This window comes from Siphateles boraxobius, unplaced genomic scaffold (genome assembly GCF_051911475.1).
Source record: "Siphateles boraxobius isolate OS27281-9 unplaced genomic scaffold, OSU_SipBor_1 130, whole genome shotgun sequence".
NCBI lineage: Eukaryota > Metazoa > Chordata > Actinopteri > Cypriniformes > Leuciscidae > Siphateles > Siphateles boraxobius.
In genome coordinates this window covers 9,631,522-9,775,700 of record NW_027508734.1, presented here as the reverse complement: position 1 = coordinate 9,775,700, position 144,179 = coordinate 9,631,522, and the positions used below count along the sequence as shown (strand labels likewise).

Sequence of the window (144,179 nt, the reverse complement as noted above, 5' to 3'; positions counted from 1 at the left end):
CTAAAATAAATTTCCTTGCATACATTTTTTTTTTGTTGTTGTTTAGAGTGTTGCGTCAGCTGCAAATCAAGAAAAAAATATTCTTAACATAAATTACCACATAGATTCACTCTTATATACTAGCTAACAATAGCACACACCACACTTTTTACAATATGTAATGTAATAATGAGTGCATTAATTGAGCAACAAAGTATGTTTTCACATACCCATCCTCAACGTAAGCACAAGCTTCAATCTTCAGAACAATGGTAACATCAGAACTAACATAAAAACTTCTAAATCCTCACATAACAGAACACAAATTTCCTCTTTCACATTTTCCCCAAAAACACATAAAATTACATAATTAGTCATTTCAACATTTACTATCCCAATCTACTCACACCCAAAGCAAGCTAGGAACTAGAAATCCACTGCTCATTTAAATGCAACACAAATTTATAAGTAAAGTAAACTTCTATTACACACATTTCAGTGGATTGAAAAAAAAATTAAGTTAGATTGTCTTTCAATGGCTTCTTTTAAATACTCTTTTTTTAAGGGGGGTTAGTCACAGCATCTACCAGCAGGGGCTAAAGAAACTTGGATGTCTCACACAAGGGGGTAGGGGGTAGGGGGTTTGGGGGGGGGGGGGGGGGGAGGGCAGTACAGTGCAGGACAGTGGCTCAGGAGCAGGATCGGACACCCCTGTCTCATATTGTAAAGACTCTGCAAAGATGCTCCTGTCTCACTTAAGAAAGGAAGGTTCAATTTTGGAACAATGGAACTATGATTTTCCAATCAGTCACTCATATAGGTGGAACTATAATCTTTAAGCCATTTATCTCATAATAGCTTTTTGGAGGAAGAGAAATTGCCATTTTCTGCAATATTGAAATTCTTCCATCATAGATATGATACAAACTTACAGATGTTGTAAATCGGCTGTAAATCCCAATTCCTTGGGAAATCAATCTATCAAGTGCTATAAAACTATCAACAGCAACAAAATACAATTGTGTTGCATTTGATAATAGTTTTTATGATAAAGTCCTAACTGGTACCATTTCATTGCCCATCCTCCAATGCTGCTCTATACTAAGTAGTGTGCAATACATTTAGCCTACATTTATGCATTTGGCAGATGCTTTGATCCAAAGCGACTTACATTGCATTTCAAGGTACACTTTTTTTTTTTTTACATTCTTATCAGTAGCTTGCTTTCCCTGGGAATGGAACCCATGACCTTGGCATTGCAAGCGCCAATGCTCTACAGTTTGAGCTACAGGAAAGCATTTAGCAATAGAGTTTCACATACTGTGCTACAACACAAATGCTTTGTTTGTGCAGGACTCTACAACACACTTTATCAGTCAATAGAGGCAGTGGCAGTATCTTATATGCTGTCGTGTACTGGAAGCAGCATCAAGACTAGAACTGCCAAAATACTCAAGACGCATGGCTCAGTCTTATGCCCGGTACACATTATAAGATTTTGGGCTGTCCCAGACGAAAGATGACCAATCGTGGTGATTTCTATGGTCGTTGCTCCTAAACGTTGGTCCTATGTTGTACAGTGAGAGAAGTTCAAAGACGGCCGTTGTCACACGACCAAAGATAGCCTATGATAATTTTCTGAGTGTCAGAAACTTAGCATGGTCATCTCGAAGTGTGTTTGCTGCTACGACCAACGTTTATTGACTAACCAATAAAAATGCAACATGAAACGGCGTATTGATCAACGCAACATGCTGCTAAAACTTAAAACTGTCAAGTGTCTGTCCTGTCTCGTATTGCACATGGGTCTCTTTGTTATGTTGGGCCATGTGCTCTTGTCATTGTTTGATCCCTCCCCCTCGTTACCTGATTAGTGTTTGAGTTCTTCCACCTGTTCCCTCTTGATTTGTTCCCTATTTAAGTCTCTTCTTGTTTGCTGTCTTGGTCGGATCTTTGTCTTATGTTACCCCTGTTCCTTGTGATGGTCTTCGTTTTCTTGGTCAGTGTTTGTCATTCTAGTTCAGTTCTGTTTTATGTTTCATTGATTATGTTTTCCCCCTTGTGGGTTTTTGCTTTGTGTTTTTGTTTTCATTTGTTAATAAATATCCTTTTACTGCACTTGAGTCCTCTTCTCAACTTTTTGTAAATTGTATCGTGACAAAAACTACTTACCTCAAGCTCCAGATTTGCAAAATTGGCATGCCAATTTGACTTCTTTTCCCTAGCCATGACCGCATCCATATTCTCCTCTTTCGCTTACTCCTCTTTTTTCAGTGCACATAAAAACCACAATTGCCAAAGTGCGATTCATCTTAATTTACTTGTTTACCACCAGCGCATGCTGATGACGTTTAATTCTTCTATACTAACTTGCGTCATAGCCTACGATTCAATAGGTGTCATCATCATACCGTCTACTACATACATTACCAAGTTTATTACATGTCAAACAGTGTGATTCGTATGATCTTATAGGATTGCCGAAATCCAATATAGGCATTAGTGCTAAGAGAAATGCTGTCTGAGCGGTGGACGCTGTACAAACTCCCATTTACTTCATAAAACAGACTTCCATGGTTTTCTAAAGTGTACTGTGGTGTACTTCCTCCTTTGCTGATATCAGGTACAGATCTGACTGAGAGTTGCATCAAACACTGAATTTGCATTCTGCTGAAGCAAAGCTACAATACATCAATGAGTGAAATTAGATTGAACAAGAGAAAAAAAATTAAACCGCAATTACATGGTCACTCTCAATGTTATGATATTTCGACTATGTAAAAGACACATTTTCTGACATTAAAAAACAGGAGTTTGTTGCAGCTCCTTTAGATTAGCACAAAACTGCTGATTACATTGCTGAAATGAACTGAATGGCCTTTCATTTAGATGTTATCTAGCAACAAAAAAACATGCTTAGACCAAGCATTTTCCAACCAAACAAGCCTCTCCGTTTCACATCCCCTCCCTCTAGCTCTTGTTCTCCTGGTGAGCACCAGAGTGACTAATGTTCTCATAACCACACTTTCCAGTCTGCCTGTCCACCAGAGGGGCATTAGGTCCGTGAAAAAGTCTGCCTCAAGTTCCAGGAAAAGCCAAAGGGAAATCCTACTCCTCTCAGATTCCACACTTGGAGAGGTGACAAACATATTCCAGCTTCAAACCTCAAGATATTTGCTAGTTAAAATTCACATGACTCCATTAGTGTGCACAAAATAATATTTAAAGGTATGAAATGTACTGATCAGTCTCAGTCTGCTGAGTACATTACTCAACCTCGCAACAGTTCCCCCAAAAACCAAAAATGGCCATCATTTGCTCACCCTTTTGTCATTCCAATCTGGTATGTTGTTATTTTCTACCAACAAATGAGAAAAACACCAAAAAGGCATCACAGAAGTAGCCTAGTTCATTTGACTTGTACCCTAGTAAAGTAAACAATTTTGGGGTTAGTAAGATAAAAAAAAAAAAAATTATTTTAATTAGCATTAAAGTAATGCTTTTATTCAACAAGGAAGCATGAAATTGATCAAAAGTGACAGTAAAGATATTTTATGATGTTAAACAATTATTTCAAATAAATGCCGTTCTGTTTAATTGTCTATTCATCAAAGACTTCTGACAAAAAATGGTTTTCACACAGAAACATTAAGCATATTTCGACATTGATAATAATAAGCAATGGTTCTTGAGCAGAAAATAAGCATATTAGAATGATTTCAGAAAGATCATGTGACACTGAAGACTGTAGAAATTATGCTGAAAATTCAGCTTTGCATCACAGGAATAAATTACATTTTAAATTATATTTAAACAGAAACCAGTTATTTTAAATTGTAATAATATTACCATTGTATTGTATTTTTGTTCAAGTAAATGGAGCATTGATGAGCATTTACTTCTTTCAAAGACATAACAAAAATCTTACCGACACCAAACTTTTGAACAGTATTTCCTCCTAGTTTTCTAAGGCGATATGATAGCTTTATTTGACAAACAGACTGAAATTTTGTTATTTTGATTTTTTTTGCTTTCAACTGTAGCCTTTAAATAAAATATTAAAATTAAGGTAGTGACAGATGGGAAAATGGGATCTTCCGTGAATAAGAAAATAAATGCACACAAAGCTACTGCATGACTTCAGAATCTTTAATTTGTTAACAATAATAATAATAATGTAGTGAGGGTTGAAGCTCAAAGTAATGTGTGATTTCAGCCTGCCCAGCTATTTAAAGGGTTCTTTACATTTGAGAGAGGATACTAATGGTACCATCACTGTCATGCAGTGTGCCACGTGTTTATAATAGTTTCATGGTTATCCTTGTCCATTGAAAACAGAAAAAACATGATTGTGCTTGAGAATAATGGAGCATTACAAAGGCTACTCTGTGTATTTAGAGAGATTTTTGCAGGAATTGAAAACAGGATTGGAACATAATACAGATGACTGACCTTCCTATGTACTGATAACAAAACAATTACCACCCGTATCTCTGTTTTCATGCATCAGCACTGCAGAAAATACAAAACTATGATTTTACAGTATGATGCGGGTGTCTAGCAAGGCATAAACAGCTATATCTTACCTCAAGGTCATTAAGTGAATGAGCCAGACTAAGTCGTTTAGCTGGACCTGTTGGTTTTCGAACAGAGGAGCGTCCCCTTGTGAGTGCCCAAAATAAAGATCCCTGAGAGGACAAACATTAACATTGTTAATTACAATTCAGACTTTCATTAAAGTGAAACGCAAATGTGAATAACATTAATAGGGCTGGGTTAAAAATATTGATTTCTTGATTTTAATCGATTCTCAATTCTCATTTTGAAGAAATGATATCGATTATTTTAAGTCTCATGAATAGATCTTTCAGTCTATGCTGTTTTCATTTGATGAATGATGAATTGATGAACAAAGCTTTGTAGCACCTCCCACCCAATGAATAATTTTAATAAGCTTTGTGTTTTGCTGTTTCTGATACGGAATTGATATGATATAAAGGTCTCATCTGTCAAATTCTGTCAATTTTATTACGAAATTCAAACAGTAAATACCATTTTGACATTTGGCAAGTTCAAGCGAAGCGGCAGCGCACGCTAACTGATAATCTCTTCTGCTTTACTACTAGATACAGCACAAATTAAACATGAATTAACATCAGAATTTATGCTGAAAGATACAGTACAACTTACTGAAATCTGCATTATATCTCATGTAATCGCTCAATCAGTTTTTCAAGTGACGAAAGACGGCAATAAAACAGCATTTCAATGACACGTCATTACATTTACCTTAGAAAAGCCATTCAAAACTCGCTAGAAAGAATGAACTCTAGAGAGAAACATTTTACTATGTACTGTACCTGATAAGCCCCAATTAATTGACAGTGAATCCAATTGAACTGAATTGAAATCAAATTGCAAGCTTGTGAATCGAAATCGAATCGAATCGTGAAATTTGTGTCAATGTCCAGCCCTAAACATTAATGTGTGTCTAACCATACAGTGGCATAAAATAAAATTAATTTACAATTGGTTAGAATGCTCTGTTTATCGTATTACTTAAAACTAATGTGTAGTCTAATAAAAAAAAAAAATCATAGACAACATTTAGGTTAACACCACTAAAAATTCTAAATGGCACCTCCAAAATTTTTAATATTTTTCATGTACTTTCACAAAATAAATGTAACATTGATTATATTACTGCAACACCACTGACATTAAAATTGATTTAAAAAAGTTTATTATGTAAATTATTAAATCAAATTTTTAACTTAATTTATATATTAATACTCGTGTGTTCCATCTAAAAATTTCCAACTAAAATTAAGGCTTTAAAATTAAATCGGAAGGATTAAACATGTCAGAGAGAGACAGATGACCCAGCAATAAATCATCTCAGTGAAAGGAAGGAAATAATTTTCCTCTGTTCCTTTACGTGGCTGACAAATTGTTGCTATAGGTGACTCCCGACATTGTTAATACAGCTAAAGCTGATCCATCCGGAGTAATCATATTGAACTGCACTAATCAACCCAATAGCTCCATCTGCTGTGCCTGTTACTTGCAGCACCATCTGTTCCTTGAACCATTGTATTAAGCCCTCTAACTTAGCATGGTGTCAATAAACCTGCCATAAGACTGACCGATGGGCAGACAGCAAAGATTGTCTAGTTTGATTCACCTAAGAGCTAGGGTCTACTTGAGAGAAGAAAAAATAGAAGAAAAGTAAAAAAAAACAATAGTGGGCAATCAGTAGAAAGATTATTACATTGTTGTATTGTAAAGTTATTTTAGTGCTTACAAGTATCACTATTATTATACTAAAAGGGATAGTTCACCCAACCATTACTTACTCACTGAGAGCTTTCTGTCCCTCCATTGACAGCTTCACAACTACCATTTTGACTCTTCAAAAAGTTCATGAAGAGATTTTAAAACTAATTCATATGAATTGAGCGGTTTAGTCCAAACTTTATGAAGAGACACGAACCCTTTATATGATGAAGAGATTGAATTTAGGCTCAGATTTCATTAAAAAGATCTTCATTTTTGTTTCGAAGGTTTGTAACAACATGAGGGTGAGTAATTAATAACAGAAGTTTCAATTTTGGGTGAACTAGCTTTAAGGTTAATGCTATTTTTAAGATTCATTCATACTTAAGGTTTATGCTACTTTTAAACGACCACCTATCAACGACCTAGAACACTTTAGCAAATCACACCTTATTTTTTATACAGTGTAATAATAATACAAATTTGAAGATAAAGTCATCAGAGATTTTCTTTCTGACCTTGTTTTCCACGTCCTTATGCTTGACTGCGCTACTGAAGAACCTTGTCGTCAGCTCAAGCTCTGGGGTGAAGTTCATTCTCTGAGGATGTTTGAGATCTTCAAGTGGTTTGTATCTGAGAGTTGGAATTTGTTCCATAGCAGGCGGCAGGAAGCTACCTTTACTTTTAGGCTCATCGCTGTCCCTATCCAACAAGCATTCAATGCTGTTAGGACGAGACTTCTGCCAGCGAGCTTTTAAGCCAATGGACGGTCTGCGTTGACTGGTTCTCTGTTTAGGTGGCAACTTGGATTGCATACTAAGAGGAAGAGGAGTAAAAGCTGAACCATCCACCCTGGCTGAGACACCTGATTGAGTCGCAGGTTGAGCAGCTCCTGTCAGCGGTTCAGACAAAAGACACAAGCACTCTGGTTTGAGGAGTGCGCTGTTCCTGTGCTGGGAATAATACGGTGGTGGATTGGGAATGTTTGGAGATGTGAAGCTCCAATGGGCAGTGAGACTGTCTCTATCCTCTGGAGAAGCAATTCCGATCCCACTGTCGCTGCCGCTGTTCCGTGGATTTTGTTGTCCTTCATCGGGATTTTCGCCGTCGAGTTTCAGTCTCAGTTTTTCAATATAATCTCCCATGTCAGTATAGAGGACGGACACGAAGTGTGAAATCGAGTGCGGAGTTTGAGGAAACTCCAAACAGCCTTGAGTGTCTGGATCAGGAGTGCAGGGAATCCCAAAGTGCCTCATGATACTTTGGTGCTCCTTATGATTGTAAAGCTCTGGATCTATGAAAAAGACATGGCATAATGTCTTTAGGGTGCTCGTCTGTGTCCCAACGTCAATATTTTTGGTCGAATCAACCGAAACAAGGCCAAAGAACCTGCTGTCTTCTGTGCAAATTATGCAAAGTGCCAGGTTCTCCGCTGGGTAAGATGCCAGAACGACGTCTCGGTCATCACAAAGTTGAATGCAGTTGCATTTCACCCTCATCATGACCAATGAATGGGTCTTCTGCTCAATACCAATCTGACTGATGCATTCACGAATGGCTTGCACTGCCTCCTCCTCAGATTGTGATGTTTCTAGCTCCAGTTCCATGGAGTTGATGTATCCCACAATCATTGAAACGTTTAGGATGCTGGAATCAAATGCAAAGTCATTCTGACTCTGAAGGTCTGAAAACACAGAATCCTCGCTCACGACTCGAGATGTGTCATCCTGTGAGAGACTATCAGTGTGGCTTTTGGATCTATGCTGCTGTAACCAATAAGACATATCTGGTTCAGATAAAGGTCTTTGTTTTTTCTGCATGTCTTGATGGGCGTTGCCCTGATCGGAAATCTCAAAAACGGTGTCAAAACTTCCAACTGACTGAAGCATTGGCTCCCTCATGTCCATGCTGTTGAGATTATCAGGGAAGGGGTCCTTTTTTCCAGGATTGAGCCATGGCAGTTTACTCTTACTCTGACAACCCAGCTCCTCGTCGCTGGAGCAGGAGGCCATGGGCGGCCTGTCAACAGATGTGACCAGCAAACACAGTGACCGTGATGACGTACCGATTAGCTTCACCACAACTTCATGTGATGCCTCAGACACATCTGTATCATTCACACGCAAGATGCGGTCCCCAGGTCGCAGTCCGACACTGTATGCCGGACTTCCTTTTATTATTCCTTGCAGAATACATGGTGCTTGGCCGGCAATTGTAAATCCGTAGCCAGCTCTGCCACGCTCCATCTCCACCCTGCGAACCGCCGGGCTGGTGGGGCGGTCCATAGGTCTCATTGTCGACTCAGCTGGCTTCAGAACTCTCATTTCGGTGATGGAATTCACAATATTAGCACTTTGTACAGGTATCAGTTTCGTTCAGATACAATTCCAACCATGAAAAATCATCTTGGTGCACTGCTAAGGGTCAGACCTGAGGGAAGTAATGTGACTGAGGTTAGGAGACTTGTCAATGAAAAGTCATTTGAAACACAATATATATGTACAACATTATATGTACAACTATTTTTTACACATCTGTCTAATTGTATTTCTATTATTTGGAGTGTAAACTGTAAAACCTTTGATATTTCTGTCATACCATATAAAATGTATTACATACACACACACACACACACACATATATATATATATATATATATATATATATATATATATATATATATATATATGTGTGTGTGTGTGTGTGTTGGTATTCAATTATTTTAAACAATTATCTTTTTCAAATTTGATCATGATTTTTTCAACTCGTATAAATTGAGACTGCATGTGTGTGTACCTATACATGTTTTTTATTTATAATCATTTACAAATATTTTTTAAATATGTAGTATTATATTTTATTATATAAAACATAATAGTTTATAAATATTTGTACAAATTGTTTTTCTTTTTTTTATATCTGTCACACAACGCAGGAATTCAGTGAACACATTTTTTTAAGGTGATTAAAAATATGACTAGTGATATATTATGAACTATTAAGTCGCTTTAATCGTATATTTTCAAATATTTGACTGAATCTGATAGTCACAGATAAAAGCGTAAGTTAACGAACTTGATTATAAACAGCTCTCGGATGTAACTTAACATGCCAAACACTTTTCATTCACGGTAAGGGTAAACAAACCTGCGTTACAAGCCTACCTCTTTCCCTTTAACGTTTACATATCTGTTAAAAACAAATGTTTACACCCGGCTTACCTGTTTTTAACACCAATGTTTTTCTTCGTTTATCTCGGAACTCCGTTCGCGCGACGGACTTAAACCACTGCCATTCACTATTGTTGGGAATACAAAGCGTCATTCTCTTGTCGCTATGGCACCGTAACGTTTGCAAAATTATATCAGCTCTCTCATTGGTCAACAGTCACGTCAATCATGTTTGATATTCAAATGTATACGGCGCTCTCATTGGCAGTTCGAAAACCCATGCAGTGTTTGCTTTAGTGTTTGCGGTCTACTAGTATATACTTCTTATAATGGTGCTTGTCAGTAAGTGCACTTAATCCGATTATTTTGACGGTAGGAATTAACGTATATATATTCAATAGCACAAATTGACATAAGTATTAAAAACAGCGTTATTGCATGTAAACTATGGCAAGATTACAAACGGCGATCTCAAAGTTGCATTCAGGCGATGAAATCTTCCTGATCTAATTTACAGTCATTTGACATAAAGACGCGTAAAATACAACTTTCAGCTGCAGTGCATTTTTTTAAATGTTAGTTTCTTCTATTCATGGTACCACACCCAAGCCACTGAACTAACGCCTTTCCTCTTATCAACAGGGACCTTTTATGAACGCCTGACAGGTCAATTCATCACAGACGAAGAAGAGAGGTGTTGTTGAAATTTATATTTGTTCTCCGTTTGCATTACGTAATGTTACATGCCCAATTTGGAGCACAGCAGAAAGGATTATCTATCCTGTCTTCACATTAAGAAGATGAATTAAAGAGCATGTGGTGGTGCATTAACCATTATAATGTTTGGGTGCCAGTCAGGTTCAATCTGGCCACTTTTAGGAGTGTATAAGATAAAGCGACAAACAAGGACATCCAAGATGATTAAAAAATTAGGTTTAAAAAAAACGTTTATTTAAAATTAAAGGCGTAATTTCCTTTACGCAATCTTTGAATGGTCGGACCACCTAGACATTTTTGACATCTCACAAAAAATCCTAAATGTATTTAAGTCATTTTATGTGAATAGCATTTTTTTTTTTTTTGTAGGCTATATTTTAACAGATCTAAACTAAATATTAGTGTCATGTTTTTGTCCCATATGCAAATAAACTGCTACCAAAACAGATGCATTCAGTAAATTGTGCTAAGCTGTAAAAGTGTATGGTAACATCAATCTTTAATAGTACAAACTAAGCCTTCATTTTGAATCAGTGAGTAATTTATTACTTCATTTTCATTTGAGGGTGAACTATCACTTTAAAAGAGGTCTGAAATCCTTTAGATTGACATTACATTGTGTGTCATTTCTGGCTGATATAGTAGCCTGGAATCTGAGATTCTCAGCAACTAATACAGCAATTTAGAAATCAAATGAACCAGATTTTAATAAACAAAACATTTAATCATATGCAGTGCTCGAACTGGGCCAGTCCACACTGGTACCTTCTATATTTTAATCTTTAGCATACCTTTTTGCGTACCACCACTTCTTACATGTTTGCCGGTACTTTGCCACTCAGAGTCAAAGCGTCAGTGTCTGGGTGATTATTGTAGAAATTTCAAATGTGATAATTATTTGCATATGCCAGCCACAGTGGCATAGCCAATAGCCTATACAGCAGCCTATAGGGCGCTGAGGGGCACCGCCCACGCATGCAGCTTTCAGAGCTTTTCAGCTTTCTTCTCATTTTTTGTTGTTAATTTAAAGCGGTTACTATGTTTGATTGTTTGATTTCACCTAGGGCTCCAAATAAGACAGAACCGCTACTGCCAGCCGTTGCACAAGAGAGTACCTGCATATGTACCTGCATAACATAACAATCAACTTTAATCTTTTGAGGCATGAAGAAATACATTTTGAGTCAGATAGTTTGAATAAGGTGTGGATAAACAGTAATTTCTTCACAAATTTGCTTGTGTAGGTTACATCTGTCAACATTTTTGAATAACATATTCATTGTAGAAGACTTAACAGCACTTAAACAGGTCTAAAATGTACCGCTAACTAGTTGGTTATAGCTTTTATATTTAGCATAGCATCGCCTCCTCTGCAAAGACAAAAAAAAAGGTCCTTATTGCGTATCTGAGGTCCTGTCACTCAGGCGTGGGTGTTCCTAAACTCTTTGAGACTGGTGGGTTGGGCCAGGAAGGGGCAGACTGAGCAGGAATCATCTTCTCCAAGAGGTTCATCATTCGCTCCTGAAGCTGGAGGCTCTGCACCTGCAGGAAGTTTTGCTGATGCATAACTCGGCGAACTTCGTGACATGCCTCCTCAACGGCATGGCTTATCCTGCGTTGTTCCTGCAGCATTGCATCCATGACACGCAGCTTCTTTCGGCGCAGTGACACATTTGACAGCCTCCGCCTCTTACGTGGTTGTGACCTGAAGATGGACAGCCATGCAGTTATAGTTCCATGATTATGATTCTGAAATGAATCTGTGATCTGATCAAACATGTTACCTTGTTTCAAAAGAACTTCCAGAGTTGTCTGTTAGGACTTCATCCTCATCGTTGATGTCTCTCTCCTCTGAGGAACCAGTGTACTCTGGTAGAAACCCACTTGGCGGAGCTGATGGGGGCACAGAAGACTCGATTTGAGAGGTGGAGGGGGCAGACGTCGAGAGGCTTGGTGGGCTCATATGGGCATGCTCTGGTACCTTTGACAAGATCCTCTCAATGGATTTGTAGTACGGCCAATCAGGTATAGCATTCCCACCATTTGCTGTGTACTTCAGCTTCCTGTTTGAAAAGAATGTTAAACCATTGTTTTGCACAGTAGGCTACTTAAAATCAAACAAAAGTTGCGATAGTCTTTTCTTCCCTATTGTGACATAGATAGCCAAGTAAAACGGCTTCTTGAACAGGACAAAATGTATGACGGAACTTGATCTTGTCCATCGGGAATTAATTTGATGATTGAAAGGTTGTTTGCTATTGCTTTGATCACATGGCGAGCTTCTGTCCTGATTTCGCGCTAGTAAACGCCATCAGAGAAGAGATGTTATAATAATTAATTATGATAAATACTGCAATATTCCATTAAAAAAAAAGTTTATTTTGGTTTCATGGTGACTTTAAAGGCACAATATGTAGGATTTTTTTTATTAAATATCCAAAAACCACTAAAACAATGTTGTATATTTTGTTGACTTGTATACTTATATTATCCCAAATGTTTCCTACAATATTTAAATCCAGAGAAATCACATTTTTTAACCAGTGTAACGGCCCATGTCAATATGTCGCCTGTCAATGATGTCATATCCGCCCTACCCTCGATATCTGGGTTTTACTTCCTTAAAAACCATGGAAACATCAAGACTTTAATATATTACAGGCTGTTTGGAGACCTTTATCGACAGAAAACTAATAATTTTTATAGCTCAAAACAGTTAGTCTTATTGTTTAAATCTCTTGTTTTCTTAATTGAATGCAAGATGTTTCTGCCTCTACAAACATTATTAGACAACACTATTTTATCACGTGGCTAACATTTGTAGTAACAGTAATCCATTATTTTCTTCACCATACAATATATTTTAAAATGAATTGCATGCCCTTTAGCTACACAAGTTATCCAGCTTTTATTAATATGTATGTTCTAATAGGCTATCGTTCGAGCTTACTGCAGTGTGCAGCAAGTGTCTCATAACAGCCACCAAGCAAACACACAGTAACTTCATACCACAGGAACGTTGATAAAACTTGAATACATTTGCTCATCCATGAACATGATTTCTGCCTGAATCCCATCAGATTGTTTTGTGGAGGTGAAGACAACAACTCCCATGATTCACTCATTCTCCACACTCATTCACAGTGTCATCAAGCTACGGTTTTGTTATTATTTTGAATAAGCGACCTCTAGCTATGAAACTTACATAGCCTACTATACCATTAAGCTACTTCATGTTGTCTTAAAAAGTGTATTAGCTTAAGATAAATAATCAGAAACAGTAAGTCAGTTATTACTACAATATTCTGGACTAAACTTGGATGTTTGGATAAAGATATAGGCCAAGATAGTAACTTTTGGTGGGAATTTTTGTAGGCTATTGGTTAAACTTAACCATTTTAAAAGCCGTATAATGCCTTTTTAAACACTTACCCATAGTTGTTTAGTGTTCTACTACAATAGTTGAATTCTGTATAAAATAGCCAGTAATGAAGCTCGAATAACTGTCAAAAGTCATTACTATTCCTAACTTTTAATAAGCTGAATAAAATATAAATTAACAGCGTCATATTTTACATCTCTCTAATCGAATTGAGGCTGCAACATAAACCACACAAATAAAATAAAATATGTAGGCCTATAATCTTATTGTCACTCTTTTGGATAATCTATTATAATTGCGAAAATATTGTAGCCTATATTTGGCCAAATATATGGCAGTGCACAACTGCACGTAAAATAATGTACTCACCACTACATTTGTAGGATTTGTAGTCGCAATAAAGTGATTTTAGTTTGATTCACGTTGTTTTTTAATTGTCTCTAGACTAGAGGAGTGTTTAGTTCTACGTTCTTTGTTGCTATTTGAATTCAATATGTAGATCGTGACATGTCAAACTGGTACGCTATTTTGTTTTTGTCCTATAAATGCTTTCCCAATAATTATACTTGGTTTCTAGAAACGGAAATTCCTTTGCTTGTGGTGTAATGTTCGTCATCACCACAGTCCTCTTCTGTTCGTTTGTAGCCCGATTTTTTTTGGTTTGCGTAGACGAGTGATTGAACGCTAGGTAGTGCGCATGCGTCGAACGCGTGCAACCAACTCGTCACTGGCGTTCACTTTGAAAGACTTGCGGAGACTGAGCGAAACGGAACACTTTACCTGGACATTTATAAAAAAAAAATTTACAACTCAGCTTACTGAGTTGTAAGAGTAGACACTTGTGTAGTGATAAACAGATTATTGAAAATTATTTTTTAAAAGTCTTTTAAGGTCTTTTTAAAAGATAGATAGATAGATGGACAGAGAGTGTATTTACTTGCCTGAATTGGAAAGTCATGTTGGTAATCTTCATCTTAATCTCCTCCCTGTGTCGCTGTTCGCCAGTTAATTCATAAAGTTGCTTAGCCATTGTCTCGTAGATCTTAGCATTGCGCTTAGCCTTCTTTAGCTCTGCCACATACTCTTCCCAAATGTACACAAGAGCTTTCATCTCGGAATCCGTCCAGTTACGAGCCCTCCTGTGCTTCTCGCTCGAGCCCGGCACAGTGTAACTAAAGCAGAGGTCCTCGGAGGCCATTTTATGAACAGATTAGATATCTTTCGTTCAGCTTTAGGATTTAAGCTTGGTTCTCTCTCAGTGCAGTCTGTTTTCCAGGCCTTACTTGGCTTTCTCAAGCATGTGCTTGTGTGTGCTAGAGACAGGCCTTTGCTGCCCTTCCCCCCATGCTTAGTTAAGAGGCCTCAAAATGGACCTCGAGGGCTGGAGCAATCGCTTTAAAAGCTTTTAAAAAGGGAAGTTCGTCAGCATGATGTCAAGTTACCCTGGCAACAGTCGGCTAAGGCCCTCCTCTTCTAGACAAACCCTTCCCCTTCTCCTCTACTCTTTTGTCTCTGTCACTGCAGCAAAAAGCTTTTAGCTGAAAGCCAACAAAAGTGGGTCGGGCAGGCAGAAAATCTGCATGTGAAATACGACTCCTCTGGGACTGGAAAACGGCAGAGTGTGCTGTTGCCAAGGCAACCGCTCTATCCCCAGACCACTTAGTCTGAGCATTTATGAGCTTAAAAGCTTTTAATAGAGAAGAAGCTCGACTAATGTTGCAGAGAAAGTGCATTTGCACCTAATATAATGCCTTTAAAACTACAGGATAATTGATGTATTGAAACAAATATGATGTTGTTTACGTGTCAATCACGAAAGCAAGCGATCAGACTGATTTGGCTTTAAACTTTGTCACAGGGCTCTAAAAAGGTTTTGGAAACATGCACATAAATATTGCATGCTTGTTACTGCATGAAACTAGTTTAGGTTAAAGTAATTACTCCTCTGGCCCTGTGCCCATTTTACCACAGTACATTTGCCCCCAAACACTTCCCCCTTTCCGACCCCTTGAGTGTGTCAGATTATGTCCTCTATCACAGACAACAGGGGGTCTCGGACAGGACATTGGGGGTTTTGGTTTTGGGGGGATGGCGGTATCTTGTGCATTCTTTGACAGATTACCAGCTGAAATGACACACGGTGCATGTGCTTCTTTATGGCTAACTCAGTGTTAACCACATTATGGGCTTCGCCCATCTGTCTAGACGCATCACCTTCACATTCAACTTCACTCTGTTTTGAGACATTCCTGACTGAGTACAGATCTACAATAAGGCCTAGGCAAGCTCGACTTCATAATCATTCAGTATTCTGAGCATAAGAAAATAATATATGAATTAGATAGATAAAACAACAGACATACAGACAGATAGATAGAACAACAGATAGATAGATAGATAGATAGATAGATAGATAGATAGATAGATAGATAGATAGATAGATAGATAGATAGATAGATAGATAGATAGATAGATAGATAGATAGATAGATAGATTGATAGATAGATAGATAGATAGATAGATAGATAGATAGATAGATAGATAGATAAAACAACAGATAGATAGATAGATAGATAGATAGATAGAACAAGATAGATAGATAGAACAAGATAGATAGATAGATAGATAGATAGATAGATAGATAGATAGATAAAACAACAGACAGACAGATGGATAGATAGAAAGATAGATAGATAGAACTAGATAGATAGATAGATAGATAGATAGATAGATAGATAGATAGATCTGATCCAGGGTTATGTAACATAGAACATTAATTATCAGGCTCGATCTTCTTCCTGTAGAGGAAATGACCTGGTCTTAGGAGGGACCAGATGGTCTGTTAATTTGTATGATGTTCAAATTTTAATTCAGAGCGAGAGCAGCCCATTTGCCATATTAATAGTTTCTGTCTAGTGCATATTTTGGGCCATTTTGAGAATACTGGTGTAAAATGACTGTCTACCAACAGTTTTGTCAAGTGATAATATATATATATATATATATATATATATATATATATTTTGGACATTTCAACAATTATGCAAAATAATTGTTTAATATTGTCCATATTAAATTAATATAATTAAAATGTGTTACATATATTGGTCCTGGATCAGTCATAAGCCACAAGGTAATTGCCCCAGGAGTGTGGATCATGCCTGTTGTTTTGATTTTGGTTTATAAAACTTTTAGTTAAACATCGCCCCCTGCTGAGTATGATATTTAGTGCCTGACTGACATTAGTAAACTATGCAAAAAGGGCCACATTTTGGTTGAGAAAATAAAACAAAAACTGCATTCAGACTGAAAGGAAAATAAATCCAAACCAGCATTTGCTTTTCTTGAGTACCTTTAATATTTATTCAGTATTCCAGCAGCTATTTAATATGCAAGAGTTGTTTTGTACATTTTATATTATACAGCAACATTAGTTCTCCGAGCTCCATTCTCTGTCTTCACAGTTTTCTGTCCTGGCAGAGATGCCATTTTCACTGTCTCCATAGCAACTATCATGAGGAACTTGGCTGGACAATAAATCAAATCATACAAGTGCAATAAAAGAAATTAAAAACTTCACAGTGGGAAAAAAAACCCTAATAGCTTATAAGAAAAAAGTTAAAGTATATTGTAAAAAAAAATGATACAAGAAAAATAATTACTCATTTACTTCCACAACATGCTTTTGGATGCAGGGGGAAAAGAATCGTGTACATAAAACACACACATACAGCACATCAACTATAAATGTAAGCTTACACATTTGCATGTACATACATGCAGACGTTTCGTCAACAGCTTTGTAAACAGGTCCACCATAGACCTACAGAGTACCGACCAGAAAGGCAACCGGAGACAGTTTGTCCACAGGATAGAACTTCAACAGACTTTAAAAGGATAGGTTAGTTGCTCTTAGTAGCCATTCAAAAGGCCAACACCTTCAGCTTTGGAGAATCTAAATCTTATTGGTTCCTAAACCGATGTTGTCACAATAAAACACCATGATTGAGCTTGGCTCAGTTTCACACAGTCCCTGTTCGGAACTCTCCGACAGCAAATCAGCAAAACAAATCACAAAGAAACAAGTTAATATTTTCACTAAATTTGTGCGTCGTCCGTCCATTGGCCGCCAGCTCAACGTTTCTTTAATACTGATTAACGACGCAGTTTCAGTTGAATGTCTCTCTCTCTCTCTCTCTCTCTCTCTCTCTCTCTCTTTGTCCCTGGAAAGAGATTGGTTCCCATCCCAAAATGAATGACAATACAGGTTTCTCATTTCGACAATATAAAATAATGTAAGAGATACAATAAAATAAGTACAAATATAAGTGGTTAATGTAAATACTGCAAACATCTCGAAAACTATGTTGTCAAATAAATACCATGGTAATTACTGGAATGTATATGCTAACAAGTGCCACTATGGGGCAGTAAACATTCACGTTCCGGCATCTAAAACTGCAACTGGAGCTTCAAAGTTGGCAAAAAGTGGCGGCCTCGATTGCACCAAGGACGTAATCGCCTCTGTGCCGAATGATACAACTACATGCACAGAAGTACCTTTGTTTTGCGTATCCTTCACAGAACTACATTACATTATATGGTGGAGCAGACACCGGCATCTATGTCTGCAGCCCACTAGCGACAAAATCGCACTGTACAAATCGAGTTTTTGTGGGGTAAACGGGTCCTTCGAGTTTTCGAAAAGATAACGGCTCCACCACAATAGCGCGCACAGTGCAATGTTGTTTGTTGACTACAGTTCTTGCAGCTGGCTATCCCACTTCTGACAGGCTCGTACAGTTTCTTTAGCAGTAGGAGGGCTATTGTCACTGAAAGAAAAACGTTGAGCGATGATGACTTATAAACCTTTCAGAGTCCTTAAGCTTCGTTTTGTTTCGTTTTTTGATTTCGAAAGTGTCTCAGGCATTCTGAAAAACAAGAGCTGGGAATTGAATTCAGATTTGGCAACACTAACACAAAAAACATCCAGTCTTTGTTGTCCGACTTGAATTTTCAGTCCCTCAGACACTCTTCCTCAGTGATGCCTTGCGCCCTCAGCTCCTCTAGGACGTTGTCAAGGTGGCCGGAGTCTGGGTAACCGTGGCCGGTCAGGTTGGAGCCGAACTCGGTCTTGTGATGCACCTCGTTCCAAATGACCGTATCCGTCTCTCCTGTAGTGCTGGATGTGCCCACCGAAAAGATGAGCCGACGGTCCCAAGCAACCAGCAGCAGCTTCAGCACCTACAAGAGCAGGGATTGTTTAGAATAAAAGTTGAAAAACCTTTCATTTCAAGGTTGAATTGGAATATGTACATTAAAGAGGACCTATTATGCCCTTCTACAAAGTCTTAATTTTGTTTTTGGGCTCTACTAGAAAATGTTTTCATGCTTGAATGTTCAAAATACATTACTTTTCATATATTTGGGGCCTAAGCACCCTTTTATATGGTTGTATTTGAGGGACTCTGTTAGTGCACCCCTTTTAACCTACAGTAACCAGTTTTCATACACTTATAGATCTCATCGGGCCAAACAACTTTCACACTCTAAGTCATAAGCTTCGCCCAACAGGAAGTCGGCTATTATGGGTTGTTTGAAAAACACACGCTCTGGTGTTTGATATACTCCTCCTAGGCAATTCATCTGATCGCCACTATACTCAGTCAGTATGAACACAAGACATTGAGGATGCTAAATTGCGAGCAACTTTTTGATATCACGAATGGTTTGGCCATGGCGAGGCAATACATTTATGGCGAAAAAAAGGGAAACAGGAACTATGTTATAACTTCTGCATACATTGATTGGTTTTGAGGAATCTTCAGCTGTGTGTTCGTTGTTGGAGGCTGATCACATGGATGTGACTATTGTAGGTCAAAGTCATAGCGCCACCAACTGGCAGCAGGAAGTATGCCAAAAATGCTTTGAAATCGCACTCTTTAACCCAATTTGTTTCAAACTTTGTCAAAATAATGTCAAAACACCACAGATGTGCGTACACATGTGAAAACATTCTTGATATCTTGAATACTGTAGTCATGGTGATGTGTCAAACTTTAATATTCTTCTGGGTGTTTTTGAGACTCTTAGCATGCTTTAAATTACATGAAACTCGACACACACATCAGTTGTTGGCCAGTAGACATCGGCAAGAGCTTAGAAACGGGTGTCTAAGAGGGGCTCAGTGGCGCCACCTTTTGACTAAGGTGGGGGTTTCGTTTTATCTACAGTATAGGCACCAAACTCTGTACATATATTGTTCTCATTGATCCGGACAAACTTCTAATTTACAATCATTAGCTCCGACCAACAGGAAGTCAGCTATTTTAGTTTAAATGTGGATTTTTTTAATCAAGCACTGAATTAATGCATTATGTGCAGGTTAAAGATATGCAGATTTTGTGTTATCTGGTTGAAAAAAAGAAATAAAATCAAATTTAATACATAGTACAATGCAATAGCTAATAAGAGTAATTAATTATGTCTGAAAACACCGTTGTCAGCAACAAGGCTTTTCTCAACCCCATTAAAAATGGCAGCATAAGCCTATTTTTAATGGGGTTGAGAAAAGCCTTCTTGCTGACAACGGTGTTTTCAGACATAATTAATTACTCTTATTAGCTATTGCATTTGTCTATATATAGAGAGAAAGAGCCACATAAAATACTACTTTCTGTCAGTGACTGTTTAGATTTGACATTTTTTTTATTTTGAATTTTCTGGCTCAACTAACTGGTAAACGGCCTCCAACTTATCCTTTGATCTCACTCTGCCTCTGTGTGTGAGAGTCTATTTTATACTTTTTATGGTTTAGAGTTTAACCCATTCATTGCAGTGTGTTTTTTCCTGCATTAAGGGATAAGAAATGTCTTAGGCCTTCTCTTTTACGATCAATTTGAATGACAAAATAAAAGCATAGATCCAGTTCATTTATGGTGCACTGACAATCTAGTTGTATTTAATTAGTTTAATAATTAGGTAAATAAAAATATAAAAAGACCTTAAGATAAATACTTCTGCACTTAAAAAATTTGAGCTGCAAATGATAACTTCACGCTCATTTCAAATTGATCTATGCTGCTGAGAACAGTGTTTTTAGACATAATGACTTATTTTATTAGGTACTGCATTTGGATATATATATATATATATATATATATATATATATATATATATATGATCAAAATCTACTTTGTCACAGTTTAGAATTTTTTTTATTTATGTTTAAAATGTTGAATCTTCTGGCTCAACTGACTGGGAAACAGTATCCAACTGATCCATTGATCTCATTCTGCTTGTGTGTGTGTGTGTGTGTGTGTGTGTGTGTGTGTGTGTGTGTGTGTGTGTGTGTGTGTGTGTGTGTGTGTGTGTGTGTGTATTTTATACTCTTCATTGCTGTGTGATTCCCCCTGCATTACAGGATAAGAAATCCCTAAGGATTTAGGACAGGGACCGGAAACGTTGGTCCTGGAGTGCCGGTGTCCTGCAGAGTTTAGCTCCAACCCTGAAAAAAAAACTCACCTGCCTGTAGCCTTAAGCCCTATTCGGACGGTAATTGTTTCTCATGGGGACTTAATGTATTTTCAACATTTACAGGGGCTAGTTTGTGATTTTATTGCCATCTGAATTCAGAATGTCAGTGTTTTGCTCCAACCAGCCGCATAAAAATCCCTACTTTTTTGCTTCTTGACAAACACCAAGGTCGTGTGATAATTGAATTGCCTTCCTAATCCACATCTCAGAGTTTACAAGAGATCACTTTAAAATTCACTGTTTAAATCCTTTTTGACCACTGCGGAGCACAGTACAGTAACTGTTGCGCTTCACTGTAATTTACATGCATTTTACAGATGTACACTTTTATTACTGAAATGCTGCAGAGTATTTAAAAAAACAAATTTTCATCACCGCTCCACCTCAGCCTAGTGGGAGCTGTTAAAAACAATAAGGAGAAAGAGAAAAAAAGCATGTAAACATTTGAAATGGGCCGTTATTGTGGCAGCAATACATGCAATACAATTTTTAAATATGCATTATCTACAATTATATATAAACCAAGCAGCTTTATGTTTACCTCGTGTAAATAAGAGGTTGCATTAACTTATTTTTGCTAATTTCCCATTTTTTCCCATTCTGCTAATTTCCATTTTAAAATGATAAGTCAATACCTATAACTTCTATAAGTATATAATTAAATAATAAATAGGACATTATTTTCCTATTATTAAATTAAATGGGAATTTATTCTTATTATTCCAAGCATATGACATTTTATTTACAGCAGACCATCATGCGACTGACACCGTGAACAGCAGCGAGTTCCCAGGTTCGTAGGATCACAGAACTCGCTCCTCCACGTGAATAAATCGCCATCCGAAAGCATGAGTTTTATCACTGAGGTGCCATGCACATTTATTTTTTTTACAGACGTCCACATTAGAAACAATTACTATTGGAATAGGGCTTTAGTAATCCTGAAGACATTGATTAGCACGTTCAGGTGTTTGGTTAGGGTTGGAGCTAAACTCTTCAGGACAGCGGCACTCCAGGACCGACATTGCCTATCCCTGACTTATGATTAGTTTTAATGACAAAATAAAGGCATATAAACAGTTTATTTGTAGTGCATTGATAACATCGTTTTATATAATTAGTTTAATAATAAGGTTGATAAAAATATTTAAAAAAAAAAAACCTTAAGATAAATACTTCTGGACTTGAAATGATAACTTCACATTCATTTGAAAGTGACCCAGAACATCCTATGACATAAAAATCCATCTAAATTGAATTGATCTCAAGGATGTGGCTTTTGTGGCTTTTTGTGCTTTGTAACTTTACAGACCTTTCATGCTCAAACATCAACATTACACACACAAAAAAGTAGAAAATGTAAAAAAAAAGCATAAAAGGTCCTCTTTAATTAATAGCAGTAGATGAATGAGAATGCGTTTGTGAATGTCTGGACACTCACCAGACGGCCTTTCTCACTGTCAGGGAGGTAGCAGTGTCTAGGAAATCCACGAGCTGTGAAGGGCTTCCCTGGATTGGGATGCTCTGGACCCTAAAACAATCACAGACCGAGCCGTTTAGACCTACATTGTAGTTATATAATTATGCATGCAGTTATATAACACTGCAGCAGTGCAATATACGATGTAGGTGGCACAAAAGCCAATATGAATGGATGCTCTGGACACTGCAGCGGTTTTTAACAAGCTCTGTTGTAAGTGAGTGACTCTTACCTGAATGCCAGGGGGTATATTGTAGATAATCCGGATGGTTTTGCAGTCGGGGTGTCCAGGAAGGGAGTGAGGAATGACGTGGTATTCCATCTTGCCCGGTGGCTGGTTGCCGGTTTTAACACCGTAGATGGTTTTGCAGGTGGGACACTGAAGGCTGCCGTCTTTGTTGCCGTTGTTGTACATGGCCACCAGGCACTGCAGGTGGTACTGATGTCCACACTGAGACAGACGACCAACAGACTCTGCCCGAGAAATGCCACCGACACCTGGGCCTTTATAGCCAGATGGACCACAGAGAGACTCCATACAGATAGTGCAGTCCTAAGAAATATACAAATTGACAGAGAACAAGAAAACAATTTGTTTAATTAAGTTTAGTTAATCTAATGAAAGATGATATTTAACTGTATATATTATATCTTAATTATTATTAAAAATATCAATCATGTTTGTTCACCTCCTCAGGTGGGTTGCGGACTTTCTGGAGATATCTTCTAACAACTTCTTCTGAAGTTCTACCTGCTCAAATGAAAGAAAAAGTAAGTTAAAACAAATGAGGATTTAGAGAAAAAAACTGCCACACATTTTATTATTATGTATTATATATTGATATACATACACAGACAACTGGTCAAACGTTTGGAATAATTATTATTTTTTAATCTTTTTGAAAGTCTGGTCTTCTGCTCACCAAGGCTTGTTTGATTTCTGTTTTCTATTTTAATATATTTTGGGATTTAATTTATTCCTATGATGGCAAAAGCTGAATTTTCAGCATCATTACAGTCTTCAGTGTCACATGATCCTTCAGAAATCATTCTAATATGCTGATCTCTCTTTCTTTTCCTATATATAGATAAAAAGATAATATATATATATATATATATATATATATATATATATATTTATATATATTAGTGCTGTCAAATCGATTACTTGCGATTAATCGCATCTAACATAAAAGTTTGTAAATATATAATATATGTGTATATGTATGCATGTATACATGAATGTATATATTTATACATAACACACACACACACACATATATATATATATATATACATACATAAATTACATACACTCACATATAATAATAATAATAATTCATTACATATATATACATTGCTTTTCTCTGCATTCAAAGCGCTTTACATTGGAGGGGGAATCTCCTCAACCACCACCAAATTGCAGCATCACCTGGATGATGCGACGGCAGCCATATTGCGCCAGAACGCCCACCACACACCAGCTTACTGGTGGAGAGGAGACAGTGATGAAGCCAATCAGTATATATATGTATGGGGATGATTAGGAGGCCATGATGGACAGACGCCACAGGGCAAATTTGGCCAGGATGCCAGGGGTTACACCCCTACTCTTTCGAAAGACATCCTGGGATTTTTTGTGACCACAGAGAGTCAGGACCTCGGCTTAACGTCTCATCCGAAGGACGGTGCTCTTTGACAGTATAGTGTCCCCGTCACTATACTGGGTCGTTAGGACCCACACAGACCACAGGGTGAGCGCCCCCTCCTGGCCTCACTAACACCTCTTCCAGCAGCAACCTGGTTTTCCCAGAAGGTCTCCTGACCAGCCTCAACCCTGCTTAGCTTCAGTGGGCAACCAGTCTTGGGCTACAGGGTGAAATGGCTGCTGGAATATGTATATGCATATAATAGTGCTGTCAAACCAATTAATCACTATTAATCACGTCCAACAAAATGCTGTGTTTATATATATATATATATATATATATATATACAAACTTTTATGTTCGATGTGATTTATCGCGATTAAGGCGAGACACTACAGGTGAATAGGGTAACATTTTTAACTAGCAGATATCACCATGAAACTGTCCCAGCAAGTTTTCTGTAATTTAATGTTTAAATATGCAAATTAGGCATTATCTAATTAAATATGCGCTAATTTGCATATATTTAAAAAAACAAAATCTGAGTATTGGACAAAGCCAGGTTCACAATTCTTTTTTCATTGTGATCACATATTAGATGGGGGAAAAAATTACAGAGGGATTTATGGATATCTACTTTTGTTATCCTGTAAATCAGAATATACTGTCAATAGCATTAAAAAAATGATTTTCGCCATGTTTTTTGGAATAAAATGTTATATAAATCAGGCTAGGAATAATATATTTACAAATCCCTCAGTAAATAGCTTCATAATATGACTAGGTACAAGACTGAAAAGTTTGGTGTATATAGGTGCTACTGAAGTGGAGATTTCGGACTTGGAGTATGAAAGAAAAGTAATTCTGAGAAAACGGGCTTTAAAGATTTATATTGTATAACGAGATTGCGGATTTAGAGTTAAATCCCCACTTTCACTTTAACTTTTGGTTGCTGATAAAAAGGAAATGACCAAATTTGGATCCGACAGAATTGTTCAGGAGAGAGAGAGAGCTTTCTAACGGTGTGTGTGATGACAGGGTGCAGGCAGCGCTCGCGGAGCAGCGGGACAACCACCAACTTTTTTTTACAACGCCAACTTTTGATGAATTTAGGCGAAATCTACAGGCGCAAATGGACAAAGTGTAGTAAAATAAAGACCCAAATGTGTATTTCACCACAAGTCTGAAAGAAGACATGTTATTGAAGACAAATATCCCCAAATCTCAAAATTGACCAGTGGAAAAAAAGAAACAATGTTTTTGCCTGCCGTGTCTCGCCTTAATCGGTTTGACAGCACTAATATACTGTATATGTGCGTGTGTGTGTGTGTGTGTGTGTGTGTGTGTATATATATATATATATATATATATATATATTTAATAACTTTTATGTTTGATGCAATAATTGGTTTGACAGCACTAATATATATATATATATATATATATATATATATATACACATGTACAGTATATTTTATAATTTGCATAACCTAACCTTTGCGGGCCTGTTTCTTTGAGGTTTTCCGGCAGCAGTGGCCAAGGCCTGGCACAGGTTTGATGTCGCTCTTGCTGACAGGTGGGGGGTGGAGCACAAGTTTGGGTGGGCGGGTCAAGCAGACTGGGAGTCCAGCGGCGCTCATTAGGATCCCAGTGATACCTAACCAAAGACAAGAGAGATTTACATTTGTTTTGTATTAATCTATTTTTAGGTTCATTGTCTTTTGTTGCAAAATTATTCCAAATATGTTACTATATTTAATAATCAGTCGCTATTTATAACTTATTTGCATATTGTTTCTCACCTGCCAAAGCTGGATGGACAGGACTGGATCCATTTAAGTTCTTCACTGGGACGGTGGGGACTCTATAAAGGTAAAACAAAAGAAATAAGACATGAAACATGCTTCCACTACGCAAGCAACCACTCACTAATCAGACGCACCTCAATGGTCTTATCGATAATCATATTCTTGATCCGAACAGAAATAACCATGTAGTTGACACAGCTACACCTGATTGCGTACCACCCCTATCCTGACCCACAGACATGCCGAGTCATGCTGCAGTGTGTAAACTAGGTCACACCTTCTGTCGAACCCACTGCTTCGACTGACACTAACTGAACTGGCAGTGAATCAGCAGACAACAGCAGTGTACCGCACATCCAACCCTCGCATGACCTGATCACCTGTTGCCCATATGTGACGATACATAGACTGCAAGTTAGTACTTACTCAAACATTTCCATGCCATCTCACCTCAACATTACAGAACACGAGTAAAACTACAAATCTTAACCAACAGTGAGATTTTGAACGAACGAAAACTACTGTTGAACAAAGACGTTGGCATATAACTGCAATTAAAGGCAACTAATGTAAAGTTGTTTTTATGTTAAACTTAAAAAATAAAAACAAATGGCAATAACCATTGATAAATGACAATGTCTTTTGATGACAAAATTTTACAATAGGCTATTTTTCTGCACCTTATAATTGAGGGTTAGTTGTTAAAAACCATTAGAGAACTATTGAACAAACAAGACAACTAAAGCAACATGTACAACGATACTCACTGTTTCACCTTGATAACAGTCATGTCTCAACTATTCCGATGATCTCCAAAAAAAAAGTTTGAGTTAAAAAGGAAAAAGCGAAAGTAATGTTTGGATTCTTCCTTGCGTTCTGCTCTCAAACTTCTATGAATGTTTGGCAGTCTCTGTACTCAGTCAGATTGATTTGTTTTCCCCCCCTCTAGAGAGCCTGGAATCAATGTAGTTTTGTTCACAGATATCCTCTGTCTCTCTCTCTCTGAGTTGTTCTTCTTCTGGATGAGTTTTTCTTCCCTCACTCTGTCAGCTGTCGCTCTTATACAGCTAATCCTCGAGTTTCCATCTGTTGACAAGCAGCTAGGAAAGAAGGTGATCCACGTCACAGAGACCGGGATTACCTCTCAACGTCACACACTGACACACCGCCATAAGGTTCCATCACACTGGCACATAGTGCAGGATAGTTGCTCACACACACACACACACCATGTGTGTGTCCTGCACGAGTTCAAACATTTTGGTCATATATGGGCATGCACAGCCAGTAACTATATTGACACAGACACAAGGATATATATATGGATGAATCTCACAAAACCGGGATCATATCTCACCCCAAATTCAAAAGGAAAATAAAATCAGAAATTATATAATATAAAAAATATAATGTACTTAAAAATAAGCATAATTATATATTATATATTGTCATATGTAGTATGTATATATATATATATATATATATAAAATGCTTATTTTTTAAGTACATGAAATACATTTTTATATAATATTAATTATGATTAATTTATTTTACACACTGTATATATATATATATATATATATATATTAGTGCTGAATGCTGATAAATCGATTAATCATGATTAATGGCATCTAACATAAAAGTTTGTTTATATCATGTGTGTATATATTATTATATTTATATATATTTTATATGTATATACATACATACATATATATATGGGGGAAAATGTGATGAAACTGTCATCAAAATAATGTCACATTGAGAAGAAACTTAACTGTCGCAAAAATTGGCCTAATTTTATTCCAAAATGTGACCTGGACATTTTGTGAGATTCGCTCGTACAGTATACAAACACAAAGGCCGCTGGTGTGTGTCATAGTACGGGATGTTTGGAAAGCAAAAGTGATCAGTGAAAATCTTTGATCGCTCTAAAAAACTTTATGATTCTGATAACGGAACAAGGATAAACAATGATATCATAATCGTCATGAACTGTGACTTGTGTCCTGAATGGCCTGAAGAGTCCAGACTAAATGTGGAAACGTGTGTGATTATACGTGCTAGCAGAAGTGTTATTAAGGGTATACAAGCCGATCGTATGCACGTCACATCAAGTGCACGGAAACCTCGAGACACAGGGTCAGTGTGTGCAGACTGACGCGTTCACGGCGAGGTGTGAAGGTACATGTTAACACCAGGAAGATGAAGAATGAGTAGAGGAGGGAGTTGACGTGCATGTGCTGGGTGGGGGTGAAAGAAGGCGACCGGAAAATCTTCAGTCACGTTTGCTGCTGGCTAATCTAGCCGTATTAGCACAAAACCCATATGGCTGTAGGCGTAAGCACAACTCGCCTGATCAAACCACAGCCAGATGTAGCCATTTACCGACAAACATGAAGAGAGCAATGAAACACGGAAGGGAACAGGTGGAGAGGAGAATCTCTAACGTTAAGGGCTTGATGAAAAAAAGCTCACGGATTAGACCTTTGAACTTGATTTGGTCACAATCCTTTTTACATTTTAGCTTGTTGTTCAGTCGCATTTTCGACTGAATCCCATTTGCCAGCCCTTTTGTTTCTGTTACAGCAAGATTGAGAATTATTTCTGTGATAATTCGTTTGTTTCATAAAATACTCTGGTATCAGATGGTAATACCATGGTATTTTCATACTGTTTCAACCATGGTGCTGAATGATTACGATATTCAGATAGACTACAGTTAAAAGTTTATGGTTTCTAAACTTTTTATGTTTTTGAAAGGTTTTCTATTTTAGTATTTTTTTAAATGTAATTTATTCCTGTGATCAAAGCTGAATTTTCACATGATCCTGATCCTTCAGAAATTAGTCTAATATGCTGATTTAATGCTCAAGAAACACTTTTTATCATTATCAATGTTGAAAATAGTTGTGCTCAAGAGGTTTTGCTTAGCTTCTTTGCTTAGCAAAGAATACCATGATATATGTTCAAAAACACAGTATTAACATGGTACCATTTTGGCACATTTTGAAAATGAAACCTGTAAAGCTCTTTTAATATTCTTACCATAAAACAATCCAACAGAGTTCAAACAAATCACACTAGCCTAACATGATTTACGGAGTCAGCAAAATCATGATGCATACTGGGCGAAAATTTTTTTTTTAAAACAATGATTATGTGTCGGAAAAAAGCACGTGTCACGTTTTGACAGTAATGCTTAACTGTACTACTAAAGTGCTAAAAGAAAAGAGAGTGAATCCATTGTATGGATCTAACATCCGTTGCAAGTGTACCAGAAAAAGATCAAGGAGGTTTAAAGGTGAAGGGTCATATTAGAGCGAGAGAGTGACGTCAGGCTCAATTACGTCCAGCTATAGGTGCTATATGGGATCCCTGCTTTCACTCGACGCCCACTACAAACACACCTAAAAACTGAGCATGACTGAAGAAGAATTAAAAACACTCACAGGGATAAACGTGGTGCCGCTAGCCTGTTGCAGAAACACAACTGAAAATAAATTTGAATATAGAACAAACAAACATGCAGTCATTGCGATAAACAACTAATCATTTTCACCATCAACTAAACACCAACAAGAACTGACTGAGAAAAATGTGCAAAAATGTTACCTTTAGGGGTACAACAGCTTGTCACTGGGGCTGTACCCTTAAAAGTACATCTTTGTACCTTATTTACCTCTGAAAAGTTCATAATCCAGACATTTATCAGACTCTCCAGACAAACAGAGAGTTTTATTTATAGCTCCCTCTAGTGGTTTAAATATAGGCTATATAGATATATAAACACTTGAGACTGTATTTGCAACACTCTGTTAATTACCACAACAACAACAAAAGAAGCTCATTATATATTTTGCAATAACAGTAATGCACTTGCATTGAATATCTAGGGGGAAATACATTTAGGAGGGTTTAAGACAAGTTTTATGTATATTGTGTATTTATAATGCATTTATTCTTGCGCAATGTCTTATGCCGACACTTTGACTTGGGTCGGGTGCATTACTGTAAAGATGATTTTTGTCTGTTTGCCGGTGAAATAATATTCTGAGGTAATAAAAAGCAGCACGAAAGCTATTTAGGACCTGGAACATATCGGTACAAAAAAACAAGTAAATCCTGTCTATTAGCACTCCTTAACAAATGATATGATACTGTAAATATACACACTGGGGTCCAAACGTCTCAACACAGGTGAAAATGTCTCGACTTTGCAGTTAAAAATTTATTAAAAACAATGTTCGCTATAATTTATAGTTTATTATTTTTTCCTCTCAATTATGTCATAATAACAATGTTGGGCTATATCGTTTAAAGTTACGATACATTTTCTCGTAACGAGATGTCATGGCGTTAAAATTATATATTTTCTCGTAATAATGACATATGTCATAAAAACAACGTTTTTATCATTATAATGGGATATATCGCTAAAACAACATATTTTGTACATGGCAACGTCACAGTCCGCGTGTCATCACATCCAGCTTCGATTTGTAGCGTAATCGAATTTCCGCCTGCATTATTGTAAATTGACGGTCACCAATTTTGAAAAGAAAATTTTACGTACTTGGACTAACCTCACTTTTTTTCAGGCCAAAACGCAGAAGTCAATGGGTTTTTGGTTAAATGGCTCAAATAAGGTCTGTGGTGAACACAAGCTCAAGACACTTTCACATGTTATTCGACGACATAAAATACATCAGTATTACCCCACTCGTGATTTTTTGAAGCGTTTACGTGTCTAGAAAAAGTCGGTTTCTTACAAGTGGCTAAATGGGTCTACAGAGGCTGTCGGGGACATTAAACAGGTAAACTCAGTCTGCTTAACAGTATCATTATGCTTATGATTGTGCTATAATAAAATAGTTAAATTAAATTAAAATAGGAAAATGTTTTTAGATAAAAACTGAAAGAGTTGTCACTATCCTTAGGGATTATGACGTTGAATTCGTGGGACCGTGGTATAGTTCGTTTATAGATACCTTTAGCTTTTTACTTCTGGCAACTGCATTTAGGCTTCAAAATTCATAAAAGTTGTGTTTATCTGTGATAATTATCTTGATGGGAAAAAACGTTCAAGTATCATAAACTTTTGTTGATCACAGAGCTTGTTTTTAGCGATAGTCCAAAAGCCTATGGGAAAATCCTATTGGGCTTTTCTCAAGGGAACCAGTGTGATGCGAACTGCCGGTTGACCTACAAAGTGACATCATACCTGTATCACTCTATAAACATAAGCATTGGGCACTGCCATCCATACAGGCTACAGCAGAAGTTATTTTACTATATTATTTGAAGCTTCCACTTTTGAAACGAGGACTGTGATAAAGGCCTATTTCCCACGTTATCACGTCACGTGCAAAATATGTAAATTTAACGATATAATATCTTGTTATAATGGGAAAGCATATAATCTTTATGACACAATATCATGCTGTTATTAAGAGAAAATGTATTGTTTTAATGAAAAAAATGTTATTTTAATGACACAGCATCACGTTATTACGAGAAAATATCTCGTTATAATGACATAATTGAGTGGAAAAAATATATGTGGCAGCCATGTGCCACTGTAACAATTATATTATCAGGAACTAAAACAAACAATGATTTTCAGAAATTTAGCAATTGGTTTGTCCCCTTTCACTTCAATGACAGACCTAGAAATATGCATAAACCTAGAAATATAGCAGAATCTGAACCTAACATATGCATTCTAGTTCAAATTCGATAAGCTTTCTAGTTTAAATTCGATTTTACATTCAGGGTGGTCAGACTTTTGGACCCCACGGTACACCACTGTTCAAAAGTTTGGGGTTGGTAAGACTTTTTAAGGTTTTTGAAAGAAGTCTCTTATGCTCAGCAATGCTGCGTTTATTGATATATTGTAATACGTATATTGTAACAATTTAAAATAACTGAAATCCATCGCATCCATCCGATCCAACATTCTGGCACAATCCAACACTGACCCCAAACTTTTTAGTGGTAGTGTGGTGTATATACAAAAGATATATGATATACAAGATGATACTGTTTATTCACAAAACCACAGAAGTGTTACATGATACTGAGCATTCATGATTGCCATTATAAGATGTTTCTGTGCGTGTGCATGCTTGTAAAAACCCCCATCTGATACTTTTCAGTATGCCAGTGCACGCCTGAATATGACGTTCGTTGGCTCACTTCACTTTTCATGGCTCACTCCTCATCCCAGTCATATGCCACTACGCACAAACCTAAAATCTGCGCTCCTCCAGTCTCTGAGACAGACGTTTGTGTGTACAGGACAGCGTCTGAGTCTCACACAAGCACACACACTCAAAACAAACACTTGCTCAATCAAGCAACTATTCCCAAACCTCCTTCACACAGACTACCAAATCTCTTACCCCTCTTCTGTCTTTCCACTGACATCCCCCCCACCCTTTAACTGCATTGTGTTGCAAATATAAAACTCAAGCTGCCCGACTGCCAACAAAGGTTGCCTTGGATACGCACTCCGCGCACACACACATTCTCGAAAACACTTGCACAATAGAGCTAAAGGGGCCCCCAGGAATGAATGGAGCCTGGGAACGGGGAACAGGGAGAACGGGACAGAAAGAAAGAGGTGGGAGTCTAATGAACGAGACTGACCTGTTGACACTCATAGAGGACTCCCATCGACCAGCTACGTCTAGAAAGCTTCCTTTCATTAACTATTCTCTTGCCTTCATGAAGCCCACAGGCCACACAGTTTTTCCAAGTATAATGTGACATACACAGTACCGTTCAAAAGTTTGGATGTTTTAAAAAGAAACCTTTTTTTTTTTCTTCAGCCATAGATGCATTAAACTGAAAGGCGTTTATAATGCTACAAAATATTTACATTTCAAATAAATGCTGTTCTTTTGAACTTTCCAGTCATCAAAGAATCCTGAAAAAAAATGTAATATGGTTTCCATACAAATATTAAAGCTGCAGTCCGTAACTTTTTTGAGTTAAAAATATCCAAAATAATAATAATAATAAAAAACATAATCATCCATTGTTCAAAAATATCTGCTTACCTTTTCTCGATTCAAAACGGTTAGCTTGTAATAATGCTTTTAATTCCAGTGGTACTGGTGTGTTTCCGCGGGAAATTCGAACATGTCTTTGCGTCATTACGTCACGTCCGTGCACATGAAGAAGGAGTCCCGGCAAGCAGGCTATATTGCGTGTGATCATGTTGGAGGTGGACATTTTTAGCCTTTTCTCATAGCACAATAATTAAAATTATGGCGGATCTAGAAAGGAATCGACAATCACCAGTGACAACTGTAGATTCAACAGTTACAACTGTAGATTCAACAATTGTAAAACCAAAAAGAATTTGGACTTCTGAGTGGGTAGAGAAAAAAAGAGACTGCAACCGTGGCCTCGCGAAAACAAGAATAAACATCGGCAGGGCTTTTGAAAGGTGGCATGAACTCCGTGACTTGAAGGGGTTCAAAACGGACGCAGAAACGGCTTTTTTTCTGCTGGATAGGTAAGACATTTCAATAGTTCGTGTAACGGCAGCACACTTGTTCTCTTAATTCACGCAGTTACGGAGTTTCCTTTGTTGTTGCTTTTTTCGTTTTGCTATTAGTAATTATGAATTATTTTGTGCTAGCTATGAGAGGGAGCAATTCACGTCTACTCCAAGAAAACAAAATCCGCCTCCTCCGTTGTCAAGCATTGGAGCTGAATCAGATCGGTAAAGTGAAAATTTTCTTGTCGGAAGAGTTATATTATGTAAAACACATTTATGCATAACAGTGATTCAGTTCATAAACCTTTTATTTCATAGCACTATGACACTAGTATGTTACTAGCAATGACACATGTATGTTACTTGAAATTATATATATTCCAGTTTTAAATATGCATCGGATTACAGATACGTTTGTTTGTTTTAAAAAAAAGAAAAGAAAAAAGAAAACCAGTAAAGAAACATTAATTTCATGGTATGAAAATTAGAAATTAGACTGTACAGAAAGGGTAACTGAACTACAGGTAATCATAATAAACTTGTATTAAATGTAGTCATGCAATGCTGATGTTGTTAACATAAAAAATTTCTAAATAATTCGCGTGATAACTTGTAGCTACTGTTTGACATAAGATAAGTGATCGTTATATTTAAACAGCGCGATTTACTTCATTGTTTTTTCCCCCATAGTTGATCAAAACAAAAGTGGATGTTACTTACTTGTTCAGATGACATTTCCATGTGAAAATTCTTATGCTGGTCAAAATAATTCTGCGAATTACTGCAGTTACAGATTTCGAACAGAGATGGCGACAAAGAGGAAAAAGCTACAGACTGTAGCTTTAAGCAGCACAATTGTTTTCAACATTGAAAATAATAAGAAATGTTTCTTGCGCATCAGAAAACAGCATATTATAATGATTTCTGAAGGATCATGTGACACCGAAGACTAAGTAATTATGCTGATTTGATCACAGGAATACATTTAAAATAGAAAATTGCTATTAAATTGTAATGATATTTCACAATATTTCTGTTTTCACTGTATTTTTGATCGAATAATTGCAGCCTTGAGGAGAAGAAGAGATTTCTTTCAAAAACTTTTGGTAGCAGAACAGAAGTGTAACATAATGTAACACTGCTATTACTTTCAGAGACTCACACTTTCTGATCCTAAAGTCTAGTATAACCTAAACATGATCCTCAAAAACTATGCTCCGTTCCAGACGTCGGTCGGAGTAGTGTTCATTTCGTTAAAGTCCCCCTGTAGTCAATAATTTTATCCCTTAAAAATCATGTTTGATCACCAAAAAAATTAGAAAAAAAAATTTTCCTGTGAAAAAAACAATTCATGCCTTAAAATATGTACATGCAAAACGGGGCGATTTTAAAATTGTCGGACGATTTTCCAAACCTGAGAGACCCCACACACGGCGATAAAAAATCAAGGGTCTAACAGTTTTGGTCGTACCGTGTGTGGTGCGCAGCCACACGGCAAAATCAACACATCACACACAAACCGATTTGACTCCCGAGCATTCCCAGGTCAGACGGAAAATCTTGCAAAATCCCTAGAGATCAAACGTGACTTCAGAGTAAACAATCATGGCGGACGAAGAGGATGCAGTGGCGATAGTTTGTAGTTTGTTTTTAACCGGAAAAAAAACGTGATCAAAAGAAAAGGCGATGGTCAAAGAAGTGGAGACAACGCGAGCATGGACTATGCTTGCTACATCATACGTACTACACAGATTAATTACTGTTGAAATAAACGTTCATATATTCGTTTCCATGTACGTCCACCGGACTTTCTGGTGCGCCATGCCGCCGGCTGTTTTGATTTAGTTTCCCGGTGCTTCCTCTGCGCCTCGTCACCTCGCTTTCTGATTGGCTACACGCCACAGTCCACAGGCTGCATGCTCGTTTGTCCCCGGGGGACACCAAACACGAGGAGAAATCGGCCCCAAAAAATCCAACATGTTGGATATCCCCGATTTGAGATCGGAGCGGTCCCGACGTCCTTCCGAGCAGACGAGAGCACTCTTAACACACCACACACGGCAGGAATATCTGATCAGATTATTTTACGATAATCAGAGCATCCTTAAGATTGTCGGAAGGGGTAAATCGGGGCTAAAATCGGTCCTAATTATCCTGCCGTGTGAATCAGGCTTAACTCATGAATATATAGGAGGCAATGAATATGCAAATTAGCCCCGCCTCCACTCACTCACTCCCTCCAGCTCGGAATATCTGATCCACTCGCTCAACTTTACTGTAGTAAATGCTTCACGATGGCACGTATTGGTTTAATTCAGCCATATATGCTAGAACCAAAAACTGATTCAGAAGAAGTGGAAGAGTGAATTACACAGGCTCGTACAAGTCGATGTATCAGAATGGTAATGCGTTTTATGTATCACTCTCTACAATGTTGGACATATAACAGTAATTAATATGCCTTTTGCTTGACTACGTTATCTTATACAGTAATTCACCCAATATATTGGTACAAGACATGTAGCTTTAATGCTTGCAGTTGCCAGATTTCAATACTCTAAAATCCCTTAATCAGGATACATTTTCTGCCCGGTGTTTTACTTAATCTTTGCAATCTGGCAACCATGTGCACCGGCTGTCTCTACACTGCGGAAGAATCACGAATGATCTGAAAACACAGACAAACAAGTAAGCTGGAGTTTAGCCATCTCTACTGACATATTCTGCTCAAATGAAAGTGTCATTCAGACAGTCAGTGTTCGTTTGCACTGTTTGCAGCGACTAAATCTGAGATCAAACCTTCTCAGTAAAGAAACTTTACTAAATCTAAACATGGATCTCGACTATATTGTTTGCCAATGCCATTGTTCTTGCTGAATAAATGCACTAAAGAAACTCCTGTGTGACAATGAAAAGTCTTTTTTTGCTGTTGTCTTAAGAAAACATTAATGTAATCTGCAATTATTGAAACTTTTGATTTTTGAGAGAAGTTTCTTGCGGTTTTCATTATGTAGACAGCGTGGTCATTTATATGATAAATAGCCTATAATAAATCAAGAAACTAGATGAGGTAAAATAAACCATGCATGTCAGTTGACATTCTCTTGATTTGTGCTTATGGATGAATAATAGGTGCAATAATTCTGATGAAATGTAAAAAATAATGAAAATGATAATCATTGCAATAATAATTTTGATCAAAATAATCATAATTATCAATTTAACCACGAAAATGTGACTAGACTAAAATGCAGACATTGATTTATTCGACTAAAACTTGACTAAAAAAACAGGATAAGATTGACTAAAAAGGATCAAAACTAAAAAGTACATTTGATACAGGACTAAGACTAATTTTAAAAAAAATTGTTGAGAAAATTAACCAGTTTAAATTTCCCATCTCTGACCACAAAGTGTTCCACTCATGCCACTTTCTAGACAACCTGTAACACCAAATTCTCCCAATTCCACTTGAAAATAACCAATGAAACGCTGCTTTCGTCGTCACCATCTTGGAAACTGTCAACTTACATTTTAAACTGAAGTTGAGGTTAAAAGTTGGGATCGATCCATTCTTAATTCTTAAAGGTTTAATGTTCGACCCCAGTCGCCGTTCCAGTGGTTACGAGATAATTCTGATTTACCGAGTACCGAGGTCCGGGTCCAAAAGTAAAATGTGAAAAGCGAGTGGAAGCAGGGTAGAATGAAGTTCAGGTTCAGACCAAGCATTTAAAACACTATAGGCCAGCAGTGCTAAATTAAACTTTCTTACTTTTAACAGGTCTAAATGTGTCAACCTTTCAAGTATTCTTGAAACACAAGTTCCTTTTATTCAAAAATAAACTATTAGAGAAGTGAAACCATTTCAAAGCGCAGGCCTACATACATACAAAACAAATGAACTAGTAATCTAACCAGATAAAGTCAACAAATGAGATGTATTGGATTCAAGTTCTCAATTGTCAGGTTTATATTACAGCATTTTTAGTCTGTTCCCAAAAGTGAAATGCGTTCTGAAAACAGCAATAAATCTGAGCTAACTATCCCTGTGTACACATCCTAGAGTGACAGACTTTCTGTAAACAGTCAAGGTTTTTACATTTGAGGCTGCAGAGGCTGAATTCAACCTAAAATATTTAACAATCTCACATTTTTTTCACAAGGAGATGCAAGCACAAAATTTGCTCTTCACAAGCATTTTGTAAGTTAAGGTGTGATCACATTAGAGAAATTTGGGCAAAAAAAATCTGGTCAATTCAGTGAATTCGCATAAAGAGCAAAATCTGCATGGGTAATTTTTTAGACCTCAACCAAAAAACTCCCGATCACGTGGATTTCTATTAAAATGACTAGATCTCGCTCATGACATATCACATTGCAATGGTAAATATGTGACCACCTTTAGGCGGCTGTATTCAGTAGCTAACTTTGTTCTAAATTCACTACCAGTCAAAAGTCTGGGGTCGGTAAGATTTAATGTTTTTAAAGTCTCTTATGCTCACCAAGGCTGTATTTATTTTAATTAAATTTTCAAAATTAAATGTATTAATTAAAAAGATTTTTAAAAATTTTAACTTGTGATGGCAAAGCTGAATTTTCAATGGAGATTGAACCTCCATCAATGTTGAAAACAGTTGTGCTGATTAAAGGGTTTGTCCACCCAATTACTCATCCTCACTCATTATTCACCTAATTACTCACCCTCATGTTAAATTCCAAACCCGTAAGACTTTCATTCATCTTCGGAACACAAATAAAGATCTTTTTGATGAAATCTAAGAGCTTTCTGTCCCTCCATTAACAGCTACGCAACTACCACTTTGACGCTTCAAAAAGATCATAAAGAGATCGTAAAACGAATCCATATGAATTGAGCGGTTTAAAATAGAAAATTGCTATTAAATTGTAATGATATTTCACAATATTTCTGTTTTCACTGTATTTTTGATCGAATAATTGCAGCCTTGAGGAGAAGAAGAGATTTCTTTCAAAAACTTTTGGTAGCAGAACAGAAGTGTAACATAATGTAACACTGCTATTACTTTCAGAGACTCACACTTTCTGATCCTAAAGTCTAGTATAACCTAAACATGATCCTCAAAAACTATGCTCCGTTCCAGACGTCGGTCGGAGTAGTGTTCATTTCGTTAAAGTCCCCCTGTAGTCAATAATTTTATCCCTTAAAAATCATGTTTGATCACCAAAAAAATTAGAAAAAAAAATTTTCCTGTGAAAAAAACAATTCATGCCTTAAAATATGTACATGCAAAACGGGGCGATTTTAAAATTGTCGGACGATTTTCCAAACCTGAGAGACCCCACACACGGCGATAAAAAATCAAGGGTCTAACAGTTTTGGTCGTACCGTGTGTGGTGCGCAGCCACACGGCAAAATCAACACATCACACACAAACCGATTTGACTCCCGAGCATTCCCAGGTCAGACGGAAAATCTTGCAAAATCCCTAGAGATCAAACGTGACTTCAGAGTAAACAATCATGGCGGACGAAGAGGATGCAGTGGCGATAGTTTGTAGTTTGTTTTTAACCGGAAAAAAAACGTGATCAAAAGAAAAGGCGATGGTCAAAGAAGTGGAGACAACGCGAGCATGGACTATGCTTGCTACATCATACGTACTACACAGATTAATTACTGTTGAAATAAACGTTCATATATTCGTTTCCATGTACGTCCACCGGACTTTCTGGTGCGCCATGCCGCCGGCTGTTTTGATTTAGTTTCCCGGTGCTTCCTCTGCGCCTCGTCACCTCGCTTTCTGATTGGCTACACGCCACAGTCCACAGGCTGCATGCTCGTTTGTCCCCGGGGGACACCAAACACGAGGAGAAATCGGCCCCAAAAAATCCAACATGTTGGATATCCCCGATTTGAGATCGGAGCGGTCCCGACGTCCTTCCGAGCAGACGAGAGCACTCTTAACACACCACACACGGCAGGAATATCTGATCAGATTATTTTACGATAATCAGAGCATCCTTAAGATTGTCGGAAGGGGTAAATCGGGGCTAAAATCGGTCCTAATTATCCTGCCGTGTGAATCAGGCTTAACTCATGAATATATAGGAGGCAATGAATATGCAAATTAGCCCCGCCTCCACTCACTCACTCCCTCCAGCTCGGAATATCTGATCCACTCGCTCAACTTTACTGTAGTAAATGCTTCACGATGGCACGTATTGGTTTAATTCAGCCATATATGCTAGAACCAAAAACTGATTCAGAAGAAGTGGAAGAGTGAATTACACAGGCTCGTACAAGTCGATGTATCAGAATGGTAATGCGTTTTATGTATCACTCTCTACAATGTTGGACATATAACAGTAATTAATATGCCTTTTGCTTGACTACGTTATCTTATACAGTAATTCACCCAATATATTGGTACAAGACATGTAGCTTTAATGCTTGCAGTTGCCAGATTTCAATACTCTAAAATCCCTTAATCAGGATACATTTTCTGCCCGGTGTTTTACTTAATCTTTGCAATCTGGCAACCATGTGCACCGGCTGTCTCTACACTGCGGAAGAATCACGAATGATCTGAAAACACAGACAAACAAGTAAGCTGGAGTTTAGCCATCTCTACTGACATATTCTGCTCAAATGAAAGTGTCATTCAGACAGTCAGTGTTCGTTTGCACTGTTTGCAGCGACTAAATCTGAGATCAAACCTTCTCAGTAAAGAAACTTTACTAAATCTAAACATGGATCTCGACTATATTGTTTGCCAATGCCATTGTTCTTGCTGAATAAATGCACTAAAGAAACTCCTGTGTGACAATGAAAAGTCTTTTTTTGCTGTTGTCTTAAGAAAACATTAATGTAATCTGCAATTATTGAAACTTTTGATTTTTGAGAGAAGTTTCTTGCGGTTTTCATTATGTAGACAGCGTGGTCATTTATATGATAAATAGCCTATAATAAATCAAGAAACTAGATGAGGTAAAATAAACCATGCATGTCAGTTGACATTCTCTTGATTTGTGCTTATGGATGAATAATAGGTGCAATAATTCTGATGAAATGTAAAAAATAATGAAAATGATAATCATTGCAATAATAATTTTGATCAAAATAATCATAATTATCAATTTAACCACGAAAATGTGACTAGACTAAAATGCAGACATTGATTTATTCGACTAAAACTTGACTAAAAAAACAGGATAAGATTGACTAAAAAGGATCAAAACTAAAAAGTACATTTGATACAGGACTAAGACTAATTTTAAAAAAAATTGTTGAGAAAATTAACCAGTTTAAATTTCCCATCTCTGACCACAAAGTGTTCCACTCATGCCACTTTCTAGACAACCTGTAACACCAAATTCTCCCAATTCCACTTGAAAATAACCAATGAAACGCTGCTTTCGTCGTCACCATCTTGGAAACTGTCAACTTACATTTTAAACTGAAGTTGAGGTTAAAAGTTGGGATCGATCCATTCTTAATTCTTAAAGGTTTAATGTTCGACCCCAGTCGCCGTTCCAGTGGTTACGAGATAATTCTGATTTACCGAGTACCGAGGTCCGGGTCCAAAAGTAAAATGTGAAAAGCGAGTGGAAGCAGGGTAGAATGAAGTTCAGGTTCAGACCAAGCATTTAAAACACTATAGGCCAGCAGTGCTAAATTAAACTTTCTTACTTTTAACAGGTCTAAATGTGTCAACCTTTCAAGTATTCTTGAAACACAAGTTCCTTTTATTCAAAAATAAACTATTAGAGAAGTGAAACCATTTCAAAGCGCAGGCCTACATACATACAAAACAAATGAACTAGTAATCTAACCAGATAAAGTCAACAAATGAGATGTATTGGATTCAAGTTCTCAATTGTCAGGTTTATATTACAGCATTTTTAGTCTGTTCCCAAAAGTGAAATGCGTTCTGAAAACAGCAATAAATCTGAGCTAACTATCCCTGTGTACACATCCTAGAGTGACAGACTTTCTGTAAACAGTCAAGGTTTTTACATTTGAGGCTGCAGAGGCTGAATTCAACCTAAAATATTTAACAATCTCACATTTTTTTCACAAGGAGATGCAAGCACAAAATTTGCTCTTCACAAGCATTTTGTAAGTTAAGGTGTGATCACATTAGAGAAATTTGGGCAAAAAAAATCTGGTCAATTCAGTGAATTCGCATAAAGAGCAAAATCTGCATGGGTAATTTTTTAGACCTCAACCAAAAAACTCCCGATCACGTGGATTTCTATTAAAATGACTAGATCTCGCTCATGACATATCACATTGCAATGGTAAATATGTGACCACCTTTAGGCGGCTGTATTCAGTAGCTAACTTTGTTCTAAATTCACTACCAGTCAAAAGTCTGGGGTCGGTAAGATTTAATGTTTTTAAAGTCTCTTATGCTCACCAAGGCTGTATTTATTTTAATTAAATTTTCAAAATTAAATGTATTAATTAAAAAGATTTTTAAAAATTTTAACTTGTGATGGCAAAGCTGAATTTTCAATGGAGATTGAACCTCCATCAATGTTGAAAACAGTTGTGCTGATTAAAGGGTTTGTCCACCCAATTACTCATCCTCACTCATTATTCACCTAATTACTCACCCTCATGTTAAATTCCAAACCCGTAAGACTTTCATTCATCTTCGGAACACAAATAAAGATCTTTTTGATGAAATCTAAGAGCTTTCTGTCCCTCCATTAACAGCTACGCAACTACCACTTTGACGCTTCAAAAAGATCATAAAGAGATCGTAAAACGAATCCATATGAATTGAGCGGTTTGGTCCAAATTTTCTGAAGAGACACGATCACTTTATATGATGAATAAATTGAATTTAGGCTTTTATTCACATTTAAACATTGATCAACTCACACATAAATCGTTGTAAACGGAAGGTCAAGCATGTTTGCTTGATGTATGAGAACCAATGAAGTTCATTCCTGTGTTACGCAGCACATTTGAGCTTCTGCAAGAACCAATGAGGTTCATTCTCGTGTTACGCATCACGTTTGAGCTTCAGCAAGGACCAATGAGGTTCATTCTCGTGTTACGCATCATGTTTGAGCTTCAGCAAGAACCAATGAGGTTCATTCTTGTGTTACGCATCACGTTTGAGCTTCATCAAGAGCCAATGAGGTTCATTCTCGTGTTATGCAGCACATTTGAGCTTCAGCAAGAACCAATTAGGTTAATTCTCGTGTAACGAATCACGTTTGAGCTTCAGCAAGAACCAATAAGGTTCATTCTCGTGTTACGCATCATGTTTGTGCTTCAGCAAGAACCAATGAGGTTCATTATTGTGTTACGCATCACGTTTGAGCTTCAGCAAGAACCTATGAGGTTCATTCTTGTGTTACGCATCACGTTTAAGCTTCATCAAGAGCCAATGAGGTTCATTCTCGTGTTACGCATCACGTTTGAGCTTCAGCAAGAACCAATAAGGTTCATTCTCGTGTTACGCATCATGTTTGAGCTTCAGCAAGAACCAATGAGGTTCATTCTCGTGTTACGCATCACGTTTGAGCTTCATCAAGAGCCAATGAGGTTCATTCTCGTGTTATGCAGCACATTTGAGCTTCAGCAAGAACCAATTAGGTTAATTCTCATGTTACGCATCACTGTTGAGCTTCAGCAAGAACCAATAAGGTTAATTCTCATGTTACGCATCATGTTTGAGCTTCAGCAAGAACCAATGAGGTTCATTCTTGTGTTACGCATCACGTTTGAGCTTCAGCAAGAACCTATGAGGTTCATTCTTGTGTTACGCATCACGTTTGAGCTTCTGCAAGAACCAATGAGGTTAATTCTCATGTTACGCATAACTTTGAGCTTCAGCAAAAACCAATGAGGTTCATTGTCATGTTACACATTACGTTTGAGCTTCAGCAAGAACCAATGAGGTTAATTCTCATGTTACACATTACGTTTGAGCTTCCGCAAGAACCAATGAGGTTCATTTTCATGTTACACATCACGTTTGAGCTTCAGCAAGAACCAATGAGGTTCATTCTTGTGTTACGCATCACATTTGAGCTTCTGCAAGAACCAATGAGGTTAATTCTCGTGTTACGCATAACTTTGAGCTTCAGCAAAAACCAATGAGGTTCATTGTCATATTACACATCACGTTTGAGCTGCAGCAAGAATCAATGAGGTTCATTCTCGTGTTACGTGGCACTTTTGAGCTTCAGCAAGAACCAATGAGGTTCATTGTCATGTTACACATCACGTTTGAGCTTCACCAAGAACCAATGAGGTTAATTCTCGTGTTATGCAGCAAATTTGAGCTTCAACAAGAACCAATGAGGTTCATTCTCGTGTTACGCATAACTTTGAGCTTCAGCAAAAACCAATGAGGTTCATTCTCGTGTTATGCAGCACATTTGAGCTTCAGCAAGAACCAATGAGGTTCATTCTCGTGTTACGCAGCACTTTTGAGCTTCAGCAAGAACCAATGAGGTTCATTCTCGTGTTAGGCATCACGTTTGAGCTTCAGCAAGAACCAATGAGGTTCATTCTCGTGTTACGCAGCACTTTTGAGCTTCAGCAAGAACCAATGAGGTTCATTCTCGTGTTATGCAGCATATTTGAGCTTCAACAAGAACCAATGAGGTTCATTCTCGTGTTATGCAGCATATTTGAGCTTCAACAAGAACCAATGAGGTTCATTCATGTTTTACGCAGCACGTTTGAGCTTCAGCAAGAACAAAGGAGGTTTGTTCTCTCGCGTCAAGCATGTTCGTTTGAGCTTCTGTTTATGTTTGCTGACAATAAGCCTTAATTCACTCTGTTCATCATATAAAGCGATTGAGTCTCTTCAGAAAATTTGGACTAAACCGCTCAATTCCGATGGATTCGTTTTACAATCTCTTTATGAACTTTTTGAATCATCAAAGTGGTTGTTGTGTACCTGTCAATGGAGGGACAGAAAGCGCTCAGATTTCATAAGAAATATATCAATTTGTGTGCCGAAGAAGAGCAAAACTCTTACGGGTTTGGAACGACATGAGGGTGAGTAATTAATGACAGAATTTTCATTTTTGGGTGAACTATCCCTTTAACATATTTGTGGAAACCATCTTTTTTAGGGATCTCTGATGAAGAGACTTTTGAATTCTTCACTCTTTAAAATAAAGGAAACCCCTCCTTTGGAACCTTTCTTTTCATTTAATTTACAATTACAGATGACTGCAGTTGTTACAACTTACCCTGATGCAATAAGTGCCCGTGACTGTGCCATGGCGATTCTCTGCAGGGCGGGGCGGCTAAGGCCTGCCAGACTACTGCGCGGTGGCACCGGGGCGGCACAAGCTGCTGATGCCGTAGAAACAGGACCCAGAACACGAGCAGACGGTGTGGGAGCGCAGGTGGTCACGGTAGATATAAGGGCGTTGGAGGGTGTAGGTGCTGTAGGGTTGGAGGCAGAGGTCGTGTAGGGTATGGCAGAAGGAGGCGGGGGTGGCGGTACAGCAGGTGGAGGAGGACGGTTAGAGGATATCGACAGGGCAGCAGTGGCTGAACCCAGCAGAGAGAGGGAGTGTCCGAAGCCTCCGCTAGCACCCGAGGTGGAGTTCCTATGTGGCGAGAGGACTCTGGAAAGGGAAGGAGGGTGAGGCAGGGTTAGAGAGTAAGAGTGTCCCCTTGATGGCGCCTTTGGGCTCGGCGGCTTGGGTACCGGCGGGGGTTTCCGCCCCAGAGTTTGTGCCATGCTAGGGGTCTTGACGCCCAAGACTAGCATACACTGCTGGCAGGAACATGGTTGACCAAGTGAAGTGATAGCAGAAGCTGGGAGAGCTCCACTGGGATAGGCACTGCCATTCCCTCCACTGACCCCTGAAACACCCACTCCCAAGAGTCCACCACTTCCAGCGGACGACCACGCATGCGGCTTTGGCAGCGGGCCGGAGACGAGCGGGTAGGGCAGGTCTGAGCGCCTCTGGATGCGCCGGCGCCGTTGCGTCTGTCCATTGATCTGCGTCATACTCTGCAGGTCTATAAGGTAGCAGAAGCCCAATGGCGTTAAGTCCAGCCAGGGCTGCTGCCGGTCCCGAGCCGCCTGGATGGCGATGCTGACCTCCGTGTCGTACGGCGTCCATGAGCCCGAGTCATTCTCCCATTCCCACACCCAACCCTGCCCCGGGGCCGACCGCGGGTCGTAGAAACTTCGCCGCACGGGTCTTAGTGTACCTGTAAGGAAGAGCAGAGAGGTTAGTTTAGCAAAACTACAGGCAATGTGCACTTTAAAATGGCCACAAAAATATTTGACGTGCACAGTCCTGTGTTGATGTATTTTTCTTATTAAAAACAGGAATTTGAACAGGAAGAAACAGGAACCCACAAGACTACCGATAATCTTCAGAACACAAATGAAGATATTATTTTATGAGCTAATAGGCTGATTACATTTTAGTATTTTATTTATGAGCTCTATGCATGTGTGTTGATCAGTGTTTATATATGAATAAGCAAAATTAAATCTGTTAATCATTTAAAGCGATTAAACCGCTTGATTCATGTGGAATACTTTTACGATGTCTTTCGGTATTTTTTTGGTTGTGTGGATTTCTAATGGATAGACTAAATGTACTAAAAAGTATATCAAAAATACCTTTCTTTGCGTTCTGAAGATGACCTGAAGGTTTATAGCTTTGCAATGACATGAGGATGAGATCATGATAACAGAGTATTTATTTTTGGGTGAATTATAGTTTTACTTGGCCAATGGTCTATTATTAAAATGTTAATAATAATTATTAATAATTGTATTCATTAATAATTATATAATTATTTAAAATTGTATTCATTAATAATTATATAATTATTTAAAATATTAAAATTATTATATGATTAAATTACAATTTATTTATTTATTAGTACATAAAAAATAAGTATTATAGCACATCATTCAGAGATGACTCATGATTGTTTTTACCTTCTACTTCTAGAGGCACGCGTTATTTATAATTTAAAGGGAAAGGGGCTCTCAACTCTAAGAACTTTTTATTGGACAACAAAAATGATATGCGTGTACAAGATGAGTCATCTATATTAATTGATCCACCTGGGAGAGAAAGAATGCAAACCTTATACGTGCATATCTTAGTGATGCACTGAAAAAAATTCAGCCAAAATAGTTTGTGTCATGATGTTTAATTTGTGCTTCTCCAATTATGTGTTTTGACTGTGTCAGTGTTTATTTTGTGTACACAATGAGGAAAAGCTACAACAGCCAAATAGCAGGACTAGTGTTTATGCACTTCAAAATGACAAAAAATGTATGCTAGAAAAAAATTATGTAAAGTTTGTTCAGCTGAAATATCGAGAGGTGTCTGGTTGCCGAAGAACTATACTATGACTGGTTTTATTTATCACCTGAGAACATGACACCCTGAACAACATAAAGAGTTCAATTAACCAACTACACAAATGTAATCGTTTTGCAGAAAACTATGCATTAGTACTTCAGTACAATTAGTCTCAAGAATTTGACAGTGCATAAACTGCAACACAGAGGTTATCCATCAGACCCCCCTTCATGACCTCGCTCTACTACCATTCATTTTTCCATCTCCTCCTCCCTCGTGTTTTTGGAGCGATGGGCCGCTACCCTTCGGCAACCCTATTCTTTCCATTCCTCCATCTTCCCATGAAGTCTAGTCAGTCTTGCACAATGGCCTTTGTCAGGATGGGTGATAGAGACTCCCAAAATTCTGACAGCCAACAATCCACCCCTTTGTTTCAGCTTCACGTTGCCTCTTGTTATAGGTTCTACCAATCCCTTCATTCTCGCCAGCAAAGCACTCATGTGCATTGACTAAAATCATTAGGAGTTCATGGCAGACCCACTTGAACTCCACATTGCATGAGACATAAACAAGTATGAATTACAAACATGAAGCTTTAAACTATATCAGAATCTGACTGGAGAAAAATGAAGAGGTTGTTGTTGCTGAAATGAACGTTTTGAGGCCCGACCCAACCTTTTTCATACCAAAGTGAGCTTTCAAAACATCTGCAGACCTTTGCCTTCAAGTCATCACAATACAGATGTGAGTTCGTTGGCGCATTTGTTTGATCTCAAAGCAAAGGTACCGTATTAATAAAACACAGTAGATGAAGAAAAAAATATATATTAAAAAATCATGTAGGATATCGTTCTCTCTCACCGGTATCTTGCCGAAACTGGTGCATAGACTGCAGGTCAATGATGTACGGTGATAGACGCGAGTCGACCTGGCCCAGCACCACGCTCCCGGCGCCGCGAGGGTCGCTGCGGATCACCGCCTCGATATGATGGGACACCGCCGGGCTGTAGGGTCGCCAGCGCCCGTGCTCGTTCAGCCATTCCCAGACGACCACGGCCGAGGCTAACAACATCTCATACCTACGCGAAGAAAAATAAAGTCACGTCCACAATAACGACGTCTTAATGTGTCTTGACTCAGTTCATTATTTTGCAGCGATTCATTCCTGTGCATTGCACAGGTGCGTCTAGAAGCAAGCGATGCATTTGACCACAAAGGGAATGTTATGCAGCATGCTGTGGCAAGCCAATTGAGCATTTATTCCTTTAAACTAGCTAGTCTACTTTGTTTCGACTGCACGTTTTTCAATTTCACTAATAACATGCATTATTTATCGGCTAATTGTCAGTATCATTACTAGTACCTATTCCAGCTTTCCTTGCATGTATTTACTTAATACTGGTACCCATTTAAGAGACAGTAACATTTTAGTTTAGGGTACAATTTTCACTGTTAACAAGTAACTTATTAACATGCACATTACTATGATATTCTCTGTTTATTAGTACTTATAAAGCACATATTAATGCCTTATTCTGCATATTCTACATCCCTTAATCCTAGCCAGGAACCTAAACTTAACAACTACCTTACTAACTATTAATAAGCAGTAAATAATAGAGTGTATTGAGGTATAATTCGTAGTTAATAGAAAGGTAATACTGAGAATTGGACCCAAAACTAAAGTCTGACCAATCTTACTATTAAGTAATTAAATGTAGTCTCTAATAACTGTGTTTGTGTCTATTGAACTAAACAGAAAAACAAGTGTAATAGGTCCAAGCAACAAATTAAATAATTTAGTCAGTGAATAGTAAATAATCACAAACTAAACTATATATACAAATATGAATTTAATACCAATAATCTGCAATTTGTTACTATTAAACAATGATTAAAAACTAAGCGATGTTAGGCTACTATAACAGTAGGCTACTAGAGATACTGAAAAAGAAACAGAAGTAGGCTAGCCTACAGAAACAGAAGATAATACAAATGTTTTAAATGTAGCTAAAAGTGTAATAAAAGTATTAGTAACAAAATATATAGACAATGTAAATGTTGTAGACAATAAATGTTAAAACCGCTTGCCACAGAATGTTGTGTTACATGCAAGACATTTTAGGAACGCATTTCTTCCATTGCATCCTTAAAATGTCCATTCTCTGATAAAGAAAAATGCAAGGCAGATGTTTAATTATGTTCGTCATCATACCGTTCATTCTCTTTAATATAAAATGGCAGCGGTTCATTTTGTCACGGTGGCTCAGTTACTTGTTTTATCTGTCAATTATGTTCACAACCCATATTTTCCAACTGAACGTGCAAGATGCAAAAGCAAAAGGCCCGTTATCTCCCAAATGCGACGAATATAAGCATGCGAACACTCACCAATAAGAGATCGTTCGTTTGCAATCAAATAATTGAAGAGGGTAATTCCTTGGGCGAATCCATCTTAACTTGAACAAAAAAGTATCCGTGCGATGTAACAATAGTCCCAGATTTTTTTCACAGAGGAAAAGGCAAATCGAATTATTGTATTGTTTTACTTTCAAATGCACAGTCGACGGAAAGCGCAGCTAAAGATCTCTTAAACGGCATGCCTTATTTTACCTACTACCACGTAAAGACATTTAAATGTTATTCTTATTCTAGTAAGGAATGTGCATGATTCTTCAATTGTTTGCGTGACTCTGCATGTGGCCACGCCCACTGGGGGCTAAACTGGCCAATGGCGTGGTGATTACGACGCCCACTGACGTTTAACCGACCAATGGTCTGCGCAGGAGTGCAACTTCCGACTCAAGTGTCTCCTCCTAAAATCTTCACAAACGTACGTGCATTCGATGCTTTTCTACAGATATAAAATCTGTGAATTCAGCGACTGTGATCGTTAAGAATTTTAGTATGTCTTGTGTTTACTTGTCCACTATTGTTTTCTTGAAAAATAAAAAAATGAGTGGAGATGCCGGGGATTGAACCCGGGACCTCATACATGCGAAGCATGCGCTCTACCACTGAGCTACATCCCCGTCCGTAAGAAGATCGAGGAAATCGAGACTATTGTTATAAAAAAGTAAACTTTCCTTCTGATAGTATGTAAGCGGTATTTGTTTCAATCACAAATTCTGTATTCTTCTGCGGGTTTGTTCAAACCCGGTTGCAGCGAGTTAAGCCGAAAAATGTTGACTAGCTGGTTCTGACATGTCTAATTAGACCTGAAACTAAACTTTGCAGGAGTTAAAGTTGTTGGAGAGGCTCATTAGATTAACTGCCATTCTATGTAATTTAGCTACTATTTCTAAGCCATTGAGACTCATTTAAACCTTATTCTATCTAACATTTCTTATCTATCTATCTATCTATCTATCTATCTATCTATCTATCTATCTATCTATCTATCTATCTATCTATCTATATCTATCTATCTATCTATCTGTCTATCTATCTGTCTATCTATCTATCTGTCTATCATCCGTCCATCTATCTGTCTGTCTGTCTGTTTGGTTACTGTCTGTCTGTCTTTGCTAGAGCTTTTCAACTAAAACTTAAAATATATTACTAACTGAAAACCTTCAAACTTGAAGCTGTTAAAATTACTTCAAAAAAGTCCAGGCTAGGTTTTTCAGGCTTTGTCTTGTCAAACATTTTTAATCTAGTTTACACTATTAGCATACATTCCTTATCATTGTCTTCTTGACCCGAGCCATGAACCCTTTCTCAAAATGTCCAACCATGATAAGAGAGTTGGTTTCACAGTTATAACCTCACAATTGTCGGTGGTTTGGTGCCCTGATGCTACATCATGGCAAATGTAATGTCACAATTCACATTTTAAATTCATCATGAAATCAGAATGGACAAATATTATTTTCATGGAATATTGCAGTGTTTAATATAAATGATTTATCCATGTGTATATATTTTTTTTAATTCATGTGCCCTTGTAATCTTTAATTAAAATATCTTCCCTCTGCATTGACATCTCTTCTATTCTCTGATGATGTGTTTACTGGCACGAGGGCGGTGCAGAAAGTGCTGTCATTCAGCGAGAAATGGACTGTTCCAAACTTTCCACCGGAGTTCGCGAAGTGAAGGGGAAGAGAGTAGACGGATAATAAAGGGAAAAGGAGATCGGCTGAATACTGTATATAGTTTGTAGAGTGAAATATAGTGCATTAGCCCAAATCGAAGGAGATTTATCGATTGTGCGTGTGCGTGCATCACACTGTAAGTAATCACATAATTGTTGAACGTTCTCAGCGCATGCTAATCCGCCTGTAGCTGTGTTTACATTTAAGGTTGTTTACTTAATCATATTCTACTACTGTGACATTACTGCCATTCCATTTATATTGATGTCATTCGTATAGTAGTTAAATTTATTCCTTATAATCACCAATGCACGGTTGTATCTCAGGTCTCGCGCATGCGCTCAGTTGTTTACATCTCGGTTCGACCGCACATGTAGCAGTAGCCATGCTCGCATGCACAGCTCGTGCACAGCGTTAGTGCACACACATCCAGTCCCACTTTTCAAGTATATCATCATAGAGATTGTATTGTGTTATATTTCACCGCGATTCGTCAGTATTTTACCAAATAAGTTATTTATATTGTTTGTATTTTTGTTTGTGTCCCTGGTCAGTATGTTGGAACAGCTGGGTCAGAAAGGCAATGTCGAGTTGGAGTGTGGATCACATGTGTCCAGACTGATGAGCAAACTGCCACATGATCTCAGGTCCAGTTTCAAGAGGTACACTCATCCTCTTCATGTCACTATCCCCACATTATTGGACTTTGCGGACTGGCTTGAGTACGAGCTACAAGTTCAGGATGACCAGACTGACTATATCAGTCAGTCTAGAGTTTCGACAGTGCCGAGAAGTGAGATGAGGAGAGACTTTAGACAGCCCCGCAAACCCACTACCATCCTCCTTGGTACAGAGAAACCAAAGGCCAGCCCAGCATCACCAGTTTATCCACCCAAACCAACTGCTGCTAAGAGAGAAGGGGTGAATGTTTACTGTCCATACTGCGACAACAACAGACATTTTCTGAGCGGCTGTGAGAACTTTAAGTTACTCAACAAAGAGCAGAAGGTGAATTGGATTAAAGGCCAAAATAGATGCTGGCGCTGTGGGCGTGGTCATCATGCTGCCAATTGCACACTGAAAGCCCTCTGTCCATCTTGTAACAGAAAGCACTTGCTGGCCTTACATGATGTAAATGACCAGAGCAGAGCCACAGAAGAATCGGTTCCAGCCAGTGCAGTCTTGTATGTGGATCGTCCAACCTGTGACAATAAAATTCTGCTGAAGGTGGCTAAAGTTCTGCTCCGAAACGGCAACAAATCCATGGAGGCATATGCAATCCTCGATGATGGGTCAGAGCGGACCATCATCCTACATGAAGCTGTGCAGAAGTTGAATCTGAAGGGTCAGCCAGAGGACTTAGTTCTCCGTACAGTCAGGCAAGATACACAGACCCTTCACGGGGCGGCTGTGACCTTTACTGTGTCTTCAGTAGCTAACCCTCGCAAGGCTTTCATGATACGGAGCGCATTCACAGCCAACAGCCTGGGTTTAGCAGAGCACACGCATCCCGTCAAGGTACTCCAGAAGAAGTACAAGCATCTTGCAGGCCTGCCACTACAGCACCTTCACAAAGTGAAACCAGTAGTTCTCATCGGTTCTGACTGCACTCACCTCATCACACCCATAGAACCAGTCAGACTGGGTCCACCTGGTGGCCCTGCTGCTGTGAGAACACGCCTAGGATGGACACTACAGGGACCAGCACAAGAACTAACCAGCAGACTTTCCCCACAGCAATGTCTTTTCACCAGCTTACGGCCCACTAACGACCTTTAAGCGAATGTGGAGAAACTGTGGAAAATGGACATTCTTCCATATCGAAACGAGAAGGTACTGACAAGGTCTAGACAAGACAAAGAGTCCATCCAACTTCTCCAGGACAAAACCGTGAGAGTGAATGTTAACAGAATCCAGCGCTATGCGACCCCTCTTCTACGTGCCAAAGATATGCCATGTCTACATGCACCTAAAGAAGCTGTCCTGCCACAATTAAGGGGAATAGAGAATCGGCTGAACAAGAATCCTGATCAAGCGGCGGCCTACCAAGAGGAGATAGTCAGGTTACAGCAAGCTGGCTACATCACAAAACTCACTCCTGAGCAGGTGGACTGTTCCAAAGAGAGCTGGTACATTCCACATCATTTGGTGGAGCATAATGGAAAGAAAAGGGTTGTCTTCAACTGTTCGTTTGCTTACCAAGGCCACAACCTGAATGAGTACTTGCTCCCTGGTCCACCACTTAGTCCTTCTCTTCTGTCAGTTCTTCTGCGATTCAGAGAACATTCCATCGCCATTAGTAGTGACATTCGTGGGATGTTCCACCAGGTACGCCTTTTGCCTGAGGACAAACCACTACTGAGATTTATTTGGAGAAATCTTCAGAGAGACAAGGCACCAGACGTGTATGAATGGCAAGTACTTCCATTCGGAACAACGTGCAGTCCTTGCTGCGCAACATACGCGTTACAGAAGCACGTCCTGGATCACAGTGAGTCTGAAGACACACAGTTCTCAGTAGAGAAATCTTTCTATGTTGACAACTGCCTTCAGAGCTTCACCTCAAGTGAGACAGCGAAAGGTCTTGTAGACAGACTCCGCAGTCTCTTATCTTCCGGAGGCTTTGACCTAAGACAATGGGCGAGCAATGATCCATCAGTCATCGACCACCTGCCAGCTGATGCTCGATCTCAAAGCAGCATCCAGTGGCTCAGCGAAGGTCATCAAGATGCACAAGAGTCAACTCTTGGGTTACACTGGCATTGCTCATCAGACACTCTCTCCTATAAGCAGCGGCGGACAGACCACCCACTTCCAACTATGCGGAGCATATATCATATCCTCGCTAGCCAGTATGACCCGATAGGTTATATTGTGCCATTCACGACACGGGCCAAGGTGATCGTACAGAAGTTATGGGACAAGAAAAGAGAGTGGGACGATCCCCGTCTGCCTGAGAATCTGTTGAACTTGTGGAAAGCATGGGAGAGTGAGCTGGATGGTTTACAGCACGTTGTTTTGCCGAGGGCTTACTGCAGTAAAGAACTGGATCAGCCTACCAGCATGAGGCAGATCCACATTTTCTGTGACGCTTCAGAGCGAGCCTATGGTTCCGTGGCCTACTTACGAACTGAAAACCTGGAAGGTAGAGTGGAAGTAGCCTTTGTAACCGGTAGATCTCGGGTAGCCCCAAAAAAGCAGCAAACCATTCCACGGTTGGAGTTATGTGCAGCACTCGCAGGTGCACAACTCGCAAAAGTTCTGAAGACAGAGCTAACTTTGCCCATCCACAGCGTCACTCTGTGGTCTGACTCCACAACTGTCCTTACCTGGCTGCTGTCACACTCATGTCGTTTTAAAGTTTTCGTAGGCACCAGAGTGGCAGAAATCCAGGAACTCACGGAGTCTGATAACTGGAGATACGTGCCATCAAAAGAGAACCCCGCAGATGACATCACAAAGGGAAAACTGCTGTGTGACATAGGCCAGGAAAGCAGATGGAATAAGGGGCCAAAATTCCTCAGACAGACACTTGACCACTGGCCGGAGATGCCACCGTTTACGACCATTGATCAGGACAGTGAACTGAGAAAACCAATCTTCATTGGCCTATCAATCTCCACTCCACCTACTCCTGATCCACAGAAATACCATACTCTTCCAGAGTTACTAAAGGCTTACATCCAGCATGCCAACGGGGCGGCCACTCATAACCCAACAGCAGATGACTACAAAGAGGCAGAACTGGCAGTACTCCATCAGAGCCAAACTGATACATTTCCAGACGAACTGTCCTTCCTCAGAGCAGGTAAATCTTTGCCAAAAAATAGTCGCTTGTTGTGCTTAGCCCCGGAATTTGATGAGGACACCAAACTCATGCGCGTTGGCGGTCGTCTCCGTCAGATCAGCCAGCTAGAGGAAGATACAATACATCCTATTGTCCTCGACTCGTCTCATCCAACTACCAAACTGGTAATCAAGGACTATGATGATCGGCTACATCACCCAGGACCAGATAGGGTGTTTGCTGAACTTCGGAGGAAATACTGGGTGATACGGGGACAGGCTGCAGTCAGAAACCATCAACGACAATGTGCAGAGTGTCAGAGATGGCGGGGACAACCACATCCACCAAAAATGGCGGACCTCCCACCTGCCAGATTGAGGATCCATCAACCTGTCTTCTATTCAACAGGTGTGGACTGCTTTGGACCTTACACTATAAAAGTGGGACGCAGGAATGAGAAAAGATGGGGAATCATCTTCAAATGCATGACTTCCCGTGCAGTCCACATTGACATTCTCACCAGCATTGACACAGATTCCTTCTTGATGGCTTTACGACGATTCATCTCCAGGCGTGGTAAACCATTTGAGCTCCTGTCCGACCAAGGCACCAACTTTAAAGGAGGAGAAAGGGAACTGAAAGAATCATTCATCGCCCTTCACCCTGAGCTTCAAGCCCAACTCGCCAGCCAACAAATAAGATTCATCTTTAATCCACCCAGTTCACCCCATTTCGGTGGATGTTGGGAGAGAGAAATTCGTTCTTTAAAGGCTGCACTTCACGTCACCATTGGCAGCCAGACAGTCACAGAAGAAGTGCTGAGAACTGTCTTCATAGAAATAGAAGGAATCCTCAACTCCAAACCCATTGGCTACACTTCTTCGGACATCGCGGATCCAGATCCAGTTACTCCAAACATCTTGTTGATGGGGCGGCGAGATGCCTCATTACCGCAAGTGGTATACCAAAACTCTGAACTCCTGAGCCGTAAGAGATGGAGACATAGCCAGCTCTTGGCTGACCACTTTTGGAGGCACTTTATTCACCACTACCTACCCAACCTCCAAATCAGACAGAAATGGAGGACTGAAGAAGCTGACCTGCAAGTCGGTGACACAGTCATGATCGTGGACCAACAACTGCCCCGCGCTCTTTGGCCCGTAGGGATAATTGTTCAGGTCTTTCCTGGGTTGGACAAGAGAGTCAGATCTGCGAAAATACAGGTTAACGGCAAAACTTACACCCGACCTGTAGCCAAAATTATTTGTCTCCCCTCTCTTCCCGACTAGCTTTATATTTAATGTAGCAAAGTCACTTAAAGTTGGCAAATTCACACTGTGAATTTGGGGGCGGCTGTAGAAAGTGCTCCCCTTTGTCACATGGACTCTCCCAGTCACCCCTGTCATTCAGTGAGAAATGGACTGTTCCAAACTTTCCACCGGAGTTCGCGAAGTGAAGGGGAAGAGAGTAGACGGATAATAAAGGGAAAAGGAGATCGGCTGAATACTGTATATAGTTTGTAGAGTGAAATATAGTGCATTAGCCCAAATCGAAGGAGATTTATTGATTGTGCGTGTGCGTGCATCACACTGTAAGTAATCACATAATTGTTGAACGTTCTCAGCGCATGCTAATCCGCCTGTAGCTGTGTTTACATTTAAGGTTGTTTACTTAATCATATTCTACTACTGTGACATTACTGCCATTCCATTTATATTGATGTCATTCGTATAGTAGTTAAATTTATTCCTTATAATCACCAATGCACGGTTGTATCTCAGGTCTCGCGCATGCGCTCAGTTGTTTACATCTCGGTTCGACCGCACATGTAGCAGTAGCCATGCTCGCATGCACAGCTCGTGCACAGCGTTAGCGCACACACATCCAGTCCCACTTTTCAAGTATATCATCATAGAGATTGTATTGTGTTATATTTCACCGCTATTCGTCAGTATTTTACCAAATAAGTTATTTATATTGTTTGTATTTTATATATGTTTATATCTGTATTTTGTATTCACAGAACCACACATCTATGCACATTTAATAAACCTACGATTTGGAATATAACCTGAGTGAGACATCATTGTTCTGACCGGACAAACTGCAGCCTTCAGCCAAACCTGAACTAGCAATTAGAGTGAATACTCACAAGATTTTTCAGGCGGGACAAACCTGTCACTCACATGAGATCAACCAATAGCAAACCACAACCACCCAATCAATTCCCCTTGGACAAAATCAAGTCCTATGTTTTTTCATGCCCTGTCCATTTCACTTGGATATACATCACAATAGGGAAGAAAAGACTATCGCAACTTCTTTTTCATGTCGACTTGAATTTTCTTTAAAATAAATATTATTCCTTATTATTTTGGGGTTAATTATATTCTAAACACGTTCTTGACAGGTTTGGTGAGGTTTACACTAGTGGCTACAGTATATTAAAATACTCAACAATTCTGACAATAACTTTATTGACATGAAAAATATTCTGTAATGTAAAAATATATACATCTCATAAAAATGTTAAGTTTCATAATGTATTTTCACACACATGCAGTCAGCATTGGCAGAAAAACAGCAGGAAGTGAATGGAATAGGGTGTGGAACCGTTTCACTGTCTTTTAAAGTTCAAAACCACTGTACATTTGAAACAGAAACTTCTTAGACTTATCAACGTGATCAAAACCTTGCCAGAAAACATGTAGTACACATTCAACATTGTCTTCTTTCGTCTAATCAATGGTTTATACTTTTTTTAACAAGTACCCCCCCCCCCCTCTTATAAAAGCCTTTATACTTTTAGTAATATTTCAAGATGAACACTGAAATATTAAATTCACAAGCCATGTTTCTGTGCTTTTCATAACGCAGTCAAGTTATTTTCCTCTGTTCCATCTTTGTCCTCCTCAGACAAAAATGGCGTTAGATCTACGAGCAATCCTACTTTTTCTTTGTTTTTCTCTTCTGCACTTTCATCCTCCTCTCCTGCTGCTGCCTCCTCCTCTTCCTCCTCCTTCGGTTTCATCTTCTCTTCCTCAGCTTCATTCTTATCTCTTTTCTTTTCGTTCACCTGCGTCTTGGCCCTCTCCCTCAGGTCAACGCTGGAATAGTCACTCGAAGAATCGCCCCCGTCGTCATCATTTTCCTGCTGTTCTCCCTCTGTGTAACTGTCGTTTTGTTTGTCATGACCTCCAGCCTCCTCTTCGTCATTATCTGCCATGTTCTCCTCGTCATCACGGGGTTGAGGCCAAATGTGGACGCCAAATCTGTTTTCCACAACCCCAACTCCTTGTCTCAATCGATCCCGTAGGCCGCCAGGGGCGAAGATGATGTTCTGGACGGTGTACTGTCCATTTGTGTCCACATTAAGTCTTTTGTAAAAATACACCAGTGCCAGAATAAGTATGATTAATGTCAAGAGGAGGATAATGACAGTTGCAGTGCTCCCATAACTCGATGTGTTTTTTTCCATGACTAAAAAGAGTGAAACGAGAGAACAGGGAGAATTAATGAAATAAATGAATCAAATGTATAATTTATTTACACTGCAGGTCAAAAGTTAGGAATAGTAAAGAGTTTCTAATGTTTTCAATGGTAAAATACTCACCAAGGCTGCATTTATTGGATGAAAAAATACAGTAAAAACAGTAATATTGAGAAATAGTATTACAATTGAAAAGATCTGCATTCTACTTGAATATATTTTAAAATACAATTTATTCCTGTGATTTAAAAGCTGAATTGTCAGCAACCATCTCTCCAGTCCTCAAGTTTGGGTTAAGTATGATTTAAATATATATATATATATATATATATATATATATATATATATATATATATATATATATATATATATTAATAGTTTTTTTTTTCACCATTAAACAGATCAAAAAGTGACTGTAAAGACATGTTACAAACGATTTATATTTCAAATAAATGCTGTTCTTTTCAAATTTCTATTCCTGAAAAAAAAATGTATCCTTATTAAGCAGTAAAAACCGTTTACAGCAATGATAATAGTAAGGGGCCATTTACACCACACACCATTTTCAACTAAAAACTAAAAACTTTTTATGCGTTTAGGCCGTTCATTTACACTAAAACTGCGTTTTGAGGGCCTGAAAACGCAATCTTTTGAAAACGAGTTTAAAAGTGCAATCTTTTGAAAACGATTCCGTTCTTGTCTCTGTGTAAACTATAAAAGCGCGAATTTGTGAAAACAGTGATGCCATGTGCATACATGTTACGTTCAGTCTATAGGCGTGTAGTTTTTCTTTACAAAGTGACATCGCCAACTACTGGCCTGACATGAATAATACAGCGTTTTCAGTCGTTTTCGTAGATCCGTGTGAACGGGATCGTTTTGACAGTGTTGTCATCTGTATGCAAAAAAGCAAAGGAAAAACTTTTCAGTTTTTAGTACATTGGTGTCGTGTAAACGTATCTTAAAAATGATTTTTTTTAAAAGCACCATTAATAACTGATAAAGTTAAGCACCAAATTAGCGTATATTAGAATAATTCATTGACGATCAGGTGACACTGAAGACTGGAGTAAAGGAGTAAAAAATGTAGCTTTGACATTACATGAATAAATTGCATTTTAAAATATTTATTTAACTGTCACTCAGTTAAAAAAAATTTAATGTTTAACACACCTAATGAATATGAAATATTCTTGTTGCAAATTGATAAATTACTGCTCCTCTGCAAATCATTTTAAAAAACAGCCACCAAATATGAAAACAAAACTAGAGGTTGTGAGCTTTCAAATGATATATAGTTTATCAATATTACTTTTAGGTTTTTACTAAGATATTACTGTTCTAAACATATAATGGCGGTGACGGTGACATTTAATAGAAAACAGTTATTTTAAATTGTAATAATATTTTACAGTATTAAAGTTTTTACTGTATTTTGCATCAAATAAATGAACATAAAAGACTACTTTCAAAATCATTAAAAAAATCCTAATTATTCCAATCTTGTGACCGGTAGTGTAAACAATACATTTATAAAATTCCAAATAATATATTTATTTAAATAGCCTAAATAAATAAACAAAAATTCTGGAATCAGCACAAAAATATATAGCAATCACACTGTCTCTTCATAAGCTTTAGATATTCAGCAACTTGCAACATGTTTCATATAGACTGTGATAAACTGTGGCTTTTTTGCCCACACAAACACAATCCTCCCGCCGTGCTCTTTTCTGAAGTGCAGTTGCACGGAAGTAAGCATGCGTGCATTCTTTTTTTTTTTTTTTATTGGCAGGAAATCACTTCAGCTTTTCGTCATTTCTGTGCAAAAGGATTTTTTATTTAATGTACTCCTCTTTGACACACACACTTGAACACTGGTTATAAATACACATGTATAAATGAGTTTAAGACTACTTAACAGCAATTCACAAGTTGTGCTAATGCAGCTGTGTAGGCTATGCTCTCAAATACGGACCCAGTGGATGACAGCGAATGTGTAATGTGTCTACCTGCCAAAATCATGTGCCAAATTAGCCTACATCAAATGGCAAATGCTCGAAGAAGGGGAAATTAACTAATTAATTGTTGCTTTTGAAACAACCTAAAACTGTTTCCTAAAACTCACACATAATATACTTCTTATTTACAATACAGATCGCATAGGAACACAGAATATATAGATACATAGCCTCTATATATAGCCTAGTATATAGTTATAAAATATTTAAAAATACATTTTTGAATGTACAGTAAGGGCCGTTCATAAATAGTCACATAAAATTCAGCACAAGTCAAAAAAAAAAAAAAAAAAAAAAAAAAAGGTAAATTGAAATAACTCACCTTTACTCAACTCTCCTTAAACCCATAGCCCATGCGAGAATAAAATAGAGAATTCAAATTTGTCTTGGCCATATAGGCAGGAAAGAGGGGCGGGGAGAGAGAGAGAGAGAGCGAGACAGCGAGAGAGCGAGAGAGAGAGAGAGAGAGAGAGAGAGAGAGAGAGAGAGAGAGAGCGAGAGAAAGCGAGAGAGAGAGAGAGAGAGAGAGAGAGAGAGAGAGAGAGAGAGAGAGAGAGAGAGAGAGAGAGCGAGAGAAAGCGAGAGAGAGAGAGAGAGAGAGAGAGAGAGAGAGAGAGAGCGAGAGAGAGAGAGAGAGAGAGAGAGAGGTCATGACATCAATTCTAAACAATGGATTAAACAAAAATGTATTTTATTTATTTATGGGATGTACAAATTTAAAGCAATTTGTAGTGGGCAGTTTTGAGGTAAAAGTAATAAAGAAATATGCATAAGAATTCAAAAATAATGCATTTGGCTTGTTTTCTTGCTTAACGTCATGATACATTATTAGTTCATTCGAAACTCGTAATTAAAAATATGCACATTTTATAGTGAAAATAAAATATTCAAATGAAAGCATGTGCAAAGAAAACTTGTATAAGAAGTCCACACAGGAAGAGCTCAGTGGAACACAGTTTCCTTTAGCTAGATTGTGCGATGTTTCTCTCTCAGACCACATCCTGTTGTAAAGCTCGAGCTTAAAGATGCTTGAACCGTGAAAGCACGAACGCTTCACTGCTTGTGCAGTGCAGAGAATGCAGCAAAAGGCTCGATGCAGAGTGTGGTCGTTACACAACAACACAGAAAAGCTGCGAAAACGATCACATTTTATAAACACCTCAGTTCGTACAGTTGAGAAGGGCTGAGATCAAAATGCCGGCAAAATCTGGCTCAAATACACAACAAGAGATCATATGTTTCTTAGCCAGAGCTGGTCAAATATTCCTCAAATCAGTTTTAAATCAGTTCTAATGTCACTGCAATGTCACTATTTCAGTTCTGAATTTCGCCTTGATTAACCTTAACTACTTCCCATTTTACAGGAGAAATCACTGTTTGGCACTGCTAAGCTAGTTCACTTTCCTTTCTAAAAGTATAGCACCGAAAATGTTCGTTTTGACCTCAATCACAGGCCAGCTGGTACAATCTGAAAGTGATAGTAATGCGATAAATAATAAAAGCAACTGATTCACAGTAGATAAGGGTGAATGTCATTTATTAAAAAGAACAGATTAAGTTAGCACTTAAGTTTTAAGTAAATGTGTACTTAGATCATTTACAACATATACAACAGATAAAGCTACATAAAGTCATTCACAGAGGAGGATGAGTCGTTTCAATCATCCCTGATTGTAGTGCCCATGATTACAAACTAAAAATAAAAAAAATACAAAAACACCACCATCTAAACCTCTACATCAATGTCACATTCTACTAGTGTTCTTCATATTCAATCAAACAGGAATGAAGCACAATTATTCATCAAGATACTCAAGAATCTCAACAAACCTATCAAGAACAAGTCCAGGTCTCTCCAAATCAAAGGAAATAAATAAGAAATGATATGCATTTTCATGACAGTTAAGCACGTTTTGCATTACCATAATGAAAAGAAAAAATGTCTCATGGTTGTATTTGATGAAATGCCTTAAATTTAGTCTGATTTAAATGTAAAAGAAAATGTTTTACAGTACGTTTTTAGTGTAATATGGAAAATGATTACTGTAAAATTAGTGAATTGAATATTTTTTTTTGACAAAATGCTGAATGTGTGCTTAAAAATGTCAAAAAATTATTTCTTATAACCCTTTGATGTTTGGGGTGAAATGTAACTGTAATGTAATCTTCATCTGTATTTTCTGACACTATTCTTCATTATTTTGATAGCTCACAAATTCCTTCAACAACATGTACAGTTTCTATCACATGCTACACACATGAAACTCTAACCACATCCCAAATAAATGCTACAAGTGTTAAGACAGAGGAAGAAAGAAACTCAAGAACAGTGCTGGTCAATGCATGTTCATAAGCACCATCAAACTTTAGCGGAAGAAAGGAATTATTCAGCATGTTGGATTAATACATTTCCTGAAGGTTTCATGCTTCAAACTACTTTCATTAATTAGAAGCATTCATAAATGCTTTCTTAATACACACTACACGGTATTACCGAGTCTGCTTTTCATTTAAAGTTTGCATGTTCATGCAAATATTGACCCAACCAAATTCTGACTTCAGAGTCTGTACTTAGAAGTAAGTACCTGATGTAACAGCACTAGTAAAAGCACAAAATGAGCAGCCTTTAGGATTTTATATATTAGTGCATCAATAGCCAAAAGTGTACCAATAAAGCTCAAAGCTCATTTCATTTCTTTGTATTACTATGTCACAGTAACGGAACTACATTTCCCATAACTCTTCAGTGAAGCTTTTTAAATGTGGGTAAGGCTATGTGTTGTGATATGTTTGTAGTTTCCTTCACACTTCTCCATCCTCAATACGGGCAAGTTGCCTTTCCAGAACGTCGATCCTGTGACCCTGAGCCAGAACCAGAGCACGCAAAGCCCGCACCTCCGTCAGAATATCAGAAAGTTGGTCCTCCTGTGCAAGAAAGAAAAACAACAAAAATGGGACATAAACATTTAGGCTTATTATCATTTTGCCCTTATTATCCTTTTTTCCAATATTACCTTTCCATGCAGTGTGTAAATACAGGTGTTTGTGAATGTAAAAGGTCTGCAACGTTTTAAAGATCAAAGTGCACGACAAAAAAAGCTATTGTCTCCTTAAAGAAAGAAGATTCTGAACTGCCGAAACGAGCCGTCAGCAACACATTTGCATAATGCCAGTTTATTGTCTTCGTTGGTTGCCCACGAATATCATCTACGTTGACCCTCAAACACTGTAGTTAAAGCTGAGACTGTAAGAGTTTGGTTCATGTTGTCGATATGTATGCTCTGCGAAAGCAAATACTCTTTGCATGCATTTTCTAAAGGATGAGGACTTGGGCTCGAATTGATTCGGTAAACCTAACACCATTGTTCCTGTTCTTTTTATCAAGTGCTGAGGAAGATTCGGAGCTGAAGTTGAGCTGAAGTTCAGGTATGGTAATGGCTGTTTCATTTCCGACTCGTGCTGTAAGCGATAGACCAATCACAACAGACTGGGCCATCTGACCAATCAGAGCAGAGTAGACCAATCACAACAGATTGGCCAATCAGAGCAGAGTAGACCAATCACAACAGACTGGGCCATCTGACCAATCAGAGCAGAGTAGACCAATCACAACAGATTGGCCAATCAGAGCAGAGTAGACCAATCACAACAGACTGGCCAAACAGAGTAGAGTAGACGGATTACAACAGACTGGCCAATCAGAGCAGAGTAGACGAATTACAACAGACTGGCCAATCAGAGCAGAGTAGAGTAGACGAATTACAACAGACTGACCAAAAGAGCAGAGTAGACGAATTACAACAGACTGGCTAATCAGAGCAGAGTAGACGAATTACAACAGACTGGCCAATCAGAGCAGAGTAGACGAATTACAACAGACTGGCCAATCAGAGCAGAGTAGACGAATTACAACAGACTGACCAATCAGAGCAGAGTGGACGAATTACAACAGACTGGCCAATCAGAGCAGAGTAGACGAATTACAACAGACTGGCCAATCAGAGCAGAGTAGACGAATTACAACAGACTGGCCAATCAGAGCAGAGTGGACGAATTACAACAGACTGGCCAATCAGGGCAGAGTAGACTCTCGGAAAGGGTTTAGAGAGAATGAATCCTTGATTGAACCTTTTCAGACGCTGTGAGAGCAGAGGTGATGTTGTATATGAAGTATATTATGAGAAAATAAAAGTGTTTTTTGACCTTGGATGCATGTAAACCTTATTGTAGGAGACCTCCAAAACAAAAGTGGGAACCTTTAAAATAGCATAATAGGGGCACTTTAAACAGGTACATTGAAACTGAATGGTTTAAATCAGACACAGAGATAAAGTAGTGGAAAGATTACATTTACTTGATTGAATTATACTATTTATATGAATGAATTATTGAGACAGAGAGAGGGGTAGGTGTGTGTGTGTGTGTGTGTGTGTGTGTGTGTGTGTGTGTGTGTGTGTGTGTGTGTGTGTGTGTGTGTGTGTGTGTGTGTGTGTGTGTGTGTGTGTGTGTGTGTGTGTGTGTGTAGTATCTGGGCCTGTGTAGCGTCTCTCTCTACCAACAATGAAGCTTTCAGTTTAATTATTCTGATTAGCTGGAAGGTGTGCATTCAAACCAAGCGGCAACCTTCCAGTCGCTGTCTTGAAACCAACCAGCCTTAAAATTCTGCATAATTAAGGGCGTGGCCACTTGAATGACAGGTGGATTGCCGCTGCTGTCACTACTAGCCAGTCCTTCCAGAAAAACGCTGAGTTTTTTTGTGATTGTTGCGGGCAAAAATCCTTGATTATGCGGCCCATTTTCTTTAAAAATGCGATGGAATATGCGGGATATTTATGCAATGAAATTGCGGGAACTTGGAACTTGCAAAAATTGCGGGAACTTGCAAAAATTGCGGGAACTTGCAAAAACTGCGGTTTGATGAAAAAGAGAAAAAAAGTGATTCCCCCGACAGCCTGTTCTCACTAGGCTACTACCTTAATGTAAAGAGTCATTTCTTATTACTTCCTTTGATAAGCAAGCATACTACATCATAGAAAGTGCTGGGAATATTTAATTTCACATCTTGTTTTATTTCAGACTGTAACGAGTGTAAATAGGGTGTGGCCCCTTTAAGAGCTGCGCGCTCCATGTTGAACTGTCTGCAGTGTTATATTGTATGTGCGCCTCCAACACGCCATGTGTGCGGGTAATTTCTGTTTGATGCTACTTCTTTTATCTTATTTTGTTTATTAAGTAACGATGTGACGGTAGAACGTGTGACAGACAGTTATACGAGTTCAATTTGGGAATAAAGAGCGAGTTGCGAGATGCCAATCGCCTCCGTGAGTCTGTCTGGCCTCTGCAATAACTTCAGCTGTGAGCTATCCCGTCGTATAATTGCGTCACTTCATAACGTTCCCATGGAAACGGGGGGAAATGGCGACTCTTGTGTGAAGCAAACGCAACATCTTTCAACTTTCTGCTAAGATATATGTGACTTTTTTTGCAACGAAAATGCGAGGATTATGAAATCATGCCAGCCCCGCATATTTTGCACGGAAATCGGCAGTTTATGCGGCGAAAGTGCGGCGTATTTGAAAAAATGCGGCCCCCGCATGAATATGCGGACTTTGGCTTATTATGCACTAAATCATGTGATCGCATAATCGCGTTTTTCTGGAGGGACTGACTAGTCGTTTGTCTGCTGTCAGTTAGTGTCACGTCACCTTAGCTAATCCCGGCGCCTTTTTGCCCATTTTCGGTTATTCAGTGATGCGCTGCTAAGATGGCGACGGCCTGATCCGCCCACTTTGGGCTTAAAAAACGTGCTTCAGAAACTTACGGGTGACACCACGACACTATGTCTATGTTCCAGTCAGTTTCATCACAATTCTATATTAATGCACTGCTTTTAGTGAAGCACACACACACACACTGTACTGTGCACATACAGACACATTCAGGAGAGAATAAGTGCCGCTGGCTGACAGACAGAAATAGAGAGAATCTACCGGTGGACTCGTAACAAGCCGCCTGACTGTGTATATATTTTCCCAACAAGAAGAAATAGTTATTATTTAAGCGTGAGCTGCGCTACTCTTTTGTTTGTCGAAAAAAGTGTACAATAGACCCCTTTTCAGTTAGTAAACATGGTGAGTTTTTTTGTGGGCGGAGCTTAGGTGAAGGCAGAACGATCCCTCTGGCCGCTTCACTAACGTTAGTTTGCAAGTTTTGTTAGCTTGTTTTTTAACAATGACTGGAGAAAATCAGATTTTATCATAATGTGCAAGGTCACTCACTGTCCAGGACCGCGATTGTTATTTGCAAAAGTTAATTTTAACGGACGGAACCAGATTGGCTGACCCGTACACGCTCACTCAATGGATGGACGATCTGACAGGATTAACGTTAACGCTAGGCTTCCTCCGGTTGAGTGGCCTGACTTCTACACCTATCCGATAGAGAAACAGAGCGTAAATAGAAACTGAGGGCATATAAATCTTTAGATGCCTATAACTATGTGCTGAATGGTCATGTACAAGACTTGTGTGGTACGATCCGCAGTTCTGCCTAGCCAGCGCCAAGAAGACGACAATGTAAAGAGTGACATTACGGTGCTATTTTAATGATGTTAATATATTTTCTAGAAATAAAAATTCCAGATACAGCATATTCATTTTTCATTGATTCTAGCACCCAACACCACAACAAGATGACATTTAACAATAATAAAAAGCTCCTTATTATGTAGCCGAATCTGTGCTGGTTTGTATTTGCCGCCTCCAGTTTCCCCTTTGTTTTGCCTCCAGCTAGCGCCGTGACGTAACTGTGACGTCTGCGCAAAAGGGGTCAATAATGAGACGAGTCCACCTCAGCCGACCCTGTCGTCTCCTCATTTCTCTGAACCTTGTCACAATTGTCACTCACCTCTTTCTTTACTCTCTCTATCCCACCATCTACATCCCTTCCTCCTCGCCCGTGGCCCGGACCCTCGCTCTCCATCTCAACCGCCATTGGGTTTGCTGGCGCAGTGGTGCTGGTGGGACTAGTGTTGGTCTGAGAGAGCAGTTTGGGTCGACCCCGCAGCGTGCCGGATTTGGCTGGAGGGGCCATGTAGCCTCCGCTGAGGGAAACAAGGCCTGGAGGGGCATCTTGTCCTGCAATCCAATCTTCCGCCAACAGAGCGGGTTCTAATCCCGCCGTATCCGGGTACAGATCCCCTTGAAACAGGTCGGACTGACAGTGGGTGGGGGAAAAGAAGAGTTTAATTTAGAGAGATGGTGCAGTTTGATAAACATGCCAATTAATAGGTTGCAAATGGGCAGCTGAACATCGGTTTTCTTCCTTCCTCTTTCACAGTGACACTAGACACTAAAAATACAGCAGTGGGGCAGTACCAAGAATTCACAAAATACCAGCTAAGAATGGTAAATTCAAATAGGTTTCCTGTTTTATTTCATTTCCACATTGATTTCACTTAAAAATTTAAATTCTGTCGCGACTTGCCCTCATGTTGCTTTTTCTTCTGAAGACCACAAAAGAAGATTTTTTGAAGAATGTTGGGAACCTGTTTGACTTGCTTTCTTCTTTGGGACATAAAAAAAGATTTTGAGTTATTTTGAGTTTTGAGTTTCGGTTACTGGTAACTTTCATTGTATTGATCAAAAACATTGAGCCATTTCTCAAAATATCTTTTTTTATGTCCCAAAGAAGAAAGCAAGTCAAACAGGTTTGGAATGACATGAGTGTGAGAAAATGATAGAGAATTTTTATTTATGGGTGAGCTATCTTAAAGCTATCTTAAATATAGCAAAGGGAGGGAAATGAGACGTTTGTCTATTGTTACAAACTGAGCAAATTCTTTTTTTTCGGTAATTGACAGCATTTGTGAATTTCCTTGAACCCATAAAAACCCTTTAAATCATTAAGCTTTAAATGGTTTTAAAAAAAAATCAAAAGAGATTTCTACTCTGAAGTATTAGGATAGATTAGTGTTTGAAGTAATGGAGCATCTGAAGAGAAAAAATGTATCACCTAAATATATATTATTCAAATACCAGTCAGCATTGGGTCTGCCATTTCAGGACATTATAATTACAAACTTGCATGAACACAAAGCTGCCAACTCTCCCGCATTGACCGTGAGACTCATGCAATCGACCCTTTTCACACGCTTTTCTCACGCAGAGAAAAATCGTGGACAAAGAGGACACTGACACTGACAGACAAGACAGAGAAGGTTACTTTTGATATGGAACAAATTCACAGCTGTCAGATTCTGTCAATATTTGTACGAGATTCACACAACAAATAACGCTTTGGCGCTTTGAAATGTGACAGATCGCTGTAGTGTGTCAGTTCAAACGGCACGTGATACTGTAGCGTACTCACTCGCGCGACAACCTCCCCCACCCCCCCCCAAAATACATTTATTATTAAGCCAAGTGTCCTGCACATTAACCTAACTGCAAATGTGAAACATATATTTTAAAACATACCTAAAACACTGAATAAATAGCATTAGTTGCCTGTCCCTACTCTCTAACACTACATTTTAACATGAAATATGATTAAAATCCTTTATAAATCTTTTTTCTTTTGCAATGTTGTGTACCCTCATGGCCCAATGCTTTAAAACATTTTATTAGATAAAATACACATTTTAGTCGTGTCCCCAGGTTTTCACTCAGTCCTGTTAAGACATTCCCCCCATTTCCCAAGACACATCTTCAACAGGATATTGCATCATCTGAATCTTCTGAAGGCTATTTTAAGACCTAAAGTTTCTGTATATTTGATGATATTGTAACTACAACTGGGAAGTTCATGTATTTAAAAAAAAAATTGTGGGGGGGGAGGTTGGGGCGACAGGAGCGAGTAGCGTCCTCTGGTGTATTGATTTATTAGTGTGAATATTAAGCACACTAATCTAGATAAATTTGAAACCGCATCTTTTTCTCTACGTTAGCCTTCCATCTGCACTGATACAATGTTTTTTGTACAGTGAAAACTGAGCTTTTTAAACACGCTCTCTCAAGTGGATACATTTGAAAATACAATTTTCATGTTGTAGTGTCCTGTGTTGTTGTGCCTGCTATTCACTTTATAGCTGTTGTACCTGCTATTTTTACTTTAATATTTCTTGTAATTGATATATTATCTCGTAACTCGACCCCTAACCCCTAAACATATCCCTTACAGAAACTTGTCCAAAACACTAAATTTAGAAACAAGTGAGGTACAGCTGAGCTCACTAGTTGGTGTGCAACAGGTTTCACTATTAGTGAGGATATTAACACCTCACAAGTGTAGGCAAACCTGTAAACACATGGACACGCAATCCTGTTACCCAGGGTTCATTCCTGTTACTAATTAGTTTTTTCAATAAAAAAATGAATTGTGTTTGTTCCATTATTTGTCCAATCGGTTAACAAATTGCTTTATTTAAAAAAATGGATAAACTTTGATCAAACTTTGAGTCACCTTTCAGAAAAATGAACCTTGTGTGCATATATAGTGGGTTTTATGAAAAATATAAATTATTTGAACATGAAACCAACGGTTTCTTTAAAATAAACATCTCCTTGAGGAGAAAGTAATTAGTTAACATGTTTGTAAATCCATCCACTTAAAAACCTTGTAAAAGATTAAATGAAGTTACCTGAGATGAACAAATACATATTTTGAAAAGGTTAAATATACATTATTAGATTCAGTTTTTAAAAAAATATATTTTTTTAAAGTTTTATTTTCAAGGACTATAATAAGCACATGGTACCCATTCTGTGGAATGGCCCATGAGCATATCACCATTTGAACATATTTTTTTTAACAAATTGCAGTATATATGGCTGATAGAGAAACCTGTGCAATTATTTTTCTACACACAAGGCAATAGAGCATTTACAATATGGTATTTTTCAGAGAACTTCCTGTAACACTAAACTTTCCAAGCTTTTCAAACAGAAATTCAACACTTCTATCAGAACAAAGTTCAACTCAAAGCTCTTGTAGATGACAAAATGGAATGGCTTATTAATAGTCAAAAGTTACTTACTAACTTTCCTTCCTGACTCGCTGTAAACACAGATTCAAAACTGAACGCATGAATGCATGCAGAGTGAACATACCTTCCGTGGCACAGTCATAGATATGGGCTCAACCTTTCTCTCATGAAGTTTATAGAACCTGATGGAACAAGATGCAGAACAATGGAGATAAATGCAAGCACTTGAGAGAGAAGCTGTATAAGCTCAAAGTCAAAGCTGAAAAATGAAAATGATTTTTAGCGAATAATACGGTAACACTTTACAATAATGTTCATTAGTTAAAGGGGCATTCAGCAACTCTAGCTATTTCTTCGCTGATTTTCACTTTTGATGTCGCATGTTTTCTCAGCGAGCTCCCCCTACAGCTGTGAGGCGTATATTTCACAACAATGTTGTAAAAAACTCACTTGCGGCACTCTCCTCCCCCTTTCTACCGCTGCTCATGTGCATTTGTTATTATCGGAGCCGGCCAACTTTATCATGTGGAGTATGTCTACCGAGGTGGGTAATGCATCATACACATTGAGGGCGGCGTGTGTGTTTATGTCGAATTGCCATAAAGCAGTTTGTGTTTCTCGCTCGTTCTCGCTTCTCACGAGACTTCCTATTTCCAACTTACTAGGACGTTAGTTCACCTGATGCAAGGTTGGTTTTCCGCCTGGAACGCTGGGGGGAGCCGGGAAAGTCACCATTCTCACCAGAACAGGTTATTAAACCATCCAAATGATTTCTAAACGATTTTATTAAGTTGAAATAGTTGCCGAATGCCCCTTTAACATTTATAAACTGCCTTAGTTAACATGAATTAAGAATGAACAATACTTTTTCAGCATTTATTAACCTTATAGTTAATATTAATTACAACATTTACTAATATGTTATTAAAATCTTTTTTTTTTTTTTTTACATTAGTTAATAAACTGTGAACTAACAATAACAAACAATGAACAGCTGGATTTTTATGAACTAACATTAAGAAAGATTAATAAATACTGTTATGAATGTATTGCTCATTGTTAGTTAATACATTAACTAATGTTAACTAATTAACCTTATTGAAAAGTGTTATCAATAATAGCCTACTTGTTTACAGTTTGTTACTCAGAGTTACTGTACAGCTTCTTAAAAAATTAGTAAAAACAGTGAAATGCAAACTCAGAATATTAAGCAAACATACAATAATAAAAGATGTTATAATAACACAAATATACTTCATGTATTTAATCTCACTTTATTAAACAATTTCTTTGCTGCTCACCTTGAATGATTCAATTAAACCATACTAATAAGAAAAAATTATTTTAGATAAACATCACATGCGTTTTTGTTCTTTTTTAAGAACAAACAAGCCCAGTCCAAGTGAGAAAAAGTAATTCAAAAGTAACGTGGCGCATTACTTTCCATAAAAAGCAACAAGTAACGCAATTAGTTTTTAGGGAGTAACACAATATTTGAACACATTAATTTTAAAAATAACTGTCCTTAACATATTTTATAATTTTATATTATATATAAATATATATATTATATATAGTATATTATATAACATTATATATTTTATAATGTTACAAAAGATTTAAAATAAATGTAGTTCTTTTGAACTTTCTATTCATCAAAGAATCCTGAAAAAATAGATGTATCACGGTTTCCACAAAAACATTAAGCAGCACAACTGTTTTCAACTGATAATAATAAGAAAAGTTTCTTGACCATCAAATCAGCATATTAGAATGATTTCTGAAGGATCATGTGACAATGTAGACTGGTAGTTGAATAATGTTGAAAATTCAGCTTTATCATCACGAATCACATAACGTGTATATATATAAATTACATTACAACTTATTTTAAATTGTAACAGTTTCACAGTATCAATGTTTTTACTTTACTTTTGATCAATTAAATGCAGTCTTGGTGAGCACAAGAGACTAAAATCTTAAAAAATTCTTATCAACCCTCATTTTTTTGGTATGTTGCCGCGTGAATATTTTTCAATTTTTTTTGTGTGTTCCATGGAAGAAAGAATGGAATCACACGAGGGTAAGAAAACATTTAAAAAAAATTCTAAGTCAAACATCTCGGATAAATAACCAGTCAAACAACTTTGGCACCAAACAAAACACTGAAGTTGGAGTTGCCACTGAAATGTTCTCAGGGATTCATTAATGCATTATTAAATAGAAAGAATCAGGACATCGAAGAATGACACCTTAGTTCAGTTCATACCTAGCTATTTCACACTTGTTGACATCTACTCCTCGTTTGCTTAGGAAACCAGCACCTCTCTGCGGCTCCTTACTGCTGTACAGACTCAGGAAATGAACAAACGGTGACTCATCCGTCACCTCAAAGTAGCGAATGGTACAATCACCCTATGAAAGAGAGACGGTCACAGACAGTTGAACTACATTGGATTTCAGCAATTACCAGTTCTACTTTTATTACACGGGCCTCTGAGACACACGATCTATGGTATGCATCAAAGTACCAAGGTATTAACATCTGATACCATCACTGTACCATTTACCACCACTTAATTTACATGTGCTTGCAGACTCTACATCTCGTACGCTACCGTTAAAACGTTTGGGGTCAGTAAGATATGTTTTTTGGTTTTGTTTTGTTTTCCTGAAAGAAATTAACACTTTTGTGCATTAAATATATCAAAAGTGACAGTGTAATCTTAGTAATCTTACCTTCCCGCACAAGTAAACCATGTTGGTGTCTGGGTCATAGAATGGAAGCAGAACTCCATTACTGGTGTCCATTTCCTGTGTAACCATTGGCTCAGAGAGATCTCTCTGAAATGCACAGAAAGAACAGGTAAAAAAACATATCAATAACTGAACCAGACAGGCAACATCTGATAGAAGTAAGCTCATCTGATTGATTGATTGATTATACAGATGATTTCATGCCAACTAAAATAATTGGTGAGTGTCTGATTATTGATGCATGTGTCCCGGGGCCAGTTGCATAAACATACAGTAGCCGCTAAGTTAAGACTGTAGCTGAGTCCCAATTTAGAGGCTGCACTGCTATCGAAAGCCGATTGCATCACCGCGGCACGTTGAAGGCTGTCCCAATTCGAAGGATCCTCCAAATGCATCCTTCGTTTCTCGGGCCATGAAGGATACAACACATGGATCCTTCGCGGCCTAGTCTACCACAGAATTTATTGCATGCCGGTGACGAAAGGATTTTTTGTTTTTGCTTTACTGTCACTTTACTGTAAAAATTGAAGCAGTAAAGACATTTCATGCATCCTTGCCAATGAAAGTATTAATTTCATTAAAAAATAATCTTAAAGGTGCATTGTGTAATATTTAGGAGGATCTGTTGACAGAAATGCAATATCATATACATAACTATGTTTTCAGTGGTGTATAAAGACCTTACTTAATGAACCGTTATGTTTTTATTACCTTAGAATGAGCAGGTTCTGTCTACATACACCGCGGGACCCCTTACATTGAAATGCACCGACATTTTTCTACTGTAGCCCTAAACCAGGGGTAGGCGAGTTCGGTCCTAGAGAGCCGCTGTCCTGCAGAATTTAGTTCCAACCCTAATCAAACACACCTGAACAAGCTAATCAATGTCTTCAGGATTACTAAGGCTATAGGCAGGTGAGGATTTTTTTCAGTGTTGGAGCCAAACTCTGCAGGACAGCGGCTCTCTAGGACGAACTTGCATACCCCCGCCCTAAACGGACAAAGACGTCACTATGTTGTTCTTCATGCAAAGAAGCTAGCTAAAGTCAGTGAATAAAACACTGACACAATGATAAACAAGTTACAATAATATTCAATCGATAATAACGATTAAAAAATAATATAAAATACGATAATAATATATCGTTTTACTGAATAATTAAGTAAACCTAATTTCTTAATTTATCCTTGTAAAGAAACCTCATTGCTGAACTGGCTACTCTCTGCTGTCTCAGACGACATATTTTCCTGTCGGCCACCATAACTTCTGTTGGTTGCAATTCGCAACCTCACCACTAGATGGCGCTAACAATTACACAGTGCACCTTCAATAATCCTAAGCTTGTGAATTTTAGTGTATATTATTTTCGATTATGAATTACCAATAAAGCTTACAGTTGGAAGACAATCAAGTTTCTATTAACAGATTCAAGCTTCACCACAGGCTCTAAAGGATAAAACGTTCTTGCTGACCAATGAACCAATGATTTTCCTCTTAAAAATGCTCTTACTGTGTCCCAGAGAGCAAGCTGTCTCTCACTCATGCGACTGAAGCCGGTTGTCAAGATTTTCCCATCAGCCAGAAAGACGGCCCTCATTGGCCTGGTCCCCTCATGAGCCTTCTCCCGTACCTGAGTGTGACATCGTCAAATGACAAGAAAAATCACATATCTGTGCAAAAACACTGATCTGAAAACACTGACACATTCCTAAGTGACCTGATGCAAAAAACAAGGACAGTTTCAGGGCTAAGTCTAAGCTAACTGGAGACTTTTCATGTTTAGAGGCAACCACAAAATTGTTGTTTTCTTATTGATTTATAAAGTTGTTTATTAAATTATTGATTTATAAAGTGTTATTTAAATAATATTCGTTTCAATAAAAGTCGGTCGTATCTCAAACGGAACTACAGTCACATGTGACACTTCCATTGAATATGAATGTTATTTTCACATTATTAAAGGTAGGGTAGACAATTTCAGAGAGGCTAGCAATAGCAAGCTTTGAAAGAATAAAGAGCAGCTGCTCAAACATTGGTAGAATAATTGTATTAGTCCTCAGGTGCACTTAATGCCCATGTTTATATTGAACACCTGTATCATCTCGGCCTATTAGGAATATGCTGACTATCGCACTGAAATATACTGTATCTACACTACCGTTCAAAAGTTTTGTGGTCAGTAACATTGTTTTTGAAAGACATTAACCATTTTATTCAGCAAGGATGCATTAAATTGATCAAAGGTGACAAAACACATTTATAATGTTACAAAAGATTTATATTTAAAATAAATGCTGTTGTTTTGAACTGCAAATAAGCATATGACAATAATTTCTGAAGGATCATGTGACACTGAGGACTGGAGTAATGATGCTGAAAATTCCGCTTGGCATCACAGCAATAAATTACATATTTAAGTAGAAAACAGTAATTTTTCAATTGTAATAATCTTTCACAATATTACTATTTTTACTGTATTTTTTAAACAAATAAATGCAACCCTGGTAAGAATAAGAGATTTCTTTCCAAAGCAATCATACCGAACCCAAACTTTTGAATCTGTCTGTGTTACATTGCTTTACAAACCCCCGGTTGGGAAACCTTGATGCAGAAATTTAAGGATGCAGGAATGAACAGGCTGACCTTAAGGACAGTTCCCCGCCGGGGATCAATGACTCGTAAGGATTTGTCTTTACAGGTGGTGCACAGGATGCTGCCCTCTCGGTTCCAGCTCACGCTGTATATCAGGTCAGGATGGGCGTCACTCAGCTGGTACACCATCTCCCCGGTGCCCACATCCCACACACAGAGGACATTATCACATCCTAGAACATGGGCACACAAGATCAAAGGGTTACACTTTATTTCGATGGTCCACTTTAGACATTCTAGGGCTGTCAAAAGTACTGGTACTACTAAAAAAAAGTTGATGGTACCGGCACGCTGCTAGACGCTGCTTTGAAAGGCTCTCGTTCGTGTTTGTTTGAGCGCTCTCTGAGCGTCAGAGGTTTCTATTTACAGCGTGTTTTTACCAGTGTTGAGCATTGTAATGAGTCACAATCATATCTGTTGAGCGTGTGAATGCAGTGGCCAATCAGAGGTGCTATTCAGTAAGTTAGTCAGAATCCGCTGAATACACATGAGGTTTTGTTTTGTTCAAGGTTCGCCGCATGCTCCTGGATCCTTTTGACCAACAAAGTGTAAATACAATATAACAAGGAGATTCACTCTACAATCAAGAAAGTTTTTTTTTATTATTATAATGGGAGTTTTCACAAGAGTGCAGAATTTAGTGAGCTTGAACTAGAGATTGATAGTTTTAATGCTTATAAAGGGAGGATCTTCTCTTGCTTTCTGTTTATTACCCATTCACAATCTCAATACAAGTGTGAATTTCATGCTGCTCAGTACATGGAAATATTTCTGGACTGACAACCGCATTTAAATGCGCCATTGAATCGGAAACTGCGATGATTGACAAAACAAAACAGGACAAAATTTATTAAAGTACTTAATTCAGCAGTTCTTGCTCTGGTCCCGAAATTGGTACAGAGACATGCCATAGAATAAGTTGACTTGACATGTAGTTGCAAGGATGCTTATAGTCAGTAGTATGTCTGTATTGGGAGCATTAAAATAAAGTGTTAGCAGATATTAAGCTGACAGTCCACTAATACTCTAATGATTGTTAGTGGAGATGTGGTTGCAAAGTTACTTATAGTTAGAAGAATGTTTACAGTGGACCATCAGATTAAAGTGTTACCGATCAAAGATGGCCAAAAGATCAGCAAAACATTTTTTTTGACCAGTTCAAGAGCTAAGATTTGCATCTCAGATATTTACATGCTAATGCAAATCAAACCCAAATCTTTGTCTGGTTTTGCACAAACCTTTAAATCAAAGCAGTTTAGCTTTATATGTTACTTCTGTACAAGTGTAGATGTGTAGACATATCAACCCCTATTTCTTAATTATATGGAAATAAAACAATATAGACTTCTAAAACCACTTTTTGTCACGCTTATTCATTTGTCTGCCTCAAGAGTGTAATGTCTTCAATTATCTTCATTTGGTGGCTTTTCTCAACAAATATTGATATATGCAATTAATTGAGATTCACTTAATTACAGAATCAGCCTATGCAATTTATTTTTAATCGATTGACAGCTCTATTGTCTTTTCAGTTCTTTGAAGGTGCACAAAACCATCAACAAACTCCAACATCCAAAATTAGGGCTTGAGAAAAGATATAAAGCAGGTTTAAAAGGATCTCCGGCTAGTTTGCCAAATTGGTCTAGATATGATGTCAATACCCCTCCTAATTAAGGCACTTGGTTAAAAATACCTGAAACGCTTTCATGATTAAGAAAAATAAAAAAGCGCGATCACTACTTTTTTTCAGCTTTTTTGTACTATGGGCCGTCGACTGTTGATGACGCACGACGGTCCTGAGCGCTAAACTAAAAAGGACACGTCAGAGGCGAGCGTTCGCGGGCAGTTCAACACACTCTTCTACAGTTCATCGTCGGACCCACCTAGAGAGATGAAATGCCACATTGTGTGGCTGTTGGTTGTGATGCCCATTCGAAGACAAACGAGAGTGGTGATTTGACCTTCCACTGTTTTCCTAGTTCTGATGCAAAGAGAAGAAAACAATGGGAAGATGCTTGTGGGCGAGTGAAACTCCCCAATTACCCGCGGCTCTGTTCTCGACACTTTAGCCCTGATTCATTTAAGGATTTTGATCGCCGACAGCTGATGAACGAGCTCATTGGGGTTCGTGGTTCTTGCGGAACGGTTTGCTTACGTTCTCTGACTGAAAATATCACTGTATTGGAACTGTCACGGAGAAAGTGCTAAAGCTCCACAGGTCGTATTTTTGGTGGAAAATATGTAGAAATGATCATTCTTTCTAATTGTGCTGTAAACATACTGTCCAGTGACTAATAAACAGAAACAGACACGACTGAATGTTATCTTTTTTTGTGAAATAATGTTAAATACCACTTTATTTCAGTGTGACTAATGTGCAACCTTGACATAAATTAACTATGATCAATGTATCATTATTGTAAAACTGTGGGTTTTACCGTAAGCAAACGGTCTTTACGGTTTGCTTTTCTATGCATTTTCTTTTTTGCATAGTAAAATAAAACCTGTAGCTGTAACGTTAGTTTGCCTTTGTATGCCAAATAATTCTGTCAGATCAATACCTTAACCAAGTTCGAGTTATTTCTTCCTATTTAACATATTTTCCTCATATTTTGCTGGTTTAACTGAACTTGTAGGGTCATTAAAAGTCAGTGCCCAGACATTTCGCTCGTTAATTGAGGTAGTAGTTTAACCTGATAACGTTAGTGTTTACGCGCCTTCTGTTTGTAGCGGCGCTGGGACCAGTCTACGTCACGGCCCAGAATGCAATGGGTAAAAACAACAATGGCGACTTACAGGTAAAAACTTTATTTTAAAATATCTCGCTACAACGAAAACATCGGGTGTGTTATTATATCACGTTTGTGGCGCAAATGGTATCGATAACCCAATAAGACTAAGTTGTCAAACTAGCCGGAGATCCTTTTAAGAGACCAGAATTAGAGCACACTCCACAAATAGAGTGTGCCAGAACAGACTTAATCCAAACACTGTGAGCCGCAAAGTATATATAGACAAAGGAAGTGCTTACCTGCAGTCAACAGGATATTGAGGGCCGAAGGGTGCCAGGCTAGGATGCCCACTCTTTTACTGTGGCCCTCGAGGGTCACAGCAGCTTCAGACATAGGAGACGTAAGACCTCCGTCAGGAATCTGCCAAACCTGTTATGGACAAACACAGTGTATCTCTTTTTAGACATTAAAGAAAAAGTATACTCTGCGTAAAAGTAAAGTTCTTCTCTGTCACATGATCCTTCAGAAATCATTCTTATACGCTGATTTGCTGCTCAAGAAACATTTACTATTATTATCAAAGTGAAACCAATACAGATGTGGTGTTTAATGTTTGTAGAAACCATGATAATAAAAAAAATTCAGGATTCCTTGACAAAATAGAAAAAGTCGTCATTGTCATTTCTTATTATTATCAATGTGAAAAATTATGAAAAATTGTGATACACTACCATCCCAAAGTTTGGAGTTAGTGAGATTACACATTGAATTGATCAAAAGATTTCTATTTCAATATATCCTGTTCCTTTGAACTTTTTATTAATGAAATAAAATTGAAATGAAATTGAAATCCAAATCAGTATATTACATTGATTTCTGAAGGATCATGATGTGACCCTGAAAACTGGAATAATAAAAAGATAATATATTATATATAAATATTTTACATTATATTGCATAAAATATATTCAAATCAATTTAATTAAAGAATCCTGAAAAAAAAAAATCACGATTTCCACAAAAATAATAAGTAGCAAAAACATCTTTAACATTGATAATAATAATAAGAAGAACCACTGTTAAAAATTGAGCAGCAAATCAGCATATTAAAATGATTTATGAAGGATCATGTGATTAATGATGCTGAAAAATCAGCTTTGGCATCACAGGAAGGGATTACATTTTAAAATATATTCAAGTAAAAAAAAAACAGTCGGTTTAAATTATAACAATATTTTATAATAATACTGTTGTAGACTGTTTTCAAAAACATTTAAAAAAGAATTATTGCAAACTTTTGATTGGTAATATATGTATAATATATGGGAAATTGTGTACAATATTTCTACATCGATTTTTACAAACTGTTTGGTTCAAAAGCACAATTTTAAGGCATATTTAAATAATTGAAAAATAATTCGATTGAAAAACGTACCAAACACTTTTCATTCAACAAAAAAGACAACATGTACCATGTGAATCTTCATGTCTTAATAATGCGATGAATATTTATAAAGACACCTTATTCACCATTCATAAATGAGGTGTGGGTTTTGTCGTAAAACAAACCTTGACAGTGCAGTCCTCTGAGGCACTGGCAATAACGTTGTCATCATGTGGGCACCACTGCACATCCAGCACTGGAGCGGCGTGTCCACACACAGTCGGGGTGTTCTGGTCCACTCTACCGCTCTAGTGGTTAGAGAAGTAAAAACAATGTGAGCTTAACCAATTTTATGGAAATGTTGGTTTGATTATGCAGACCACTCTAAATCCTCATTGTTTTTGCATATCGCAGAGAGAGTGCATGCCAACCTTGGCGAGCGGGAACACAAGAAAGGCTCCGCCTCCGCCAGCCTCGATGACAACAGCGATGAACTTCGGATTGGCAGCACAGAGCGGACCGTCCCACGTCACGCGTGATACTCTGACATCATCAAGGCAATGCTCAGCCTTCCAAGCCTGGGCGAACACATGCCTGAACTTACTCTGCCTGACAACACCCCTCCTGAAGGACATGACTGTGGACACACAGTTAGAAGAGGTCATTAATGATTAAACCAATCATGGAATAGTATTTTATGAATATTACATTGAGCACAAGTAAATCATGTTAAAATAAGTAAAATTAACGTAAAGCAAAGCAAAAAAACAACTGCGTTTTAAGAAAAATAAATGCAAGAAAAAAGACATTGAAAGAATAAAATATGCAAATATTGCAATCACATCAATAGGTTAAGTAAACATCAATTTTAAAGGGGTCATGATATGAGAAATCAAATTTGCCTTGATCTTTTGACATTAGAGGTCTTTGTATCATTAAAACATCCTGAAAGAGCTTAAAACGTCCTCCTGAAAATAAACAAAGCATTTATTTAATCAAGCTCCAAAAATGGCTTGTTTTGATATTGCGGGATCTTTGGCGTCACACTGGCAAATTAATTTGCATATGACTGCCTCCAGAGCAAGACATCGACAAATAGTTAATCTATAGGCCTAGTCCCCTTAATTTACACAACACTTTATACAATACAGATTGTTTCAGAGCAGTTTTACAGAGATAAACAGGGAAATTATGCGTTTCGGCTGTTGTTCAGCTGAAGTCAGTTCAGTGTTGATTTAGTTCTATTGTAAAGATCATCAATTCTTAAATTAATTTCATCTATAAAGCAGTTCTGCAAAAAATGATGTCATCGTCCAGCTTAGTTCAGTTCTCATACAGCAGCTTCAAGTACAGTCAGATTAATAATATTAAGTGTCCCCAACTAAGCAAGCCAGAGGCGCCAGTGGCAAGGATGGTTTATTTTAATTGCGACCCGGATCGCAATGCAGTGATGTTAGCCAGGGTTGAAAATAATCATATTTCCTCACATACTGTACATTTGTTGTTTTGTACTAACATTATCAGTGAACCTCAAGGAACATGTGGGTAGTTGAACACAAGATGTCAGTAGTGGGGCATGTTGTCACACTAGCCTTAGAGGCTTTTAAACAAGATTTAAATAGTAAACATATTAGGAAAAATTATAAAATTCATGTAACAGCAAAGTAGGTAACACAGCAATATCAACTACAATAAACATGCATAAATACCCTGGTCCGTTTTTGGCCATAATCTCAAAATTAATCTGATCTATCACGTAAAATATGATTTCTACTTTTTCTGTTCTATTGAGCACTAGGTTATTAGGTCAGATAGGCTTAAGAATTGAGGTAAAAGTGAGAGCTCCTCTTGTCCAGTGCAACTCTATACGCCTGCAGATATCACGTGTCTGAGACTGAACACGACACAGCTAAAGTCACAAACCATCAACATTTAAGCTCTGATGTTTGGTTACCTTCCATAGACTTAATTCACAGCAGCGGCATCTTTGATTTTTACAGGAATGAAAGCGAGGCGGTGAGGGATAGACATACATCTCTTCAGTGGGTTGTGCTATTATTTAATGTGTTTTTGGATTGTTCTGCTGATGAAACACTGCAAAAATATATTTCCAAGACATTTCAGTGGACAAAACGATCCAGACAACATGAGTGTGAAAAATGATAAGTGATCTAGGAGCTTACCGCGGGTACCATTGAAAACAGTAAGTTTATCCCTCACAGCCTCGCTTCATACCTGTCATGGCGCTGCTCTGAATAAGGTCTATTACACATTCACATTCTAATGAGATATTTTGACTATATATTTGGATAAATTAACCCTCCCTAAACACTTTTTGTCTTTAATGTGATCAAACTAGAATCAATAGAGACATGCCAAAAGGTAAAACCACCCGTAAACATCTCACTATAAATGGCTTAGTACTTTGTAAATCCTAAAGCTCTGACATGTGAACTGTGGTCTAAAGGTTGCTTTCCAGGAACGAGTTTTCATGGGACATTCCTGTGCATCTTTTCCCAAAATTCTGCATCCACTGCAAATTTTCTTTTGCACAAGAAATTTTCTTTAATTACATTACACTATTTTCGTCTTAATCTATTACAAGAGAATATTGCAGAATGGCTTGCTTCCCACAAATGAAAAGTTATCTAAAAAGGAATGATCAGATGTTATTTTTTTAACATGTTATTTGTTTTCTTTTGTTTTGGCCTGGTCACAGTCCAGGTCTCACATTAAACTCAAATGAACTGGGAGACATACTTTCAACAACTTATAAACTGTTTGAAGCCATTAATATTGAGTGGAAAACTTCCTGTTACAAGCAAGAAAAGCAAGTTTACCCACAAGGCTTAAACATTAACAGAAAACAAAGGGGAAGGCTATTCATGTTAAGATACTTTATCTACATTATTTGTGCAATTCTTGCTCATTTTCTTTCCAGTGATTGATGGTTAAGACCATCATTTATTTATTTTTTTTAAGATTTTTGACTTGGCAGTGTCTCCTAAAAAAAACTGGATGAGAAAATAATCGATATTACAAAATGTGAAATTAAAAAGTGTAAAAGTCACTCGTTTTTTGTAAAGTAACAGTCTCTTTCCTCCCCTGAGCCCATTAAGACAGACACTCAATGTGTGCGGTGGGTTTAGTGGGGGGTAATTGGGAATGAATGAGGGTAAGTCACGTGAAAGGTATGATAGAATATGATTGGTTCACGCGATAAATCCCGCCTCTTGTTTTCGTGCGCGTTCTCGAATTGGCCTGAATGAAGACATTAATGTGAATAATAATTAAAAAGTAAACAACTCAGATACTTTTAGATATCACCGCTTTATCGTCAAAATCAAACTTGTAATGGCCTGAAAAAATTGTTTTTTAGTGAGCAATCAGCCTGGTGATGTTAAAGGTACGTCATCTTCGTGTCTGTGACCAGTGTTTACAAGCTTGATGACTGCTGAAAATAAGTTGCCTATTAAAATGCTGAGTATTAGGCCTAGTTCACAAATAATATTGTTTAAATTGTTACTGCTAGATATTATTTGGGAATAAATGTAAAAATGCGTAAAAACACGAAGTTGACTAAATTTATACTTGTTTTTAATAAATAGAACATTTCACAGTTAGTGTAAAATACAAAATAGAATTGTATTTGCTCGTGTTTATTTAACCAGGAAAAGTAACTGTAAAAGCTAGGGACAATACATTTACATTTGATTTAGCTAGGCCTAAAAATGTGAGGACTTTGTCTCCTTTTTTTAAAACCTCACCGCACACCACATATAGCTATAGGCTATATATATATGGGCTGCTGTTACAAGTAAAGGGGTCGTGAACGCATAAATGCGGATGACAGCCACAACCGCAAAAATCCACTAATAACATAAATGACATATGAACTAGTTACATTCATTCGTACCTCTGTTTGGGGGTTTCCTCCTCCTCCTTCTTCTTCTTCTTCTTCTTCTTCTTTATTTTCTTCCCTTTCTTAGAAAAATGTGCCGAAATCAATAACGCGATTCCGGGTATAAAATATGATCTATGTAAATGCAATGATCTATATAAACTACACTAATCCTTTGAGTGTGTTATCGCCGGGATATTCTGCATGGTCAGGTGGAACAGATAACGTTATATCCAGTCAATTTGAGCAGGCATCGACAAATTAATACCTATAATTGACAAATATAAGTGCACAATTGTGTGTTTTCAAAAGATATACAATGGTGGAAGAAAACTGTACAGTTCAGAAAGTTAAAATAAATCAGGAAGAGCGTCGACACCGGTGAAGGAGAAAAGATGATGGGTGGTAAATTCCTTAGCGAATGTGCTTAGAATTAAAAGCAGCGACGTGTGAAGCTCGCCATGGTGAGCAGTCAACAAAATGGACGGCGATACGCCTTTTTGACGTAATAAAAGTCCCTTTCTGAGGGCTTTGTGAAAATTCATGATTTTATTATAAATAACCGAGTGAACTACGAATTAGAAAATGGTTAATCAATATCTATGTATTCTGCATGTTCTCAAATATTTTTTTTTTGTGAGGGAAAAATTGCAAACAAAATCTCCAAGGCTATTTCTTCCATTTTCTTCCACTTTCAGAGGCAGTTTTTTGTAAACACGAGGGACTTTTAATTGTAATGCAGTGCTATGCAGAATGACAGTCATGTTTAAATTCGAAATAAAAGTCTAAGTTTCCTGCACTAACAGCCAAGCATCGTTCGTGATGGAAATAAATAAATACCATACCATACCATACCTTAAAGGGACTGTTTGGCCATTCTCACGCAGTGAAAAAAAAAATACCACTAACAAGAAAGAGCAGGTTACTTTTGACATTAAACAAGGTCTCAGCTTTCAGATTTTGTAAGTTGTATTACGAAATTCAAGCAACCGTTTTGGTGCTCTCATGAAATCAAAATGAAAGTTTTTTTTTTTTTTTTGCTTTTACTATAAATATGTTAGTCTTACTGTTATCTATAAGCTAATGTGCTCCAAAACAATGACAAAATCCCCATTTAGAAGATAAAACCATTTATTACGCTCACTTCCGCCAATATAAATCAATGATTTTGATGACATCACTCTGCACTTCAGCTTCTCATCAAATTTTCTGTCCAATCAAATGCTCTCTAGAATCTGAAGCGCTACTATTTTCTACATGATGAATGGCACATAGTGCACTAGGAAACGAATGCAAACCGCTAGTGATGGGATTTATAGCTCTTTGAGGGGATCCGGATCTTGGCGATCCGTTCCTTACAAAGAGCCGTTCAAAAGAACGGCTCTTTTGGCTCTTTTTAAATATTTAATCAGTTTTAAGAAGCCAGCTTGAGGGCATCTCAGTTTATCCTGGAAATAATCACTGGGAGGAATGATGAGGTGAGATTTGTAGTCAAATAATTTAAACTCAGATATCACACACCAATATCTGAGTTTGAATTTTTCTGAAATATAGATTATTACCTCATTTGTCATGTGTGGACTATATACCATAGGGTTGCACAACATCCCTCTGTTTAGAAAGTGACATCACTATTTTGGATTCACCTTTAGTACAAAGTGTGTGTATGTGTAAAGCTATGTTGACTTATGTTATTCATACAATACCTACTCACAAATAAACATAAAAAACAAAGCCGGCTGCAATGAATTTCTGTGCAAATCAGCTTTTACTACAAACAGTAACACTTCCACACAAGAACATTGTTATCACACAAGAACATTTTGATTAAAAAAAAAACGGCTCTTTTGGCTCTTTTTAAATATTTAGTCAGTTTTAAGAAGCCAGCTTGACGGCAGCGCGCACAACTCCGCTCCTACCCAATGACAAAGGCACGTAGGTTTTTTTTTCCATTGGAGTACTCACGTAAAGGATGGGCGCGCATGCACAACTACTATCATCATGCTGTTAGGCAGTAGTACCCCTGCGCTGGGTGCGCCCCTTCCCCTATAACTGAGGAGCTAATTTGTGTGCATCTGTGTGAAACACGCATAGGAAAAAAAGAACGACAGAAAGAACGGCTCCCCTCCAGCCGCGACTCGGCTCCCATCGTTCATGTTTATGAGCCGTTCAAAAGAATCGGTTCGTTCACGAACGTCACAACTCTACAAACCGCTGCAGCGTCCACACAGTCTGCTCCGGTCCACGGACACGATAGCACAGAGCAGATCATATTCGAATATGAAACATATCAAACCTATTTGAATTCTGCCCCGAATACTGTATTTTAAAGTGATATGTAGAAGATTAGGATAAATTGCTAGAGTAGCCTACTGGGGGAAATCACAACCGAGCTGTGAAAAAAACTAAACACTAGCTATTGTCTGTTTTTTTTAAAAGGGAGGAGCTGTTCGATATGACCTGACCTGTCCTCCTGTTACTACTAACATACTAAATTAACAGGCCTATATAAGGTTCCATTCTTTCTTTCTCATTTTTTTAAAATGGCGGTGGCTAATCTCAAATTATCCACTGTTTTATTGCAGTGTTTTGGTGGAAATTATGGTTATTATGATAATTTTTTCTAGATGAATCACCACATCGCAGATTGTGCTGTTTAGGTGTAGGCTGAAAGGTATGGAAGCATATGCGTAGCAATATTCAATTTGAAATGTAATATACAAAATGACAATGCAATATGTAAAATGGCAATGCATTTCTGTAGGCTATTTGAATTTACATTTTCCATTACATTGGTGCAACTTTGGGGCAAAATGAAAATGAAAAATCAATTATATAATTTACATTTGCCATTTCATACACTAGTTTTAACATGTAAATTGAATGCACATGTTAACGCTTTATAAGTTGCAAAATCAAAATTACAGAAATGATTCGATATTTTAACATGTTTAAGCAAAAACTGTAGCAAAATGATCATTTCAATGTTATTTTTCTTAGTTGCATTTACACTCACAGTTGAGACACTTGCGATTGCATTTTCATTAAATGTCCCGAAGTGAATGTAGCAAAATTCAATGTGCAAATTGAAAATGCATTCCAAGCCGAGGACGTCCCCGTCCCCTCCCGCTCCGTCAACAGGAAATTTTACATATTTTGAGGTGTTGGAAGGAAACATGGCGGTGGCAGAGCTTATACGAGCATTAAATTTACTGGCAGATGACAGAGAAAACACAAAAAAATGTGACCGCTCTTTATTTCCACATAACTGACTGTAATGTCCAATAAAGTGACTCATGTGATGTATGACCATCTCCCATTTATATTTTATTAAGCATATTGAATAGATATTGATAAATATATGGTACAGTATAGGGTCAAGGAATCTGTCAAATCGGAGAAGAAGAAGCACAAACAAACGAGACTATTTTGCGTGGATTTTGGAGCATGTGGGAGGCTGAGTGACCTCAGAATGACCAGTAGTTATCATTTTAATATCTAAGAAACCGAAGCAGCAAAAAATAAACGTTGACCAGCACAAACGATTGAGCCTATTTTGGGAGAATTTGGAGCAGGTCGGGGGTCTTGTGATATCATCGTCTATAATTCGGTCTAATATTTTAAAAACCGAAGCAGAACAAACACAACTTTTACCAGTACAAATGAAGCACAAACAAACAAGACTATTTTGTGTGTATGTGGAGTAGGTCGGGGGGCTGGGTGACCTCAGAATGACCTATAAATATTCTTTTAATATCTAAAAAACAGAAGCAGTACAAACAAAAAAGCGAAGTAACATAAAACGAAGTAAAAACGACTGAGCCTATTTTGGCGACGTTTTGCATTGGGTGGGGGCGGGCCAACTTTACGCAGTGATTGACAGAGCGGGAGGGGACGGGGGCGTGATCGGCTCGGAATGCATTTTCAATTTGCACATTGAATTTTGCTACATTCATTGCGGGACATAGGCCTAATGAAAATGCAATCGCAAGTGTTTTAACTGCGAGTGTAAATGCAATTAAGAAAAATAACATTTAAATGATAATTTTGCTACAGTTTTTGCTTGAACATTTTAAACAGATCTAATAATTTTTGTAATACATTTTCATTTTAATTTTGCAACTTATAAGGCGTTAAAATATGTATTCAGTTTACATATTAAAACTAGTGTATGAAATGGCAAATGTAAATTATATAATCAAATTATTTTCATTTTGCACCAAACGTTGCACAAATGTACATTTAAATACAGAAATGCATTGCCATTTTACATATTGCATTGTCATTTTTCAGATTTCATTTCAAATTGAATATTGCTACCCATATGGTTCCATAGAAAAGTACCCAACAATGATGTCCTGATTCAACATTGTGTTTTCTGAAATTAATCTAACATGGATACGTGCAGTATAATTACGGTTGATTTAATAACCGGTCATTAACGCTACCCTCATACAATGTAGTGAACAGAATACACCAAAGTTACTTACCATCAAGACCCATTTATGGCTTTATATTTTGTTAGATAGAAAGGTCACAGGAGTACCTCAGGAGCTTGCGGTAACACTGCCTGCTTATAAAAACTAATTACATTTAAAGCTCTAGTACACAATGATAGTACACAATGAAGTATAAATGTTGTAAACAAAGACAATGTCACTCCTGCAATGATAGTGACATATTGTGAACACGCAGGAGTCATTCTTAAAACATGGTAATGCAGTACTTCATAATACTATTCATGCACTGGGCAATTTCCAGTCAAAATACACAATAGACGCATAAAAAAATATTTCAAAACACCATTTGTTATCTTTTTGGATTACAGACATTATGGTCAAAAAGTCACAGTGAAGGATGACCAGAAAACAGTTCATGTAGTATTTTCTCCCTCAACAGTATTTCAAGTGAAGACTTATGTAGCAATAATAATAAAAAAAATCTTAATTCCATTCCCTGGTCACACAGTGGAGCTCAACTCCGGTGGTCTCCAGTTAATCTGTACCCGAAACACATGCTGTGCCCCATAATGCTCAGTCGTCCCAGTTCCAGAATACCGGATTATGCAACTATTTGAGGAACTATGTGAGTAATGCTGAAATTGTTTTTCAGGTTTGAGTTTGGTTAGATGATGATGGCCTGATAGTTCTGGCCACCTTGGGAATGTACTCATATAAAAGTTCATACAATAGATCCATTTTTATGGGTTAGTTATTGTCAAGACTGCCCTTGGAAGAGTGAATTTACAGAATGGCACATCCTCCTGTAACATCAACTGAGTTTAAATGGCGATAAATTCAACTCTCTTCTAACGCAAGACGCTTCCAAACAAACTCTCTAAACGATCTGAGCTTTGTGGATATTCGGGCTATGCGGTGAGAGGAAAAGTTTTGTGTTGGCCGGGAGCAGGATGTTATTGGGTTTCGACTTGGGCCGTAGTGTGCCATTAGTGCGCTCAAAATGGTTGGATAGCGCCTCAGATATCTGTGAACTCGCCGTCTCGCTGCCGCCGTTTTCAAAAGCATCAAGCTCCATTAAACCTCTGTGGACTCCTGAATCCGCAGGGCTAACAGAATCTTCTTCCTCTTCGTCTGTAAGATTTGGGTAGGTGGATACTATAGGTGAGTGATGCCCTCTGCTGCTTCCTCCTGATCGCGGCCTCCCCTCTGCAGGGAGAATGGCACTGCCGTTTCGAGATTGAACCATTTCAATGGCCTGGTCCATTGAATAAGAAGAGGGGTGGAGAGGAGGGAGAAGTTGGGTTTCCTGTATAGCAAAATTGTAAATAGTGATTAGGTGCAATTTTACATGCACATGCATTACTAAACAGTTCAACAAAACTAAAGCATTAAGTGCTAGATGTATCAAATCATATACAATAAAAAAAACTTTTCCTTATTTTTTATTATTAGTGTGTTTCTATGGAATTTTATGGAAGTAAAATAATGCCAAATGTTTTGAAACAAAATGCCCTGTTGAATTGCACTACTTGAAAAAAATATGCATTGCATTAACCCTGCTTGTATTTTAATGCATTGCATTTTTAGGGCTTGCATTTTTATGGGCTGAAATTTAGCATGGTTGAATATTGAAGCTGTGAATATTTAAATTCAAAACATTTCAAACTCATTTTCATTAGTAAAATTTCAATGATGCATATTCACCTTTCATATTTCACTTCCAAAATATTCAAACTGATTAAAAATACAACCTATAATATTCAACAGGCGGTTTTCGGTCCATTTTATTTTGCTTTGCAAATTCGCTTTCACAAATTCAACGTTGACATCCAGGAACTGCAGGAAAAGCAGTAGATTACCGAGTATCTGCTGTTAGTCGACCTCACCAGCAGGGGGTGCAAACGCGTCTTGTTGACGAAGACCAGAGCAACAGTTAGAGCAATAAGCCATTCATTCATTCATTCATAAAAACTAATTTACAACAATGTACAGTAAGTGTATCTGTGATTATTATGTTTTATGTGAAATTCAGTGTCTTCACGATTACTTTTCCTATGTAGCCTACATGCATCTCTACCGTGAACGAGATTATAATGTTATTCCCCCGATACGGATGTATACAGATCCAATGTTACTTTTGAGTTTGACATATCTATTGGTTGTTTAGTTGCCTCAACCTTATATTGCGGGGATTGTGCTGCATGCAGTAGGCTAGGGTTTCCCTCAATACTTCAGGATTCCCCTGCTGGGCATATAAAACGCTTAACTTAGCTTAATGGACTAATACAGTGATATAAAAGACCAAACTCGCAGGCAAGCAGAAGGACTCAGAATATGAACTTAACGCGCAAAGTTTAAAGCTGAGCGTTTCTCAACTGGCAAAAGTTGGCTTGACATTGGACATTCGCACATTTAGTGACTGTCTCTAAAGTTACATACGACATTGGTATACACGTTTCTAACTTCAAGAGAACGACTTGCAGTCATAAAACCAACTGTAAAGTGTTCATGTAGGTGTCGGGCATAATGCGAAATTTATTCAAATAAATTGAAGTTAGAAACGTTTAGGCCTTTTATAGGACTACCAATGTTACTTTAGAGACGGTCCCTAAATGTGCGAATGTCAAACCAATTTTACATTTAGTCATTTAGCAGACTTTTATCCAAAGCGACTTAAGTTACAGTTACATTAACAATATAGGACAACAATATGAAAGTGCTATGACCCTTCCCAGATTAATAATGTATGGAATATTAACATGTTGGCATAGGCTACTTCCCCAATAAGGTGTAAGTTTGGTCTTTTATATCACTGTATTAGTCCATTAAGATACGTTAAGCGTTTTGTCCTGATGGAAGGGGAATCCTTGAGTATGATGAGGTATTGCAGGAAACCGATTATAATCCCACTCATGGTAGAAAAAGTTGATAACATGTAGCCCAAGGCTACACAGGGAAAGTAACAATGAAGTTAATGAATGAAACATAAAACCAGCTTTTGTGCCTTTATCATCTTTTCCGCATATATACTGACCCAGATAATCATCACAAACAACTTAATGCATGCTCAATTGCTGTAAATGAGTTTTTATGAATGAATGGCTTGCTCTAACTGTTGCTCTGGTCTTCGTCAACAACACGCGCTTGCACCCCCTGCTGGTGAGGATGACTAACAGCAGATGGAGATTATGCTCGGTAATCTACTGCTTTTCCTGCAGTTCCTGGACATCAACGTTGAATTTACTGTCGAATTTGAACCACTGAATTTGTGGAAGCGAATTTGCAAAGCAAATTTTTGCAAAGCATTGCAAATAAAATGGACCGAAAACCACCTGTTGAATATTATAGGTTGTATTTTTAATCAGTTTGAATATTTCGGAAGGGAATTATGAAATGTGAATATGGATTATTGAACTTTAACTAATGAAAATGTGTTTGAAATGTTTTGAATTTAAATATTCACAGCTTAAATATTCAACCATGCTAAATTTCAGCCCATAAAAATGCAAGCCCTAAAAATGCAATGCATTAACATACAAGCAGGGTTAATTCAATGCATATTTTTTTCAAGTAGTGCAATTCAACAGGGCATTTTGTTTCAAAAACATTTGGCATTATTTTACTTCCATATAATTTAGGGTAAAACGCTATAAAGGGCTTAATATAATTATGGTACATTTTGGTGTCCTGTTACTGTTTTTAAAGAATTAACATCATCTATTAGATGTTGTAGATAAAACAGTATCTAACATAAAATTAACAAATCGTGAAAAAAGGCCAGTTTTAACCATTAAATTAACCAACAAATTTAGGGTGGTGGGTGGCTAATACCAAGGTACCACACTTTTACTGTAGTAAAAGTTCTCCAACAATTAATTTTATTTTCTCATTTCATTTTTCCACAACTGCATTGTGGAATTTTTTGTTAAAACTTGTTACGAAAGTTATTGTAAGAAAAAATTATAATGTTTGGCGTCGCAGGAAGGTATTGGATGGGATTTGGAGTTTGCCTCATGTAAAGGTGAAAATGTATACTTATCTAAATGTAATTTAAGATTATTTTAACCATCTGAGGTGCATTAACATTTTCTTCATGAAGGTTAATAAGCACATTTACTGACCATTTTCTGAATTATAATTTTTTGTTTTGTTTTACAAATTGAAGATCTATTTGTGGAAAGTGGCATACATCAACCACCAGAGACAGCCTTTGCACCTTTGCAGAGGCCGTTTCAAAGAAAAAGTCAGCAAACTCAGTATTGCAGGAGACAGGAAATGAAGCTTTCACTTCGGATATGTCTTGATGCCTTCCTAACTTTGAAAGTATCCTCTGCATTTTTAATATTTCAGCCCCAACCACTATCTTAACGAGCGAGTTGTTGAATCATTTATTAGACTGATTTGTTCAAAAATTTGTTTGCGCATTCATTCAGTAACAAAACATTAACACGTCGCTTGGAGACGCAATAGTACTGTGGATTTGTTTGGAACTATTTTATTTGGCAAAATAGAGCAAATGTAAATCACCTAATATTACCTTCTTGTTTATTGAACTGTATAAAATCAATATCAGATTTGCAAATGTATTGATATTCGGGACAAACAGCACTCTTGCTCGTGTGGTATTGCTTATAGATATTAAAGACAAGAACTTAGAGACATTTTTTTTCACCATATCTTAGATTTTGGGTGCATTTTTATTCATTTTGGCTGCATTTTTGCACAAAGCCCCCATTAATTCCAACCCCGGTCTGTGTGTTGCATGACGCCGGGAAACGGGTGAGCAACGGCTGCTACTGTCAACCACACATGCAGGCTCATGAAACGTATATCATACCTGTGACATGTTACTGTCCTCTTCATAAGACTCCATCATCATCATTCGAGTGGATTCTCTATCAGATCTCTCGATCAGTTTGTCTCGACCTCGTCTGGACGAGTTATAAATTGCAGGGCGACCGAGTGAGTCCACCGCTCCCAGCGTGGAACGACTATCCCTGGAGCGAGGACGATCCTGCAAAGTAAACATTTAGGTTTTTTTTCTGTTTTATGAGAGGAAAACAAAACACAAGCAATATACTTGTGATGACAATTAATTAAGACTGGATTATTCTGCCTATAAATATATATATATATATATATCAAATAAAAAAACTGCAGAGCGTGACTGGTAAATGCATAAGAGCGTTTTTTATAAAACATGAAAAGAGAGACGCACCAGTGAGGAGAGACTTGTGCGTATCGTCCCTTCGACTCTTAAAGGATGATTTTCCTCCTTATAAAAGAAGACAGAGACAGCAAAATGAGAGGAAGGTGATATAATATACATCCTTGTTTACATATATATATATATTTGCCCAAATGTAAAAAAAAAATATATATATATATATATATGTATATATAAATAATGTGTGTGTATTATTTTATGTGAAATATATGTATATATATACATATATGTCAGTTTCCACTAAAATATTAAGCAGCACAACTGTTTTCAACATTGATAATGATAATAATAATAAAATATGTCTTGAACATAAAAATCAGCTAATTAAAATAATTTCTGAAGGGTCATGTGATACTGAAGACTAATAGAGTAATAATGCAGAAAATTAAGCTTGCCTTCACAAAGATAAATTACATTTTAAAATATACTAAAATAGAAAACAGCTATTTTAATATATAATGTATTGCTGTTTTTACTGTATTTAAAAAAAAAAAAAAATGCAGCATTGGTGAGCATAGGAAATATAACCCCAAACCAAATAATCAATAATCATGTTTTGTTTTTTAAAAAGTCAAGTCACCTTCATTTATATAGTGCTTTTAACAATATAGATTGTTTCAAAAGTGTATATGGCTTTATTACCGAGTATCTGTTGTCTGTGCTGCTTGAGTTCACTCTTCTGAACGAGGCTTGTCTTGACAGAGTGCTGATTTCCTCCCTTATAAAGTGAAAGAAGGTGAGACAGACAGATTGAAGTACAGGAACTCTCATATTCATAGTCATGTAAACTATTCCGTGTTCAGAAAGAAAGACTTCTTACTTTTTTTCATTCAGTTCTATGGCCAGTTGTTGATTCCTGCGTTTATAGTGGCGGTTTACAGAAATTATTATTACGATAAGAGTGACAACAACCGCTCCAGCAATACCAGCAATCATAATCATCAGCATGTAGTTCACTGATGTTTGCTTCTGAAGCGACTCTGAAAGAAACATGCAACAAAAAAAAATACTTATACATGTTGTACAGTATATTCAATTATATTTATTCAGATTGGGAATGACATAAGGCTGATTAAATTATGACAGTATGTGGATTATTTTTTTAGGTTACGAGACACGCAGTTGCATAATATTTTCACTAGATGACAGCACTGCATTGCTCTTCAACATGAGTGAAGGGTTTCAGGAGGGATACACACCTGATATACTTATTGAAATCTCAGCTTTTCCAGATCCCACCAGATTGGTGGTGGTGCAGATGTAATCCCCTTGATCTGTCAGGAGAAGTGGCCTAGAAAAGCTCAGAGTGCCACCGTCCACCGTCACACCCTCTGGTAGAGCTTCACCTTTCCTGTGGAAACAAAGAAATACAATTCAATCCCCAAATAAAAACCAGGCATTGAAAACAACAGAATGCTTTGGTAACCTATACTGAAGGATTCAGCACATACAGAAAATCATTAATGCTTAATTATTTTAAAAATATCAACTTAAAAATCACTTTCAGTTCATCAGCATTTTTATTTTTCCATAATACTTTTGTCCATCATATTGTCAGTGAATTACCATAAGTTAAAGTAATCCTAAAACTGAAGTTGCAATAGTCTTCTTTGCTATTGTTACATATCAGAGTGGTTTCTCGAACGAGAAAAAAATGCAGTGCGGGACTTGATTTTGTCCATCAGTGATTGATCGGATCATTAGATTGTTGTGGTTTGCTATTGGTCTATCTCATGTGAGTGACAGGTTGCCCCGCCCTAACACCAGTAAACACATCATCAGAGAAGAGAAGTCAATGTAAGAGGGAAGGGAAGTTATTTTAATTAAAAATGACAAGGGCACAAGAATTTAAAAAAATAATAATGATGTGTTGGGTCAATCATAATAAATAGACAATAACTGTCAAGTTGTATTTCATGATGACTTCAACTAAATTCATACAGTGGTTCACAAAACATATCACAATACATATGTTCACAATACATATTTCAAAGCAGCTTTTCAGAAAATGCTTGTTTCAATTTTTTTTATAAGAAAGTATTAATACAGCAATATAACATGATACAGCTATAATATAATAAATGTCATGTGGTTAGTTATGTATTCAGTACGAACACACAAACTAATGTGTTAGGCAGCGATTACAACTGGTTTTGCTTCAGGATTCAGTTTTTTACATTGGACATGAAGTAATGGCTCGACAAGATGCGAAACTCCGCGAAGATGCAAATTTAATGCAGTGTGTGTCGTTGTTTTTTTTTGTCATACACTGTAAAAGGTTTTTCGAAGTTGTAAATAAAACTGATTTTTGGAGTATGTTTTACTCCATAAGGAAATACTAAGGCACTTCATTTCGGTGGTCCACTTTAGACATTCAACTAACTATAAGTAACTTAAAGTGCAACTACATGTCAATTAACTCATTCATTGGCAGGTAAACATGCATGCCCCTAAACATGACTCAAAACAAAACAAACTGATTGGTTGCTTTACATGTCAGTCGGACGGCCTCTGGGTGGTCCTTGACCAATGAAAGCTGTGATGAAGTCCAGACTAAAGCTCTGGCTACGCAAGACTTACAGATATTAAGCGACACACACGTCTCCCGGACGTAGAATTCAGCCAATCAGATGACGACTTTGAAAAAGTGTTTCCAGTAAAGTGTGCCTTATGCACATGTTGACATGTAGTTGCAAAGTTACGTATAGAATGTCTAATGTGGACCATCGAAATAAAGTGTTCCCAATACTAATTAAGTCTTTCTAACTTGTCAAAAATGTGTAATTATTTTTAAAATGTTTTAGCAATTAGAAGTGATTTTTTTTTTCAGTGTAGTTTGTCAAGAAAACCATGTTTGCATCCATCTTATTTAGTTTGATATGATATGGGAAGCGATTTCCCCCCTTTTTAAAAGTTCATAAGCCTTTATTTAGCTAATATCACAAATGGACACACTCAGGGTCTCCGTAGACAATAAGGACTTTGTCCACAGTTTATACCAGGAACTATACGTATGTTACAGTATGTTTTTATAGAGCACAGTGTGTTTTGCATGAAGACAGTAGTAATACTCATCCGATGACACACATACACTTAGGCAAATTTTCCCGACATCATCGTCATAAGTTCACCCCCCCCCCCCCCCCCCCCCCCAGCCTCGTCTCACCCCCGCGTTCTCTCCCTGCGTGTGAAAATGCACTCTTGTCTGTTTGCCGCACAAGTTGCAACACGACACCTGGCCACAGTTACTTCATTTACTTTGCATTCACACCGAGCAGCCCGAGAACAGGTTTCCCCACTGGAGGCGGAGAGGAGGAGGAGAAAACCAGAGAATGTTTGTCTCAGGAATTGCGTGATCATCTAAACGTCGGTGTCTACACCCCCTTAGTCACTCGTACCGAAAAATGCCAAAAAATAGGTGTGTGATTGTGACTAATTGCACCTCAGACTCGTTCACGAATGCAAAAACAACTGTTGTGTATTTCAATGACCTCTCAGTGTCAGTATTACTTCCTAACAACCTTCATATCTGATCGACTAGATTATAGATTCGCTCATGAACTTAAGCCATTACCTTCTCGTCCACACCTACAGATTACTCTGGCATGCTGATAGAGAAGCCAACCGAAACAGAATTAAACTGACAAGACAGGCTGTCAGCAAGACAAACAAACAGATTGATAGATACAGGTGAAAGACACGGAGACAGAAAGTCTTACCTCGTCCAGTTGAATCGGTGAGGTTTGGGATTTCCTTCGCCATTGCACTGTAGCGTTGCACCTTGCATTTCAACGTGCCAGCTGTCCTCGTAGCCAGATATCAGTGCATTCGGAGGGTCTGTACGCACACATGAACACACATACACAAAAAGGTCTCACAATTAGATGCGTCTAATTCACTTTTCAGCCTCTTGTTTGAACTTGTGATGAACTTCCCATATGACCAATAAGTTCAGCTGATCCATTCTGTTGTTGACGCAGTACAAACCCTGATACTGGCATTATGAAAGACGCATATATTTGAATTATCGCAATTTTGTGCAATTAAATTAAAGGAATGGGTTCCAAACCCACATTTGCTTCTTCTGTGCAACACAAAAGGAGAAATTTTGAAATTATGCCCTTGTTGTTGTTGTTGTTGTTTTTTCTCGCCATGCAATTATACAATTAAAGAATGAGGAGCGCAGCTTTAAAGCTTATTATAAATGGTTTGTCAATGCACATCACTTTTTAAAAATTAAGGTGCCCTCGTAAAGTTAAGCTTTAATTAAAATAACTTTCCCTCCTTCTTGCAGCGACATCGCTTCTTTTCTCTGATGAGGGCGGGGCAACCTGTCACCCACATGAGATCCACCAATAGCAAACCACTACCATCCAATCAATTTCCGATGGACAAAATCAAGTCCCGCCCTAAGGTTTTTCCCTCATTCGAGAAGCAATAGGGAAGAAAATACAATGCCAACTTTAAAAACACGTAAAAACACCATTCAAATATCATAAAATGGTGCAAATTATACTATATATAACTCAAATGAAAACTTTGGGTGAGGACCACTCAAATGTAAGCAATAATCTCCTATTCTAGTGAGATGTTAACTGCTGCAACCAGATCATTGAGTCATTAAGTCGAATCTAGTTTGTGAATGAATCATTCAGATGATTCAACTCAATTCACATTCATATAATTGAATGGGAAACAAAAAACAAACCAACAAACAGAACTTTCTTAAGCATTCTCCTTTCGAGTTCCACAGAAGTAATGTCAAATGGGTTTCCAAGGACATGATGGGTTTCTAAATGACAGGATTTTTATTCTAGGTGAACTATTGCTACTAAGTTACAGTCAACCAAAGCAAAAATGTTTTAATGACTGTAGCTCAAGTAGTGATGAATCAGAGAATAACAATGTTGTCATAGTATCGATTAAGACAATAAACAGATGTCCACAGGTCAAAACGCATATAAAGGAAATTGCATCTGTAGACATAAAAAGGTGAAACGAAAGTTTCATCATATTTACATTTTACAAGCGCAGTAAACAGGAAAGGAGTTTTAGGTTCACATTGTAAAATTCACAATCATTCTGAGTCACATACAGACGGTGATGTAATAAAGATTGGTGTGTGAAGCAGTATATCAATCATTCTGCAGTAAGGACAACATTAAAGTTATTTTGAAGTAAATGTACTATACACAGCTTGTGTTTATAACCTGCAAGTGAAAAGTGATTGGACATCAAAATAATTTTTAAGGAATGCCAAAATGAATAAATGTTGTATAAATAGCAGCACTAACGAATACTATAAAAAATCAAATCAAGAACAATTTTTAGTAATGTCAGTAAAATATTTCTTAAAAATTAGACATTATATTTGAAATAAAGTTCCTTTTTAGTTTAGTTGTCATTTTAAAAACTTCCTTTTTACAATTATTATTGGGGGAATTTATTTAAATTCAAAGTGATATTAAAATATGATTAAATTATATGCATTTTAAAATTGTGTATAGAAGTACATTTATTTGTAAAGTACTATAGATTAAATTATATAAGTTTTAAAATTGTGTATAGAAGTAAATTTATTTGTGAAGTAATATAGAAAGTATACATGGAAGTATTAGTACTGAATTATTAAATGTATGCTGATTTTAATTAAAAGTGTTTTGAGTTTGAACAGGATGATTTTCATTGGCGTCTTATGAGACTATGATTTTTTTTTATTACAGTAATAAAAATTCAAGGAGGAAAGAGTGCCACATAAATAGGCTAAAATGTATATGTAATGATATTTTTATGCATTTTTCTTTTGCATTCTTTATGCATTTTTTTCTGTTTTGATTCAAAGATGGATTTATGACCCAGGCATTTCTTTATAAGATTCTCCCATTATACAGTAGTTTCAGTATTTACACTAGTGAACATTTTCAGAACAATGTAAGAGATTAAGACTTACAGTGCACTGTCAGTTTATTGGAGATTCTCGTGGGGCCGCTTTGAGATGGATGCCAGACCAGACAGTCCAGCTTCCGTCCGTTCATGTTACGGAGAGGGTGAAGGGAAAACTGGATTGAGGACACCATAACATCCAAACTAAGGTTCTGGCTCTGACCCGAGAGATCCGTGTCCCAGGAGAGGCCTGCGATTGGCTTAGCCATCGAGCGGCATGTTGCAGCTGGACGGAATGTCTGGCCCTCAACCAGGACGTAATCTTCCAGGGAAGTGATAGGTTTGGCTTTGAAATAAAATGACAAATAAATAAGAAATGGCAAATGATAGATAGATAGATAGATAGATAGATAGATAGATAGATAGATAGATAGATAGATAGATAGATAGATAGATAGATAGATAGATAGATAGATAGATAGATAGATAGAGATGGACGGATGATAGATAGATAGATAGATAGATAGATAGATAGATAGATAGATAGATAGATAGATAGATAGATAGATAGAGATGGACGGATGATAGATAGATAGATAGATAGATAGATAGATAGATAGATAGATAGATAGATAGATAGATAGATAGATAGATAGATAGATAGTTAGAGATGGATAGATAGATAGATAGATAGATAGATAGATAGATAGATAGATAGATAGATAGATATGGACGGATGATAGATAGATAGATAGATAGATAGATAGATAGATAGATAGATAGATAGATAGATAGATAGATAGATAGATAGATAGATAGTTAGAGATGGACGGATAGATAGATAGATAGATAGATAGATAGATAGATAGATAGATAGATAGATAGATAGATAGATAGATAGATAGATATAGAGATGGACGGATGATAGATAGATAGATAGATAGATAGATAGATAGATAGATAGATAGATAGATAGATAGATAGATAGATAGATAGATAGATAGATAGATAGATAGAGATGGACGGATGATAGATAGATAGATAGATAGATAGATAGATAGATAGATAGATAGATAGATAGATAGATAGAGATGGACGGATGATAGATAGATAGATAGATAGATAGATAGATAGATAGATAGATAGATAGATAGATAGATAGATAGATAGATAGATAGATAGATAGATAGATAGATAGATAGATAGAGATGGACGGATGATAGATAGATAGATAGATAGATAGATAGATAGATAGATAGATAGATAGATAGATAGATAGATAGATAGATAGATAGATAGATAGATAGATAGATAGATAGTTAGAGATGGACGGATGATAGATAGATAGATAGATAGATAGATAGATAGATAGATAGATAGATAGATAGATAGATAGATAGATAGATAGATAGATAGATAGATAGATAGATAGATAGAGATGGACGGATGATAGATAGATAGATAGATAGATAGATAGATAGATAGATAGATAGATAGATAGATAGATAGATAGAGATGGACGGATGATAGATAGATAGATAGATAGATAGATAGATAGATAGATAGATAGATAGATAGATAGATAGATAGATAGATAGATAGATAGATAGATAGATAGATAGATAGATAGATAGATAGATAGATAGATATTTTCTTTGTGTTTTCATTCCAGTGTCTTTTGTTATACATTACAGCAGATATTTCACCAGCGTCTGATTTTTAAAAAGTATAAAATATCCCAGTTTGCTTCCCTGTTTCTAACAGTGTGCTTGAACACAATCATAAACAATACTTCCGAAGGAGAAAGCAGCATCTATTGTACGATCATATAATCGCAGCAACAATGAACACTTTCATGTTAATACCTCCATCATCACTTCCATTGACAAACACAATACTTCTGTGTTATTCTGAGAACAGTAACTGTATACATAAAAGCATTGCCAGCCTTGTGGTTAGAGGGTTGTCTAGGTATTTGAAAGGGACGGTGAATGAAATGACAAGAGTTATGTTAAAAAAAAATCAAAGGTAAATCCTTAATCTCTAACTGCCGCAGGGTTGCTGCATATACATACGACTCAAATCAATTCTGTCTAATCTAAGGGTACGTTTACACTACAACGATATGCTTAAGACTGAGTTTTTCCTTTCAGTTTTCCGCGTACAGACGACACCATTGTCAAAACGACCCCCATTCACATGGATCCGCGAAAACAACTAAAAACGCTGTATTCTGCTGCCAGGCCATTAGATGGCGATGAAACACTACAGACTGAACACGTTATATATGCATGTGTATGACGTCATCGTTTTCACAGATTGGCGTTTTTGTTGTTTACACAGAGACATATATAGGAAATCATGGGGTCCGGCCAAATGATTGGATACAGAATGATAAGTGTTCTCGGCTCAGATGGCGTTGCCTATAGACGAACACAAAAACACGTAGGCTTCGAGTCAACGTGCCACATAAAAAATTGGACCAGGATTGTGGTACTCCGGCGGAGTCTGTGTGCTCGTCTATGCATGAATATCAGATGATGTCACCAACGTCTCCTCACTGACGTCACTCACTTCTAAAACTTGTCTAAACCATCTCGAGTACCTGATTCGGCAAGATCGAAACGTCATTAGCAAAGGATCTAGCTAGCTATGCCTTCAATATGTTGTGCGGTGGGGTGCAACAACAAAAAAGGAGACCCCAATGTATGGGCAACACCATGCATATTGGTAGATAGCACCTGTAGAATGTCCTTTCGTTGAAAGCCCAAATAAAAGTAAAAAGCTACTATTTTGTTTAGATCCATGTCCGAGGCTTTCGACTTCAAGAACGCATTTCTTTACACACACAAACACACACACACACACACACACACACACACACACACACACACACACACACACACACACACACACACACACACACACACACACACACACACACACACACACACACACACACACTTCTACGGAAGACTCTATTCTCTTAATTTAGACGTTATTCTCAAAATATTACGACTTTAATCTCGAAATGCTAGAATTTTTTTTAATGGATTTTTTATTTTTTACGTTGAGGTTGGGCTTAAAGCACAAAGAAATTATTTCAAGGAAAATACTTTTAAATATGTAATTTTGGTGAAAATTTTAATTACACAAGATGTAATTAGTAGCTAGTAATTAATTACTTTTAGTTTTGCGTGACAAAAGTTTGTTGTCTTTTGTTTGCCCATAGCACTGATTAAATGTACTTACTCCACACTGTGAGGGAAATCGCTGTCTCAAAGTTTCCAGAGGGGAAGGTGGCAACTTTGCAGGTGTATTTGCCCTCATCTGCAGAACTTGTGCGCATAATAATCAGAGCAGAGTCTGCTATTGGGTTGTTGGTCTCGAATCGCACACGCCCTGTATATGCAGGGTTTTCTGTGAGAGAGAAATAGAAAGAGAAATTAAATGTGTTTGTCACATCCACCATATGACAGTAAGATTTGGTTTTGCGATGGTTTTGTCACACCTACATCAAAGAAAGAATCAATACTCTGCTCTGTTGGCTCCTGTATTATAAATTGTTGTAAAATTCAAGTTTCTTTACAAAAGTGAATTGTGAGGGGAAAAAAATTCCTTAATGATTCAATGTAAATGAATGCAAGATGAGTACAGAAATGAAAGTAGCTACTGAATCATACAGTACAGGTATAGTTACATTATTGGATTCAAGGAAGACCAGAGCTGGTTAAAAATTCTGAGCTAACACTGTAATGCTATTTGACAAAATAAGTTCTTGAAATGACTCTGAAATAAAATACACTTTTTTGCAGTGATGGCATTAAAAAAAATGTTTTGGTTCCCCAAAGAACCTTTCAGTGAACAGTTCTTAACAACCATTTTTTCTAAGTCTGAAGAACATTTTATAAATGAAATCCTTTTTTCCAGTATAAAAAACCTTTTGTGCAATGAAAAGATTCCTTGGACGTTGAAGATTCTTCATGGAAACAAAAAATGCCAATAAAGAATCTTTATCTTTAAGAGTGTAGAGAGATATATTACTTGAATTGTAATTGAATTGCTCTCAGAGTAAACTTTTAAATGTATTGTCATATTTTGAAACAAGTAACTCATGAACACCCTGATGCACCATTGTAATTTGAATGAAAAAAGATATTTAGAAAAAAAGTTTTCTTTGGTGATAATGATATTAGTAAAAGGAAAGGGTCTATGAATTGTTACAAAAAAGTCTAACAATTTAAGTTTTGATATCTGTGATGTAAAAGACAAAAAAGAGATAGTTTTACCTGTCTGTCCTTCACTGAAATGAACAGTGATAATCTGTTCTTCAGCTCCATTTGAGTTCAGTCGAATCCACGTCACCTGCACAACCCGAGTCTCACTGTCCGACACGTTGAATCGACAGGGTAAACGTGTTTCCTCCTCTCCCAAAGACTGCAGAACCCAGGGGTTCTTCGAGGGCTCAAGAAAGCGTTCTTGTTCTCCACTTACACAGGCTGCTAAAAGAGAGGAAGATAGACATGAGCAGGTGCTTTAACAATTCTGCCAACAGCAATATAATAAAAGAAACAAATACAATTGGATGACCCATGTTGGAAGATGTTTGATAAACATATTATATATAATTATACTTTGGATGGAAAGCACATCATTTGAATTAGCTATATTTATTTATGTTTTAACCATAAACAGTGCAAGATTTGTTGGAACAGCAGTGATTATATTTTTCTATTTTCTATTATATATTATTTTTGTAATATTATGTGATACACACACACAGACAGGCCGCTTTATTAGCTACACCTGCCCAAGTGCTCATTAAAGCAAATTTCTAATCAGCCAATCACATGGCGGCGGCTCAGAGCAAGTACACATGGGCTGAATCCGAAAGCGTCCACTAAACCCTCATTCACTATTCCTACAATAGTCCACTAATAGTGTTCACTTGAAGGAGTGAATGAAAAGGAGTGAGCGAATTCATACCGCCGCTGAGGGTACATCGGTTGTACACTCATTATTGCAGTGCAATGTGGGATTGAAAAAGTGCACTCAATAACGTCCACTATGGTTTCGGACACCACTACAAATGGCTGTCCCCTCAAATAACGCCCTATTTGAGGGCACAGGGGGCGATTTCGGAATCGGCCTAGGTCAACACGATCCGCTGAAGAATGGGGAAGAAAGGTGATTTAAGTGACTTTGAACATGGCATGGTTGTTAGTGCCAGACGGGCTGGTCTGAGTATTTCAGAAACTGCTGATCCACTGGGATTTTCACACACAACCATCTCTAGGGTTAACAGAGAATGGTCTGAGAAAGAGAAGATATCCTGTGAGCAGCAGTTCTGTGGGGAAAATGCCTTGTTGATGTCAGGGGTCAGAGGTGAATGACCAGACTGGTTCAACAGTTACTCAAATAATCACTCGTTACAACGGAGGTTTCAGAAGAGCATCTCTGAACACACAGCACGTCGAACCTTGAAGCAGACGAGCAACAGCAGCAGAAAACACACACCGGTGACACTCCTGTCAGCTGAGAACAGAAACTGAGGCTACAATTCACACAGGCTCTCTAAAACTGGACAATTAAAGATTGGAAAAGCGTTGCCTGGTCTCATGAGTCTGGATTTCTGCTGCGACATTCAGATGGTAGGGTCAGAATTTGGCGTAAACAACACGAAAGCGAGGATCATCCTGCCTTGTATCAATGGTTCAGGCTGGTAACGGTTAAGTGATGATGTGGAGGATATTTTCTTGGCACACTTTTGGAGACCAATTGAGCATCACAAACGCCACAGCCTACCTGAGTATTATTGCTGATCATGTCCATCCCTATATGACCACAGTTTACATATCTTCTGATGGCTATTCCAGCAAATCAAACTGGTGTCTTGAACATGACAATGACTTCACTAAACTCAAATGACCTTTACATTCACTAGATCTCAATTGAGCAGCTTTGGGATGTGGTGGAACGGGAGATTCCCATAACTGATGTTCATCCGATAAACCTGCAGTAACTGCGTTCATGTCAACATATACCGAAATCTCAGAGGAATGTTTCCAGCACCTCGTTGAATCTGTGCCATGAAGAAATAAGGCAGTTCTGAAAGCAAACGTGGGTCCAACCCGCTACTAGTAAGGTGTACCTAATAAAGTAGCCAGTAGACATATATATTATACGTCACACTATATGATATACTTTTTGAAGTTCAGTTTCCTCCCCCTGGCAGTTTTGTTAACTGAGACAACATTCCCGAAATAGACGTTCAGCTGTAAAACTATGTACTTAAATGAATTATTATGATATTGCATGTTGTATTACAATGTATTGCTCTGTGTTGCATTTAATGTTGAGAAAGATTCACCACAGCAAGTTCCTTGTAGCACTCATAGCTGTGACATCACATCCTGGGCTTAAAGGGCTAGACCAAAAAATGATTTGCCATTTATCATACAGCTTAATGCGGTTCAAGTAAGGCTTTAAAAAGAATAGAAATAACACCTCTAATAGATATATACCTGCATGAAACATACCTGCAGTAAAAGGCAAGCTGGGCCACATTGGCTGAGGTCATCCGTTACCTTCAATACGGTGGTAACATGAACCTTTCATTTTTTTTTAACACTATTGAACTGGCACAGGGAACAGAGAGGAGAAGCAGACATGGGAATCGATATGGATAAGAAAATAAGAGAAAGGAAGAGGGGTGAGAGAGAGGCAGATGTCTGGAAGAGTGTGGACCAGAGGTAGATATGCTGTTCAACTCGTTATGTGTCTCAGGGCTAATTACTTTTGGCTGGCAGACAAGCACAAGCAAACACTCAATTCAACAAATATCCAAAGAACATCCAAAGCTGAGTGAATATAAGCTGAACTACTTACAAGCTAATTTTACATTTAAATACAAAAGCCAAATTGATGGTGTTGTGAGGTTTTGCGCTCGTGCACGGCTGCACGCGAATCTATCAACGAACAAGAGAAATTGAACATGCCTGAGTCAATCCCCAAGAGGAGGAGGAGGATTAGGGTGAGGGAATACCATCGTGTTTATTCCAAGACACGAATAGTTATCGGGAAGGCTTTTGAAAGACGCTGGCTTCTTCTTCAGCTCAGACTTCGCGTGCAGCCGAGCGCAAAACCTCACAACCACCCCTGTCGGTGATTGGTTGGAACACTATGTATTTTGGTTTTGAGTGGTTGGTGAACCCAATTGTTTTTGTGTGCAGATCTCAGAGCCTAGGCTGCCTACAGAGACGCGTTTTTTGACGGCCTGCTTAAGGGGCAGGCAGCTAGCGGATCGTTAGGAAAGATTAGATGAATGTGATCATTTATATTTGGGTTTTTTTGGGGGCCTGAAATCGCTGATACAACCTTTAACACTACTCTTAATAGCTTCTCAGTTCAGGGCCGGGATTGGGCTGTAATCCCTTTAATTCTTTAGTTTCTGAGTCACTGAACTTTGTGTCAGTAGCCCATATCCTTGACCATGAGGCCACAAAAGTCAATTGTCCAGTTTGCGAAGACTAGAGGGTTACATCAATGAACATAATGACAAAAGCCTCCCAGACAAAATGATTTCCATTACACGAGAGTAGATGTTAAAACTTCATGCTGATTTGTACTCGGCTTTCGCCAAGATAAGCACCAACTAAGACGTATCTTTACAGTAACCTATGCTTCTCCATCCATTTACGCTTCTTTCCATATGGTGATGTGAATCTCGTTCTGTCTGGTGTTAATAGCTGCAGTGTATTTGGCGCGTCAGCACACACAACGGCTGCAACCACAGTGCGGTCTCCCCAGTGGATCAGCATGACAACCGTCTGGATTGAGCAGAGTAGGGGTCATCTCTAGGGTCTTCAAGTGGGCACTTTCCGTCCTCAGTGTTTCGTCGACTAGCCCACGACACCTCAAGAGGGCTCGACAGTGACTATGGCGTCCCAGAGTCACCCCCCTCCGTCCCCCACTCAACTCAGCCCAGCTTACTGACCTTTACCTCCCTCCTGCTGCTGAGGTTGCTCCTTCCTCATAATTCACATGTGACCTAACCACAATCTCTCCGCAACCCGACCATACGCGCAACATATGCTTGTTGACATCCTCTGTCACTGTGACACACAACATGACATGTTTCTGAGTTAGCATCCTTTAGTGTTTGTTATGTGTTGCCTAATACTAGCCTTAAATCAGACCTAATTAATTGACTGATATTTGGTAACAGTTTAGATTAGGGAACACATATTAATTAGGAGTTTCCCCCCTCAATAAACTCCTAATTACTGCTTATTAATAGTTAGGTAGTTGTTAAGTTTAGGTATGGGATAGGATTAAGGGATGTAGAATATGGTCATTCAGAATAAGGCATGTGCTTTGTACTAATAAACAGCCATATAAGCAACTAGGCTCATAATGTGAATATGAATGTGTTCCCAAATCTAAAGTGTTGCTGATATTTCTACTAATATTAACACTTTATTAATCTGTAATCGGTTCTCAAATATTAGGTCAACCGATATAGTATATGATTTAATGGATTTCTAAAGAATAACAAATAACAATGGTATTCATTGGTAACGTAGCCTATTTAATGTATTTTTGAATTACTTTTATCATTTATTTTTTTTAACAGCCAATTATTCTGTAGCAATCATCTAGATGAAAAAATAATGTAGCATGCTTGATGTATAATACCATTAACAACAACGAAGGGTATAATGACCATTTAGCCAATATTGTGTCCAAAAAACAGAAATAATGACAGACAATATTCACCAAAATGATCCTAAAATAATATTAGTCTATGTATGAATAAGAAACATATTATGTTTATTGTTATTTACAGCTCAAAATCTACCAAACGTTGGTAAATTGGTAATATAGGACTGTTTGCCAAGAGAAACAAATTATTAGCGCCTTACAACAATTAAAAACGGATTCTGTCTGGTTCTGAATGTCAGAAAATAATGACCAAAAGTATCATAAAAAACAATATTGATCTCAAATCTCAAAATGATTGATTGACTGGAATGTTGTTCAAGGTCCTGACCCTAAACTCTTAACATCAGAGGGCAATAACTCATGAATGAGTTAACTCAATAACTCATGAATGAGTTAACTCAATAACTCATGAATTAAATGTTGTTCAAAGCCCAGCAAAGGATGGTGATGCTGGAAAATGTCTTAAGTCATACAGACGCTAGAATCTGCCCACACTGACGCATACATAGTGACCATTGCAAATGAATGTCCTTCCTATCAGAAGTAGCGCGAGTTCTTGAGTATACGTCAGAAATAGAACGGGCGTGGCGTGTCGTGTCGCGTCGCGTCGCGTCCAGAGCATTATTTTAATGGGTTCTCTTTGCTTTTGTCGTCTGGTTTAGACACGGTGTTAATGTATTAATCAGGTTTCACATGCTCAGACACAGTGACCCTGAATTAACACACACACACACATACACACACACACACACACACACACACACACACACACACACACACACACACACACACACCTGTATATCATGAATAGCTCATACACACCGGGAAAACACTCAAAAATGTAAGTTACGTTGACAACACCCTCAGATTCATCACACCCTTATTCTCACAACTTCATCAGCCCAGAAAACACTCCTTAAGACTCTGAGTGTTTGAGTGTGTGTGTGTGTGTGTGTGTGTGTGTGTGTGTGTGTGTGTGCGCGTGAGCAGGGAGCGCCTGCCTGTCACACTGAATCAGCTCAGTTTGTCACAAGAACCAGTTATTCCAGTAATATCAGACAACCGTAACGTGTTGTGAAGTTATATTCCAATAAGTTTAACTCCAAATCCTGCAACACGTTTTAAAATATTTCCAGTTGCACCCGCAATGTATTCATTAGGTTATATCTTATGAAATGGCTCACCTGAGTTCCAGAAGATCATCGCAGCAAGAATATATGAAACTGTCTTCATCGTCCTCCAGTTCAGACTTTCACCTGAGCCCAAGTTATCAGTTTGGCGATCTCAATGTGATGGTCATTATTAAAAGACCAAAACAGTGTCCCTGTCAAGAGCTAGTTGTATTCCCAATCAATCCAATCGATCATAGATGTTGGAGAAGAGGAGAGGAGACTCCCATATATTATGAAGATCACGTTGTGGAGATCCAGTGCAGAAAAACAAAATCACTCTGTGCTTAGCTTCTGAGATATATCAAATAAATCATTTGAAGTAGCCTACAAAAAACAAAACAAAAACAAAAAAAGAGGAAACGATATCAATTAATAGAATGTTTATGGATTATATCCATAAAAGAGAACGTTTCTCCATGCGTAAATCCTCAAAGGAGCGAAGAAAAGTTTTTACTTCAGTTTAAGGTGTTTTCGTATTATTTTAAGACCTACGACATGTTGGGAAAAAACTGAGTATTTCCATTCTTCTTCTGGCGTTCGGTTTGAGAATGCGTGAAATAGCTGTGACAGAGAAAAGCTGTCGGGAAAGGCACCTGTTAAAAAAGGCAGTTCTGCATTGCGCAGTCGCGCACATGTTCTTACGCGCAACTCAACTTTCCAGTTTTTAATCCGGGTGTTTCTTCCCAATCGGATGATTCAATCTAGCTGGTTTAATATTCTCTAATTGCTTAATCGCTTGGGATCTTTAATAGTCGAGCTCACGTGGATATCTGGAGATTATTGCCCTAATGTTTTGTGATAAACAGTTTAGTCTGAAAAAGACCAATGACAGACACCAGTCCTATGCCGTTTTTTTATATAAATATATAATGCTTAAAACAATTATTTCAAAATAAATATTGATCATATTGAAAACTGTCTAATACAAGATCTTTCAGAACATATAATAGTTTTTTCCCTTAATGCCCGTTTATAGGTTCAGTATTGCTCTAAAACATTTACCCCTGATTTTACAGGCAAGGTTTAAGCCTATCCTGGACTAAAATGCATGTTTGAGCTGTTTCAACTGAAAGCAACTTGCACAGGCATATCTTAAAATATGTCAGTGCCATTGTTTTGTCTCAAGATGCACACCTGTAATGTTTTTCTAAGGCACGTTTATAAAACCTACTTAAATGTCCTAATTAACTAAGGCTTAATTCTGCTTTGATCTAAACCTTGTCTGTAAACCAGACCTTCGTTTTTCTTAGTATCCAATAAGATTTTAGGAATCAAATCAGATCCTGCTGGATGAGCTACTAGACAGCATATCTGATTCATTTTTGCAAGTGTGTCCTAAATGGCTACATGGTTATTTATCTTGAATCTAACCTGAACTGTCATGCACTGTATCTGGTTACATTCCTGTCCTGATGGAAAGCAAGCACCAAAACTGTAAACCTGTTCTCCCTCCTGAAAACAGTTAAAGCCCCGGGCACTTTTACGCTGTTCAACGGAATAGCGTTCCAAACAAGGGTTTAAGTTGGAAAAATAGTTATTTATGATAAAGAAAGCTCTCATAAAGAAAATACACTGTGGTTATCATATCGGACTATGAATGTATAAGATTAAGTACTCTAAATGTCAACACGTTTCATTGATGCTGTCTCTTTAATTTAATTTGAATTAATTCAAAGTTTATTAACACATTCATAATACCATAAAATGTTTTTCTATCTGTGATGTGTCAATATTGTGAAACAGTTATTTAATGAAAAAAAATATCAGCAATTTTTTTAAAGAAATCAAGATTTATTGTGAAAAGAATTACAGAGATAAAACCAAACTGAGTCAAGAATTGTAAGAGATGTTTCTATTAAATCTAATATGATTTCATTTTTTCTTTTTGTTTAATTAAACTAAGCTTATAATATAGTTACATAGTATATATATATATAGTTATTTGATGAAACCAAGTGTGTGTCTATAGTGACATCTAGGGGTCAATTTGAGTAGTTTTCAAATACAGAATAATATTGCTTCAACAATTGAGAAGCATGTTTACACACTTATGTACTAGAGTGATTCACAATAATCAATATTTTAACTCAACATTAATGTCCTCTATATTTAGGTCTATTAGCTACAGTGTTAGAAGTAATGTGATCAGATTACTTTTTTCATGTAACGCATTACTTTCAAATTTACAACAATATCAGTTACTTTTTTGTCATCTATTGACTGGCAGCTCTCCTGTCCACATGTTGAGAGAACTAAGTGCAGAGGTGTTGTGTGCGCTGCGTAAACATGATGGTTATTGTACACTTCTCTCAACATGTGGACATGTCATCTCACTTGCACAAAAACAGATTCAGTGCTCTTCAAAATACGCAAAACTGCAACAATTAAAAATGTTAAGTAATACAAATATACTTTTTGTATTTAATCTCACTTTATTAAGTAATTTCTTTGCTGCTGACCTTCGATGTGTCAATTCTGTGATCCAGAACGACAGAACAGCTGAAAGGTTTGTTTCCTCTAATTTGCATTTCCTTCAGGCTGAGGGTTTATCATTTCACTTTTGTAAAAGGCCCTTTACATTTGCCAAAAGTAGAACTTTTATTATTATTATTATTTAAAAAGAAAAGCCCAGTCCAGGTGAGAAAAAGTAACACAAAAATTTTATGTAACCGATTACTTTCCATGAAAAATGAAAAGTAATGCAATCCGTTACTTTTTAGGGAGTGACACAATATTTAACACATTCCTTTAAAAAGTAACTTTCCCCAACACTGATTAACTCATATAATCTTAAAATACATTTTTTGAAGAAGATTATTACAATACTCACAATAGATAAAACATAGTATGTATGTAGACCATCACTACATTCATATGTATTAAGAATTAAACTAAACATTTTCGTTTGAAATGTTTGAGACTGAAAAAGGAACATTTCGTATCAAATTGCATGTGAGATTTCATTCAATTTAAACTGAACAAAACTGCCAAAAAACGACTGAATATCAAGTTTCGCCCTACCTGTTATATTCCTCTCACTGGAATCTGACTGTTTTAACAGAGTTTTCAGTACCTCCCTTTTGCTGTCTGATTGGTCTTTTTTCTTTTCTGGGATTGGGTGGCTAACATCTGAGGCTTGCCGTGTCCGAGCTCGTTCTCTTGGCCCACAGGTACAAATCCCACCGTGGCAGAACAGCAAAAACAGCTAATACGCAGATTCTGTTTCTCAGATAATCAAAAAAATATTTAGTCATTTTTATCCTTTTCATTATAGGAATGCGATTTAAGATAACCAAGCAAATCTACACTTCTCTACATCATCTGGTCAAAAGTATTAAATGTTTACAATGAATAAAAGGCTCATTATTCTAAAACAAGTAATATTGTAATTGTTTATTTCTTTTCACAATATCTACACATCATTGTTTGTTGCTTGTTTTTTAATGGAAAAGAGGTACTTTCTTATTTTAGTTTTTCTTCATGAAATATATTTCAACAAAAAACACCTTCAAGTCCAAACATTTGCAGAAAGCATCTAAAACCTCAAATTGAGATTTTGTTAAACTAAAAGGAAAAACATCAGAAAAACAAAAAGTTAAAAATTATCAAAAAAATATATGAAATGGCATAAAAATGTTACGTCTCTCTATGCTGTGTTTCGCTCGCTGGAATCTGATTGGTTTAGCAGAGGTTTGTGCTCTTCTTGTCTGCTATCTGATTGGTCCTTTGAGTCCGTTCCCTTTTCTGAGGTTGTCTGTTCTGTGTCTGAGTCTTCATCCGAGTCTTCCTCATCATTGCCCTCTCCCAGCTTGTCCTCTTGGCCCACTGGCACAGCTCCCTTCCTCTGAGGCAAAACCGTAAAGAAAGCTTCCTGCCAGTCTCGTTTCTCCAGGAATGCTAGGATGATCTCAAAAACTGCAGCAAGAGGGAAAATGATTGTTTAATTCGCAGCAGGAAACTTAAAAGTAGTATGTAACTATGGAGGTTTTCACCGCAGAATAATTTTTTTAACAATTCTGACAATAAGGACTTTACCGTTTTTATCTCAGTTCTGAGAAAATCTCACAATTCTAACTTTATAACTTGCAATTTTCCAGTTTATATCTTACAATTCTGAGGGGAAAAAAGTCAGAATTGCAGGATATAAACTCTCAATTGAGTTTAATGTCTGAATTGCAAGAAAAAAATTCAGATTTCTGAGATAAAGACACAATTACTTATTTCTTTGGTGGCAGAAACCTCCATACAATACAGAAGTGTCATTTGAATGGATACCTCTTTACACCTGGCATTAAGAAGTGTTTTCGTCAATCCGATCACAAGTGGTCGACGCTAAATACAGGTGTAAACGGCGTCTAAAATGGTAAAATTCCAGAGGTAATTGAAAATGCATTTGACCGGATTGCTTTCGTAGTGTAAATTCTCATGTGGTCGAATGTGTTCACACAGCCACAAAAGACCGCCTACTCTCCGTCTACCGACCTAATGTGTAAATATTATGAGAAGCGAGCTAGCCAGACGGGATTTAAACTTTGGCTGAAGACCCAAGTTTGGTTTGAAGACAAAAAAAAAAATGTACCAAGCACAATGTTCTCTCATCATTCCTGATTTCTAACACACACACTCACAGTCTTCGGCTGGTCTTGAGGCTGTCAGAGCAGAAATGAAAGCTGCTGCTCTCCGAATGTTTCTTTGTCGTCTCCTTTCGCGCTCATATGTAAATTGCGTGAGTTTATATCATCCATTAGATTGAAAGATCTAAAAAAAGCACATTCATAGACCTTCTCCTCGAAAAAATCAGGACAGAAGTGTTTGAAAGTGGACAAAGAGACAGATTAAAACACCAGGTGTAAACGGGAATGTGTCTCCCTCGTCTACTTGTGATCCGATCGACCGAAACGCATCTTAATACCAGGTGTAAACGGGGCCTAAAGAGAATGTAAGAAAGGGAATCTCACCATGATTGACCGCCAGCACCTTGCGGCTATTCATCTTGACGAAACTGCCCAGCGGAAGCTGAGCATGAGCAATGCCAAGCTCTTGGGCTCGACCAAATGTGATTCCCTGTAATAAAGCATTTGAATTCCCCAAAACCAAGAGATTGTAATGACTTCAAGGTAAAAAAAAAAATTAAACCTTATGACAAGTTACTCATACCTATACTCATCTCAGAATAAAATCTCCTTGCATGCAGGGCCTGTCAAATTACTTTCTGTGACTTAAGTGAGATAAAACAGTCCCATGTACTTTACACAAATAATCATTTCACTGACTTAAGGAGAATATTCCTTTTTCAGTTCTAACTGTAACAAGCCACTCACCTTATGGTGGTTGTGGTCCACCAGACCTCCAATAACATAGGCTTTGGCTTCATCCAGCTCTTCCAGCACATTGGGTGAATCGGACGTGAGGTAGACAAGGTCGTCCTTGCTCAGGATTTCATGAAACGCTTCAGGCTTGACATGGACATCCTGCACCACATTTAAATTTCCACTTGTTAAAGGAGTCGCTTTCTATTATCCAACATTCATACATCAAATCTACTCATAAAGGCCGTATGTAGCCCCGCCCCTTTTCAGCGCTGCGCTTGTTGTGTGTCGGTTTATATTCCCATGACAGCATGAATGAAAGATCTTACGGATTTATGAATGAACTGCTCGTTTTAAAATCTTCCCGTTCTACTGACATTTGTTACGATATCCGCTTCAAATATTACAATGCTCAAGATCACTTTCGTTAACTCTATAATAAGTAAATCCACTTCACCAGCTAATTACTCTTCGACAGCGATGACAGAAATATACAGACAGAGCTATCGCAAAAATGGAAGTGCAAACACAATATTCTAAAGATGGCTGTGCGCTTGTTGCTAATTAATGAGTTTTCTTGTGTGGGTGACAGGTGGGTTTAAAAATATACAAAAGACTGTCAACACAAGACCACAGAAGAGTTGAGCATGGAAAAAAATCACTATTTGCGTGAGAGTTTTCATGTAGGACGTTTGGAAATTTGTGTTTCACAGGTGGGCTTTGTGATTTTAATCCAGTCCGAATCTGCCATGTCTGTGTTTTTCTCAGACAACCTCAATAAAAATTCCAGGTAAAATCACCTACTGTTTTTGACAAACTTCGGTCATCTGAGATATCTAACCCCGTCTGAATGCAAATTGTTATTTGCTTTTGTTGTATTATCATAAAGCTTCTCCTCATGTGTTTTTTTTTTGACCAACCTGAGCTATTGTTTGCACAACAATCTTTCGCATTCTTTCATTTCAATAACATTGGTATCTGACGAAACAATAAAATAATACAATTAATAAATAGAGCCCAATTGTGGAAACTGTGAAGATATTTTAATATCAGTGTCAGGTAAGATACCGGTCTAGATGACTCTGCTCACTTTTGTGGGTTTATTATAAACATCCACTTCTATATAATCATGTGAAGTTTATTTAAATAGGGTTTGAATAATAAATTTAAGTTACATCAATAAGTAATTAATTAAAGACATTTATTATATATGATACACGCAAGCACAGCAGATGAGCTTCTGTAACGCCCATGTCTAGAAAACACACAGATGTTAGTCTCACCTGAATCGGTACATGAGATCACAGACTTCGACAAGAATTGTAATCAAACATCATTTAGAAAACTAGTCCTGTCTGAATAGGGCTTTACAGTGTAAGACTGAAAAACTGGAAGGACTTTAAGAGAGGGCCACTCTCTGAGAAAACAAAGGAAATTAACATTTGAACTCCCCCTCATCCACTATTGAGACGAAGGTCTCACCTCCCTCATCCTAATCTGCATTTCTCTCCCCCATTCTTCATCCTGGCAGAGATCTCCCAAACTCACACAAGAATCTAAATGGTTTAATGTGAATGATTATCATCGAGTTTTATACATGTTTGCTATTATTTGAAATGTCTCGGTGCGACTGGTACAAATGTCTCATTCCCAAAGAAGTAAACCAAAAGGTAATAAAGTTCTTAGAAATATCTTCCACACTGGAGGGTGTGTCTTTGAGTTAACACCTTCTGACCATTTGACTGAATGCTAATTTTCCACTGCTAGCAAATGGTGACTTACAGGTACATTTCCACTGTGGATGATGTTTAGATTTGAAATGAGGTCTGGGTATATAATGAAACGCAGCGAGAGCTCGGGGCCTTTCTGTATCTCAGATCAGCCCGTGAATGCTGAGGGACGCCGAGACTCAGCACTCATGTATGTCTTTGTCGGGTAAACTTTTTCCTCTTTGTTCTAGAGCATTTGATGTTTTGTATTGATTACCTTTAAATTGATTATGGAATTGTAATGATACATTTACCAGACATATTAAATTGTGATATTTGATTATTCTAATTGACATTAATTTCATTCAAGAGTTTAAAAGATTAGTACAACATTCGCTCAAATTTAATGATGCACAGATATCATTAAAACCTTTTTCATTTATGGAGTCAGATGAAATAACGAGAAAATACTTTTGAGAAAATGTATTGTATTTAATCAAAAATCCCTTTGCCATGAGAAAAGACGGAACTTCACCGCTAAGTTCCTTCACCGCTAATTCGAATACCGCCATTGGATCGAGTTAGACGGCCTTACAACAGTATATGGCCTGTTGCAGGTATGTATTTTGCAAACACAAGCCAAAAAGGTTTATATTATTTGTTTATATAAAAAATCATTTAAATTGTATTTATTTTAAAATGTTTATTATATTGCTAAGATGTCTGCAGCAAACATCAGTTTTGCAACAGCAAATAACATTCTGTCAGATGACTTTACAAAAGTGTGAACAAAATAAATAACTGTAATATTTATTACAAGTAGTGTCATTTCACATCTTACCTTCCAGTTGACCCAGCCTTTGTTAATTTCATCCATGATTTGCTTCAACTGACCACCATGACTTGTAAGGTAAAACTGTGAAAATTAAAAGGCTGTTGAATTATATATATACATACACACACACACACACACACACACACACACGCACACACACATGGTGTATAGTGTATATATGAAGGAAACATGCCTGTACAGGATGGAGGGTGCGTCTGTTCTCAGCATAGCACCTCTGAATCTGCTTGTGAAGTTTCTTTACATCCTACACAATAGGACATAAATTAAATTAGGTTCTTTAAAGTACCTTTCAACAAGATTTTTTTAGTGCAACAGCAAGATAGCATTATGGAAGTAAGCAAATGAAGTTGTAGGATGCCTTTCGCTGAAGTTGTTGGTTACCTTGAGCAGCATGAGGTTATCAAAGCTGCAGTCTATGAGCAGTCTGAGAGAGCTGGGCTCTGCCGACCTGCGCAAACGCTTCTTCCCCGTCCACTCCACTCCGTCGTCAGCCTGCGCTTGTCTCTCCAGTTTCCTCTGCTGTTTTCTCTCTTTCCGCTTCTGTCTGTACATTAATATAAAGATATATAGTGTTTAATGATTAAGCTTTGCAACTAGCAGGTACGTTACACTGAACTATTGAAACTTATAGTTGTTTTATTTAGAAAGCATATTGTTTTTACACTTATTTGCTGATGTGAAACATACCCAAACTGATAGAATATCACTCATTAAGATTGAGCTGCCTTTGACCATGTATTAGTAGAGCAAACAGTTTTGTCTTGTTTCATCATTTTGAATGGTTACTTGCATAAAAACTTTTTATTTTTTTATTTTTAGAAATGCCATATAATACTAATACTAACTGAAATAATTAACTGTATTATTTCACAAACACTAAATTAAAATGAATCCCCATTCAGAATATGAATAAAAACTATAAGGGTACATAAATAATACTAAAATAACACTGCTTACTTGCGAAGTTCTCTCTGTTCTTCCCATTGTTGACTCTTAAGAAGTTTCTTTCTTTGTCTTTTAGACAGTGTTTCAGTTTCTCCAGTCTGTACGGTCTCATTTTCATCCTTTGTAGATTCATTTTCATTGTTAGCACATTCATGGCTCCTCTCCTGCACTGCAGGCGCATTGGCCATATTGGTGGGCATTTAATCTGAAAATCCTGGAGTAGCAAAAATTGTTGAGAGATTGTTTTTGTAAATACAACAGATATGGATATCTACAATAGAAAGGTGTAAAAATGACAGAACAATCAATTAAAAATTCATAAGGATGTAGTTGAAATTCATAATTTATTTGGGCTTGAAAAAGATAATTTGATAAAAAGAAAAATGTCAAATATGTTGCGTAAATACTTGCTGGAGCCTTATGTATGACTATTTTAATAAAGGATAATAAGATGTTTTAAGAGAATGGTTCAATGAGTTGAAAGGGCCACTGGTCGAAACCGTGAGCGAATCTTTTAAATGAACTGATTCAAAACTGCTGATTCACTGAGATGATTCGGAATCCCAAGCAGTACTCAAACAAATGATACACACACACACACACAAACATGTAACAAAATCTGTTAAAATTTAGACACAACAGTGGTTACCGACCGTATCCGCGACTATGATTCCTAGAAAAGCTTTCAAAGACGGCAACATACAACCTTTAAGTCACTTTTGCCTGTGTTATCATGAGCTCTGACAGTTATTTTAATGTATAAAGGCAGCCTATGACTTCCATATTATTTGAAATGCAATACATGTTAACTTAAGATATCTACGTCGTACGATACACATCAGATGTATTCAGAGTCTGACTGTCAAAATGATGCAAAACATCAAGGGGACCATAAAACAAGCATGCCGACATACCTTATAAAACGGACAATATAATAGTGATAATTAACTTAAAAGAGAAAAACTACCTCTAAATTGCTGTCTTTGCAGTAAGGCTGTCATCATGCGGTGTATGCTGCGTCATTTAAATGCGACTCTTTCAGCGTGGGAACGACCACAGTTCGCCATGTTGGTGAGGGCAAGTGAAGACATTCAGGCATGAGAAATCTCTGTAATGAGCCTAGGTTGATAACATCTGTTGTGAGTTGTCTACATGTGTATTGACCTTTGTATATGCTTAATAGTTAGTTTTTTTTTAACTCTGTAGTCTTTTTTCACGTGTTTCTGGATGTGTAAGAATGATCTTGAATCTGCCATATGTAGTCATCATAATTTGTATATTCTATATAAGGGTGATTCTGCTGGGCACTTTTGACAATCCCAATTTTAAAAAAATCAACCTCCATGAATTTAAATTTTAACCATCACAGTCTGTAATACATATAAAAATTTACACAAAATAGAATGTAGTCATTAAGATTTTAATCTGGAACATGTTTATTTTTTATGTTTTTCGGGTCATCTTCTTAAAAAGTGTCCTTACCGCAACGTTACAATAACGTTAATTTTTTACATTTTTCTTTAGTAATTTCTATAAAAAAATTATATATTTAAATAGCTTTTTCAAATTTGATGCAATTTTGTAAATACTGATATAAAAAAATTATATACAAAATAGGGAATTTCATGTTTTTTTCTATGCCATGTAAAAAATGTACAGTAAACTTAGATGTCAATTGTTTCCATACACACAAAAGATAACATATTTAACTTTTTATGACAGATGTTGCAATTTCAATGTGTTAATCATCTCAGCTTAAGTGTAAAAATACTTTTTTGCAAATGAAAATGTGAAAAAATTTAAAATAGAGCAGTGCTGCGGTAATGACATCTTGTGGCGGTAAGGACACGATGTTAAAATCTAGGGTTAAAAAATGGCATGTTTATATATATATACTAATATAAATACTAATATATACTTCAGTACTAATAATATACAGAATATTTGTAATTTAATATACAGTAAACCTTGAATCTGTCTCTACCGCAACACAAGGTCTTTACCGCAACACCTACATTTGCTGCGGTAAAGACATGTTGCGGAAATGACATTTTTCCTAATATTTTAGCTAATTGGCAGCTAGCAAGGCCTACCACATTAGTTTTGACTCTTAGCATCTTAATATACATGAATTTAACAGTAAAATACATTTATTTTTAAAATGTAGTTAAAAATACACAATTATTAAGCTGAATGGTAAGGACGCACAATAAATACTAGAGCAGAAAAGATGATGTTTACCTTATTTTTTTGGTATCTTGTGAGTGAGGTAGTGTGGTGGCCCAGTCTGTCAGCAATGTGCTCAAGTGATAATTTCTGTTTCAATAGAAACTAGACTTGTTTGTGTTCGATAAAATTTCATAACAAAAGCTTTTTTTCATTGTTGCGGTAAGGACTCAAAAGTGTGGGACAGGCACATTTAGTTAAAAAAATCATAAAAATTATCAATTAATAATACAAAGAATTTTAAGATACTGTAAATGAATCTGTATATTAAACAATTCCATTTGAAATAATGTCAAATTGTAATTAAATTAGCTTATTTTATGTATCTCAACATTGAGACCACAGGTGTGGGACATTAACAAAAATGGTGTTTTGAGCTATAAATGCTTCATAATATTATATTTAATCACATTAATCAGTAATTATATTTTTGTCAATGTGTGTAATGGCACTGTGAATATATTTATGAAACATCAAATGACAAATTTTAACATAAATCTAAAATTTCACTGCTGGGACTTAAAAGTGCCCGTAGTTGCAGAATCACCAATAAACGTACACTTAAACTAGGAAGTTTAACATTGAGATATGCATATATATTGTTAAACTATGAGCCTATACATTTTCAAAGGCAAATGCTAGTACTAAAAATGTCTCCTTTACAATTCTAAGAATAATGAATTATTACAAAAACTGGGTTGATGTTGAAACCATAACAATATGTGTTTATTATGCAAATATTTTTTTCTATTTTGTTATTTACTTAAACACTAAATATGATGTATGTCTGACAGCATGGCTGGCAAAATACCGGCCTCCCAACATATAATGTAACACCATATTATGTTTCATGCACAGGTGGTCAACTGAAATATTCTGCCATGCACATTACATGGTAACAGTGCCTTTAATGCAGCACTGGCAGAAAAAAGGCACACAAAACTGACCGTAAACTTTGCCTGGACATACATTCTCAGAACATTGACAAACGTTTTCTCGAAATATGAGCAAACGTTCTTCCAGTAACGTTAACAAAATGTTTAGTTCATTATATGGTCTTTGACAATGTCATAGCGTCAGCACAAAAAAGTTATTTACACATCATTCACGGAAATGCAGTGATAAGATCATGAGAATTAAAATGATAAAACAGATGTTAGTCTTGATTCAGAGCTCATGTCACCTGAGAGTAGAGTTACAGCTAATATGGAAGTTTACATTCCCATTGCTGCATAGGAATGTGTGAGACTTTAAACTGCCAGACTATCACCTTTCACATTAGCACTTTGCAACACATATTAGCATATGGATTTGTTGCTTCCTATATTAATTCTCCCGATAAGCACTTTACAGAGGATTACAAATAGATTTCTGTCAATGAGCTTAACGTGGAGCTCTTAATATGGTAAAAAATACTTTGTACAGCTGGTTTGCAGGACTCATTCTTTAAATGCCATTGTAACAACTGATATGGGCTCTAGTATAAACCACTCCCTTCTTCAGCACACTGTACAAAAAAATATATGATCAATAAGTTATGATAACAAATGTTTTTAAACTAAATTTTATCCTTTAAAAAGTTTTACAAGATTTTTTTAATCAGTTTAATATAATTTAAGCTGAAATGACATCCAAATTGATTTAACTTAATGTAAGTTTTTTTTTACAGTGCACTCAATGTAACATTTAGCAAATTACTTACTTCTATAATTAAAACAAAATGTAGTTATGTCTTTGGAAAAGTGCATGTTTATTGGACAAGTAGGAAAAGGAAACAAAGAAATGGAAACAACAACAACAAAATGCTGATTTCAAGTACAATTTTTATTTTTCCTGTAACTTCAAACCAGAGAACATTTCTCCCTTTTTGCATCCCTTTGTTTTGAATCTCAGTCTTTATTCTTTCTAATACGCTATAATGCGTATTCTCATCCAATACGTCGCCCGTCCATCTTCACACATACTTCTAACCATTTTAACATAACGTTGTCCTCACGTCAGTCTCATCATTTATCAAGTGTAGCTCGTAAAACAGTGATTGCTTATGATTAAATAATGGCATTACAGGAACATTCAATGTCATCTTATGACATCAACTGACTTCTGATTACAAACAAAACCAACATATAGCACATACCAAACAAAAACATATTCACATATTTACCTTGTCGTAATATGTATTTCAGATATTTATTATTTTTTTATTATTTAAAAAAAATACCTTTAAGTAAACTTGTCACTGAATTTAAACACACCGAAATGATATTTTCATTAATTTGATGACAACGCCACACCAAAATTGACAAAGACAGCTTAACGGACTGGCCAGCAGCTCCAAAAGCTGAAATAATGAATGAATTCACAAGAATACTAAAACACGAGTTAATAAAAACTTGCCATGTGCATCAAAAAAAGCAAAACAAAAACAAAATAACAGAGGATCTAAATGTAAGGCCTCTGTTATTAAAAGGTTCAGAATAATGTCAGTTATAAAGAATGTTAATTTTGACAGCTCATCTTAAAGATGTGAAAAAGCGAATAAAACCCATTATAATAAGTGAAGCTGTCTACACTGGACGTGACGCGGAGCAATGCGACTCCGGACGGTAAACTGATGCCCCGCCCCCGTTCTATTTCTGACGTACTTAAATTTGATACGAAGGACAAATGGATTCGCAACACTCGCTTTGTCGCGTCCAGTGTGGACAGCTTCTTCATAGATATAAATTCATAGATGCCTCATTAGCAGTGCTGCGTAGATTACTTACAAATCGGTTACTGATTTCAAATTACGTGACAACATTTTTAGTTAGTAATGTTATCTAGATTACTCATTATAGATTACATTACTTTTTGATTACTTTTGACCTGACTCGTTTATCACAATGATTTGAATAGGATAATAGGATAACATCAATATATAAAAAAGAGAAAAGATAATATATTTCTTTCTTAGTTACCAACAACAACATTAGGGTTTCCCATACTGGGGTTCAAGAAGGAACTGCAGGGGGTTTGTGAGTTTAATGAAAAGCTATCAAGTAATTAAGTCATACAATTTAAAAAAAATCTAAATAAAACATTGCTGAAAAAATATTTAAAAAATATTTGTTTACCTGCATGTAGTGTGACCATTAACTGACATCAGAGAACCTTGAACTGCTATTTATTTATTTATTTATTTATTATTATTATAACATTTTATTATTTATTTATTTATAATTATTGTCTAAATTGTATTATTGACATAACTTAAAATATCTAGGGGTAACTGAAATAAATATATTAGGGCAAAAAGGTTCAGCTGACAAAATGGCATGTAATCATAGAATCAATAGAAAAGTAACCGTAGTCTATTTACTCATTTTTTTTATATAATCTAATTGCGAGCACTTAATTTTGGGAGTGTGATTACGTAATCCAGATTATATGTAATCAGTTACCACACAGCTCTGTGTATAGATTACTCTTTTGAAATTGAGGTTCAGTCAAATTTTCTAAACGTTGTCTAAAGCTACATCTTGTAAACTGTGTTTTGTAAAACAGTTTCTGTATTTAAAATACAAGAAATCTCTTCTAATATCTTTCATTTCTTCACCTGAAATCAATTCAGCTGACCTTGATCCATTATCGCTGCAGCCAAAAGCAACGAAACTGCAATACCAAATCAAAATGACTTGGTAAACACATTCTCTCACACACTCATGGTATACTGGTACTGTGAGATAATAGAGGATATACCATCCCCTAAAACACTCTGTTCACCACATCGCCACACATTTGTGTGTTTAATGGTGGTCTATTCAATACCAGCAGAAAATACAATAGCAGTAAAAGAAAAGAAAAGAAAAAAAATTCACAAAAATATACAATTTAAATGTATAAAGTAATTTGTTAAGCTCACTGAACACCCTATAAGGAAGAGCGTTGAGAATAAAGGTCAGCAGAAGAACTTCAGACAAGGAAAGATGGAAACCAGGAGAAATTTGCTGTGTTTTTTATAGAGAACCTGTTAATAGCCTTAACATGTATTCATTTAAGTTACTATTTATATGGTTGATATTGGATATATATATATATAGTATTATACGCGGATATATAATTTCGCACAAACTTGGCCTATTTTTACATTTAGATTGCTTTTATAGTTAGTTCACTGAAAAACACTAATCATTTATTAATAGTTAAATGTAATCTTTAGTTAATCTTAACATGAATATCGATTTTTCGTGCTGTTACATTATGACGCCAAATTTCACTTGTAGCATTTAAAATAATAGGTTTTATTTTTCAGTATTTTTTTAGACAAAAAATAGAAGGCTATAAGTAGAGTTCTAATATTGGCCACTTATTGGTTAGCAGCCATATCAATTATTGCCAGAATTTTAATATAATTACATCCTTAGCAGTCATTTAAAAAGCTATTGGTAACACTTTACTTAAAATCTTTATGTATTGTAATAATGTACATCATAATGCATTATATATTTTCATAAATAATTGTAACAGAAACACTTTACAATAAGGTTTCATTTGTTAACATTAGTTAACATGAACTAAGAATAAACAATACTTACAGCATTTATTAATCTCAGTTAATGTTAATATCAACATTTACTAATGCATTAAAGGTTGGATCTGTTAATATATAATTTAATGTATCTGCACTGTAAAAAAAAATGCAGGATTAAAGAGTATTTTTACAATAAATTACTGTAGTCAGAAATTTTTCCATTTTCTTTTTTCACAAATTACTGTTAATCAACAGCAAAATGCATTGCATACAATGCCTTAAAAAATGAATTATATATATATATAGTATATAGTATATAAAGGCTTTAAGTATAGTGTTACCAAGTTATCTTTAACTTATTTAACTGACATTATTCTGAAGGTGCTTGATATTTTACAATAACCTATACAGTAAATGCACATGAATTCAACTACCCATTGAAAAAAAAAAATCCAATGCAGAAAAATCCATCCACTTTCATAAAGATTTGACAAGCAGACAGAAAAAATGTTATAATGAAGCAAGTGGGATAATTGGCATGAACAAGCAGGCCACAGATAATAATGGGAGAAGAGTGTGGGGATTTCATGATGAAGGAGAATCCAATATACAGTGAATAAATTCAGCAAAAAACAGAAGAGACAAGGTGATGTCACGTGGCTCCTGTGTGAAACAAAACAATAATAATATTAAAAACTGAATCTCTCACAACAGCGTTCTTCTGTCAGCAGTGCGAACACAGTTATCAGCTAACAGGTTAGTTATTTAAGTGTTATTTAGTGTCTCTAAAACCATCCGCTGCTTGCTAATAGCAGGATTATAGGTCATTAAAATATTGCAGTTCAGCCGTCTTACATTACTCCCCTGCGCTGGCCGATCGCACGCTGGCTGATTTGTTTGTATAATATCCCTCACCCAAAACTTCTGGCCCGCCTCTGGGCCTTTCCCTTTAACATAAGGCCGTCCTATAAAAAGGTGACCTGCCTGCGCCCCACGAATCTCAGGACGATGAGTCTTGATATCCAGCAGCAGCTGGCACAACACTGTATCAGCACAAACACATGCCTCAAACTGGCTGACCTTTCTCTCCTCCCACTGCTATGCTAACAATGCCACGCCTCTTCCCTTCTGCCCGCGGGACACCCCCCCCCCCCCCCCCCCCCCGCTCTTTATAGGGCTCGTCCTATCACCATCCATACCATACACATACAGTAGCTCTTGAGGAAATAGAACAGTAGTCATGTATTTTCACGGTGATGCTATTTTATGACTTGAGCGGGAGGTGTTAAGATAAAATCATTTTTATTTATAACCATATAAACAAAATAGTGTAGGTCACACATGGAATCAATGTAAATTTAACTTCTACGTTGAAGTAATTTATGCAGTGGTGGACCGTAAAGTAGCTTTACTTAACAGTGTTACTGTACTTAACAGTGCATTTTTCACTACTTTTAAATTTTACTTTTACTTCACTACATTCTAATTTCACACTTTTTACTCCATTTCATAAAAACTGGAGAAATCGCCACCTGTTACCCAAACCAAGACGCAATATAGCAATGTCTGATTCGTGAGCGAGCTGATTCTTTACAATTAACCTATTGAATTGGTTCACAAATTACACGGGACAATTCATTCACGAATCGGACGGATCCAATTGCAGCTGTTCTTGAGTCAACAACTCACTGATCCGCTCAAAATGTCGTCGTAGCTTGAATAGCGTGAAAAGTAAGTTGCTAATGCCGAATTTGTAAATGAAAGTCATGACTGTAAGTTATTCGTGAACTAAATCTTTCAAATTTTCTCGGGGAAAGCAAAACATTTGCAAGTAAATGCAAAAGCATTGATTTATTTTTCCCCACCACTATGACCCTTTAGGGGCTCCGTACCTTTTGAGTTCTTTGGGAGCGAACGCAAAGTTTCTTGGGGGGAAATGCAAAACCTTTCGAGAGAAACATTGAAATCTTTTTCTCTCCCGTCTCCTTTTTTTACTTCACCACATCCCTTTAGGGGCTCTGTTATGGAAGTTTGTTTCCGGCACAGAATAAAACATAAATAAGATAATTACGACTTCACAATTCTGACTTTTTTTCTCGCAATTGCGAGTTTATATCACGCAATTCTTACTTTATAACATGCAAATGTGAATTTATATCTCGCAATTCTCACTTTATATCTCGCAATTCTGACTTTATAACATCTAAATTACGAGTTTATCACCCAATTCTGTCTTTATAACACTCAATTGCGACTTTATATCACACAATTCTGACATTATAACTCGCAATTGCGACTTTAAATCACGCAATTATCTTTTAAAATGTTTTATTCTGTGGTGGAAACAAGCCTTCTATACTCCGTAGTAAGAGTGTATAATAATTACTCTAATGTATAATAAGCTTTGGTAGTAAAATGAAAATGTTGATATTTGCACATCAATACATATTAAATGTCTGCACTATTTTTTCTTATTCCTGACTAGTACTGACTATAGATTAAATAATTAACAAATGTTAAAATAATAATAATGTAATTTTACCCAAGAACTTGATTTGTGTACTTCGTCCACCACTGAATGTATGAGATGCAAATGGAATTAAAAAGGTTTTATTCATAAACAGAAAAGTTTGACAAAATAGGGGAATAATATTGTGAAATAGGGGGAAAATATTATAAGTGACATAATAATCCAACTTCTATACACTCTTTAAAAAGTTCTCGACTCAATTTTAAAGAAGCCTTTATGCTTAAAAGTTTCTATATAAGAAGAAATGTATTAAATTATTGCATAATACTTTCATGTTTAATGGGTTAAAATGAATTAAAACTAAAAATTAATTAATTAAAACTAAATCCACAAAATGATCCCATGATGGGAACCTCATCTATAAATGTTCTAAAAAAGCAAATCTGTAGTGGTAATGGTTGAGCACTGAACCCGCAATACCAAGGTTGTGGGTTTGATTCTAGCACACAAACTGATAAAACCTTATCAGCAAGTCTGTAAACTTTCACAGTTAGTTTGGATAGAAGCATCTTAAAAATGCAAAATGTAAATGCAAACCCAGCACTCTAAAAGAACAGGTGGCTTCCAGCTTCCAATGGTTATAAATTGGTTCCAATGGACACATTTTCTTTACAATCAAAGCCTCGATTTCTTTCAAGATGGTCTAGGGGAGGATAATCTTACATATGAATTGTTTTATGACTGTTCGTAATTCAAGTCATTCAAATTAATCAACATAATGGCAATGATATGTCTACAGGTATGATCCAAAACTTATTTAAGGGATATATATATATATGTACGCAATTGTTCTTTAGCTTATGAGAATCTAAAAGGAACCGTTCACCCAAAAATTACAGTTCTGTCATCATTTACTCACCGCCATGTTGTTCCAAACTTGCATTACTCTTTTTTTCTTCTGCAGAACACAAAAGAAGACATTTTTAAGTCATTAAGTTAATGGGGTCCAATGTTGTTTTGACAAAAAACGTTCTTTAAAACAAGGACATTCCTAGCAGTATGCAATATAACCTGCTAGCAAAAGCAACCTCATTTTTTATTAAAAAAGAAAAAAATACTAAAGGCTGTTAAACTTAAGTTAGACAATCTTGTGGCCAGAGAGAAAAGGGTGATGTGAAGTCATCATGAAGTGGACTTACAAGCCGGAAGTGCAAAAAATGAAGAAGATTATTTACTTTTAATTTGTATCGTTTTTTATTTTACATTTTCTTTCATACAGGTTTCAACAATGTGAGTGAATAATGAAAAAAAAAAAAAAATTTTGGGGTGAACAGTCCCATATAATTACCATCACTGATGTACAGTTTATACTGTACTTAAATAATCCAAGCAGTCTTTAGACATTATTTATCTAAAACTATTAAATATTTGAAAAGCTATTTTGCATTTTCAGCTCAAGCTAAATCTGAATAAAATGTATTGAATCTTTTTTATTTGTTTGTTTACATTGTTGTGTTATCTATACAAATACTTTCTGAGCTTTTCAAACCTTAAATAACATAATTTCAGGTAGTGTGTATAATACTATATATGGTGTCAGACAGTGTCTGCTTGAATTATTTAAGTAAATACTGTAAATCTTAAAGTATTAACTTACAAAATAGTATTCCACAATACTAAAATATCTGTGCACCTGAACTGTAACAAAACAATGCCAACATATCTCACATCTGCGAGATGGCGTGAAGAAATCAAACTTGGCAAACACATGTGGCGTAGCTAGAAAGGAAGACATTGCCAAACTTGTATTTTATAAGATTATTTAGCATTTTCAGTTAAAGTCAAGTCACCGTTATTTACATAGCGCTTTTTAAAATAGAGATTATTTCAAAGCAGCTTTACAGTGATAGTTTGTTTCTAGAAGAAAACAGCGTCACAGCCTAGCTTAAGTACTTTCAGTGATAGTTCATTTTTGTTGTAAAAAAGTTATTAATTTAATTCATTTATATATATAGCTGCTATGGAGAAAACCATGATGTCATCGTTCAGCTCAGTTCAGTTCTCATATAATTGTGTCAATGCAGTCAGATCAAAAATATTGTTGAATATTAAAGTAAATGTCCCCAACTAAGCAAGCCAAACCCCAATGCCGACAAAGGCGAAAAAGACTACAGTGGCGAGGAACCAAATCTCCATCAGTGACAGAATGGAGAAAAAACCTTGGGAGAACCCAGGCTCAGTTGAGGGGCCAGTTCTCCTCTGGGCAGCGAACGAACAGTGTATGATTATGAATCAGGCAGCATTATAGGTCAGATTTGCATTATAAGCTAAATCTTTTTTGTTTACACTGTTTATTTAAGCCCTTACCATTATGAAAAACATTCAATGCATGCAAATACGATGAAGAAATAATGAATTTGCACTTACGCTGCAGGTGAGCGGGACTTTACCGATGCTCCACCACGAAGCTCATGGTGGTGCCGTCGAAGGAGGGTGGAGCGATGATCCTCGGGCCTTGTTGGGAGGTGATGCTGATGACAGGCTGCTTGCTGGTGGTGGGAACATGTTGAGCCACATGGGCTGTTTGTGACGATTTCCCCGATGGCATATAGTAAGGGCTCTCCATATAAGCTCGTTCCTCCTGCTGTCCCATGTGCGGATGGGATTTATCCCCATCATCTGCTTCGGACTGCATAGAGAGCTGGGACTGAATAGTGCGTGCGGGGATCATCGTGGTTGGCATGTATCCCGGGTAAAACATGTAGGTATGGCCATAAGCTCCCGGGCCGAGGGCGAGAGGGGATATCGGAAGTGGGACGGGGGTCATGGGGGGCTGCTGTGGCATGGGGACGTCCACATACTGCCCGGTTTCCGGGTCAAACAGACGCCTGGTGGCCGGTTGCACCGGAGTGTCCACTAAGTAGTAGCTTCCAGTGGTGGGATCCAGCAGCATCTTTCTTTGGGTCGTGTGGAAGTGCTCTGTCGGGACGGGGGAGGGTTGAACTGAAGGAGAGAAGCAAATGAGTTGAGGCTGAGCAGTTTGCATCGTGACAGGCAGGGGTGTGTGGTAAATAGTGGCGGTAGGGGTATCCGGGGACCGTGTCTCCATGACAAACGATGAACGTTTTGGTGACGTATGGCTTCTGATGTCACTGTGAGCCAGGTAAGACGGAGGACTGGCCGTTTGGGTTTTACCTCCTCCGGGTGGGATTTTATAAACAGCGGATTTGCCCAGCCCGGCTGCGGACGTGGCGTGAGGCTTCACGGGTATGGTTAGGTAGCTCTCCGAATCTGCTGTGGAAGTGAACTGCAGAGGGGCGAACTCAGTCTCACTTCCGTTCGGCCTCTCCGGCTCTTCTAGCACATGCTTCGGATGAGATATCTTCAAGGAAATGGGTAGTTTTGGAAATTTGGGTGTCAAGGCCTTATAGCTCAAAGATGACGGTGATGCAACGTGTGTTTGTGGCGTCTTTGAGGTTACAGGCTTCTTGGTTATCTTCTTACATGGCGTTCCTGTGAGCGCTTTAGGGCAGTTTTGCTCTTGAGTGGCCGATGATGACTTGTCGTCTTTTTTAGGGGGCATCTTGATTAGGTTTGAGTTTGAATCTCGTCTTTGCAAACTATCCGCAGGAGAATAGCTTTCCAGTTCCTCAACAGTGTGTTTCTCGCCGGAGATGAGCGAGAGCACATGGCTGTCTGTTATCGGCCGAGGTTCTTTTTTTCTCTTCCACTCATTCTTGTCAAAAACATACAGTTGCTCCATTGTTTTGACTGCAGCTTGCAATTTTTCCAAAGCGGCTTGGTTGGCCATCTTGGGTTCGGTTTTTTTCTCGCTGGCGTCGCTTGTTTTATCTTGGTTTCTTGTGCTCGTCTCAATCTTTAATCCGGTTGGGACCTCTTGTTTTGGCAGCCTGTTGGCTACAGCAACGTGAGGAGAGGACCTGTCAGCCTCAACTATATCCTCTGGAAATTGTCTCTTGGGGGGGTCTATTAAATCTCCAGATTGCTTTACATTGCTATTTGTATTCACAGACTGGCATTTGATCACTATGGGTGAAAGAGAGGCTGAGTTCAGATAAGGACTCTGCTTTAATGACTTCTGCTCTCCATCAGAAGTCGAGTAGCTAGATTTGTTGTCGTTGTTATCTAAAGACACAAAGTGATACGAGCTCTTAACCAATTTACGCACGTCTCTAACCGTATGAATGGGGGTCTGTAGTTTGCCCTTGTTCTCTCTAATGTCTCTGACTATAAAGTGAGGCACTTTGTCAGAGGACTCACCCTTGAAAGCCGTGGCGAGCGTTTGGCATCTGGTGTCCTCAGCTGTCTTAGAGCCCAAATTGGGAGTCAGCAGCTTGGCGATATTGAACGGGTCGCTTTTGTTGTCCCGTACACTCCGCAGACTTATTTTGATTTCGGGCGACTTCGATGTCACAGCGCTGCGCGTCGCGTCTGTCACATAAAGTGTGTTCGAGCGCCACTTTAAAGCTCCGCTTTCTCCTCGATTGCGCGTGGAATAACTCACATTCGGCGGTGGTTTCCTAAGGTCCCTCTCCGAGGACGGAAGCTGTATGCTTGGCACAAATAAATGTGACATTTTAGTGTGTTTGCCGCTCGCCGAGTCGACGCAGACGTTGGTTTCCCCCGGACACTCGCGTAGCGGTTTCCCCTCAAGAGTTTTGACGTTTTTATGTTCCTTTTGAAACTCTAGCTCGCCGTCCCTCCACGATCTGAACGCGCTATTTTGGCTTCGAAGCAGCGTGCTTTTGGATGCTTCGAATGCTCCTTTTTTAGTATCATTCGCACACTCTAAATTGGTTTCTGATGCACTCGTCAAAGTCTCCTCATTGCGCCCCTCGTCTTTGGCATCGCTTGAATTGCCGTCTACTATGTCGCCCAGATCGTCCACGCTGACGATCGTGAAGTCGGAATCGGCTTCTGAGAATTTTGAGCTTTGCCTTTGCAGCCCTTTGACATTTTTTTTGGTCGCTTTCTCGTGCTCGTGCATCGCGAAGCACGGAGAGGGCGCGTGGTGCGCCTCGCATATCTCGCCCCTCTCCATTTTGCGCTCTTGCTCGAACTGCATTTTCTTAGAAATTACATTTTTGAGGAGACTCGAAGCGAATACGGCTTTCTTGTGTGTGTCTTCCATGGTTTCACCTGCATTGCAAGATCGCTTGCTTGCCTCGCTCCCCTGAGCGCTTGGCAATGTGTGTGTAACTTCATCTGTGGAACGTGATCCTCCAGCGCTTTCGTTTACAGACTGGCCGGATTTGACATTGCATCGAAAATTGAGCGTTTCGGTCAGTCTTATGAGGCCACCTTGCCCCTGTGAGAAGTTCCCCATGAGCTCAATCTTTTTAGTGGTGGACGATGTGTTTTTGTGGCCGACTAAATTGCCGTTCAAAGCAAATATCTCGACGGGAGGCGCTCGCATGCTGGTCAGCGTCAAGCCTGTTATCCCCTTACCGTCCCTCTTTTTGGCGAAATGGAATTTGGGTGTGGAGCCCTTATGCGCGACTAAGTTTTGATCTCGCCCCTTGCCATACTTTAGGTCAACAAACGTCGACCAGCTGTTGATTCCCAGCCCATGCTCTGAAGCAGAAGACTCACTTGAGGTACTAAAGTTGATGGCATTGAAATATGGATACGCCAAACTTTTGAATGCCCTGGCAGTGAGATTGCGCACTTCCTTATCGGCGTCATCCAGCTCGCTCACCGCGCTGGACGCACCGCTGGAATACTCGTTCACATCTTTGCTTTTCAATTTGCTGCCAAAGTGCAAGCGCCCTGGCACAGCAATGAAACACTTTGCGTTATCACACGCTTTGTCGCCCTTTGCATCCACTCCTCTCAAAACATAGCGACTTTTGTCTTTTTCGTGATCTTGGATGTTGCGTGGCTCATTTACAGCGCGGGAAGTGGCTTTGATTGACAGGTGAATCTGCCCGGTTGTATTTTGCGTTTTTGACAGGCCCTCGTCTGAGCTGGCACATTTGTCCGCGTCACAGAGATTGCTTTCAGGCTTACTGCTGACCACTGCTCCGCTCGTGTTAGCCTGGTTGCTTTTCACACTCGCTTCTTTTGCCCCCATTGTTTCATCACTGTCAAAAGAGGCATAATCGACAAACGAGTAGACCTGGAGATCGTCCTCGAGATCCCAGCTTGATCCCGTCTCAAAGTCGTAATCCACATCATGGTCCAACTCCAAAAGCTCTATTTCGTGGGTTGTGATATAGTGGGACTCGTCTTCGCGCGTGTCGTGATCCGAAAGCACCACAGTGACCTCATCGTCCGATTCACTTTTGCTGCTCAGATAAACCTCATTGTATTGTTCATTGTTATCGTTTCCTATGCTCTGTGTCTCCAAATTTGGGGATTTAGGCTTTTGCTGCGTCTTCTCGATACTGTCCGTTTTATCAGCTTGAGGTGTTTCCGAGGTTGCTGTTTCAAAAGTGCTCGACTTCTCCGCGCATTCCTCCAGTTCGCATTTATTTTGAGTAGATTCGTGTATTTTTTCAGTGGGAGGGTCATGCTCTCCTTGTGAATCGCTCATGCCACTAATACTTTTAAATATTTCCAGTTGACTCGAGTCTCCAGTAAATGTTACGTTCACTGTTTTGGTGTCATTCAGTTTCAGTTCCAGCAGGTCGTTCAGATCCACATAGTTTGACTCTTCTTGTGCGCTTATCAGGCGCATGTCCCGTTTGGAAAGCAAGTTCTTGAACGAATCGGTGTCTTCCCGGTAAATGAGCGTTTTCTCCGAAGCTGCCATATGCTTTATTGGTGATGAAGCCGTAGTTTTCTTTTAGGAGAGACACCAGTCCCCAGGAATCCCCACTGCACTGCCCTTTGTCCAATCCTAGTGGAGTTGTGGCTCTGCTCTGCCTTCCTCACCCACAGTTGAGAGCGCGGCACTCGAGAACGTCATTCCAGACGCGCGCCAGACGTTCACGCGACCTCCTTTCAGTGAGAGAAACGACACAACTCTCCCCCTGCTGTACTTTCTCCTAGAATATGGCTTGCATATTTCCGTAATAATGCTATGCGAGGCGTTTACCCGACGACAAACGGAGACCGACTTCCATGACACAGCCTGTTGTGTTGCGCGCTGTCACTTAAAATGCGTATGACTGCAAATTTAGAGCAGATGACGAAATGCGAAATCGGCTATTTTAGAACGAGGATGTTATGTTCAGCGTGTTTTGTTACATACTGCAGACAAGGCTGACTCCCCCCGAAACAACATTTGTGCTAAAAATGAATCCTCCTTAAGCTTCTCGCTCAACAATGCATGCTTTTGACGTGTCACCGCCTTAACCCAACAAAAGAAATATGTCACAGCCATATAATCACTCTCAGTCATGTGATGGAAAGGTTGACTATCTAAATGAAGTTATAGCATGACGAATATGAGAAGGATTCAGTCAGTGATGAGGCAATGGTGAATGCAGTTGAATAGAGTGCGCTGCCAAAATAGTGGAAGAGTTGGTGAAGTGTTGCGTAGTTGTGTAGGCTACATTTAGTTATAGTCGTCTCTAACTTCTTATAAAACTATCTCGTTTTTCCACAATTACCCTATTCCCTGGAAAGTCTCGTTTTAATGCTTAAAACGTGCGTTTTGGAGCAAGGTCAGCACCACAGCGGTGGACAGCGCCTTTGCAGTACAATACGTAATTTGTTCATTCCTCGGAAGCAGGATGCACTCTTAACGTAAAATTGACTTTTCAGATTTTATTTTGATTTTTTTACATTAAAATAAACAATTATGTGATGTTTAACATATTTATGCTCTCTGTTTGAACGAACTTGTCAATTAAATAAAGTGAATCAGAGTTGCCTTTCTGTACATTGCGCAGGAGGAGGCGTGGTCTCGTATGAATATTTAATTAAGTAGGCTTGGGCAACGAATAAGGACTTGTACTGTAAATAGTTGTTATTATAGGGGCCAGATGCCACAAGTGTTTACATTTCTGTATTAGAATGACATGCGGCTTTGTGTAAAAATTTTTGGCCTATTTTATTAAAAGTCAGTGTTTGAATAAAAAAAAACATATATATATATATATTATTTAAACTAATTTTGTTTTATTGAACTAAGGCAGGCAAAACTTGAACAGAACACAGTGAAAATGAAAACAAAACTGAACATAACTGTTACAAATACCTTAAGCACTGCACATCAAACAAAAATATATATATATATTCTCCAAATTTATGTACTCCATCTTAATTAAGGATTATTTTTTTGCTTTGTTTGTGCAGCCTGCAGGAGACCTGTAAAGACTAGCAAATGTTTTAGACTGGTATATCATGTTGCATTCCTTCAGCAACTGTAGGCTGAATGAGAAGACCACCATAAAGACAGACTGAGTCTGAGATCTGACCCAGTTTAAAGTACTAAAGATCCTTCATTACCAATTCAGAACCAGCCGCCGAGATGTGATATTGTATTAAGCAGAATCTTATGAAGGAATATTTGAGTTATTGTTATTATATACATTTCAGATTCTATACTGTTTTTCATGTTGTGTTTTTTACATGAGAATAAACGCACAAACACCCACCCAACCCACACACACCCACACACACACACACACACACACACACACACACACACACACACACACACACACACACACACACCAGGCTGCCACAAACAGGGTAATTTTAGTGTGCTATTTAAATGGCTCCTGTCTGCTCAAGTGTGTTCAGATACAGTTACATTCAGTGGCCGTATTAATCCACCAGGTGTTAAATCATGTCATCTATTAATCATCAAATGGCAGTTCACACAGTTTAGAGCTGATTAGTTAGACACACCCGAATACAGCTTATATTCACAGTCAACTTTTCTTGAATAATATAAGTGCAGTGTAAGTTATGATTGGATTGCAGTGCTGCAGTGTCTTAATCAAGTGCTTCTGCATGATCCGTCCAGACACTCCTTTAATGTGTTTCTGAAAACATACAATATAAGGACTGCTTTTAAAGCTGACAGCTCTTAATGTTAGTATGAGACATCTTGTTTATACCAGTAAGTGACTCAGTTCGCAGCAGCAGTGTTAAGTGTTTATCAGGTGGGGTGAGATCTTAGATAAGTATTTCACTGATAACTCTGAGTGTTTGACCATCTGTACAAAGTCATTCATCATTCACCCGTATAGTCTTGGTCAGAGCAGGGGCTTTCCAGCTTGTCCTGTAAATTCATGGTGTCCATGTCAATGATAGTGAGAATTAGTGTTCAAGGTAAGTAAAGGCGTCTCTGGTATGAATTTTCATTAGCCTTTCATGCAGCCCTTGAAAGAATCTTTAAAAAAAATTATACTTTAAAAATGTTTTGCCTGCACGCAGTAAAAAACGTTATTTTAACCCAACATTGGGCTACGCATATTGGACAAATGCTTTTAACCCAATGCATTGGGTTAAAATAACCCACAGTTGGGAAGGTGCTATACCACCACTTAGTTGGGCTACTCATTGGGTTCTTTTTTTATTCAAAATTATTAATTGAGTGGTAACTTAAAAATGATAACACATGAATAAACCAGATTAAGTAAATTATTTACTAATTCATTCATATTTTATATATTTTAAGATTACTAAATTAGCCCCTTGAAGAGCTGTTTGGCTGAATTTGACGTGACTATAAAGTAACATTTATTTATTATTGTAATGTAATTAACATTACATTATTTGGTTATATTTTATTTGAATTTGTCCATTTTAGACATTCTACTGACGATAAGTAACTTTGCAACTACATGTCAACTAGCAGTCATTAGAGTATTAGTAGACTGTAGACTTAGGGTTAGTTGTTAGGGTTCGGGTTAGTAGACTAAGTTACTTATAGTCAGTAGAATGTTTAAAGTGGACCATAAAGTGCTACCTATTATTTTGCAAAATATAACTTGCAATCAATCAATCAATCAATCAATCAATCAATCAATCAATCAATCAATCAATCAATAAAAAAATGCTGGGTTGTTTCAACCCAACTTTGGGTCAAATATGGACAAACCAATGGCTGGGTTACATTTTTAAATTCAGTTTTTAACCCAACGTTTAGGTTTGTCCATATTTGACCCAAAATTGTGTTAAAACAACCCAGCATTTTTAAGAGTATGTTGTGTCTCCATAGAAACCAAAGTCTAATGTTTGCAGTTGACTACCAAATGATTGGTTTTATTAGGAGTGGTCAGCAGTCACCCTAACGACTCAGTTTAAATTTGGCCCATCTCTTGCCCCGTCTGTCAATAGTCCCTTACTCCCTTTCATAACTATGCAAGTTTTACGCAGACGACTCTTGGCACACTAGCCTTCCTGCCAGAATGCAGCGGTTGTCTGGAGAACTATATTAAGTCCGGCTTGCAACTGAGACTTTGTTTGCAAAGAAACTCTATTCTATGAGGATCCATGTGGAGAAAATGCTTTCTGCCACTGAATGTGTCTGCGATAGTAGAGTCAACGGACTGGTCTAGATTTCAGTGTCGCATTTCACAACTTTTTAGTAGCTGAGAGACGGGGCGCCCGCTGTCCGAATACCTGGAGGTCTTTAAAAACAAATTTACAGCATTAAAGGGTTAACTGGATAACGATCAATCAGTCTAACCTTTCAGCCTGTAGATCGAATGCATAAATCAGGTGTCATATAAATGCCTGGAAGGCACTTTTAGCTGCTACATAAACAGCAAGCACTTTTCAAATATATTTAAAGTGTCTATCACATTGTTGTTGCCTGATAAATCTGAAGCATTAAAAAACACATTGGTGATAATCTCCTCGAAAACTAAAATAGATATGACGTTGTGGAGAGTCTGTTCTGCCTAGGCACGCTAGACCTGTGGGTGTTCTTACAGAGACGGAAAGATACAGTGAGCTGTCATCAAAACACAACGTGATGGCAGGAATGCTTCATCTCTGATTATCAGACATTATACACACACCACCAACCTTTACACATCTTCATTAAGACATTATTTAGTATATTTATTAAGCTTTTCTCCTTGTGGACTTGTCCCAATAGGTTTTATCTTAGTCCCTGTTTACACCTGGTATTAAGATGCTTTTTGGTCGTTCGGATCACAAGTAGACGAGGGAGACGCATTCCCGTTTACACCTGGTGTTTTAATCCGTCTCTTTTGTCCACTTTCAAACACTTCTGTCCTGATTTCTTTCGAGGAGAAGGTCTATGGGCGGGTAAATGTTTGGGCTTTTTCAGATCTTTCAATCTAATAGACAAAATCGGCTCATTCCATTTACATATGAAAGTGAAAGGAGACGACAGAAAAACATACAGAGAGCATCAGCTTTCATTTCTGCTCTGATTGATTGATTTATTTTATTTGACCCTTTTGTTTAAAATACGATACATCTTTGCACCATACATTAAAAGAAACAAAACCAAGTCAGGATAACACAATAAAGCCTTAGGGCTTATTTCCATTGTGGTCCCGGGGGGAGGGGGGCAGAACAAGTGGCAACAAATAAAACATCAATCATCACATCCATATATATATTAAATAGAACCATCAAGGCAAAAACATAAAATATTATCATACTAAGTTTGACATCTGAGCCATTTTTTCAGTGCCAGCTTAAAACCTACTAAACTTCTAGTCATCTTTAGATTTCCTGGCAACCTGTTCCACAAGCTTGTTGCTACATACAAAAAGGACTCGTTACCTAAATTACTCTTAACACTTGGAGGTACAAAATCAGTAGAGCTGCCCCTGGTGGAGTAGCAGTGAACATCTCTCACTCTATTAAAATAATTAATCAAATATTTGGGGACAGCCCCATACACGGTCCTATGTACCATCTACTTTTAACCACCCAATAGTCTCAAAATGAGAAATATCAAGATGAGATCTCATGGGGAGGTTCAAAATAAGCCTTATAACCCTATTTTGGGCAGTCTGAAGCCTATGTTTCAGGTGTTTTAAAACACCATTGTACCAAGAGCAACACGCGTAATTAAAATAAGGCTGAATTAGAGCACTTGCCAGAGTTAACATTGCTTTTTTGTCCAAAAACTTTGAGATTCTGGACAAGAAACGTACTCTCTGATTTACCTTGTTAAGCACCTTTTGCGCTTGGCCCACTCCAGACAAGTGGCAGTCCAGTACACAACCCAGGTAACTAACTGAGTCCTTTACATTAATCTCACTATCTCCAACTAAAATCTTAAAACCAGGGGATCTTCTCAGTTTTATTTTTGACCCAAACAGTATGGCTTCCGTTTTCCCTAAGTGAAGTGATAGCTTGTTGTCTGACATCCACCTGCTGACTTTTGATAGTTCTGCACTGAGAGTTCTTTCAACTATGTTCTTATCTTTATGTGAAACCAATAATGCAGAATCATCTGCATTTAAAAAAAGTTCACATGAACATACAGACTTAAGGTCATTTATATATAGAAGGAAAAAAAGTGGGCCCAAGACACTCCCTTGAGGAACCCCACATTCTATATATTGTGGTTGAGACATTGTTCCTCCAATATCCTTCAGATAAGAACTCACCCATCTGACTGCTAAGCCCTTAAAACCAATGGCTTTTAGTTTGCATACCAAAATATCACGCTCAACGGTATCGAAGGCCCTCTGTAGGTCTAACATGACCATACCAAAAAAATTCCCTTTATCTACCTCCCTCCTAATGTGGTCAGTTAAATACAATAAACAGGTGTCAGTGGAATGTGATTTACGAAAGCCAGACTGGAACTCATAGAGTAGATTGTGTGATGCTAAATATTTGTCAATCTGTTGATAAATCATTTTTTCAATTATCTTTGACAGACTACACAGAATAGAAACAGGTCTATAGTTTCCATGGTCTAATTTACTCCCTTTCTTGTAAAGTGGAATCACTCTGGCAAGCTTGAAATCATTAGGAAAATATCCTTGCTCAATAGACATGTTTATGATATGGGTGATACATGGGGTTATAACCTTAGCAGCATCTCTTAAGAATCTGGATGGAATATTGTCAAGGCCCGTAGCTTTTGAGCTATTTAGGGTTTTAAGCTTCTCAAGTACAACTGCCTCTGACACCTTTTCAAAAGAGAAGCCGTCTGCTTTGACCTCTTGCTGAGAGTAAAAGTCAAAGATGTGACTTTCACCGTACTGCCCTGACTGGACAGGTAGTTTTACTACCAGTTTACTAGCAACTGATGAGAAATAGTTGTTAAAACAATCTCCCACTTTCATCCTTTTCTGCTGTGACATTATTCCCCAAATCAAGAGTTATGTTACTAGTTTTTGTTTTTAACCTGTTACTATAGCCAAGCTGCTTGAGGGACTTCCATAACTTACTTGAATCATTTCTATATTGCACAATTTTCTCATTAAAATAGGCATTGACCACTAATCTACTCACTTCATTTCTCACCTTTTTGTACTTTTGTACCTTGTTTTTCTTGAATATATCATACTTCTTATTTCTCATCCTAATTGACTCGAGAATATCATCATTTATCCAGGGTTCTGTCCTCTGTTTAACTCTTACTACTTTAAAAGGGGCTACTTTGTCTACAACTTCTAAAAACATACATTTAAAAGAGCACCATGCTTTGTCAACTTCCTTACATTGAAACACAGCAGACCAGTTTATAAAATTCAAGCAGTCATCAAGTGCTTCTTTGCTATACCTTTTCAGCGACCTGATTCTTATAGAGCTATGACAATTGAGCACTGCTTTCTTGATCTTTCGAGTAAAGAAAACAATAGAATGATGACTCAGTCCATAATTAATTACCCCACTTTCTGTTATCCTAGACTTTTCTGACACTAAAACAAGGTCAATAATAGTTTGAGTGGAAGAACAGACACGTGTTGATCAGCTGATGTAAACTAAATGAGCGACAAAAGTTCATTAACGCCTTATAGCCAGAACGGTCAGTTTTTCGAATATCAATATTAAAATCTCCTATTATGATAACTTCTGATCTGATAAAGTCCATACAATTAGAGCAAACTTCTTCCAGAATTTCAAAAAACATTGTCTTGTCAGGTGGCCTGTAACATGCTCCAACTAAAATAGGCTTGCTCTTCGGCAGCAGAATGTTTAACCAGACCGCTTCAATTTGGTCATTATTCAAGTCCGTTCTCTGATTAAAACCAATGTCCGATCTCACATAGACACACACACCTCCACCTTTACGGTTTCGGTCTCTCCTGATTAAAAAATAGTTCTCTATTTCAATTTCAGCATCCTTGATGGAGTCGTCCAGCCATGTCTCAGTAAAAAAAAAAAGTCCCACCTTATTGCTGTTACTGAGGAGTCGTATCTCTGTGATTTTAGGGAGAAGGCTTCTGATGTTAAGATGAAGCAAGTGAAGTCCCCTTGTCGAAAGGAATGAATTCACATTTGGCTTAACCTTGCAGGCATTCTCCAAAACCGCATAGGGTGGCTGAACTGAACAGAGCTGTGGGTCAGAATTCATGGGTTGATTGCACTCATCCAGGCGTACCGTTGTGTTTCCCAAGCCCAGCTCTGTTCTCTCAATGTCTCCATGCACTCCTCCACCCAGGTCGGCTACACTCATGGACAGTTGTTTTCTCCCATCACTGCGTCGACTGGAAGGCCTACATACCATCACACCTGACACACTTTCCATCGCATTCCTAGGTCCAAAGTCGGGCATCGGGCGACATTGGTGTATATCCCCAGACAATAGCAGGCACATATGATTAAATCTCCGCCGTTAATTTGTCGCTTAACTCTAGACTTTGATTTACGCCTGGCTGAGTACCAGCCGGGATACAGGAACGTTTCCAACAGAGTTTTCTTTCCATAGTCTAACTGTTTAGTAACTAAAAATTTGTTTAGGTGGACATAGCTGCTTTGTAAGCACTTTTCTATGCCGTTTCTAGGGCCATTAACTAAGACATTTCTTATAATAATGTAAACTAAAAACATCACAAGCACACCAAACTTGCCAGCTGCCATCTTGGTTTAAGCCACGCCCCCAGATAGTGTGTGTTAGAAATCAGGAATAGTTAGAGAACATTAACACAAGCTCAAAAAGTTTTAGACCCAGTTTACACATGTATTTAGCGTCGTCCACTCGTGCCCCGATCGACCAAAACGCATCTTAATGCCAGGTGTAAAAAGGGCCTTGTCCCCAAAATGTTGGCAAAATGACCACACTTGCACACAGATACAAAGGCCCATTCACAGCAAGTACGATAACTACAACGACAAAGATATAGTTCTAAAACTCGTAAAGAATAGCAGAGTCCACATCAGAACTATAACAATAATGACAGAGAGAAACAATATAGGAATCACTTTCAGAACGATTCTTCCAGCGGATGAATGATAAAAACATTGACAGCCAACCAGAATCCATCCTGTTTTCAGAGCTTGAGCATTTAAAGTGACAGACGACAAAACTGTACCGTGCGATTAGAATAAAAGGAAAGATATTGTTCGCTGGTGTGGACGATAACATAGAGTTATATTTATGGTTATAGTGTTTGATGTGAACAGGCCTTTACTCATGTGTGCGGCAAATATTGCATCTAATCCACTTCAACTGTGATGAAGTCACTACGGGAAGCAGAAAGTGTCCAATTTCACGTCTCCATTTTCAACTCCTTCCAATCCGGCAGAAGCCTGCGAGATTCTGACATTCGAAGTAGCATTATGTCACGAAAGTGTGGACTTTGGATCGCGAGGGCCGTTTGGTACGGGGCCGTACACTTCAGACAGCTCCATACACCACAATGCAACAAGATTGTGACTCACAGTGCTCGCTCTTAATTTACTCACAAGTGAACAAGGGCTAGGGCGTTTCATTTAAACACATTGCAAGGGTTCTGCAAGAGGTGGTCACTTGTGCAACCGTAAGCAATGTAGTACACCCGAGTGAACGAGACCAGCGCGCCACACCCGACTTAAATTTATTTTGTCGTTAAAGTTACATTTAACGTTTTCCGGTTCCCGCCTCCTTCTTCCCTAATCAGCGAACCTTGTTACAATGAGTAACTTTGGGTACGTTTACATGACAGCAATGTACTAAAAATGTAATCGTTTTTCCTTTGCATTTTTCGTGTATAATCAACTTTGTCAAAACGAACCCCATTCACATGGATCTGCAAAAACGAAGAAAAGAAAAAGCTGTATTATTCATGCCAGGCCAGTAGTTGGCGAAGTCACTTTGTAAAGAAACACTACAAGTCTGTTTAATGACACGTGATATGCATGTGCATGACATCACCGTTTTCACAAATTTGCGTTTTTGGCCCTGTCCCAAATGGCGCACTTCATGTGGACTTTCGGTCTTGTGGACTTAAATTGCGTATGCTTGCTGAGTCTACGAGTCTGTAGGCTGTCCCATTCATCATTTTAACGCTCTGAAGTGTGCTCAGCAGCGCCCCCTTTGTACCCTTGAAGCGGTCTTCCACGAACCCCGCATGGATGCAAGCTCCACACACTTTAACTACCCAGGAATCCTTGCGAAAGGCCAATCAGACAACGGACGGGAGGAGATTTCAGGCCCCCAAAACACTGTTGTCATGTAAATGAACGGCCAAAACGCATAAAAAGTTTTCAGTTTTTAGTTGAAAACAGTGGCCCCCTTCAGTCAATCAGTCAATTCTATTTATAATTAAAAGTGTCTCAGTATAATATAGTAAAAAATATCTCAGTCTTTCAGCTGACTGCATATGACATCTATATATGGCAAATATATGCAATATATTTAATCACTGCAATGTATTTTCTGGCCTTTAGAGATTGAAAGAGATTAATTTAAATCAGTATGTGCCATGGCTGGGCTCTAGTCATATAAATAATATAAATTAATATCATATTTTGTAAATGAGCTGCACATTTGGTTACTTAAATCATATTTTTAATTAAAGTAACACTATAGATTACAGCTGCATGCACAGTATATAGCAGCTTGATCAACTGATAAGATTATATCAAACACATTTGTGGACATTGTCCATCAGGGGGCCGAGGTTACAGGTAGTGTTCCCATGTTACCACTAGAGGCCAGTCAGTGTAAAGGATTTTATATTCCTTCTAATACCTTGAGTGTTTCCCTGTAGCTTACAACTGTAAAG

General features: G+C 37.6%; 8 protein-coding genes and 1 non-coding gene across 17 annotated transcripts in view; all 9 read right to left on the bottom strand.

Moving 5' to 3' along the window:
- The window catches only part of rgs12a (regulator of G protein signaling 12a), a 36,727-nt gene extending 27,135 nt beyond the window's left edge, over positions 1 to 9,592 (bottom strand). For both annotated transcript variants that reach the window (XM_077227779.1, XM_077227780.1), the window contains exons 1-3: positions 9,477 to 9,592; positions 6,774 to 8,685; positions 4,566 to 4,667 (exon numbers count right to left, since the gene is read on the bottom strand). In XM_077227779.1, coding sequence (XP_077083894.1) covers positions 4,566 to 4,667; positions 6,774 to 8,579 — 1,908 coding nt within the window. In that variant the 5' untranslated portion in view covers positions 8,580 to 8,685; positions 9,477 to 9,592. The remainder of the gene's footprint in view (positions 1 to 4,565; positions 4,668 to 6,773; positions 8,686 to 9,476) is intronic.
- Positions 9,593 to 10,354: 762 nt separating this feature from the next.
- msantd1 (Myb/SANT-like DNA-binding domain containing 1) lies at positions 10,355 to 15,080 on the bottom strand. Of its 2 annotated transcripts, none has more exons than XM_077227790.1 (3): positions 14,466 to 15,080; positions 11,927 to 12,205; positions 10,355 to 11,847 (listed from the first exon to the last, which is right to left on the bottom strand). In XM_077227790.1, exons 1-3 carry the CDS (start codon positions 14,720 to 14,722, stop codon positions 11,559 to 11,561), a joined length of 825 nt encoding a protein of 274 aa, XP_077083905.1. In that variant the 5' UTR covers positions 14,723 to 15,080; the 3' UTR covers positions 10,355 to 11,558. The 2 variants fall into 2 exon arrangements, with proteins under 2 accessions (XP_077083905.1, XP_077083904.1); XM_077227789.1 differs by having other exon boundaries at positions 11,927 to 12,201; positions 14,462 to 14,855.
- Positions 15,081 to 16,858: 1,778 nt separating this feature from the next.
- Positions 16,859 to 49,520, bottom strand: dtx4a (deltex 4, E3 ubiquitin ligase a). Of its 3 annotated transcripts, XM_077227781.1 has the most exons (9): positions 49,198 to 49,520; positions 47,668 to 47,885; positions 44,710 to 45,688; positions 25,992 to 26,053; positions 25,685 to 25,846; positions 23,230 to 23,291; positions 22,773 to 23,093; positions 22,502 to 22,591; positions 16,859 to 18,768 (listed from the first exon to the last, which is right to left on the bottom strand). In XM_077227781.1, exons 2-9 carry the CDS (start codon positions 47,876 to 47,878, stop codon positions 18,541 to 18,543), a joined length of 2,115 nt encoding a protein of 704 aa, XP_077083896.1. In that variant the 5' UTR covers positions 47,879 to 47,885; positions 49,198 to 49,520; the 3' UTR covers positions 16,859 to 18,540. The 3 variants fall into 3 exon arrangements, with proteins under 3 accessions (XP_077083896.1, XP_077083898.1, XP_077083897.1); XM_077227783.1 differs by lacking the exon at positions 47,668 to 47,885 and having other exon boundaries at positions 49,198 to 49,412; XM_077227782.1 differs by lacking the exon at positions 49,198 to 49,520 and having other exon boundaries at positions 47,668 to 48,048.
- A 246-nt stretch (positions 49,521 to 49,766) lies between these two features.
- On the bottom strand, positions 49,767 to 49,838 carry trnaa-cgc (transfer RNA alanine (anticodon CGC)). Its single transcript has one exon. It is a non-coding gene; the product is annotated as a tRNA-Ala (tRNA).
- Positions 49,839 to 57,150: 7,312 nt separating this feature from the next.
- On the bottom strand, positions 57,151 to 134,092 carry LOC143736968 (uncharacterized). 2 transcript variants are annotated; one of them, XM_077227791.1, is made up of 2 exons: positions 134,085 to 134,092; positions 57,151 to 58,167 (listed from the first exon to the last, which is right to left on the bottom strand). In XM_077227791.1, the coding sequence occupies exon 2, from the start codon at positions 58,163 to 58,165 to the stop codon at positions 57,554 to 57,556; it is 612 nt and encodes a 203-aa protein (XP_077083906.1). In that variant the 5' UTR covers positions 58,166 to 58,167; positions 134,085 to 134,092; the 3' UTR covers positions 57,151 to 57,553. The 2 variants fall into 2 exon arrangements, with proteins under 2 accessions (XP_077083906.1, XP_077083907.1); XM_077227792.1 differs by lacking the exon at positions 134,085 to 134,092 and adding an exon at positions 60,521 to 60,561.
- On the bottom strand, positions 61,719 to 84,084 carry coro1b (coronin, actin binding protein, 1B). The gene is made up of 11 exons (XM_077227788.1): positions 83,626 to 84,084; positions 80,141 to 80,346; positions 79,895 to 80,017; positions 78,625 to 78,754; positions 75,585 to 75,766; positions 74,452 to 74,571; positions 72,923 to 73,027; positions 72,453 to 72,598; positions 70,308 to 70,365; positions 67,105 to 67,413; positions 61,719 to 63,123 (listed from the first exon to the last, which is right to left on the bottom strand). Exons 2-11 carry the CDS (start codon positions 80,342 to 80,344, stop codon positions 63,001 to 63,003), a joined length of 1,500 nt encoding a protein of 499 aa, XP_077083903.1. The 5' UTR covers positions 80,345 to 80,346; positions 83,626 to 84,084; the 3' UTR covers positions 61,719 to 63,000.
- On the bottom strand, positions 88,019 to 112,233 carry nectin4a (nectin cell adhesion molecule 4a). Of its 3 annotated transcripts, XM_077227772.1 has the most exons (12): positions 112,098 to 112,233; positions 109,089 to 109,400; positions 103,470 to 103,679; positions 102,433 to 102,600; positions 99,248 to 99,526; positions 97,017 to 97,134; positions 94,497 to 94,648; positions 94,118 to 94,277; positions 93,940 to 94,015; positions 93,289 to 93,345; positions 92,908 to 93,084; positions 88,019 to 89,376 (listed from the first exon to the last, which is right to left on the bottom strand). In XM_077227772.1, the coding sequence occupies exons 2-12, from the start codon at positions 109,135 to 109,137 to the stop codon at positions 88,948 to 88,950; spliced, it is 1,875 nt and encodes a 624-aa protein (XP_077083887.1). In that variant the 5' UTR covers positions 109,138 to 109,400; positions 112,098 to 112,233; the 3' UTR covers positions 88,019 to 88,947. The 3 variants fall into 3 exon arrangements, with proteins under 3 accessions (XP_077083887.1, XP_077083885.1, XP_077083886.1); XM_077227770.1 differs by lacking the exon at positions 112,098 to 112,233 and having other exon boundaries at positions 103,470 to 103,682; positions 109,089 to 110,144; XM_077227771.1 differs by lacking the exon at positions 112,098 to 112,233 and having other exon boundaries at positions 109,089 to 109,716.
- trmt10a (tRNA methyltransferase 10A) lies at positions 112,585 to 118,931 on the bottom strand. Of its 2 annotated transcripts, none has more exons than XM_077227773.1 (8): positions 118,863 to 118,931; positions 117,908 to 118,109; positions 117,332 to 117,494; positions 117,123 to 117,194; positions 116,936 to 117,010; positions 114,398 to 114,547; positions 114,035 to 114,140; positions 112,585 to 112,991 (listed from the first exon to the last, which is right to left on the bottom strand). In XM_077227773.1, exons 2-8 carry the CDS (start codon positions 118,093 to 118,095, stop codon positions 112,723 to 112,725), a joined length of 1,023 nt encoding a protein of 340 aa, XP_077083888.1. In that variant the 5' UTR covers positions 118,096 to 118,109; positions 118,863 to 118,931; the 3' UTR covers positions 112,585 to 112,722. The 2 variants fall into 2 exon arrangements, with proteins under 2 accessions (XP_077083888.1, XP_077083889.1); XM_077227774.1 differs by having other exon boundaries at positions 118,810 to 118,882.
- On the bottom strand, positions 129,532 to 134,009 carry cunh4orf54 (chromosome unknown C4orf54 homolog). The gene has a single exon (XM_077227778.1). It carries the CDS (start codon positions 133,877 to 133,879, stop codon positions 129,551 to 129,553), a length of 4,329 nt encoding a protein of 1,442 aa, XP_077083893.1. The 5' UTR covers positions 133,880 to 134,009; the 3' UTR covers positions 129,532 to 129,550.
- Positions 134,093 to 144,179: the final 10,087 nt, after the last annotated feature.

Bases quoted from the DNA above. Each gene is read 5' to 3' on its own strand.
- trmt10a (XM_077227773.1), bottom strand. From the start codon at position 118,095: ATGCCCACCAATATGGCCAATGCGCCTGCAGTGCAGGAGAGGAGCCAT. The intron at 117,195-117,331 runs GTAACCAACAAC...CCTATTGTGTAG, and splicing joins ATAACCTCATGCTGCTCAAG to GATGTAAAGAAACTTCACAA. The intron at 112,992-114,034 runs GTGAGATTCCCT...CTCTTGCTGCAG, and splicing joins GGTGCTGGCGGTCAATCATG to TTTTTGAGATCATCCTAGCA.
- cunh4orf54 (XM_077227778.1), bottom strand. From the start codon at position 133,879: ATGGCAGCTTCGGAGAAAACGCTCATTTACCGGGAAGACACCGATTCG.
- msantd1 (XM_077227790.1), bottom strand. From the start codon at position 14,722: ATGGCCTCCGAGGACCTCTGCTTTAGTTACACTGTGCCGGGCTCGAGC. The intron at 12,206-14,465 runs GCAAGTAAATAC...CTTTTCAAACAG, and splicing joins AACATGACTTTCCAATTCAG to GAAGCTGAAGTACACAGCAA. The intron at 11,848-11,926 runs GTAACATGTTTG...GTCCATCTTCAG, and splicing joins GGAAGTTCTTTTGAAACAAG to GTCACAACCACGTAAGAGGC.
- dtx4a (XM_077227781.1), bottom strand. From the start codon at position 47,878: ATGTTGTTAGCCTCGGCCGTGGTCGTCTGGGAATGGCTGAACGAGCAC. The intron at 45,689-47,667 runs GTGAGAGAGAAC...TCTTCCTTACAG, and splicing joins CCAGTTTCGGCAAGATACCG to GTACACTAAGACCCGTGCGG. The intron at 22,592-22,772 runs GTAAGAGTCACT...TGATTGTTTTAG, and splicing joins ATATACCCCCTGGCATTCAG to GGTCCAGAGCATCCCAATCC.
- nectin4a (XM_077227770.1), bottom strand. From the start codon at position 109,137: ATGAAGACAGTTTCATATATTCTTGCTGCGATGATCTTCTGGAACTCA. The intron at 103,683-109,088 runs GTGAGCCATTTC...CCTCTCTTTTAG, and splicing joins GATGATCTTCTGGAACTCAG to CAGCCTGTGTAAGTGGAGAA. The intron at 93,346-93,939 runs GTAATAAAGCCA...TTCTTTTATAAG, and splicing joins GCACAGACAACAGATACTCG to GAGGAAAATCATCCTTTAAG.
- coro1b (XM_077227788.1), bottom strand. From the start codon at position 80,344: ATGTCCTTCAGGAGGGGTGTTGTCAGGCAGAGTAAGTTCAGGCATGTG. The intron at 74,572-75,584 runs GTCAGCCTGTTC...TGTCACACTCAG, and splicing joins GGCGGGGAACTGTCCTTAAG to GTACGGGAGAAGGCTCATGA. The intron at 70,366-72,452 runs GTATGAACTGAA...TTGTTCCATCAG, and splicing joins AACAAGTGTGAAATAGCTAG to GTTCTATAAACTTCATGAGA.
- LOC143736968 (XM_077227791.1), bottom strand. From the start codon at position 58,165: ATGGAAAAAAACACATCGAGTTATGGGAGCACTGCAACTGTCATTATC.